Raw genomic sequence first — 144,179 nt, 5'->3', positions numbered from 1 at the left:
CCATCACACTGCTTAAATTGTATCCCCAAATAATGATGCAAATGCCCCAAATCTGACATCTCAAAAGAGGCATTCAAATCAGCCTTAAAATCAGCAATATGACTTTCATTTAGTCCTGTGAGCAGCATGTCATCGACATAGAGAGCAATGATTAGATGTACATCATCCACACGTTTAACATACAAAGTGCTTTCTGTTGGACTATTCTGAAAACGATGTGCAGTCAAATATGCATGTATCTTTTCATACCAAGCTCGTGGAGCTTGCTTTAAACCATATAAAGCCTTTTTCAACCTGCACACTTTGTTTTCCTGCCCTCTTTGAACAAAACCACGAGGCTGCGATACATACACCTCCTCATGCAAATCTCCATTCAAGAACGTAGTCTTTATGTCCAACTGATGTACATTCCAACCATTATGAGCTACCAATGCACAAATGCTATGAATGGTAGTCATACGACAAGTGGGAGCAAAGGTCTCATCAAAATCAATGCCCTTTTCTTGAGCATAACCCTTTGCAACAAGTCTAGCCTTATAGCGATCAACACTGCCATCTGGCTGTCGTTTCAATTTAAAAACCCACTTACATCCAATGGCCTTTTTACCAATAGGCAAATCACACAAAGACCATGTACCATTCTTGATTATAGCATCATATTCACTTTGCATTGCAGCCAACCAATTTTCTGATTTTTGTGCCTCATCAAATGAAAGAGGTTCTTCCTCTTCACACATACTAGACACAGCCAAAGCATAACAATCTGATGCATAAGAGGCATGCTGAGAACCTGAACGAGTACGACTAGATATAGGTGCATCAATTTTACTATTACGCAAGGTTTGCACCAGCCATTTAGGCATACCTCTAGCTTGCTCATTTTCAGCCCTATCCTCAGAAATTACATCCTGTAAATTTGCATCAGAAATAGGCTGATCTATGATGTCGTTTGAAATCTGCATAGGCTGAATATTTGCCTCATTAGGACTTACATTTGAATTCCCTCCTGTAAAGAGAGGCAACAATGTATCAAATACATTGTCGTTTGAAATCTGCATAGGCTGAATATTTGCCTCATTAGGACTTACATTTGAATTCCCACCTGTAAAGAGAGGCAACAATGTATCAAATACATCCCGTGAGCTCACACCTGTCTCTTTGGTACATGATAACAAAGGTTGCACAGCATCTTCCACAAAAACAACATCTGGACTAATCAAGATACGCTTTGACTATGGTGGATGATACAATCTGTAACCCTTGCTCTCAGCACTGTAACCAACAAAAATGCATTTGACAGCCTTATCATCCAACTTTTTCTGCGTTGTTGCACAGGCACTAAAGCATAGGCCAAGCAACCAAAGACACGCAAGTGACCAATAGAAGGCTTCCTGCCATGCCAAGCTTCGTATGGAGTAATAGACTGCAAGGCCTTAGTGGGACACCTGTTGAGTACATATGCAGCACACATGACAGCCTCAAGCCAAAACGCATGTGGCAAAGCTTGGCTCTTGACATACATCGTGCCATCTCCATAAGTGACCTGTTTTTCCTCTCAGCAACACCATTTTGCTGAGGGGTATACGGCACTGTACATTGGTGTTTTATCCCACGACTAGCCAAAAATGCATCAAACTCTTTAGACATGTACTCCCCCCCTCGATCAGAACGGAGGGTGCCCACAGTACAATTGGATACATTTTCAACCATAAGAAAAAACTGTTTGAAGCACAAAAACACTTTGGACTTTGCCTTCACTGGATATACCCATGCATGCCTTGAGTAATCATCAATGAAAGTCACGAAGTACAAGTGTTTACCAAATGACGGAGTTTGCATAGGCCCACATACATCACTATGTACAAGTTACAATTTACGAGTGGCCCGCACAGAACCATCCTTTGGAAATGCAGAACGCTGCATTTTCCCCAAAATACAGCCTTCACAAACATGTTTCAATGGTGCCTCAAGAGGAGGCAATGAAGCAACCATATCAAATTTCTGCAAACGCAGCAAACTAGCAAAGTTCAGATGGCCAAAATGAGCATGCCATAGTTTTGCATCTGAAACTGCCTTTTCATCAGAAACTGCATTTGCTGAATCTTCCACACACTTGTCATGAGAATTGAGCCTATACAGCCCACGAAACAAGGTGCCAGATACAATAATCATATCACCAGAAGTCAAATCATGAACAATACATCTATCATCCACAAATTTGACTACAAGTCCAAGTCTAGCAAGCGCAGAGACAGACAATAGATTCTTCTTTATCCCTGGCACATACAAAGCATCTGAAAGTGTGAAAGCGCTGCCATTTGCAGCAGTAAGCATAATTTTACCAATGCCCTTCACTGGGTAAGAAGCATTATTGGCACATGTGACAGTATTCCCATTAGGGACAACCTCAAGAGAAGTGAACATATCATGATGCGAGGTAATGTGCTTTGTAGCACCACTGTCAAAATACCATACATGAGAGTCAACAGAAACTACCAAACATGCATCATGTACAGATGGGTCATACTGGTGGCAATACACGCTAAACGCCCATTCTGTATCCTGCACAACATTTGTAGAATCTGCATTTGTAGAAGCATCCGCTATTGTGGCTGCATTTGACTCTTTCTTCTTTGCCTCTTTAGCCTTTAGCTTAGGGCAATTCTTAATGACATGATCATTTGCCTTACAATAGTTGCACCTGGTCTTTTTCTTGCCTTTATCAAGAGCCTTCTCAGACTTATTATTGCTACCTGTGGAAGGAGAAGAAGTTGCAGACCTACTAATAGGAGAAGAAACAGTGGAAGGGGCTGCCTTACCACTTCTTCTTTGCTGCTGGGCAGCAATAAATGCTTGATCAACTGCACGCTGCCTGGCCCTGTTTTGCCTGGACTGCGCTTCTTGCAAGAGCTTGTTGACTAAAGTATCATACTTGACAGCATCAGGTTTGTCCTTAGCAAGAAGTCTCCACGTGGAAGCAAAAGTCTGATATATCTCAGGTAAAGCATCAAGAACAGTCTGCACAAGAGAATGATCAGGAATAATCTCACCTGCAGAAATCAACTGTTCTTTGAGATCTTTAATCTCAGCAAGAAAAACATTCATGTCATCATCTTCTTGGATAATCTTCAATTCTAGCTCTTTACATAGGTAAGCGATTTTTGCCTCATTACGACCTGCATACAAACCAGCTAGAATATCCCAAGCCTGTTTTGCTGTTTTAGCTGAACAAATATGTGGGGTGATGTTACGTTTGACAGAAAGTGCAATCAAGGCATGAGCCTGTGCATCTTTACCATCCCAACGAGCTTGTTCAGCAGTGGGTAAAACAGCAGCAACAGTAGAGCTGCTAGAACCTACAACATCCTCAACAGATCCTACATCCACAGAACCTGGACGTACATCCATACCCTGCACAATGTTCCACACTCCTTTTGCAACCAAAACATGCTGCATCATGTATGCCCAAAGTGCGTAGTTGCTGTCTCCATCCAATTTGTCATCAGCAGATAACATGCGAAATATATCATTGTTGTTATCAGCCATGGCCACTGACTGAAACTGATGCAAAAGTTACCTGTAATGAAGCAAAGACTGAACAGAAAACAACTCGTGCTATGTAGCACGGTCCACAATAGAGTACGTATGCCTGTTTTGCAGAAAACTGCACTGTCGAAATTTCTGCAGAAAATGACGAAAACACCTGTGCAGAACTTGAAATGCAAAAACGGAGCCCGAAACGACCTCAGATGCGATTTCTGAGAACTTGCAAGCGATCGTGAAAGCTCACCTCAATCGGAGAACGTGAGTCGGAGGGTGCCGGCGGCGTAGCCCTGGGAGCCGATGCCTGCTCTGATACCAATTGTTGGAATTAGGGTTGCAGGAAAGCACACAAAGCTTGGAGAAGAAGGAGCAAGAATGCACACAACACAAAGTGTATTAGATTGTGTCAATGTACAAAAGATAAGTTAGCCCTAGAAGGATGGGCGTATATACAAGCCGGGGGAAAAAACCTCCTAAAGAGGGAAAAAGTGCCCCGGCGGTCCTGAGTGTGTTCACACACATCACTGCCTATATAGATATATGGCAACAATTGTACTTGCCTCAAAAATTTTAAATTCTCTATCTGTTGCATTGTCTATTGCACTTTTTTTTGCTATTTATCTTTCTATTGTGCTATATTTTTATAAGTTGTGCACATGTTGCTTTAAATAGATGACACTGATCTCTAATTCTAAGAGGGTTACAAACATCTAGATACATTGCTAAGGTTTTGAGAGACCCCACAATTAATGTTAACCAAAACTAAGATCATGGTCTTTTTAGTTACTCTTTTCTCTTGAAAGGAGCCCACGTGGAGATTGTCTCATTTTGTATTTATCTTGGAGTGGCCTATAGAGGCCTAATACTTTCCATTAGACCAATCGCCCAAGTCTATCTTGTGAGAGGGTATGCAGCTTCTTGTGAGAGGTGTTTATACACTAGGGATACATACCGCATTCCATGATTGCCTCTTAAGTCCTCCAAGCAGCTTACACCAAAGGGATAAAGCAAGTTTTGTTATTCAAGGGTGGTTAGCTCATTTGACCGCGTCGAATGACCAATTCTTCTTGGGGTTAAATGATAATATTTGACCATTAGTGTGCCGTGATAAGTGTCAAACTTTATTCAAAGCTATAGAAATGGATTTAGTTTATGTGGTCAAAAGGGTCAAAACCACGTAGTGGGTCGAATTTCCAAGTCTCATTTTATGCCACCTACTTATGAAGCTTCAAGGTACACTAGGGGGCAAAAGGGAAAGACATCTATGTCTAGTGTACATTTCTTTACAAAGACTCTTGTATGAGTTAAGAGAAAGGTGTCAATGAAGAATGACTCCAGATCTTCTCTCACTCTAGAATAGTTTGAGAAAGCAAAAAGTGAAGGCTAATGCTATGCTTGTATGGGTGTATGGGCAAGCATCAAAGGTGTGATTGTCCATTGAAGAAGTAGCAAAATAGTTGCAAATATGATCACTGAGAGCCTAAAGGGATAATTTATTAGATGATACTTCAGAGTAGACACCCTAGCATCCTACCAGGATACTCTCAATTTCAATTTAGAAATGGGTACCCACGGCTGCAAATACAGTCTTATCTTCAGAGGCAAGTTGCGGTTACAGGACTTATTGTAATGAAGGGTTTGCTTGAAGGGAAACCAATAAAGGTTCTCTTCAGTATGGGCTCTAGCCATAATGTGGTTAGTTCTCAACTTGTTAAGAAGTTAAAGTTGAAGAAAACCATTGCCATATTAGTACACAATTGAGCTACTAGATGGCAAATGAATAGAGGTCTGGAACCAACCGGTTGTAGGCCTTGGTCTCACCATTCAATCCGACTTTGAGGAGCTTAACTCTGATATTACTCGATTAGCAAGTTTTGATGCTATGCTAGGGAAAGAATGTCATGCAAGGAAGAAGCCTCGCATTGACTTCGCAAAAAACACATGTTTATCAATTCATGCATGAGGGGAGGGTGAATCACATTAAAGGTGCGCTAGAGATCCAAGAATGCATTAATTACTACTACACAAATGCTTAAAATATCTTGTAAGTCTCTCTTTTTAGGTTGGTTTCAAAAATTTCCAAGTGTTGTAGACATGCATGAAAGTGGAACTCCAACTTGTAATGCCCCAAAATCTTTGCAAGAGAAAATTTTGATGCAATTTTCTAATGTCTTCAAATCTTACATGCCCTCTTCTTTGCCTCTGCTCAGAAATGTGGAGCATCGATTAGAGCTTGTGCTCAGTGCAATTGCGATCAATAGGCCTCCATAGTACTGGGATGAGTTTGGTTGAGGAGAATGAGGTGTCGAAGGTGATTGAGGAGTACTTAGCGAAAGGACTCATTTGTCTGAGTTTCTCACCTTCGCTTCTCTAGTTTTGCTAGTTAAGAAGAAAGATGGTTCTTATCAAATGTGTATAGATTATAGAGCCTTAAATAAACTTACTGTGAAACATCGATATCCAATGCCAAAGATCGATGATTTAATAGACATTCTAGGTGGAGCTAAAGTCTTCGGTTGGATAGATCTAAAAAGTGGATATCATCAGATTTGTATTAGAGGCAAAGACGTATCTAAGACTGATTTTTGCACTCATTTTAGTCATTATGAGTACCTTGTAATGCCATTTGGACGTACTAATGCACCAGCCACATTTATGATGTTAATAAATGATGTCTTTAGGCCATTCATGAGAGTAAATTTGTGGTGGATTTTATTGATGATATTTTGGTTTATAGTAAATCTTTACTGGAGCATGAACCCCACTTGTTTACAATATTTTGGTGTGCCCAGGGAAAATGTGTTGTATGCCAATAAATAAAATAATTTTCTATGTTAAGAGAAAGTTGAATATTTGGGACATATTATATCGGTGCTCGACATAAAAATGGATCCAAAGAAAGTAGAAGTATTCTTGGCTTGGCCTATTCTACATGACATTACCGTGCTCGAATCTTTCTTAGGACTATCTGGTTTTTATATAAAGTTTATTATTTTCTATTCTAAAATAGTAGCATCATTGATTGACTTGTTGCAAGTTGTGGTTGTTTATATTTGGACTGATATTCAACATAAAATTTTGATAAATTAAAGCAGGTGGTTGCAACAACACCTCTGTTGAAGATCGTGGATATGTCATTAACTTTTGTCACTGTGAGATAGATGCTAGTAGCATTGTCATAGGACTCGTGTTGAGCCAAGAAGGTTGACCAGTGGCTTTTGAGAGTAAGAAACTCAGTAGTTCACAATGCAAGTGGCCCACACATAAGATTGAATTGTATGCAACTATACATGCACTCAAGGTGTGGAGGCATTACTTGTATGGACCTGAGTTTAAGGTATACATAGATCATGATACATTAAAGTAATTTTGGCCATCAAGCAAGATGGGACAAATTAATGCAAGATTTTAACATGCAAATCTTATATTGACGAGGAAAAGAGAATTTCGTTTGTTGATGCATTGTTGCATATAATGTATCAGATGAGTTTCAATATAGTCAAGAATGAGATCATTCATAGAATATGTGAAGCTCAAAAACGGATCTATATGTTCAATCATTATGGAAGAAGGCTAGCCAACTAGATGAGGAATGGACCTCATTTGATTTAGTGTTTTTGGTAAACATAGATTTCCCATAAATTGAGAATGGAGTTCTCAAGAGAAACGACAAGATATGCATTCCGGACTCTTAGATAATCTGAGCGTATTAGTGACATGAGAATTTCACTATAGTCCATGTGCTAGACACCCAAGAATTAAGAAAACCATTGAGCTCATTAAACGTTTCTACTAGTAGCCACAATTAAAGAAACATATTAATCATTATGTGACACATTGTTTACAGTGTTAGGTTACTAAATTTGAGTATGTGAAGTTGTCGGGATTGTTACATCTGTTGCCTATATTGAAGAGAGGCAATGGTGAGTATTTCCATGGATTTCATTATGGGTTACATCTGTTACATCTGTTACATCTGTTGCCTATATTGAAGAGAGGCAATGGTGAGTATTTCCATGGATTTCATTATGGGTTTACCCTAAACCAGGAAAGGTTATAATACTATCTTTGTAATTGTGGATAGATTACCTAAGATGGCACATTTTGTTCTTACGAACAAAGTTGAAGCTCCGCAAGTAGCAAAATTATTCATTGCCAATGTGTTTAGATTACATGGCTTGCTAGAATCCATTATGTCGAACAGAGATCCGCAGTTTACAAGTAATTTTTGGAAGCCTGTTTTTAGTAAACTTGGCATGCAACTATGCATAAGTAGCAGTGATCATTTATAGAAGACTGATGGTTAGATCGAGAGAGTTAACCAAGTTTTGGAGGATATGCTGAGAGCTTATATCGGGGAACGCTAGAGCGATTGGAAAAAGTATTTACCTTTATTGGAGTTTGCATATAATTTGTGCAAGCATTCCTCTATAAACATTTCTCCATTTGAATTGAATTATGGCTATAATCCATTGATGCCAGATACAATTGTATTACCTCAGAAGACACCTAGTGCAATTGAATTTTTAATACAATTAAATTTAGCTAGAGCTCGAGATTATATCCATCGGGCTACGGATCGAGTGGTTAAGCATGCTAATCCCACTGGATATGTCACTCTTTTAAAGAGGGGGAGAAAGTGTTTCTACTTGTTCCTCAGAGGACTGAGACGCTTTGGATAAACCTACTAATTTTTCACCTAGATATTATGGGCCATGGATGATTTTGAAAACGAGTCAGAGATGTGGCTTAGAAATTAGACTTACCCAATCAAGAAGATCATGGACTAGAACTTATCCTAGAATGAAGAGAAAGATGATAACGAAATTGTTCTCTTTCTTCGGAGTTCCTTGTAAAATGGAAAGGACATGTCTTAATAGATGCCACTTGGGAAATAGAGTTTTAGTTTTGTAAGCGTTATCCTTAGTTTGTCATTGAGGACGTGATTCCTAAAAGGGGGAAAGAATGTTATAACCCTTACACTTGGCAATGTGTGGCACGCGTACACACCAATATGCGAGATTTACACACTAGTAATGCATGGGACATGCGGGAAAACTAATGGCAGCATACTATTCCACATCACCACTTATATTAATAATTGTGAATGAGCAACGCTCATGGGTGACAGTTGTAGGCCAAAGACTCAGTGATGTGTAGCATGGGGATACCAGCGAGGACACAAGGGGCACGTGAGTATGATGTGTGGCTGGTAAGATACACACTGGACACCCGGGGTCATTGTTATATACAATGGTTGGGTGGTTAAACATGGTATGACAAGCTAGGTTTCTTTTTGCTATTTTGGAGCTCTTCTTGTTCTCTCTCATGTTTTTTCATGAAGGAGGATTCATAGAGCCAGGGTTACATGATGGCAGCTTGACAGAAAAGGGAAAGAAGGGGAAGAGGAGGTATGAACATGTAAGAATTCTGGTAAAACTTGTGAAATTTTCATAAGCACCTCTCGTCACATACCCTTGAGATGTAACATTCTTTTGAGAGATAAAAAACCAAGTATCAAGGGCACAAAATTCTGAATAAACATATCATTAAATTCCTCCCAGGTATTCAGGATTTGAATTTTCATCCCCACCAACGATGAGCCACATCTTGTAAATTATATGCAGTATGCTATGATATCACATAAAGTAAAGCATTGTTCCCACTTAGAAAGCCATTGATCTATTGTGTCGATCATGCAAGAAGGTAAAGTGACAATGTACTTTGGACGACTACCCAAGTGATGGGTATCCAAAGTCGACTAAGGTACTGTAGGAGTTAACATAGTGCAGATATCATTCATAAATGAGTTCATTTGCTCCCACAAATCATGCATTTGTTGTTGGCAAAGAGGGATAGACTCCGGTGATTGTGGGGCAAAGTGATCAAATTACATTTTTAACCAATAATATGCAAGAAGCACCAAATGATGAATGGTTTCAAAGACGTCCAATGTTGATGTAGGCTAAAGCCATGTAGAGACACAACTTTGTGGAATGTGCCACTAACATAAGACTTGTCAAAAACGATGCATGGAATGGAGTGATCATAAAGCTCAGATTAGGGATAAATCATCATGGATTAATACAAGATTAAGGATAATCTCACACAATGGCCATGATGCCTAAGTGAGTTAAGCTCCCACCAAGAGGATAGAAATAGCCTTCCATAGGCCTAGGTTGAAAGCCATGAGACTCCAAGAGTTATGAGATGACTAATATCAAAAGATATCAAAAGATGTAAAGGTGTCAAAAATATATAAAAGTTAGTCCATGAGCCCCCTTTTTTATACTTGAGCCTATGATCAAGGTTCTAGACCTAAACTAAAAGGTGTAGCTTCATTACAAACCATCCCCTTCTATAATGATTTCGTCTCCTCGACATCAAAGGGTGATCATACCCCCAAAGAAAAGACATATACACGTGGCTATGTACAAAAGCCAAAAAAAAATCACATCCATGGCGGAATGTCGATGTAGCAAGAAGACCCATACATGAATCATATGACCAGGGTCAAATGGAAAGGATGGACTCCCGTCGATGATGAGACTATCTATGCAGCAACTGCCTAGATCGAAAGGAACTCCAAGGCATGAAAAATCCAAGGCAATGGTTCCATAATAATCAAGTGGAGAGGATAAGGAACCACTCTCGATGATGAAGCTAGTCGAGTATCCTCCAAGATCAAATGGAAAAGATACTAGTATCGCCCCGAAGATGAGGTAATCCATACAAGTGTGACCACATATATGGAATATAAATCCAAACAATATAGGCTCCAAAGCAATGACTCTCGAACCACCTGGATCGAATGGACACTGTAGAGAGACAATGTCAGTGTCGTGGCCCGCCAATCCTCGTGAATCAAACAGATAGACACCTGTGTCGATGACGTAGCTCGCATAACTCCGCCTGGGTCAAATGGATATCCAAAGTATAGACCATCTAACCATGTAATAAATGTAGAACACCTGGATCAAAAAGGAAGTATCCAAGCTCCTCGTCCAAAGTGAAATGACCACCAGAAATATCATCAAATCCATTATCCAAATAACTACTCAGGTGAGAATCTGGATGTGATGCATGTAAATCCATATAATGCACCATATAATCAAATGCCATGCATCCTAAAAGACATATACTGCATCCAAAAGTAAATGTCCTGGCCTTAAAGAAAGCAGGATCATGTCAACATCCGTAGGAGCCAAAAGAACATATTTCAAGGTCGACCTCATGTAGAGTCAAATGTGAACGCATGCCACCATCAGATGTGGCACCACTCAAAAAGTCCAAGGCATAATCCTCCATATCAATGTATGTATGAGTATGATCCTACTACCAATGCACAATATCTCCATGTGCAAGACACTCTATATGTGTGTATCCCTCTAAGATAAAAGCTGGATCATCATAAAGATCTCCATCACTAAGCACTGACAAAGTATCTACACAAGAGAGATAAGTGGTATCAACCAACTCACTATCGATGGAATCTCCAAGGCCGCTAAGGTCATCCCCAAAGGTATAGACAAACTCTATCACTGATATCCCTATATGATCTAAATCCCATGAAAAATCAATCTCCCCCAATAACAATGGATCTAAGGAAATAGCTAGATCAAATGTAAAACTCTCGAGGTCAATGTCATAGAATATGCTAAAAATATGATCAATATGAAAAATTCCTATGATGTCTCACCTCCATGAATTCATCATTACTCTCATGCACTATCCCTCACTACTCAATCACAACAACTTGATCCACACGAATGCTGCCAGGAATGTTATGAAAACTAGGAGTAGTGGTCATATCCAAAATCTCTCCACATGTGACAACTCTAGAGGAGTAGCCCAACACATCTAATACTAGAACCTTGGGTCTATGCTCTTCATGGTCTATGATGTGGTCATCAACATGTAAAATATCATCCCCATGATAGTCTAATGCATCACTATCTCCTAATGCATCACTATGACATGCTAGAAGGTAGGTAGAAATAGGTGTATCAATAATCACAATGCTCAGAATGCTTGTTGCCATCCCTCCCATCATGCCCACATGATCTAACTCACACACATCACTCTCACTATCACTAACACATACATCATCATCATGTGCATATGTGTCAGTGCACGTGTATTACTATCATCATGTGTGTGTGATACATCAATATCATCATGTGTATGTGTGCACGATATATCATCATAAGTATGTGGGTGTGATACATCAATGTCATCACATGTGTGCATGACCATCACCATGTATACATGTGTCAACATTAATATCATCATCAACATGATGATCATCATCACTATCCACATCATCATTCACTAAATGCATGTCATAATGATACCCATCCTCAGGTATATAGTCATCTCTGCTCACAAATGTAGGGCACTTAATCAAGTCCCCACATACATCATCCCATGCAAGCAATGCCAAACCATCCATGTAAAGATAACCACATATATCCTCAACAAAATCACCATATGTAGAATGTCTAGACCATCTATGGCAACGGACATCCTCCTCATCAAATAAGTGTCTAAACTGGCTAGGCAACAACATCCGAAGCTCAAACATCCATATGTGACATGAATATGATGTGTCATCATAGCATGATGTCGGTGAAGAAGGATCTAGAGGTCGAAGCCGTGATGTGCCAAATGTATATATGAACTCGACAAATGATATATATCTCCTCACATGAAATGGCAAATCAAGATGACGGGCATAAAGCCAGAGTAATAGGGTATGAGTAGATGTCGCACGATCAACATCTGGAATGGAGTCGTAGTGATGTCGACGACAATGATGGTGGATAGCACGATGATCGTAGCCAGGGTAGTAGAGGTAGTAATGGATCCCCATGTCGTCCCGCCAATGCCCGAAAGTGTGGAAACACCCCCAAATGTACCCAAAAGTACACAAAAGGAACTCCATGCACCCAAATGTGCGAATAATGTCCTCAATGTGCTAACGTATGTGAACACGTCCGCTAAAGGCCCAAAGCATGTGACCACCTCAAACAACACGTGTGAGCGGCCAACTAACACACTCAAGAACACCCGCCATTTGCAAACTGCACATGAGACACAACTAATATCCACCTCGTGTAGAATAGAATGGCCACAATAGCACAAGAATAAAAGATGTGGCCAAGGTGTGAATGGATAAGAAGGTATGAAAGGCTTAAGGCTAGAAGAGAGTGTGAACACACACACACAAAAAAAGTTTTAAACCCTAGCTCTCTTAGGCCTCCTTTTCTCATCCATTGGGGCCCTGAGCGACGAAGGCTAAAGTTGCATGTTGTAGACTTGCAAGGAGACTGCGCTGCTGCGGAGCCTGCTGCTGTGGAGGCTCATATACTCCATAACTCCTATTATTAAGAACTATAGCCAGCCTGATGAGTATTGTAACCAGGATTCCACTGCTGCGGTTGCACTTGAGGAGCTTGTTGTGCATACGCTTGTTGAAGAACTTGTTGAAGTGCTTATGATGCATACCGTCAGTTAGGAATCAAACCGTCCGTTTGTAGTATAGTTGGTCACAATAGAACTCTCTGTTCATTTGGCTTGGTGCTTGGAACCTGCTCTGGTCAGAGGTTGTTGTAGACAACGGCAACTACTGCTGAGCCTCCTATGTGAAGGCGATGAAGCCATGGTGTGTTGCTATGTGCTCTGAGCCTTCTGGTTCTGAGCCTATTGCTAAGCCTTGAGTGGCGATGAAGCTACTACCAACTTATTCTGACACCGGTTTTGAGAGAAGACATCTCATATGCAGTAGCTTTTGTTGTGCTAGCATTGCAGATGATTCTTTGAAGTGTTTTATCTTCTGGTTGGGCTGCTGCAAATCATATGTTGATAGGCCACCAGAAGGAGAGGGCAGCGTGTTTCCATTGGCTTGATGTTGCTAAGCTGAAACGCGGCAGAAATGTTGTCGAGGATGTGAAAACCCTTCTGCAAGTTTTGATTGTTTTCCTTCCAGCACCTCTCTTTTAGGCTCTTTTTGTCCAGCAGTCATCCAAGTGAGCCTTTCAAGCCAAGGACATGGATCCGTTGAAGCTGCTTATGTGTGTGTTGGCTGCGTTGATGCATTGACTGCTACAAAAATGCCTCGATTGAAGAAGAGCTAATCTGTAGCTAAGCCTTTTGAAACAATGTGATGAAGCTCTAGTGTTGGCCTTTTGCTCTTCCTTGCAACTCAAAGGTTGAGTTGGCCTTCCTTCATTGCTCTTGCATCTTCAGAAGGCTTCTGAATTGCCTTCGCTTGTGGGAATTAAAGATGGGACTAGTTTGGGAGATCTGGTGGTTGAGGTCGGACAAGCAGATCTTCTTCACCAAGTTGCATATGAAATCTTCACTCTGATCTGTTTTTTGACAACCTATCTTTTCATAGAAGTGGTTCTTTAAGAATTTGCAAGAGAGCTTCTCACTCAAGGAACCTTGTATGCAAGTTAGGAGAGCCTTGTGGTATATGAAGCACACTGGCCTACACCAATGGATTGGGTTCAATTCCCAACACGGCCGTACTTGTAAACACAGTGTTAAATCAACAAACTTTTTGAATTTATACACTCGAAATTGTAAAGCTTCTACACTTTTGCATCTACCAATTATTAACATGCTCTCTACATAATACTGATGCTTAGATCTATAAAAGAAAAACATGCTATACATCTTTTTGATAGCAATGTGATAAAATGCTGTAAACCAAGGTATATGCTTATAAACAATGTTTTCTCAACACTTTTCTTGCTTCCTTTATTTCTAGTACATCAAGATTTATACTAATCTATGTAGATTTGTTCTATTCTAACACATTTGTAATCTTTGTCTATCTTCTTTGCAAGAAAGGATCAAGATTAGAAAGATTTGATTAAGAATCACTTTTTGTTCTGTTTTTGCATCAAGATTTGATTTCAACACAATAAACTTTGCATAATTTGTAAATTGCTTTGTTCTGCACTATAGATTTGCACCAATGTTTGAAAATCTGTATCAATTACATATAATCTTGAAATCTTCACCAAGATTATGTACACTTTCTTGAAAATGTATCAAATTTTTACACAATTCCTTGAAAATGCATTAAATTTCAACACAATAATCTGAAACTCTGCACACAAAAATCTCTAATACTCTGCACAGCAATATGAATATTATGCACAGTATCCTAAAAACTCTACATAGCAACTTGTATATTCTACACAACAATGTGCTTCTTGCAATGTTTCTTCCAAGAACTCAAGATCTGGGAATCTAGGGTTTGTTCTTGAAGAAATAAGAGCTTAAAGTACTAATATTTGAAATTGTAGGCTCTTTAAGCAAGTTAATGCAAGAAAATATCTCAATATTTGTTACATTCCCGTAACGCCGCTACGGGCATTACCGCAAGAGGGGACGGCCTCTGGCTCACCACCCAGCCATAGAGGAAGAATGAGGATTGCCCCTCATCCCCCAGGCTATATAGTGTGTGGCCTGCCGTCCACACTAGCCTGGCCGCCCATGACTCCGCATGGGCGTCCTCTCCCACTGAACCCCGGACATGGCCATCCGGTCTGCCGTCGGTCACCACAGGCAATACAGCCTACGTGACATTACCCCCCCTTAAGAAGAGTTTTCGTCCTCGAAAACAAGTTGGGGAAACCTTTTGAAAATTGCACTACGGCGTTCCCAGGTTGCTACTCCTCATCCCTATCTGTCCATTTAACAAGTACCTCCTGGTACACTTTATGTCGGGTTTGTCTATCTCGATACCCAAGAATCCTTTCCGGTTCATGTGGTATCTTTAGTGGAGTGATCAATTCCACCAAAATCTCTGGAGAAACTGCGTTCTCTAACCCGTGAACTGATTTCTTCAGTTTACTGACATGGAAGACAGGATGAACTTGAGAACTCTTCGGTAACTCAAGTTTGTAGGCTACGTCCCCAATCTTCTTAAGGACCTTGAAAGGACCGCAATATCTAGGAGAAAGTTTATCACACTTTCCCGTTTTCATGGTTGCTGACTGCGCAGGAACCTTTAAAAATACAAAGTCACCTTCTGCAAAGGTCACTTGTCTGCGTCCTTTATAGGCAAATGTTTTAGCGCGATCCTGGCGCTACGAATGCTCTCGCGTGCAGCTTTGAGCATATCATTCATATCTTCAAGGGAATCCTTGACAGATTGAATCTTCTCCTTTTCTAGGCCTACAACCATCGGAGATCTCGGCTGGAATCAATACATTAACATGAATGGTGTAAATCCAATCGCTGAATGCTTGGAGTTGTTATAAGCAAACTCCAATATGGGCAAATATTCTTCCCAATTTGATTGCTTCTTACTTACATAAGAACGCAACATATCCTCGAGTATTTGGTTAACTTTTTCAGTTTGACCATCAGACTCCGGATGATCTATCATACTCATACTCAGAGTAGTATCCAACTTTTTTTTTTGAAGACTTCCCTTCAAAAATGACTGTTGAACTTTCTATCTCTATCCGACACTATATCTGCGGGCAGGCCATATAGCTTGTAGAGATGTTCAATAAAAAGTTTTGCCAACTTTGGCGTTTTTACAGTTTTCTCGTGGTAATAAACTTTGCCAGTTTAATTAACCTGTCCACTACCACCCACACCGAGTCATTCCCTCGACTCGTCTTGGGTAAACCGGTAATGAAATCCATGGAAATGCTTTCCCATTTCCCTTGAGGAATCTCCAGCGGATGGAGTAGTCCTCCAACTTTAAGACGTTCTGTTTATTGACTTGGCACTTACTGCATTTCAGCACATAAGTCTGGACGTTCTTAAACAAACTAGGCCAATAAAACTGTCTTTTTACTAGTGCATAGGTCTTCTGAATCCCAGGATGACCCACACTTGGACTATCAAAACTATACTCCGAAGACTCGGCTAGCCTCTCCGGACTAACTGTCGCCTCGCTACCCGCCGCACCTACGGCCAGTCTCTCCGGACTAGCATTACGTGCCGACGAGGAAGGTGGGCGCGGCTGTGACAAAGTGCGTACGCATACAGCACGCCAGACCTCTGTAAAGACAGGATCATGCTCACACAAGCCATGATTTGGTATTTCAACCAAAACCTTAAGGCAAATTTCATGCCTTTATTTTGCATCATGTCATTAGCACAGAAGCTAATGTACTGGAGAGCATTCTAGTAGCGCAAGTTCTCAGACCATGCTACTAGATATTTGTAGACTACGCTACCATGTTGCATCACCAACTTGTTAAAACTTCTCCTTGGAAAGCCCTACGGCCATAGGAGAAATAAACTAGAGCCAATCTAATCATGCATCACAAGGATTAGTTCCAAAGCTGAGAGATACTTTCTCTCTTAGAGTAACATCTTTGCACAAGCATATGCTCTAGAATTTTGTTGAGTTTCTAACTACCATCAATCTACGGATGGTTAAACTCCACTCCAACTCAGAGTAAATGTAAGTTTTGAAGATTTCCCTTCAAATATAACAATCAAACTTCCTATCTCTTATGCGATGTTTGATAAAGATTCTTGCACCACTACGGGTGTCTGGAATTACATCCATTCACTTACAACTCTTTGTTGCTATTACCAGACATATCCCTTCAAGTATTGTCTGGACTCACACAACTATTCGAGTTTATGTGATATTTGAGGATATCCCTCCTTTCCCTCAAGAAAGGTTTTTTGTCCTCAAAAACTGTACTCTCAAGCGGACTACACGCTAGTGTCATAGGTCCAAGAACAAATCTAGACCGTGTTTAATATCCTATGTTATATTCTTGAGTCCTTCCAAGAAACTTTTAAACATCTTGCAACGAAGATGCGGTATCGTGTCTACGCACATATGGTGGTACTATTTTGCAACAGATCAGTGGTTTCACACTTGTAACAAAGTGCTTCATTGTTGCATATTACTACCCTTCATAAGCGGTTACACACTTATGAATCATCTGGGTGGGTTGTACCATCTATCAAAAAAATTCCAAACTACTAATAACCACATTATCAATCCACAGATAATGACTGAGCTTGCTGCGAAGCCATAGGTTGCTAGATAATTGATGGTAATTACACAAGTCCAATGTCTCATTACATCATACATTCAATATAAATGCAAACATCACAGTACTTCGTGATGATGAACTTAGGAATTTCATCCTATCCCTGTTTGGTGTTGGTATGAAGTATAACTATGAGAACATTATTTGCTGCCTCCTCATCATAGCGGCAAAACTACCTACCCATCACAGGTGGCAATCTCTACCAAGCTATAACCAATGACAAGCAAATAAACTTCATAACCATATTTCACACCCAACTCATAATCACTACGGATTAAATGCCAGGGCTTGCAAAATTGAATGTTATCTGATAGGTAGAGGGGATCATCAAACTACGGATGACCTCGACAACTCACTAGGACTAGTGATGTGTAACTTTTAAGTTACTCCACTCTCCTTGCTTATTCCATACCATCGAACAAATCGGTCCCTCGATTTGAGCAACGTCAACATATTAATGAGTACCTCGATACTCATGGATTGTGGTTCGGTAATTTAAAATGTTGATCTAAAGTATCTTTCACTCGAGGATCTTAATGTTATTAGCAGTTATGTATTAGTAGTGAATAACTACGTACCCACTATCATCACACTAGTAGCTCCATACTAGTCTGTGAGTAACTCCGTACCCAATGGCGTACCTCCCCCGAGTGGGAGTACCATATACAACCATCTATAACAAGATGCTTAAGTCACTTGCTGCTAAGAAGTGACTACACAAATTGACCCCTCCATTGCACATTGCAGTACAATCTCTGGTATTACAACACGATTTTTTTTTTTTTTGGACGTCCTTATCATAGAGGTCAACTTAAAAACTAGTGCATAGGTCTTGTGGAGTCTCGGCTGACCTAACCACACCACTGGTGACTTTCTACAAAAAATGTGGCGCCGAAGTCACCACCTATGTACTTTAACTCCGTAAAGTACATGGTCTTCATCTGTCATCTATGGAAAGTTGTAAAACATTCCTGCGATGTATAATTATCACCCTAAAATCATTGTGCACTATTTTAGTGTGAAGAGCTTTTTTCCTGGGTACCATGGTTCACCCCAAGCTCATCTTTTGCTAAATTCTCCGATTTAACAAAGATATGTCTGCCTCCGAACACTCCGGTTCAGCCCCAGACTTTGAGTTTACTTCTTAACACTCCGGTTAAGTCAAAACTCACCAGATACAGTAGGATTTACCACTAAGCTCTCCGGCTTAGCCTCCTATCCTAACTCAGCCCGAGTTTATGTACACTACATATGTCGGATCCGATACTAATAACAACCAGGCTCATCTGGAGTGAGATACTACTCACTATTGCCATGTAAAACCTTATTAAATCCATGGAATGCTCCACTCATTCCCAAGGGGTCATACGACTTATAGGGTTTACACGCACATGAACTTTGTAAGCAAAATAGCCTGTGATGCAATATTATAATTGCTTATGTCATATGGTAGCAACTAACATGTGCTCACAATCGCACACTTATGTTGAACATAGGCAAGACTACACTTGCAAAATGCTATAGGGCGTCCCCCATGCATGAAACTGTCCAACCAAACTAGTCTTACTGCTAACCTCTAGATTTAGATCACTCCGGAACTAAATCACTCTGTTAGCACTAGTACACCATCATGGTCTTGCTACCTAGAGCTTCTCCGAACTCTGTAATCTGGGTTTTATCCCAACTCATGGCTATATTTGTAATTGTCAAAGTTCAAATTTTATCTTGCACACTTTATCACTACGGACAAGTGTACATACAACCTGCCAAAGAGTCAAGTTAATTACACAAGCCTTGGCGTCCCATTCCACCAAGACTACAATCGATTCCGTGAGAATTTGATGTCCCATACCATCAAATTACCGCCAAACCAATTGATGTGACATAACAGAAGGCTCTTTCCCCCCTCGAAAGATCACGACAAACTCTCGAGCAGTGGGATGTCGACGCATGGCAATAAAACGAAGAGAAAACCATGCTAGTAAGTTTAAGAACAGTTCTCTTCGTCGATCAATTCTATAAGGGCATTGAGCATTACATCTCAAGACTATACCCCTTCAGATTTGTTTGTCACTACAAAACAAACACAAATTTGTCCGAACAAAACTTTAACTCTAGCAAGACGACGCTCGCAAAAGTGGAAATTGAAATCTGGCGAGGCTACGCTCCCAGAGTCTAACACTAGTCATGTCTAGAGAGTACGTTGCTAATGGTGTCATGTGATCAAGGCTACTAGCAGGTAATCGACAAACGCGACCTCAATCCCAGCTATCTTTAATGCCATTGACCAATTTTAGAAGTCATGACCATGGCAAGACTGCGCTTGCAAAAGTGTTTCTACGGACTACACTTGTTCGTCACAATGGACCACATCCAAGTAGACATTTTCCATTGGGTCTAAGCACATTGGAGTCACGAACTTCTTCTTGTGGACTTTCAACAAGAACAATGTGTCTGATCTGCTCTCATATTACTTTGTGGTAAACCACATGGTTAAACCACTAACAGAGAGAATTTATATCATGTATTTATGTATTGTCAACGAATACTTCTCGAACTACGCGAGAACATTACCATCGATTTCCCTCTTGCCACCTTAAAAAAAAATTCTAGTGCACTACGGCACAATGTGGGTATGAGTGCACTTACGACGTGACACCAACATGTGCACGCCATGACATGACGTGTGTGCAAGACTGTCAATGGTTCAGCAGACATGGGCACGCTACGGCACCCTTAGACGTACGTGCACCGCACGAGCAAGTGCGTTACGCCACAAATGGCCAGGGTGCACTACGGCACGACTGGGTTGGACTCTACCAATGCGTCCACAACTGGTACCAAACATTGGAGGATGCAGGCATTGCGCATATTCTCGCGGGCTACGGTCATAGACGTGTTCACTAGGCACAACGGCCATAGAACGGCTTTGTCTCGAAGGACTCGGCAATACGGCCGTGGGATTTGTCTCTCTCTTAGCACGCGGCGCTACGGCCGTGTGCGGTGGATCTCTCTCGTTGAAAACAGGCACTACGGCCACACGGCACGACGGCCGTGTGGGTTGGTTTCGTGGGGTGTGCCGTTGTTTTGGGTGTTATTTTTATTTTTTTTAAAAATAAAAAAAATAAAATAAATAATAAAAAAAATAACGGCCCGGGCCGGCCCTCGCCGCTTCGGGCGTGGCCGCCCGCCCGTGGGGAGTGTTCACAACAGGCCCTATTCTGGCCGGTCGTCCGTGCCAGCTCGCTGGGCATGCCCATATGTGGTATCAAGGGTTGGCCGCCTATATTTTCATTATTCATAAAAAATGAATAATTAAAAATATATTTAAAAAAATAAATGGTTTTTTTTAAACCCTTTTTTTTAACATCTTTTTTTTTTAATTTTCTTGGCCGTTGCAGCGCTTGGCCGCTGCTGCTGGCGGGCCGGTCCCTGGCTGGCCGGCGTTGGCTGGCCGACGCCGCCGCCGCCGCCGCCGCTGGTTGGCTGGCTGGCCGGCCTGGCTGGCCGCCGCCGCCGCCTAGGCTGGCTGGCCTGGCCGGGCCTCAGCAGGGCCGTCATCTCCGCCCGTCCGCCCGCCATCCATTCGCCGAGCCTAATGTGGTCTTCGCCTGGGCTGCGTTCGCCCCCATCTTCAACGCGAAACGACGCTTTGTTCACAGCAGGTCTGCTTCGCCTGGGCTGCGTTCGCTTTGGAAAAAACAAGCTTATAGTTGCAATGGTGGGACTGGTCTTCGCCCGCCCCCCACACACGCGTTCTTTTTTTAAAGTTCGTGGGGTTTGTCTGCGCAGTGCGCCCCCCCTCCCACCTCTACACAGGTGTGGTTTGCGCCCCCCCCACACACAAGCTTCAACGAAGCTTTAGCAGACAATGGGGCTGCTCTTCGCCCCTTCCACTTCCCCCGCACACAGTTGAAACTATTTTCAAAGCAGATATTCAATTCAGAAAAAATTCAATCCTTACAAAAATTGCTTACCTGCGATACTCCTTCGTGTGTGTGACGGGGATCGAGAGAGAGAGAGAGTTCTTCTTCCTCTCCATTCTTCCATGGCTGCCTCCCTCCACACCCTCCATTCGAGATAAGGGTGAGAAGATTGTGGATGAAAACCATCGAGTGGGCTCCGGTCCCCCGTTCACGCGCGGGCTCTGACAATCCCATCGAACCACGCTCTGATACCAGTGTTACATTCTCGTAACGCCGCTACGGGCATTACCGCAAGAGGGGACGGCCTCTGGCTCACCACCCAGCCATAGAGGAAGAATGAGGATTGCCCCTCATCTCCCAGGCTATATAGTGTGTGGCCTGCCGTCCACACTAGCCTGGCCGCCCATGACTCCGCATGGGCGTCCTCTCCCACTGAACCCCGGACATGGCCATCCGGTCTGCCGTCGGTCACCACAGGCATTACAGCCTACGTGACAATATTGGTTACTAAAATCTTTGTAAACTCTAATTTTAAAAAACAAAAAAATCAAGATCTAAAAATTCAAGAAGTTCAAGAAATCAAACAAAAAAGCGGATTAAATTTTTGAAAACAATGTTTAATACAAATTCAAAGATGATTAACGAAAACTTCATTGCTAATCTTATCAAACAAGAAATTAGCAAATTTAAAAATTATGTAAAAATCAATTTTAAAAATGATTAATATTAATCAAGATTAAGATCATACATTTTAAAAAAAGCTAAATTAACAATAATCTAAAATTGATTATCATTAATCAAAATCAAAAAAATGCATTTTAAAAATTTGATTAAACATAATTCGAAAATGATTCACTAATCATTTCCTAAGCAAAGATCTAAGCCAAGGACTCTAATCCTAGGATCTAAGCCAAGAGCTTTGATACCAATTGAAATGGAGTGATCATAAAGCTCAGATTAGGAACAAATCATCATGAATTAATACAAAATTAAAGATAATGTCATACAATGGCTAAGTGAGTTAACCTCCCACCAAGAGGATTATCAAAAAGTGTAAAGATGTCAAAAAAGTACAATGATAGTCCATGAGTCCCCTTTTATACTTGAGCCCATGACCAAGGTTCTAGACCTAAACTAAAAGGTGTTGCTTCATTACAATGCGGGTCTGCACATATGTACCACCAAAAGGATGGATTTTTTCCAAGATTTACCCGCACATGAACTCCCTCTTAGAACATTTAAATAGAGAACCTTAGGCTTGAATTTTGAAGAAGCTTTAGGTCGAAACGTGGCCCGCTTTTTCTCTCTATTGAGAGTCGACAATGATGGGGACGATGGCCTAGCGATGAAAAACAAGGCACCTGGCTAGTTGTAAGGAGGCAAGCACTTGGTGTGTGTGGTGCTTAGACATGTGCCACATCCACATACAGACAGTCGTCGACAAGGCACATCAATGGACGAAAGAACGCCGACAGAAACAATGGACGAACAACGATGGAAATCTTATGCGCAATCTAGTGGTAAACAATGAGAACTCATAGGCGAGAGAAATCCGGTCAACAAACCATTCCCCGCCACTTGGTTCAAGTCGACCTTGTCACTTTTACGGAGCCCACAAAGCAAGCCTGCTACATAACTATGGCAATGTTTCCGTGGAAGAGAAAGTTCTGCAAGAGACAAGAAAAATGGACCATTGGTGTGACAACTTGAGATTTGTGTGAAAGGAGAAAGCGGGCTCGTGCTATGGCACTCAAAGATGGACACGAACCCCCCCCTTCCAAGCTTAAACAGGCACCAAGCTTTCCCCCATAGCCATGAAGAAAAACCTAGGCTCTGATAACAAATGTCAAGCCTCCATGCAAGTAACCCTAGCTTTGTAAATCCTCCTCCATGCAAAAACGTGAGACAGAAGAAGAAGAGCTCCAAAATAGCAAAAAGAAACCTAGCTTGGCATACCATGTTTAACCACCCAACCATTATATACACCAATGACCCTAGGCGTCCAGTGTGTACCTTACCGGCCACACACCATACTCACGCGCCCTCTATCTAATGCTTCCCATACCTCCATTATAGACTTCTTCAATTGCGTCCACCTGCAACAAAGGGTGTCACTCAAGCTCCATGAGGGCAGAGGGATCATATAGTCCATTGATTACATACCACACCACGAGACTCTCTAGCCACACGCACCTCGAAGTCACTAGAGAGAGAGAGAGAGAGAACATTCCCTTCTGAGAGCCAAGCACCCCCACTGCTAAGGATCCCCACCTTCCACAAGCCAATTGCGAATCTAGGATATACTCCAACGATATGGAGAGGTCTCATCACACGTGATGGACATCATCACAACTTTGTGCTCCATCATGCAAGAGGATGGTACTGCCATGGATGAAGTATAGACTCCTCCCACCCCACTATATTAGCACCTTGTATAAGCCACATGGCCCTGTACTACCTTTTACATCAACACATGCTCATAGTATATGTAGCTACTCTCTTTTTCACTTCTCAAATGATTAGTATTTTTATGGAGCTATTGTATTACTCTTTGGTCTCATAGACCCTTTGGGTCTTTTGAAGGCGTAGCAGATGTTCACTTGGAAATAACGAAGATGTTTCTTCTGATTTCGTAATGGTGGTTTGATAGAAAAACTTCATCATGTAATTTTAAACCAAAGAGGGCTTCTCTGTTGGATACTTTGAACAAATATAATCTAAAGTTATTTGAACTCATGGGCCAGGCTAATAAACCCCTACCAAATTCTCATACTAATGCCCATATCTGCATAAAAAATCCATTTGATAATACACTTGGATTGCATACATCAAGAGTTTTTGGACACGAAATAAACATAATTCCTGTTACAGATTGGAGCCCAGCAAAGAGCCTCAAAATGGCATGAACTATGCTGATAATGGCATCGGTACAAATGGAATTTGCTGTACGTTGGCATTTCCTAACCACGACTGTTGTGGGTCAATGAAGCAGCAAGATAAAAACTGCTTGGTTTCCTCGTCTTTCAAATGTTTAGCCCACGGCACACGCTTTGACATGTTGCTTCCAGGACCTGAGCACCTGCACAAGACATCATTCCGAAAACCTCAACATTTATTAGATTCTAGAAATCATGCTCATCAAGTGGCATTCATACCCAGCCCCTTGGCCAAGAAATGTAAGGACCTGTATTCATAATAGCAGGCTGTTTTCTCATTTTCGGAGTTCCCCCAGTTATTCCACCCACTTGGCATGATGCATGCATCCATCCATGTGTATGCAAAGATGACTCTTGCATGTGGTGCCCATGGACGTCCCAAATGCATGTAAGGGGAACCTGTTCCTGTACCCGTAATAACACACCTGCCAATAAGCAAGCCAACCATCAGCCATACCTGCAGGCCTTCGCTAATGTTTGAAATCTTAGGTAGTTACCCACACACAGCACACACCCCCCCCCCCCCCCCTCTCCCAACCCCCGCGCCCCCCCTCCAAACATAAAAATAAAAAGTGGGCAAACTTTATATGAATACAAACCGTTGGAGGATGAGAAATGCATAAAAAAAGTGCAGGTTTTCTTCGCACTGCCTAAAAATAAGAAACTCTTTTTTTTTCCAACACACCCTATAAATAGGACCCCCAGCGGCCATAGTTCCAGCCCCCCCCTCTCTAAACTCTCTCCCCCCTGTTGAGCAGCCTGGAAGAGCAAACAGTCGCAAAGATCTTTCTCAGTAAAATCCTTCCATTACAAAAAAAAAAAAAAAAAAAAAAAAAAACATCGGCTCAAGAGCATATTACAACCCTCCCAAGAGGCAAGTGTACAAAGATAAAGGGGGGCACTCCTTCCATGGCTGGCCACTCTCAAGACTCAGAGAGAGGGAGTACAAAAATGGGGGTGGGGGAAAGAACCACACTGGGTGCCTGTAGTGCCTAATGATAACATCCTCGCCCTCGAGAGAAAGGAACCTGCACAAGTCTTGGGGATTTTGGGTGGTGACACCCCCACAGTAACATGGCATCCATTTGAGGCCTTTAAGTGGATCCCTATGGGCACCTCAATGCGCTATCTCGGGTGTTGAAGGTGGGCATTGATTTCTCCTAAGAGAAGAAAATTGCCCCCCCTTATCACAGCATTTGTCTTGCGCAGGTGTACGGTGAGGCTCTCCGTGGCAGGCTTCTGAAGGCTAACTATGTTCTCCAAGACATTTGTTGGTCCTCCTTGTACTTGCATAGGACAGGTACAATGGCTCATTCACAACTTCCTATGGGCATGTAGCAATGCCCATGCTGTCCAGGGCCAAGGTAGCCTAGAACATCATCATTCAGCTCCCCCATAAGGGTGGGCTACACCGGAGGATTCAGAGCATCATTGCGAGGCATCGCGCTCGTCTGACTAGGCATCTCACTATGGCAAATATCCAGGCCATCCGGCAGAGACCCATGCTAGAGCTCCTAGGATGATTACGACTCCAGCCATATACTGTTGTACTCACTGTCACTTTTGTACTCCCCCATATTCATGTATTCATGTATCCATGTACTCATGTACCCCATTTTGACTAGTAGCATTAGCTTCCCCCCTACTGATGTATTGTGGGGCTATCTCTTTTCTTTTCCAGACAGTGTATTAGATGTCACATGGTTGTAACTTTGGTCTCATAGGTCACTTTGGCCTTTTAAAGACATTAATATAACATTTCATTTCTCTCTCTCTCTCTCTCTCTCAATGAATGGATGCTAAAGATCTCATAAAAGTAAAGGTTGAAAGAAGGCTTTGTTGCGTGTTACCACGGTCAACCTCAGTGCATGTAACACAAGCCCTTGGAACTTTGTACAAAATTAAAATACTCAAATAATATACTCAGTATTGAAGGGGGGGGAGGGGGCTCGGCTTATTCATGGCCCCAATAGTGGTGTCCTTGTGCAATTCTACTTTCAGCTTTGTTATTTACTTTAGCGTCCATTGCTTAAGTTGACATGCTATCTATTTCACAAGATAGTATCCATGAATGTTCACACCTAGCCGGGTGTATTACACCATCTAAGCTGATGCATTAGTGGATGAGATCTTTCAGGTGCTGAAGTTTGCTTTGCAAGTCTTGGTGCTAACCAGGCATGGACAGATTGTAAGCCTTGGAGGTGGATGCAAAGTGGTTTCACAATGCACAGGACAGCCAGCATCTTGGATGATGCATAATTGGGTCTTTCAGCTCTTGAGAGGAAGCATGGACACTATGCAGCTAAGGACAGCTTTAGTTCCAGTGGAGGAGACTGACCCATCTGCAGGAATAGCCGGCGGCGTGGGCAGTTAGCCCAGTGCCCAGGGCTAGAGTCGGCCAGCCATGGAAGCATAACATGTAGAACAATCGACCATAATATAAGGTTAATTTAAATTTGGCAGCCCATGAACCACTTAAAACTGACCTACCAGCTCTCAGGGGCTTTATTAAAGAATCCCCAAACCTCCACATAAAATTCTCAAGTATCTGCGATGCAAGGATCTTCAAGCGCACCTAAGCACAGTGATTGGAAGGAGCAAGGAGACAATTTGGTAGCCACCGTTCAAGGAGGAAAGGTACGGAATGTATGGTACGAATCAGGTACGTAAGGTACACATTCAAGTATGGGTTGAGATTTTGAGGTACGTTAAAAATAGGTAAGGTACGTAAAAACATAAAAAATATATACTATATAGTGTGTATATATACAGAAAAATGAATGAAAAACTGCAAACTTTAAATTTGAAAAACAATTCATTTCTGAACAACAACACAATTACCAAAATGAGAGCTATCAGTAAACAAAAGCAAAAATAGGTTTCACGAAATGGAATCACTCAAACGTTCAATACCCATGACTCAAATGCCACGGGTTACATACTAAAAGCAATCAATCAAAATTCAAAAGTTAAACGACAGTTTACTATCTAGAGAAGCCAAAAAAATAATAGTTCTAGTCACTAGTCTCACTATCACTGTGTCAAAATACGCAGCGGAGATGATAACCAAATCTGAGACCACAAGAGCAAGTAGATTGCAGAAAATAGACAGCACAAGAGAAGGAGAGAGATATGCGTGTAACTCTGCTCTATATACACAAGATCCCAAAGTGTAAACAAGATACAATGGCAAGGGGGCTATGGGGCCATCCCCAAGTGACCAGTCGGCTAGTAGAAGGGGCAGCCGACAGGGACTGTATTCTCCACGACCAGTAAACTGCACCAGTCGGCCAGCTGTATCAAGTCGGCCAGCAGCAGTGAGAGGTCGTGGACCTGAATGATCAGTCGGCCAGCTCATGGTGATGAACCCATGTAGTCGGCCAGCTACTGGGACATGCTACCATCACAAGGCAGCCACCCAAGCCATGGAAAACTGGGAAAAAATATGGAGAGTGGGGAAAAATGAGAGAATTCACCCCCTTTGTCAACCCTGAGAGTCTTTACCTATAATCCAGACTCTTTTTCCACCATCACGTGCCAATCCTTGAACCGTGCAAAAGCTTGGTCCTTCTGTGAAAGAAAGTAGACCCATGTGAATCTGGTAAAGTCATCAACAAGCAACATGAAATAGAGAGATCCTCCCAATGATGGTGTCTGCTGACGTCCACACCATAGTCACCAGGGAACGGGAACGGATATGGGAACGAGGGGCCAATCCGGAACGGGAACGGGACCCCTTGCAATCCGGAACGGGATCCGGAACGACACGTTATCATATTTCAATACACATGAGTAGACAAATATACAATTAAAAGCAGGCAAAAAGAGACAAATATACAATTGAAAGTAGACAAAAAGAGACAAGAATTTGATAGCAAACTCAATGACCTTGTTCATATTTAGAAAACCAGAAGTACAATAGCTTGTACAATGTACAGCCACATAGTGAAAGCTAGATAGCTAAGAACAAAGAAACCTAAAGTCCTAGGTGATATCAAATAGGTGCAAAGATGTCAGCTAGATCATCCATAGATGCATCATGCATCGATGCAGGTGCAGGTGGAGGTGGAGGTGGAGGTGGAGGTGGAGGGTCGTCATCATCCGACTCAGACTGTGGCTCCATATCTATGAAGCTCTCATGGTCAAAGTCACCACTAGCAACCTGGGCTAATAGTCGCAAGTTGGCTAGGTCATTTGTTCTGGTAGTGAGTAGCCGATTTCTCTTCTTCGAGGCAACATGGCTAAAAACACTCCATAGTTGCTCAATTGGAGAAGAACTTGCATTCTGACTGAGAATGCGCATTGCAAGCCGTTGTAGCTCTCGAGTACCCGAGTTTCCGAATATTTTTTAAGATCCAAGTTTGGGGATCTTTTCCTAAACTCGGAGAGGCTAAATGTGTGCCGAGTGATGAATGAAACTATGTCTTTTCCCTTTGCTATGCATGGTGCTACCCATGAAAGACCATCAATGTCTTTCAGAAGATTATTCAAGCCATGTGCAATGCATGGAGTGAATGTGATGTGTTGATACCTTGCCAAAAGAAGGTCGCCTGCAGCTCGATTTGAGGCCTCCCCATCACCAATGACCTGGATCACATCTTGAGAACCCACTTGCTCAATTGCCTCTGCCCATTCCTCCACGATGACGTCGGCATACTTGCCCGTTGGAGAGGCATCATGGGAAGACACAAAAAATGTGTTCCCTCGAGAGTATGCGATGATGCCATGGATGGAGCGAGATTGGCTATCACTCCATCCATCACTAATGATGGAGACACAGTTGCGTTGCCACCCTTCCTTGACGTTTTGCATGGCTTGCTCAACAGCTTCCTTTTCCTTTGCCAAAAGCGTGGTTCGAAGGCTCTCCGAAGAAGGGGGAGTGTAGGTTGGTCCAAATTCAGCAATGAGACGAACCATTTCCCGAAAATAAGGGGACCTTGCCACATTGAAAGCGATGTGGTCATGGTAGAAGAACCTTGCAATAGCTGCATCCACGGCTTCTCGTTTGCGTGGATTCCAAGAACCCGCAGGAGTTCTTTGCGTGCCTCTGGGGGGTGGCGGTTGATGCAGGGAAGAAGAGCCTACGGATGTGGAGAAGTTGCTTGAAGGAGTTGTAAAGAATGATGGGTTCGCAACCATAGCTCTTGGAGGAGGAGCACGAAAAATCACTTCATTATGCCTAGCTTCTAGCTCTCTCTTTTTCTCAGCAGAGATTGACAAGCATGGTTGGATTTCTTGTCCCGGCTCATGGATTAGGTGACCTCGAACTCGGTTGACTCCCCCATGTTTGGTGCTGCCACAATAGCGACATTTCCACTTCCTAGCTCCTCCGCCTTGATTGGCCTCAAGAATATCCACCTCATCCCACCATGACCATGCTTCGTTCTTCTTGGCTCTCTTGGTTCCCTTAGGAGGCATTATATGAGAGAGAGAGAGAGAGAGAGAGAGAGAGAGATTGTACTTGGCTATGAGAGAGAGAAAGCTGTCTTGGTTCCCTTAGGAGGCATTATATGAGAGAGAGAGAGAGAGAGAGATTGTACTTGGCTATGAGAGAGAGAGATTGTACTTGGCTATGCAGTGTGCACACTGTACTTGCAGCTGCACTGTGCAAGATTTTATAAGTTCTCAGAGAGGTACGTTTTTTTTTTAACGTTGATATTGACGTTTTTTTTTTAACGTTGCAGGGCAGCCTGCAGGGCGTCTTTCTTTCAAAGTTTTTTTTTTACGTTGCATAATCTTTTCGTTTTTTGTTTTGTTTTTTTTTAAGGGGTCGGCGGCGGCGCTCAACGCAGGTATCCGTTTTTTTTTTAAAATAAAACGGGTGCCCAACGTTTTGGGCACCCTTTAAAAAAGGCCCAAATTTTGGGCCTTGTTTAAAGGGTGCCCAAAACGTTGGGCACCCGTTTTATTAAAAAAAAAAACGGATACACTGTCCAGTGTCGGCTGCCAAATCTGGGAAAAAAAATCGTTAACGCTGCCGTTTCGCGAATCAGGAAAAAAAAAATAAAAAAAACGTTGCTCCATGTTCCACCGTTCCCAAGGTGGCTTCCTCCACGTTCCCCCGTTCCACACCAGTGGAACGGCGTTCCCATGTGACTATGGTCCACACAAGTCGGTGTGAATCAACTCCAATGGTTTTGAAGCCTGCCTGGAAGTATGCTTCGGAAAGGATTCCATGTGCTGCTTACCACGTATGCAAGAACTGCAACATCCTTGCCTGCTGCCAACATCTGGCAAGCCAACCACCATCCAGTCCCGGAAAGCTCGCCATAGTGCATCCACATTTAAGTGGCCAAAACGAAAGTGCCACAGATCTCCGACCTGAGAACCTGTCGGAAAGTGCAGAGAGCTTGTAGATACCATTCTCCACACCCCTTCCCACACAACCTGGCCAGTCTCACGGTCCCATAGAGCAACTGAATGCTCCTCAAATTCCACCCGAAAGCCAATCTTGCATACTTCATGCACTAGCAGGGACGTAAAGAACAAGGGAGGCATGCTTACCCCCCTTGCCGTCAGGAATAATCTCCATCCAGCCCTCACTGCGTATCGGAATGGTGGAGTTGTCGCCAATGAAGATGCGACCTGACTGCCGTTTCAGATCCAAAAAGAAGTCTCGGGACGGAGTCATGTGCCTCGAAGCACCACTGTCAACAATCCATTCCCGGGTATCCTTTGCGGTGAAGCCAACTGCCTCCTCACTCGAAGACGATGAAGCATCTGAGTCCATGTCACCAGCCTGGACATTTCCCAGTATTAAAGGGGTCTGGTGGACTCCAGGATGTCTAAATATTTGGAAAGTACAAGCTTTGGAAATGGGGGATTATCCTAGAATACAAAGGACCACACTCCTAAAATTTAGGAGAGTTGCTATTTTTGACCCGACTCCGATAGAAATTTTGTTCGCGTCATTACATCTGGAATTAAGCAGATACCAAGAGTTGGCAAAGTGCCTATGACAGAATGTCTACCAGTTGGGATATTTTTAGAGATAAAGTTTATGGAAGGACCCATCTCTTAGATTGGGACATGTGGCAAGAAAGTGGACCAAAGTGAGACAAGTGGCCTGACAGTTGTTAGAAAGTGGATTAAAGTGAGACAAGTGGCCTCACACTTGTCACTTCAGCTATTGAGTGGCTCTCCACTTATCATTGTAGCCTTTCTCTTGCCATTTTAGCTCATGGGAGGCCCAAATCTATAAATTGGAGCCCTCTCTCTTCATTAATGGAGGCTCTCTTGCTGCACACTAGCCTCTACCACCGTTACAGGCTCCCCTAATGATGGCTACTCTCTTTCTCTCTCTCTTGAAGGCTGCCCATGAAGAATACCGGCTGTTGGGGACTGTTTTGGAGGCTTCCATCGCGAAGAAATACTGAAGGCAAGGGTATTTAATCATTTATTATGATTTCTAGCCATTGTACTTGTTGTACCAACCTTTGTACCTGCTTTACCAGCCATTGTCTTGGCTGTAGTCCTTGTACTTGTAGTACTTGCTGTACCAACATTTGTACTTGTTGTACCAACCATTGTACCCGCTGTACCAACCATTGTACCTACTGTACCGACTGAATGGAGAGTTGTACTTGCTGTACCAGCTCTATTGCATGAAGACCCGTGGTTTTTGGGAAAGAATCAGTACCCACACAGAGGTATATGGATTATGTTGTTGGCTCGGCATTTCTACAGCCTATGTTCCGGCTTAGTTGCCTTGTGTTGGGCTGTGTTACAACATTTGTATATGGATAATCCGGCATCTCCCGTGGGGAGAGTAAGGCCCTCAAAGCTTGTACATGATATTATTCTCCTTGGGTAATAAAATACTCCAAGGGGGGGGGGGAGGCAGGCCCATTCCGGCCTCTATGCGGCGTCACACGTTCACGCTCCATTTTCAGCATTTGTGGATGTTTTGTCCAGCTTTTATGTTTTATGCAAAGTGGTGATGGATATGTGTTAAGGTTGTGGCCATGTTTAAATATTTTAATATGCATTGATGGTATCAACAAGTGTGTCAAAGGCCCTAGTCCCCCGGGCGGCACCGCGAGTTCCATTGGTATCAGAGCATAGGCTTTCTTGGAAGCGGAGGCTTCCTTCTATCAATAAGGAAGAGAAAAGATCTCAAGTGGGGACCACACTTACCATCATTGTTGTTAAGCATGGCCAGTCGCTTCATAGCTTATGAAGCAAGAGCATGAGCAGTAGACAGCTTGTTGATCTAAGGATTTATGAACTCACAAAATTTTATCTTGGAAGCGTGAAGTTGGCTTTATGTGCACACATTTAGCACTCTTTCCATATGGATATTGTGGATTATATTATCAAGCTTACAAGCAAGCTATATGGAGATATATCTCAGGATATCTTAAGGATATGGTGACGAGATATTTCTTTTGGCTTCATGATCAACCTAGCAAAGAAAAGCTAAGTATACTTTGAGTTTGCAAAGTTGGTGCTTTTGCTATTTACTATGAAGTGTTTTTGATGTTCACTAACCCTTGTATAGCCATGCAAGGAGAAAGGTGGTGTTGTTTGCCTTGACATGGTTTCAGGGAAACATTGTTTATGGCTCCCTTTATTGGGATGGATTATATCTATGGAGATTTCTTTCTTGGACGAGATTTATATAGATATTGGGCTTCACAAGCAATTTCTATGGACGAATCTGTCCGAGTTTATAGAGAAGAAATCTTTGGATATCTCATGGATATGATGCTTTTACGGATAAAGTCCACCTCTACTCCAAGGTGTGTGGTTAGCACGGAGTATGTGGTAAGAGTTATGGTATACAGGTCTATGGATTCCTGGACTTCTTTTCTAGGGATTTGGATCCATCCTCAGGTTTATGGATTATGTTTATGACTCCCTTTTACTAGGATGGATTATTCTTTATAGCTCCCTTTATTTGGGATGCATTGGACTCATGAAACTCATGGTTCACATACCCGTATAGTGTTCTCTTGTCCTACGTGCTCTCTTGAAGATTGTTTCTACCATGTGTGGGTGGAATAATAGAGAGCAGATGGAAAGAAACATGGGCACTTCAGAGGGTAGTGTCGAGCACAACATGATGTGTGTAATGTTCTCTTGTCCTACGTGCTATCTTGAAGATTGTTTCTACCATATGTGGGTGGAACAATAGAGAGCAGATGGAAGGGAACATGGGCACTTGAGAGGGTAGTGTGAGTTGGTGGCCGAAATCCCTATAAACTATGTGTAGCAGAAATGCTTATGGAACACCAGGTTATCTATGCTTGCGAGTGATTGTTTTATCTTGTTACTTGAGCCCACCTCTCATCCAAGGTGTGTGGTCAGAGTACCAACACGGAGTGCAAGTGGTAAAGTGGACATGATGCCTGGTTGAAACAGGACTTATGTCTATGCCAAGGTTCATGTGGACCGATGCCTTGTTGGCAGGGGACTTGAGACTCACGGCACCCGAGGCACTAGGGCCGGGGCACTAGGGCCTTTGGCACACTTGTTGATACCATCAAAGCATATCAAAACACTTAAACATAAAAGCTGGAAAAAACATCCACAAATGCTGAAAATGGAGCTTGCACGTGTGACACCGCATAGAGGCCGGAATGGGCCGACCCCCCCCCCCCCCCCCCCCTTGGAGTATTTTATTACCCAAGGAGAATAATATCATGTACAAGCTTTGAGAGCCTTACTCTCCCCACGGGAGATGCCGGATTATCCATATACAAATGCCATAACACAGCCCAACACAAGGCAACTGAGCCGAAACATAGGCTGTAGAAATGCCGAGCCAACAACGTAATCCATATACCTCCGTGTGGGTACTGATTCTTCCCCAAAAACCATGGGTCTTCATGCAATAGAGCTGGTACAGCAAGTACAACTCTCCATTCAACCGGTACAGTAGGTACAATGGTTGGTACAGCCGGTACAATGGCTGATACAACAAGTGGTACAGTGGCTGGTACAGCTGGTACGGTGGCTGGTACAACAAGTACAGCATGTACAAAGGCTGGTACAACAAGTACAAGGACTGATACAACTAGTACAATGGTTGGTACAATAGGTACAAAGGCTGGTACAACAAGTACAATGGCTAGAAATCATAATAAATGATTAAATATCCTTGCCTTCAGTATTTCTTCGCGATGGAAGCCTCCAAAACAGTCCCCAACAGCCGGTATTGTTCATGGGCAGCCAAGAGAGAGAGAGAAAGAGAGTAGCCATCATTAGGGCAGCCTGTAACGGTGGTAGAGGCTAGTGTGCAGCAAGAGAGCCTCTATTAATGAAGAGAGAGGGCTCCAATTTATAGATTTGGGCCTCCCATGAGCTAAAATGGCAAGAGAAGGCTACAATGACAAGTGGAGAGCCACACAATAGCTAAAGTGACAAGTGTGAGGCCACTTGTCTCACTTTCATCCACTTTCTAACAAGTGTCAGGCCACTTGTCTCACTTTGGTCCACTTTCTTGCCACATGTCCCAATCTAAGAGATGAGTCCTTCCATAAACTTTCTCTCTAAAAATATCCCACAACTGGTAGACATTCTGTCTAGGCACTTTGCCAACTCTTGGTATCTGTGAAGGCAATGAAGGTGTTAGGGTTAGGGTTTGGAGATGCTGCAAACAAGCGTGGAGAACGAGAGAGAGAGAGAGAACACGACTTTAGTATTATGCTTGATTGAAAGTGAAGTACAATAGCCACATAATAGTGACCTAAAGATATGTGTTCACATGTCCGGCCATAAAATGTGCCGGGTGGACCAAAACACCTATAAACTGAATATAAGTGAAACTAGGCTAAACTGGGGGAAAAAACCTCCACTAACTGAAGTAAAAAGTGCCCCAGTAATCTACTGATGATCACTAGCACTCCTCTGGGTGCATACACAGCATAAAACCCAACAAACCCCCCTGGAGTGATATGTGATCACTGTACATCATCCACCAAAAGGAAACAAATTCAAAGCACTGCGGAATGCTTCAAATTTCGGACGTGGTAATGCCTTGGTGAAGATGTCTGCCACATTCTGATCTGTAGGACAGTAGATCAGACTGATATCTCCTGCCAGGAGTCTCTCCCGAACAAAATGATAGTGAATCTCAATGTGTTTCGTGCGAGCATGAAACACAGGATTCCTGGCCAAAGCAATGGCACTCTGACTATCAGTATAGATAGGTGTAGGCTCCTCCACTGAAATATCCATATCAGTCATGAGACGACGCAGCCAAACACACTCAACAGTAGTAGTGTAGGCTGCTCTGTACTCTGCCTCACAAGACGAAGTGGCCACTGTGGTCTGTTTCTTGCTTAGCCAAGAAATGCATGAAGAGCCAAGAAAGAAACAATTTCCACTAGTGGAATGTCTGGTATCAAAATCACCAGCCCAATCTGAATCACTGTAAGCGTATAACTGCATGTCACCCCCCTCAGGATAAAGCAATCCAAGAGACAACGTACCCTGCAAATAACGGAATACACGCTTCATAGCTTGCCAATGTGACAACCGCGGGCTGTGCATGAATCTGCTCAACTGAGAGACTGCATACTGAATATCTGGCCTTGTATTACACAAGTAAATGAGGCACCCAATAGCCTGAGCATATGTAGTGGCATCAAAGGAAATACTGTCATCTTGTAGTGACAGTTTCATCCCAGGCTCCATAGGAGTACTAATAGGCTTGCAATCCTGAAATTTAAACTTCTCCAGAAGTTTAGCAACATAACGTGATTGTAACAACCCAATGCCTCTGTTATCCTGCACAAACTGTATGCCCAAATAGTAATGTACAAGCCCCAAGTCAGACATGTCAAATGTCTGTTGCAGTATCTCCTTAAAAGCTGCAATTTTGTCATCATTTGATCCCATGAGCAAGAGATCATCCACATAAAGACTGATGACCAACAGATCTGTCTCTTCTTTCTTTACATACAAAGTGGCTTCTGATGGACTGTTCACAAATCCCTGAGTGAGTAGGAAAGCATCTATTTTTGCATACCAAGCTCGTGGAGCTTGTTTCAAACCATACAAGGCCTTTTTCAGCCTGCAAACTTTCCCCTCTTGACCATGTTCTGCAAAACCCATGGGCTGAAATACATAAACTTCCTCCTCGAGGTCCCCATGTAGGAATGCAGTCTTTATGTCCAACTGGTGAACAACCCAACCACGATGTGCAGCCAATGCAATGACACACCTAAGTGTCGACATACGGGATGTAGGAGCAAATGTCTCCTCATAATCAATGCCCTTCTTCTGTGCATAGCCCTTTGCAACTAGACGGGCTTTGTACCTGTCAATGGATCCATCTGCATGTCTTTTCAACTTATAGACCCATTTAGTACCAATTGCTTTCTTGCCTTTGGGCAGATCAACCAAATCCCATGTTTGATTCCTTTTAATAGAATCAAGCTCATCCTGCATGGCTTTGTTCCAATGCACATTATCTCGTGCATCCACAAATGAATCAGGCTCATCATCATCCTGTAAACTGGCTGCCATAACCAGATTCAAATCCATGATGTGTGCATGCTCATTGGTCCTTGTCTCCCTACGAGTACGACCAGCAAGAGGACCCTCTAAATGGCTGTCCTGTAATGTCCTCAAATACCATCTAGGTATATGTCTGACCTGTGGTGCCTGCTGCCCCATATTTGGTTCAGCTTCTGGCTCATTTTGTTGCTGAATTTCTGCACCACCTACATCATTTGCTGGCTGTCCTGTACCCTCATTAGTTGGATCACCAACTGTGGAATGAAATTCCATAGGTAGTAGACCTTCAAACACATCATTTTCAGCCTGATTTGCCTCATAACCAGCCATGGATATTTCTGATTTTTCATCAAAAATCACATCCCGACTAGTGAATATCTTCCTGGATAGTGGGTCATATAACCTGTAGCCCTTGCTCTCACGGCTATACCCAACAAAAATGCATTTTGTGGCTTTATCATCCAGCTTCCTCCTCAACTCTTTGGGTATGTGTGCATATGCAAGACACCCAAAGATAGGAAAATGCGATACAGAAGGCTTGCGGCCATGCCAAGCCTCAAAAGGAGTAATAGAAACCAATGCCTTTGCGGGACATCGATTCAAAATATGACAAGCACACATGACAGCTTCCACCCAAAAGATATGTGGTAGCCTTTTTGCCTTTAGCATACATCTGGCCATCTCCATGAGTGACCGATTCTTCCTTTCAACCCCATTCTGCTGTGGAGTGTAAGGAGTAGTATACTGATGTTTTATACCTCTACTCCTAAGAAAGGAATTCAGCATATGTGACATATATTCCCCCCCTCGGTCAGAACGGAGAGTCTTGACCTTGCATCCTGACTCTGTCTCAGCAAGTGCTACAAAGGCCAAAAATGCATCATATACCTGTGATTTCTGTGACAAAGGATAGACCCAGCATATACGAGAGAAGTCATCAATAAATGTTGCAAAACAGAAGCAACCACCTAATGACTTCGTCTGCATGGGACCACAAAGATCACTGTGTATAAGCTGCAACTTTGCAGTTGCTCTTAGAGCCTGATCACGTGGGAAGGAAAACCTATGCATTTTTCCCAAAATACATCCTTCACAAATGTGATCTGGAGGCTTCTCCATGAGAGGTAGATCTGTAAACATGTTATGTCGCTGCATAAGCATAAGACTACCAAAATTTACATGCCCCATGCGAGCATGCCATAACTCCGCATCAACCATAGCTGGAGTAAGAGTGAATGCATTATAAGCAGACTGATCCACTGGCTGAAATGCATCCAGCTGATAAAGTCCATGACATAATGTACCAGTAAGCATCAAGGTCAAGGCATTAGCTTTGTCTCTGACCATGCATTTATCATCATCAAAGTGGACTTGCATACCACAATGTGCTAAAGAAGAAATGGACAACAAATTCTTCTTTATCCCTGGTACATATAAGGCATCTGTAAGGCGGAGAATGGAGCCATCAATGGCTGTGAGCTGAATCTCCCCAATGCCACGAACTGGATATGAAGCATTGTTGGCACACTGAACAGTTTTGCCAACAGGGGCAGGGCCAACATGACTAAACAAATCCCTGCGAGATGTGATATGTTTTGAGGCACCACTATCAAAATACCAAGTACATGCATGCTCTGTCAAACTGAGTGCCTGTGAAGACCAAGAGGCATCATAGCTGCATGTATAAAAACAGTAATCCCTGTCCTCAACAAAAGAAGCAGTCTCTGGAGGAGCTTTAGAAGCATCATTAACAGACATCCCAGCTTCCTTTGCCTTCTCTTTGGCAATCCTATTCCTACATTCCGTGATGTAGTGACCTGGCTTCTTACAGTAATGACATTTGCCCTTCTTCTTGGGCTGTCCATCACCTTTCTTGGTATCCTGTGAAGAACCACCATCACCTGAATTTTGATTTGAACTCTTTGGCTGAGTTTTTCCTTTCCCCTTTTGACCTGTAGTAAATGCTTGTTCAGCATTTGTGTTCATATTCATATTCTTCCTCATTTGCTCCTCTTGTAGTAAGAGAGCAACAAGTTCCTGATACTTGAGGGGTTCAACAGCATTCCTCATGCTGAGGTTCAAAGAGGTATGAAAAGCCAAGTAAGATCTTGGCAAAGAGTGCAAGATGGTGGACACAAGCTGTGTTTCAGGAATAATCTCATCCACATTGATGAGTTGCTCTCTCAAATCCTGCAGCTTGGTTAAGTGGCTAGACATATCATCTCCTTCATTCATTTTTTGATTTTCCAGCTCTCGTTTCAAAAATGAGATCCTTGCCTCATTACGAGCAGCATACATCTGCTCCAAAGTCACCCATGCATTCTGTGAAGAGCCAGCTGAACGAATATGAGGTATAATGGACCTCTGTACTGACAATGCAATGAGTGACAAAGCTTGTGCATCCCTGGCATCCCATGTCTTTTGAGCATTTGTTCTTTGAACAGGCAATGGCTGCCCTGGAGCCTGTACCTGTTGTCCTCGTCCACGAGCACCCCCTTGGGGAGGAGTCTCTGGAGCCAATGGACCTGGACGTGGTTCATCACCACTAACAAAATCCCAAAGACCTTTTGCCACAAGCACATTTTTCAGCATAAAACTCCACAAGGAGTAGTTCGTGCCATCCAATTTGTCTTCCTTAGACAAATACGTGAATACATCACTTTGCTGTTGATTTGCCATTATGCCTACGCACAATGTTGTACCTGTGTATCAAAAAACTCAATAGCAAGAAACCCTGAAAATAACTGTACTCCACTGAATACAGTTCACCCAAATATGCCTGCACTCTCAATCCTCTGAATGTGCAGCTCAATGCACCAGTGACTGAGTAGAGCAGCAAATGGCGTACACAATGCCAAAATGCCCCAAAAATTGCCCAAATTTACTGCACCCAAACTGTGCAAAAAACCTGTATAGTTCTTTGCTAGAAAGTCTGCCTGTATTTGCCTGTAGATTTTCACAGAGAAAATAAAAATGCCCAATATTCAAAACTTGTAATGCTTACCACAGTGTGATGTTAGCAGGTACAAGTTGACTGCAATGCGAATGACTTCACTGTTGTACTGTGCAGGTACAGTTTACTATACGGAGCAGACTGCAGGTACAGGTGAAGTACAGTGGATGTACAGCAGGTACAGTCGAAGCAGTACAGTGTTGAAGCTTCAGTCGAATGTACAGAAGGTACAATCGACTGGTACAGAAGCAGGTATGCAGCACAGAGCAAGGCGACCAGATGCTGAAGGCGGCACTGACAGGTGTACGGGGCAGGTACAGTACCTGAAGGCGGCGCAGTCTGTACACGGGCAGGTACAGTACCTGAAGGCGGCGCTGACTGTACGGAAGCAAGGCCACGCCTGTTGCACAGTGAAGAGCAAGGCGACGCCTGTTGCAGCAGTCGACTGAGTAGATGACAGACGACCAGCGTTGACAAGTACAGTCAACGCTGACTGTACGGAGCAGGTACAGGTGCTGACAGCGACGAACAGGTACAACGGCTGCTGCAGGCGAGCAACTGTACGATTACTGCAGGCGGCGCTCAGGTGTACGGGCAGCAAGAATGATGTACGGAGTTGTACGGGCAGCAGCAATAATAACCTGGCAGTGTACGGGCAAGGCAAGGCAAGCCTTCAAAGCTCTGATACCAAATGAAGGCAATGAAGGTGTTAGGGTTAGGGTTTGGAGATGCTGCAAACAAGCGTGGAGAACGAGAGAGAGAGAGAGAGAACACGACTTTAGTATTATGCTTGATTGAAAGTGAAGTACAATAGCCACATAATAGTGACCTAAAGATATGTGTTCACATGTCCGGCCATAAAATGTGCCGGGTGGACCAAAACACCTATAAACTGAATATAAGTGAAACTAGGCTAAACTGGGGAAAAAACCTCCACTAACTGAAGTAAAAAGTGCCTCAGTAATCTACTGATGATCACTAGCACTCCTCTGGGTGCATACACAGCATAAAACCCAACAATCTGCTCAATTCTAGATGTAATGACGCACAGAATTTCCCTCGGAGTCGGGCCAAAAATAGCAACTCTCCTAAATTTTAGGAGTGTGGTCCTTTGTATTCTAGGATAATCCCCCATTCCCAAAGCTTGTACTTTCCAAATATTTAGACATCCTGGAGTCCACCAGACCCCTTTCATACTGGGAAATGTCCAGGCTGGTGACAGGACTGATTTGTCTCGCCCATTTACTTGGGACATGATTATGATATTTGGACTTATGGGACTGTTTTGTCTCGCCCATTTATTTGGGACATGGATTTATTCATTTTTAAAAGCCATATTAGAATCACTATCTCCTCATACAGAGGCCAAGAGGTTCATTGTTCATGTCACCATGCATGTGGATTCATGTTGGGATTGTGAGAGGGCAATTCAATGAACACTCCACTATACACGTGGATTCGTGTTACGATTGTGGAGTGAGTGTTTCATTGTTTCCACACCATGCTTGTTGATCAGAGTTGGGATTGTATGGGAGAACATGGAAACAGTTGGGATTGGGAGAAAGGATTCCCAGAACTATGGAGAACCAGCTTTTCTGTCACCATGGTTTGTGCTCTTGAATGACACCAGTTTGTGTGCATAGCACATGTTTCTGTGCGAGACACTAGTTTCTTGTGCATGGCACTTATTTAAGTGTCTTAGCACCTGATTGGTGATTTTCATTGGCATATGATTATCTCATTGATATTGGTGATTGAGACACAATTGGCTCTTGTGCCTATGTCTAGCATATCTTCCATGGAATTCTCGCCCATTTATTTTGGGACATGATATTAATATTTGTATTATGGAGACTTATTTAGTCTCACCCATTTCTTTGGAACATGGATTCTTCAATTATATTGGATTTTTGAGACTCTCTCATCTCGCCCACTTGATGGGACATGATTATATCTTGAATATGTGGCTTCAAGCTTAAAGTTGTAGACAACTTTTAAAATGCTAGGAAGGATATCACCAGCCTGGACATTTCCCAGTATGAAAGGGGTCTGGTGGACTCCAGGATGTCTAAATATTTGGAAAGTACAAGCTTTGGGAATGGGGGATTATCCTAGAATACAAAGGACCACACTCCTAAAATTTAGGAGAGTTGCTATTTTTGGCCCGACTCCGATGGAAATTCTATTTGCGTCATTACATCTGGAATTGAGCAGATACCAAGAGTTAGCAAAGTGCCTACGACAGAATGTCTACCAGTTGGGATATTTTTAGAGATAAAGTTTATGGAAGGACCCATCTCTTAGATTGGGACATGTGGCAAGAAAGTGGACCAAAGTGAGACAAGTGGCCTGACACTTGTTAGAAAGTGGATCAAAGTGAGACAAGTGGCCTCACACTTGTCACTTCAGCTATTGAGTGGCTCTCCACTTGTCATTATAGCCTTCTCCTGCCATTTTAGCTCATGGGAGGCCCAAATCTATAAATTGGAGCCCTCTCTCTTCATTAGTGGAGGCTCTCTTGCTGCACACTAGCCTCTACCACCGTTACAGGCTGCCCTAATGATGGCTACTCTCTTTTTCTCTCTCTTGAAGGCTGCCCATGAAGAATACCGGCTGTTGGGGACTGTTTTGGAGGCTTCCATCGCGAAGAAATACTGAAGGCAAGGGTATTTAATCATTTATTATGATTTCTAGCCATTGTACTTGTTGTACGAGCCTTTGTACCTGCTGTACTGGCTGAATGGAGAGTTGTACTTGCTATACCAGCTCTATTGCATGAAGACCCGTGGTTTTTGGGGAAGAATCAATACCCACACGAAGGTATATGGATTATGTTGTTGGCTCGGCATTTCTACAGCCTATGTTCCGACTCAGTTGCCTTGTGTTGGGCTGTGTTATGGCATTTGTATATGGATAATCCGGCATCTCCCGGACACCCACAACAGAGGCCATGGTGTAATCGTTCGCTGAAGCTTTCGCCCCCCCCTCTGCTCGAGCTGCCTTCGCCCTTCCCAGCCTGCTCGCACCCCCCCTCCCCGCCTTCGAGCCTTCGCCTCTCCTCGCCTGCTCGCACCCCCCCTCCGCGCCCCTGTGCTTTGCGCGCCCCCCGCCCCCCCTTTCGCGCCCATCTCCCCTGCCCGCCTGCCCCCGTCTCCTTCACGCCCCCCGCTCCCCCCTTCCTCCACGTCCCCCCCCCCCCCCTCTCGCGCTTTTTCCCGCACCCTTTCGCTCCCCGCTGCCCCCTTTTTCCGCCTCTATCTTCCGCCGCCCCCCCCCCCCCCCCCCCGGTCTTCTCCTCTGTCTTTTGCCCCTCCCCCTCTGTCTTCCGCCCCTCCCCCTCTGTCTTCTGCCCTTCCCGCTCCGCTTTTTCGTGCAGCTTGGTTCTTGCAGGACCCTCCATCTTCGCTTCGCCCTCGACTCAGCTTCAGACTCTGATGGAGGTTCTTCCCGCCCCACCTCAGAGGGACTCTTCCGCAGCCCCCTCGCCCGCCCCTAAGGATACCCCCATCAGGCTTTCTCTTTCGCCAAAAGAGGAAGCGAGCCTCGCCACAGAGGTGGAACACCTCCAGGCACATTTTTTCTCGGTCGGATCGTCGGCAGGGAGGGACTAATCTATCACGGATTGATCGCTTCTATGTGGGCGACAGGTTCGGGGAGCGCGGTGGCTCCGTTGGCATTCTCGCTGGCACCTCTTTTTCAGACCATGCGCCAGTTATTTTGACACTTGAGAAGAGGACACGGGAGACCAGCTTGCAATTGAGGATCCCAGAGAGGATACTTACAGACCCTAGTCTTTTTGAGGACATTGAGAGGATATGGCATGATAGCTAGAGCTCTGACCTGGATGCAACAAGCCAGTGTGCCCAGGGACTCATCGAGCTCAGCTCTTTTTTGCATGCTACAGCCTTGACACGGCTGGGAGAGACACAAGAGCGGGAGCGTCGCTTGAGACGTAGCCTTGCTTCGCTCCAGCGTCTTCAGGAGTAGCTGCCTACATGTGAGTGGGTGGCGTCCCAGCTGAGCCAGGCACGCCAGGAGGTTAGAGAGGCAGAGAAGTAGAGACACGAGTTCTACTATCATCGCCAAGCCTCTCAGCAGACGCAGCTTGGTGATAGAGTGACTGGGGAGTTTTTTGAGATCATCGAACCCCGCCATGCTCGAGCAGGAGTACGCCAGCTCAGGAGGCAGGACGGCTCGTTAGCCACTGAGCCCGGGGAGATTAGAGCTATTGCCACTGAGTTCTATAGAGACCTGCTTTCAGCGGAGCCAGCCACGGAGGCACGTGATGCTTGCAGACAGACTGTGTGGGCCCATGTGCAGAGGAGGGTCACAGATCGTATGCGCACAGTTTTGGGTGAGCCCCTTTCAAAGGATGAGCTTGTTGAGGCTTTGAGGGTCCTTCCGCGTCATAGTTGCCCTGGGGAGGACGGATTGACGCCTGCCTTTTTTATGCGCTATTGGGACCTTTTGGGGCGAGGCCTCCGCAGGGGTTTTCAATATGTTTTGGACACTGGGGTGATGCTACAGAGTTTTTCAGAGGGCTTGATCTTTCTTATCCCCAAGGGGGAGGGAGTGTCAGATGATATTCAGCATTGGAGGCCTATTACGATCCTCAATACTGTCTACAAGGTCCTAGCAAAGGCCTTGAGTTTGAGGATCCAGCCCTTCCTTGGGGATTTGATTCATGCTACCCAGACAGGATTCGTCAAGGAGCGCAGTATCCTTGACAACATTTTCACCTTCTGGGAAGCGACGGCCCGAGCTAGATTTCTCGGTGAGGACTTGGTCGTTATGCTTCTCGATTTTGAGAAGGCATACGATAGAGTCGATTGGGGTTTTCTAGAGGGCACTATGCTTCACCTAGGTTTTGAGCCAGACTGGATTCGAGGAGTGGCGGCTCTATATTCCACAGCTCGTAGCCAAGTGTTGATGGCAGGAGGACGGGGGCCGAGTTTTGAGTTGACCAGATCAGTCCGTCAGGGATGCCCTCTCGCCCCGTTCCTTTTTCTTTTCTTTGCAGAGGCTATGAGCATGTATCTGACAGCAAAGGAGGTTGGTTTGAGAGGACTCCAGCTTCCAGCCCGGGGTGAGGACCTGCTCGATTCTGAGTTTGCTGATGACACAGGATTGTTTATGCATGGCAAGGAGGCCAATCTACAGAGGGCAAAGCAGTCGCTCTACAGGTTTTTGGTGTGGCTTCGGGAGCATTGATCAATTGGCGCAAGACAGTGGCTTTTTGGATCAGTAGCGCTCCCGCTCCGGCATGGAGCCCAGACCCGGGTTTTAGATGGATTCCTCCTGGGATAGCAGTGCGGTAACTGGGATGCCAGATTGGACTTGATTTGTCACCTGAGCAGCAGATCGCCCCGCTTCTTCTGAGCATTCGGAAGAAGCTTTTATATTGGAGTATAGCTCGGCTATCCTTGGCTAGGAGGATGGTGGTGAAAAATCAGGTGCTTTTAGCGACTATGTGGTATATCACGTCTTGCTGGATTTTGTTGAGCTCTTGCATCAGCCAGGTACAGAGGCTGATCAGGAACTTTCTTTGGTCAGGGCGGGATGGTCAGCCGGCCCGGGCTAAGGTTGCTTGGGCAGTTATTACTCTTCCGCTGGCCCAGGGGGGCTTGGGCATTATAGATCCAGCTGATCAGAGTAGAGCCTTGTTGGGGAAGCTTATTGTTCGAGGGCTGCTTCCAGGCGATGAGCCTTGGAAGGAGCTTCTTTTTCAGCAGCTGCAGGCTAGAGCTCCCCCCGCAGGGGGCACTTGGGAACCAGAGATTCGGTGGATCTTCACAGAGATGAGGAGGACAGGCCTCGGTAGAGGATGGGAGGACAGATTTGCCTTGTGTATCCTGCGAGCTTGGGAGTTGCTGAGACCGGGGCTTTCTCAGAGACCTCCCACTTGTGATGAGGAGCGGGCCAGACATCCGCTCATCTGGAGTCCCACGGTACGCACAGAACAGGGTCATATGCTGGGTTCTCGGCCTCGTCTAGCCTGGGGACCATTGGCGGCAGGCCCAGCACGCAGTTTTGGAGATTGGCAGGCCCTTTGCAGTCTCCCGGAGGAGATCCAAGCGGAGAGGCTGAGTCACTTCAGTGGGGGGCTGATTATGAGGGATGACATTCAGGAGGCACTCACTGAGGAGTGGTTCACGCCTTTCGAGCCAGCGGCCCCACGGTGGATGGGAGCCTTTACACAATTGGAGATCCTGACTGCTATCAGAGCTTGCACTGAGGATGGTAGATGCCTCTACTATGAGATACAGGATGAGGGCAGACTTCAGAGAGTGGAGGCGGAGTCACCTTTGGTTGCAGAGTGCATCTTTCAGAGAATACGGGTAGTGGCCGCCACCTCTCGGAAGTGGCATATTGATCCAGACCCTGCAGATGTGGACTCTGATTGCGCATATGGGCATATGCTGCACGCCCCTTGGCCCGGCTCCAGTGGGACCCGAGGCATATTTTGACTCCGAGGAGGACGGTCTTTCCAGCTGCATCGGAGCACCAGTGGCTTCAGGGACTCTCACAGGAGTTCCTGGAGGATTTTTGGACTAGGCTCTGGGCTAGCAGATAGGCACGCAGGATCTCGGCTTTCCAGTGGTTGGTTGCCCACAGGGGCTCTGCAGCAGTTGGCACCTGGCTTGTCTACGGTGGCCTTCCGCCGGCCTACGTCCGATGCGGCCACCCATTGGAGACAGAGAGACATTGTCTATGGGACTGTCCACAAGCGCAGCAGATTTGGTTGAGGATGCTGCGCATTTTGGCCCCCCTCTCTCCAGAGGGCATGTATACGTGGGGAGCCGCTGCTTGGTCGACTTCGTCAGGGCCAGCTCTGGGATACGGGACGGAGCAGGACAGCCAGGCCATCAGATTCATTAGGGGCCAGCCTCGCCTTGTTCCTTCACCGGATTTCTCGACAGCCGGCTGGACACAGGAGAGGGATTTACGATGGGAGCTCCTCAGCAACCTCACCATATGGTTCACCTGGAGAGCCCGTTGTTTCAGGGCCTTTGAGGGGAGACTGGAGCCACCAGCAAAACTGTTCGGGCTATCTCGCAGGAGTTGATTCACACCCTGCGAGGACAGTATGACCGCATCCGGGGCGACTCGGATCGAGCGATCTTGCGGCGCCAGGCCTTCCACACCACTTGGCGCAGCGGCCCTTTCTATACTCTACACGCAGGTGCCCCCCGCCAGCACTACAGGCCACCTGTTTGGATTTTCCCCCCTCCTATTGTATGATATAGCCTCTCAGTTTTTTGTACTTTTATCTATACTTTTCTGCACCTAGGGAGAGTCTCCCTAGATGCCTTGATTGGATCTCTGCTCTGCCTTCTTATGAGCAGGAGAGGGGTTTTGTAGCCCAGTGGGCTTTTTTATAACTAATGAAAGGATCTTTTCTCGGAAAAAAAAAATCCGAGGCATCTCCCGTTGGGAGAGTAAGGCCCTCAAAGCTTGTACATGATATTATTCTCCTTGGGTAATAAAATACTCCAAGGGGGGCGTCGGCCCATTCCGGCCTCTATGCGGTGTTACACGTGCAAGCTCCATTTCCAGCATTTGTGGATGTTTTGTCCAGCTTTTATGTTTTATGCAAAGTGATGATGGATATGTGTTAAGGTTGTGGCCATGTTTAAATGTTTTAATATGCATTGATGGTATCAACAAGTGTGTCAAAGGCCCTAGTCCCCCGGGCGGCACCGCGAGTTACAATCCATCATCTCTAAGTAAACAAATGATGGAGTCTTTGCAGCTGAGGCTGAAGAATCAGCACTCTTCCCAGTCCGCTTAGGACACTTCCTCCAATAGTGGCCTTTCTCGCCACAATCATTGCAGGACCTCTCGGCCTTCAGTTTCTCTCGATCTGTGTCAGGCTTCTTCTTAGAAGACTTCTCCGGTGAAGCCTTCCCTTTGCCCTTCTTGTTATTCCGGTCTTTCGGCCGTTGGTGGCCAGTTAAGGCCTCCGAACCTCCGCTGTGAGGAGGGTTCATGAATCGTTCCTCCTGGTCCAAGACCATGGACACAAGCTCCTCCCATATAATGGTGCTGAGCCTACCACTAGTAATCAAAGAGGAATAGAAAGCGGAATACTGAGCAGGCAAGTGGGACAGCAAAGTAATGGCCATATCTTCTGATGATATCTCCTTCCCAGCCTGGAGGACTTCCTGCTGAAGGGCCTGCAGCTTGTTAATGTGCTCCTGCATCGTCGACGACTTTGCAGGGTTCATAACCCGCATCTGTACTTCCAATGAAATCCTCTTCATGGGCAATACCTTGTTATAAAGAGAAGCCAAGTGCTGCCAGATGCCTCTAGCCAACGTCATATGCTTTACGTGATTGATTACTTGCGATGTGCAGTTGAGAGACCCTGGCGTTGACACGATCCCACATCTGTGCTTGTGTTTCGCGGTCCTTTCTGGTTGACTGTAACTCCCCTTCCTCTGCTTCCGGCCGTGGAACTCCGATAACGATGAAATCAACAAGGTCATATGACTCCAGCAAAGACTCCATCATAACCTTCCATATGCCGTAATTGTTCCCATCCAACTGACGATTCACTGGGAACGTGGGGAGTGTTGGGATCTTCACATGCTTCTTAGCCATCTCTAACAAATCTGCCATCACAGGGATGTAACTGAGAAAGGGTGGATGGGTGGGAAAAAAAAACTTACACCTGCAAGTGGCTGTCCAGCAACTCAGCCCGCCTTCCTCTTGCTTCTTCTCTTCCCGAACAGTCCCTAACAATCCACCAATCAGCAATGCAACAGTCCCCATCTTGCTCAGAAAACTCCCAAGATCTTTCAAGAGCCTAGGGCTCTGATACCATGTCAAAATACAGAGCGGAGATGATGACCAAATCTGAGACCACAAAAGCAAGTAGATTGCAGAAAATAGGCAACACAAGAGAAGGAGAGAGATATGCGTGTAACTCTACTCTATATACACAAGATCCCGAAGTGTAAACAAGATACAATGGCAAGGGGGCTATGGGGCCATTTTATATGGCCCCAAGTGAGCAGTCGGCTAGTAGAAGGGGCAGCCGACAAGGACTGTATTCTCCACAACCAGTAAACTGCACCAGTCGGCCAGCTGTATCAAGTCGGCGAGCAGCAGTGAGAAGTCTTGGACCTGAATGATCAGTCGGCCAGCTCATGGTGATGAACCCATGCAATCGGCCAGCTCTACTGGGACATACTGCCATCACAGGGCAGCCACCCAAGCCATGGAAAACTGGGAAAAAATATGGAGAGTGGGGAAAAATGAGAAAACACCTACAAAGGGTGGGCACACCCACAACAGAGGCCCTGGTGTCTGATAAAGATAGGAGATGACTTCTAACACACTGCACATTGTAGAGCACTCAATGATCAATCCACTTCATCACCATCAGATAATGAAGAAGATGAAGATTCAAGATCTCCATCCGTCAACATGTTTCCTTCGCTATCATACTCTGGCTCTGCAATGGCGGTGACCGCAACCACATCATTATCATCTCTCGCTGCTAAGTTGCTAGTACCAAAAGTATGTGCGTATCGTGCGATAAAACACACATAAGTTAAACAAGAAAGTGCATGTATCCTCACCTCCTTGGGTGTCCCCAACGTGTGGAGACGGCTTAAATCGGCGACGACAGCCAGCCTAGGGTTTTTTTTGGCCCAAAATGTTTTTTAAAACTACCACATACGGAAAATGAGGTGATAGCTCGAGTGGTGAAGGTGTTTGCCTAGGACCAATTGGTTCTAGGTTAAAAACCCCCCTTGGTGCTTCCTCGGCGGCATCGGCTACAAGTGGATAAACAAGCACCTACGGTTGGCCGCCTACGGGCAGTGAAAAATTGGTAACTATGGGGGGATCTTGGGCCAAATGCCTTTTTTTTTTGCGGGGGTTGGAAGGGGGGGATGATGGAAAAAAAAAAACACTGCCGCGTACAGATCCGTACCGTATGGTGCAATATCGTACTGTACACTAAAGCATACTTATCATAAGATACGTATGGTCGGATGCAACCTTGCCACCGTTTGCATCCGAACAAGGAAATTCTCCTCCAACTTGGGCTGAGATTGATCTATTCTTTGCACTTCAGACAATCATTCGTACATTTATTCATTGTTAATGATACACGATTTACCTTGAGATTTCTTGTGTGTGATTGTGTTTGCGAATCTTCCGCAACATCTCTCTCTCTAACTAGCACAAGATTCGCAACATCTCTCTCTTTAACTAGCACCTTCTCGACATTGGTAGACTTGCACATGGCAACCCTATGGTTGTCTCTCGTTAAAATCCTCATGGTGACTCCAAGATCGACTTTCTTGGTTGCTCAAGTAGTGGCTTGCCCAGATTGGGTGGAATGGGAACTCTTATGTCGTCTTCCATGGCAACTCAATCAGTGAGTCTCTAGAGACTCCATCAATCTGTTAGCTTCACACACCAAGGACGACATCCTCGTCAAAAAAGACTGGAACGGTCTTCCAAACCTTGCCTCATATGGAGTCCTACCAATAGGCCCCTTGTAGGTAACTCCTTTATTACTTTCAAAGAAGCTTTTACAAGATTTCCAAGCCTTCAAACCGAATTTCCAAGACTTTTCAGGGAGATCTACACGAAGCTTTTTCCTGCCATACTCCATGTCCATGATCAGTCCAAAACAGTTTACGACTTCAGCTCATATACAATCCATAAAAACAGCCCAGTAAGTTGCCAAAACAGTCCCGAACTCCATGCCAAAAACAGCTCTAAAACAAGGCCAGAAATCAGCCCTAGAATAGCTCCATAACAGCCCCACGTATGCGGCCAGATGAGAATGGCCAGTTCTGGGCGGGGAATAGGGAGCCTTATCTGCAGCCGACCTCTTGTACATGAGAGAGAGAGTGCAATGATAAAGAGTTGGGAGGTCTGGTCTGTCAGCCGCCCCAGAAAAGCAAGTCAACCTGATATGTATCAATCCAAGAGAGTGTATCATGCGCCAAGCTAGGACCATGTGAAACAGCAAAGCCTTTCTTTAAACCTGAGTTTAGTGAGTCTTTAGCAATCCTTTAAAACAGCATACATGAATCTGAAAGAGATGTAGTAGAGACGACATCAGATGGGGTCCCGAATTACCCACTGAAGCCCCCCCCCCCCCCCCCCCCCCCCCCCACCAGCGCCCTGCAAGCAAGAGTATCTGCTATATTTCTTCTTTTGGAGAACTATATACAAGCTGAACTATGTCCACAAGACTGAGCGGACAAACTGGCAAAACTGTGCATAAGCTTTAGGCAACTGTGAAGCTATCTTCGAGGGATATACACCGGCCCAAGACTGAGGGAAGGTGTGCTGAAAACTCTTGAAGAGACTGAGCTTCTTTGCCTTAGGCTAAGAGCAAAAAGTAGGGCTGTAAGTATGCACAAGCAAGAGCCTAAGCATACATGCTTGAATTCTAATGATGATCTCTGATTTATGACTGATGATTTTGGGATTGAGCATGCCTCGCCTTTTTATATGCCTCAGGGATGCAAGTCAGCTGCCCCTACAGCCTGTCGCACAGCAGTAAATGCCACGACTAGCATAAAATGCTTAGTTGGCTGCATTAAATATCCATGACTAGCAACTAGTGCTGGTCAGCTGCCTGAACTTGTCGGGTGGCTGGTTGGCTGGTTGGCCAGCTGCCTGACATGGCCGACTGGGGCCCAAGCCCTAAAATGACTTGGCCAACTGCATGTACAAGCCATTAGGCCTACCGCCTGGCCTTAAAGGGTGGCTAGAGGTTCTAAGTACCCCTTGCAAGGCATTGCCCAAGTTAGGGCTGCCTTGGGGCTGGCCCCATCTACATGCTATGCAATTAAATGCCTAAAATGCAACTACTGTTATGGCTGACATCTACATGCATATGAATGATGAACACTTGTTGAATTCTCCACAGTGGGTTAAGACGACTGACCCATCACTCCAAGGCTGGGAGACTGATCTACGTAGCTCGTGCCTGACATCTCCCAAACTGGGCTCACAAAGGGGTCACGGCATACGACAAATAAATCCTCTAAGGTACTACTTCTATACATGATTCTTGCACTGTTGATGAGCCAGTTTGTCACCGTGTACCACAGTGCATGGGTGCACGTGACATTCCATCCTGTTTAGCTTGGCGGCGGCAAGTTCATAGCTTCAAGGTAGTCCACCAATAAGTGTGGATACTCGAGGAAGAATTCTTCATCTAACCAAATGGCTTCATGGGTCCCTCGATCTTTGAACTTTGCATAAAATTGGTGAAGACGTCGTCCAGAACCATGCTTCCATCGATGTAGGACCTGCTCAAGCTCTATCACCTCTTCTTCATCAACCATTTCTGGCTGCTGCTCTTCTAGAACATTCTACAATGAAGGTCCAATATAAGGCTTTAACCAAGAGACGTGAAAGACGTTGTGCAACGTCCAACTGTCTCACAATCTGAGTTGCATGGTGACGTAGCTTATCTTCTTTATGATGGGAAAAGGACCAAAACTTCTAAGGACAATTTTGGACAACGCTTGCCCACTTGCTTGAGTCTTTGCTTCATGATCCTTAAATATACCTATTCACCTTCTTTGAAATTGATGCCTCGCCGTGACTTGTTTGCCTGTCTGGTGTAAGCCTCCTGAGCTTTGGTAAGACACTCTTTGACGGACTCAATGATGGCTGAAAAAGTTTATGTCTTCTTGTTGGCTTTCAAGGAAGGAGAGATCATCCCCGCGAGAAGGGATGAAAATCTTTGACCAAAGGCTGCCTCGTATGGAGTTTTGCCAACATTGGATGAGTGAGTGTCGTTGAGAATCGCCTGTACCAGTGGGAGATGAAGCTCCCACTTCGACTGCTGATCACGGCAATACGCTTTAAGCATATCAAAAGCCAACTAATTGTAAATCTCGGTTTGACCATCGGTCTGGGGATGGAATGCATTGGACAATTGCAATTTGGTACCAAAGTTTTCAAACAAAGCTCGCCAGAAGTGAGATGTAAACTTTGGATCCCGATCTAAAGTAATGGTCCGTGGCAAACCACAAACTGGATACCAATGTCGAAGAAAGAGCCGAGCTATATCTTCTGTTGTGGCCATCTGTTTGCATGGTATAAGCATACAAAATTTACTGAATATGTCAACTAGTGGCAAACACTGAGTATTCCGGGCATAGTCACCAGAAACAAGAAACGAGAACAGAAACGTTCAAGGAATGGAAACGGGGAAACGAGTTTTTAGGGGTGGAAACGGCTGTTTACTGTGACAATATCACTTGGAAAACGAGAAACGGCCATGGAAACGGATGGGGTCCTGAAACGGAGAAACGCGTTTCTAAGGACTGAAACGGTCGTGATTTCGAGATCACGTAGATGCAGGAAGGGGTCCAACAAAATCCATCGAAATGTCGTGAAACCGACCCTCAAGAATGGGCAATGGCTGAAGCAACCTTGCCTGTTTGATATGAGGTACTTTCACTTTTTGACACTTGAAACACTGAGAAACATAGTTGTACACATCCCCGCGCACCTTCAGCCAATAAAATGATCTTTCCAACTTCTCCAAGGTACTCTTGATCCCACAATGACCACCAACAAGTGAATCATGGGCATCATGGAGGAGTACCGGTCTTTTCTCCCTGAGAACACATAGTCGACCCTTGTAAAAGAGACAACCGTCCTGAATGGTGTAATGACCCGGTTCGAAATAAAGGGCCATACTGCACTGGATGACTATGGGCTCCTTCTGTGGAAACCCAATCTCGCCTAGCAGCCTTCGCAACCACACAACCTCGCAAGCAGCACCACAAGCAGCCCGGTACTCTGCCTCTGTCGAAGATAGGGCACTAGTTGGCTGCCTCTTACTGCTCCAAGAAACTGCTCCTGAGCCGAGGGTAAAACTGTAACCTGAAGTAGATCTCCTGGTGTCTGGATCTCCTCCCCAATCTGAGTCACTCCAACCTTGGAGTTTGACTCCATCCCCTCCTGTGTAAAAGAGTCCTAGATCCTTCGTACTCTGCAGATAACGCAAGATCCGCAATCCTGCGTTCCAATGGGACGTCAATGGCGTCTGCGTAAAAGAGCTCAACAGCCCCACAGAGAAGCTCAAGTCCAATCTGGTGTTTAGCAACCAGATCAATGAACCAACCAACTTCCGATACTGCGAGGCATCAACTGGCTCACAAGGATCATTAACGGTTAGCTTTGTGTTTGGGTCCATCAGCGAAGTAATAGGCTTGCAGTTCTCCATCCCAAAGGCCTCGAGCAACTCATGAACATACCGCTGCTGAGAGACAAAAAACCCCCTCTGGGTCTGCCAGATCTCCAATCCCAAGAAGAAGTGGAGTAAGCCTAAGTCGGTCATCTCAAACTCCTTTGACAAGGCAGCCTTCGTCACGCCAATGTGCTCCACATGACTACCGGTGAGAATGAGATCATCCACATAAAGGATGATAATCGTGACCATGCCGCATTCCCGAAAGAGATACAGGTTAGGATCTGCAACCGATCTCTGAAATCCAGTCCGAACAAAGAAGGAATCAATCTTCTGATTCCAAGCCCTGGGAGCTTGCTTGAGACCATACAAGGCCTTACGTAACCTGTAAACCATCCCTTCTAATCCTGGAACAACAAAGCCTGGAGGCTGCTCAACATACACCTCCTCCTGCAGGTCACCATTAAGGAACGCAAATTTTACATCCATATGATACACGGGCCGCCTCTGAAAAGAAGCAAGGGCAAGAACGGTCCGAATCGTGGACATCCGTGCTGTCAGTGCAAAGGTATCCTCGTAGTCGATGCCTGGCCGCTGAGCATAACCTTTAGCCACAAGTCTAGCTTTGTGTTTGTCCACCGACCCATCTGACACATATTTGGTCTTAAAGACCCATTTGACACCAATGACTGAAGTATCCTGTGAGAGGGCTTCCTTGACGGAAGTGGGCTCCTTGTCCCGCATAATACGAGACATCAAAGCATAGTTTACCTAAAGAAGCTCCGCTGTATTGCTTTTGTCTCGGACTCTATGTGATCTTCAAGGGCCGTCCTTTGTGGTCCACTCAGAGGGTAACTCTGTGACACCTGACTCGCGAAGGGTGTCCAACAACCACCTAGGTACTCGAACAGATCGTGGAGCATCCTGCTGTTTCGGGGGCTCTACTCCAGCTGCGGGCTCAACCTCCTGTGCTGACTAAGGTTGATCAACTGGAGCAATGGTCTGGGAATCATCATCAAACTCTTCTGGATCTCCAAGAAGTGGCGGCTCCTCGTCGACAGTGGATACTGGAACATGCTCATCAAAGACCACATCCCGGCTGACAACATTCTCGTTCATGTCTGGATCATACAATCTGTATCCCTTGGAAAGAGAATTATACCCCACAAATATAAGCTTGCGGGATTTGGAGTCAAGCTTCCCCCTCTGCTTCTTCCGAATATGTACATACGCATCACTCCCAACAACACGGAAGTGCGAGGCATCACGTTTCCTACCAAAGTATGCCTCAAACAGAGTCATGTTAGTACTGAAGTCGTCGGAGATCGGTTGAGGGTATGGACAGCCGTTGCCACAGCCTCTCCCCAAAGTGGACGAGGAAGATCACGATGCTCCAGCATGGTCCTCGCCATCTCCACCACAGTCCTGTTTTTGCGTTCTACAACTCCATTCTCTGAAGGCGATCCGGTATTGGCAAGTTCCCTCTTGATGCCATGGTTTGCACAAAATCTGAGAAATACAATCGAGGAGAATTCACCCCCTTTGTCAGCCCTGAGAGTCTTTACCTGCAACCAGACTCTTTCTCCACCATCACGTGCCAATCCTTGAACCGTGCAAAAGCTTGGTCCTTCTCTGAAAGGAAGTAGACCCACGTGAATATGGTACAGTCATCAACAAGCAGCATAAAATAGAGAGATCCTCCCAATGATGATGTCTGCTGAGGTCCACACAAGTCAGTGTGAATCAACCCCAACGGTTTCGAAGCCCGCCTGGTAGCCTGCTTCAAAAAGGATTCCCTGTGCTGCTTCCCACGAATGCAAGAACTGCAACGTCCTTGCCTACTGCCAACATCTGGCAAGCCAACCACCATCTGGTCTCGGAAGGCTCGCCACAGTGCATCCACATTTAAGTGGCTAAAACGAAAGTGCCACAGATTTCTGACCTGAGAACCTGTCAACAACGAGAAGAGTGCAGAGAGCTTGTAGATACCATTCTCCACACCGCCTTCCCAAACAACCTGGCCAGTCTCACGGTCCCGTAGAGCAACTGAATGCTCCTCAAATTCCACCTGAAAGCCAGTCTTGCATACTTCATGCACTCACAGAAGATAAAAACCTAGAGCAGGGACATAAAGAACACGGGAAGCATGCTTGTCCCCCTTGCCGTCGGGAATAATCTCCATCCGTGTATCGGAATAGTGGAGTTGTCGCCAATAAAAATGCGACCTAACTGCCGTTTCAGATCCAAAAAGAAGTCACGGGACGGAGTCATGTGCCTGGAAGTACCACTGTCAAGAATCCATTCCCGGGTATCCTTTGCAGTGAAGCCAACTGCCTCCTCGCTCGAAGACGATGAAGCATTGGAGTCCATCATCTCTAAGTGCACAAATGCAGGAGTATTTGCAGCTGAGGCTGAAGAATCAGCACTCTTCCCAGTCCGCTTAGGACACTTCCTCCAATAGTGGCCTTTCTCGCCACAATCATTGCAGGATCGTTCGGCCTTCAGCTTCTCTCGTCCTGAGTCAGGCTTCTTCTCAGAAGACTTCTCCGGTGAAGCCTTCCCTTTGCCTTTGTTGTTGTTCCGGCCTTTCGACCGTTGGCCAGTTAAGGCCTCCGAACCTCCGCCGTGAGGAGGGTTCGTGCAACGTTCCTCCTGGTCCAAGACCATGGGCACAAGCTCCTCCCAGGTAATGGTGCTGAGCCTGCCACTCGTAATCAAAGAGGAGTAGAAAGCGGAATACTGAGCAGGTAAGTGGGACAGCAAAGTAATGGCCATGTCTTCAAATGATATCTCCTTCCCAGCCTGGAGGACTTCCTGCTAAAGGGCCTGCAGCTTGTTAATGTGCTCTCGCATTGTCGATGACTTTGCAAGGTTCATAACCCGCATCTGCACTTCCAAAGAGATCCTCTTCATGGGTGATACCCTGTTATAAAGAGAAGCCAAGTGCTGCCATATGTCTTTGGCCAGCGTCGTGCGCTTTACGTGATTGATTACTTGTGGTATGCAATTGAGGAAAATAAATGACCGGACCCTGGCGTTGACACGATCCCACATCTGTGTCTGTGCCTCTCGGTCCTTCTTCATCGACAGTAACTCCCCTTCCTCTGCTTCCGGCCTAGGAACCCCGATAACGATGAAATCAGCAAGGTCATATGACTCCAGTACAGACTCCATCATAACCTTCCAGATGCCGTAATTGTTCCTGTCCAACTGACAGTCCACTGGGAATGTGGGGAGATTGGGGATCTTCACATGCTTCTCAACCATCTCTAACAAATCTGCCATCGCGGGGATGTAACTGAAAAGGGTGGGTGGGTGGGAAAAAAAAACTTTAAACCTGCGCCCGCCTTCCTCTTGCAACTTCTCTTCCCGAACAGTCCAAACAATCCACCAATCAGCAACGTAACTATCCCCCTCTTGCTCTGATACCATGTCAAAATACGCAGCGGAAATGTTAACCAAATCTGAGACCACGAGAGCAAGTAGAGTGCAGAAAATAGACAGCACAAGAGAAGGAGAGAGATAGGCGTATAACTCTTCTCTATACACAAGATTCCGAGAAAAACTGAATGAATACAATGTGGGGGCTATGGGGCCTATTTATATGGCACCATGAGTGCAATCGGCCAGCGCATCATGCCCCCACCAGCCCTCACGACTGGGCATAGCCAGTCGGCCAACAGAGGAAAAACCATGACTCCTTCTAATCAAGTCGGCCAGCTCCAGGTGAACAAGAGTGCAGTCGGCCAGCATCAGAAGCTCCTACCAACCTGTGGCAACCACCCACACCATGGAAAAATGGGAAAAAATGGGAAAAAAATACCGGGAGTGAGGAAAAATGATAAAACACCTATACACGACGGGCACACCCACAACAGAGGCCCCTGGTGTCTAGATGACTTCTAACAATTTTTACTGTCCTGGCTGTCCAACTTCAGTGAGTAGGTACAAATACACTCATAAACCTATAAATCCATATAAATCAATAAAAATCCACAAAACTAATGTTCCGTGGTCCATCTTTGAACTTGAAAAAGATGTATAAGCCTTCCAAACATATTCTATGCCAGACCCTGGCCTAACATGTGTTTTTGCCACCTTGTGTTCCTTAACAGATCTTCCCTACATCTGTGGAAATCCCCATTCACACCTTGAATCTTCATCTGTGGGCTTTCCCCAAATCTCTAGACAAAGGTGGGAAAAGGGTCAAATGGTGACATTAAATATAGTTGGGGTGTTTGTCAAGCCGAAGGACATGCCACAAACTCATACTCGACCCATAGTATTGGGGATGTCTCCTTCCACAAACTCATAGTGGGCCCGTTCAGTTCAGAATGCAGTTTTGGGGATGTCTCCTTCCATAATTCGTACTTGATGATACCCACTTTTACGTCAATCTTCGAAAACACCTTAGCTAGATTCACCCTCTCTAAGATGTAGTCAAAAGGCAACACAATAGAGCGTGTGTAACCAAATTGCAACAATAACTCTTGGACTTGGCAGCCCAGCTCCGTTTCCATGGCCTTGCTAAGGTGATACGAAAACTTGCTCGGGGGGGGGGGGGGGGGGGGGGGGTGGAGTAAAATTTTGTAGTCCTCTAGTCTAGATGGGGGGAGCTTAGGGGGGAGATTGTGTCAAGGGCAACGGAAAGATGTAGACAAATGACAAAAACATTGAAGCTCCAAGAGAGAGATGAGAGAAAACAGCAAAACTCTGATGCACTAATCCTCATGAAAAGAGTGGATACAACCAACCCGTAGGCGAGGAGTGGACTCCGTAGGCAGAGGAGGGCTGAAGGTTCTCACCAAAGTGATCAAAAAGAATGATAAAAAGTGAGGAAGAGGGCAGCACATATATACACCACATATGAGCTGGCCGACTGTCTCCTAGGCTCCTACACGACCTTAAAATAGGCATAATAGCCATAAAAAGGGTGAGCAACCCACATCAAAGGCCCATAAAATAAGGGAAAAATATGGCAAAAATGGGAAAAAATATGAGGAATGCCTGAGCCTGGAAAGGGCCCTCGAAGACACCAGTATAGCCACCAACAAGAGATAATACATGCTAACACCCCCTCTCAGGTCTTGAGGGTGGCCCAAGACCCAAGGAGCTGCCACGAATGCCGATAGAGCTGACTGAGATAATCCTTTGGTGAATAAGTCTACTAGGTAGGACAATATTCAAGGATAATGTCTCCCTCCAAGATCCGTTCTCGCACAAAGTGGTACTAGATCTATATATGCTTGGTCCGCGCATGAAATACCGGATTCTTAGCAATAGCCAGGCAACTCTGGTTGTTGCATGATGAGATAAGGGTGGGCTACTACTGTCGAAAACTGGCCTCCTCAATTAGCCGCCGCAACCAAATCACCTCACAAGAAGCCGAACAAGCCGCTCGATACTCCGCCTCATTTCATGAAAGCGCCACCATAGGGTACTTTTTACTTGTTCATGAAATTGCTCCAGATCCAAGAGTAAAGCAATACCCTGTAGTAGATCGTCGGGAATTCGCATCTCCAGCCAAGTCAGAGTCACTCCAGCGACATAAAGTGGCCCCCTCTCGCCAAAATCTAATCCGCATCTCCAACCAAGTCGGAGTCGCTCGAGCCACATAAAGTGGCCCCCTCTCGCCAAAATCCTTGATACCTTTCAAGTATCGCAACACACGGAGTGCTGCCTACCAATGAGTGTCCAAAGGTGCCTGCATGAAAGCACTGAGAGTTCCCATTGCAAATGCACAATCACGCTGTGTGTTGAGCAACCAAATAAAGGAACCAACCAGTTTCTTGTACAGAAGTGTATTTGCCACTCGATTGGGTCCAAAGAGGAGAGTTTGATGCCGAGATCCATGGGGGAAGCGATGGGCTTACAATCTGTTATCCTGAAAGCCTTCTAGCAACTCTGTAACATACCAATGAAAGCACTGAGAGTTCCCATTGCAAATGCACAATCACGCTGTGTGTTGAGCAACCAAATAAAGGAACCAACCAGTTTCTTGTACAGAAGTGTATTTGCCACTCGATTGGGTCCAAAGAGCAGAGTTTGATGCCGAGATCCATGGAGGAAGCGATGGGCTTACAATCTGTTATCCTGAAAGCCTCTAGCAACTCTGTAACATACCGCTGTTTTGAGAAACGAATATGCAATCTGAGCACTGAAAAATCTCCAATCCAAGAAAGAAGTGAAGCAACCCAAGATCTGTCATCTCAAATTCCTTAGTGAGGCCAACCTTTGTCTGAGCAATGTGCACTGTATGGCTACCTATGATGATCAAGTCATCCAGATAGAGAATGATAAGAGTATACAAGCCTTTCTCGGGATGAATGTGAGATTTGGATCAACCGCCGACCGCTTGAAACCCTTCTATTGAAAGAAAGCATCAATCTAAGGTTTTTTCCCCCAGTTTTAGCTTAGTTCCACTTATAATAGTTTATAAGTGATTTGGTCCACCTGGCACACTTTATGGCCGGACCATGTGAACACACCTTTCAGGTCACTTCTTTATGTGGCTATTGTACTTCATTTTATAACTACTGAATACATGAGCAGTCGTGTTCCTCTCTCTGCTTCTCACGTTTCTTGCTGAAGTACCTTCCAAACCCTAACCCTAACAACTAAGCTCCTTCATTTGGTATCAGAGCTCCCAGGTTGGCCTGCCCTGCCCGTACTGCTCCACGTGCCCTGACCGTACTGTTCCACGCCTTCAACTGTCTGTACAACCAGGTTCGTCAGCAGCTGCCTGTACTGGTTCGTCAGCAGCTAGTCGTCAGCTGCACGTACAGGTCTTCGCCTGTTTTGTTCAGTACCCGTCAGCTGCACGTACAGTCGCTTTGCTCCATACAGGTGCCTGCTTTGCTCCGTACACAATCGCCAGTCCCGTACAATACTTGCAGGCGACCTACACTCGCCGTCAACTGCTCGCCCAGCTCCATACAGTACCTGTTGCCGTGTACCTGCTCGCCCAGCTCCGTACAATACCTGTCGACTCCTGTTTCTGTACAGTACTTGCTGCGTGTACCTGCTCCGTATAGTCGCTGTACAGCCGACCTGCTTCCGTACAACGTGCAGTCGACCTGTACCTGCACTGTACCGTACACTAAGTTCCGTACAGTCTACAGCCGCCTGTACCTATAAAATCACATTTGTGGTAAGCCTTACAAGTTTTGAAATTTGGGCATTTTTCTCTCTGAAAATTTTCTGGCAGATAAATTGAGTATCCAAAAATGAGTAAATGCTCACATAAGATGAAGAGTTGAATATGTACAAGGTTTATTAGTAAAAAACTATGAGTAATATCAAAAAAATGAGATAAATTGAGTATCCAAAAATGAGTAAATGCTCACATAAGATGAAGAGTTGAATATGTACAAGGTTTATTAGTAAAAAACTATGAGCAATATTAAAAATATGAGATATTTTGGGTATAATCATTCCATTTTGACACATATGTAAGGAAGGGAAATTCTTTAAAGGAGGTGCATATTTCACATGCTTGAATGAGTTTTAAACTCTAAAATAATGTGATATTTTTATCTCTCCTCTCTCTTGAACCAAACCAAATCAAAATGGAACCAAACCGAATCAAAAAGTAACCAAACTAGGTCCAAATCTAGTCCAAATTCAACCAAACTGAAATTGAAAAATTCTAGAATTCAGTTAGCTTTGGTTAGAGCTTCCCTCTCCTATAAATAGAGAGTCCTTTGAAAAAAGGAGGAGAATTTTACTATTCTAGAACTATACTGAAATAATGCTAATATTTACTATTCTCTAAAATTCTCTCCAATTTGTAAGAAATTGGAGCTTCCCTCTTTCTTCAATCTCCATTGGTGACTCCATCAACATACTTAACCAATTGATTGGTTGGGGACCTCTACCGTGAACAAAGATTCAAGCAATTTGTAAGGTAAATGGTAAATTTTGATCTTTTCTATAATTTCTCAATACTTCTCTCTTCTCAACCCCTCTCAAGCTTGAGAAGCTTAATTGGAATGGTTTTTGAATGCTATTGAAGTTAATTGATGAATGGTAGTGAAGAGTTACATAATTTGATGAATGCTATTGAAGTTAATTGATTAATGATAGTTAAGAATTACATAAATTTTCATTTATGCTTAATTCAAATGGTTTTTATGTAATTTCTCTCTCTCACTCAAGAAATGGTCATACTCATGTATTTCAGTGGAGGAGCCTGCACCTATCTATACTGATAGTCAGAGTGCCATTGCCGTGGCCAGGAATCCTGTGTTTCATGCTCGCACGAAACACATTGAGATTCACTATCATTTTGTTCGGGAGAGACTCCACGCAGGTGATATCAGTCTGATCTACTGTCCTATAGATCAGAATGTGGCAGACATCTTCACCAAGGCATTACCACGTCTGAAATTCGAAGCATTCCGCACTGCTTTGAATTTGTTTCCTTTTGGTGGATGATGTACAGTGATCACATATCACTCCAGGGGAGTTTGTTGGACCCAGAGGAGTGCTAGTGATCATCAGTAGATTACTGGGACACTTTTTACTTCAGTTAGTGGAGGTTTTTTTCCCAGTTTTAGCTTAGTTCCACTTATAATAGTTTATAAGTGATTTGGTCCACCTGGCACACTTTATGGCCGGACCATGTGAACACACCTTTTAGGTCACTTCTTTATGTGGCTATTGTACTTCATTTTATAACTTCTGAATACATGAGCAGTCATGTTCCTCTCTCTGCTTCTCACGTTTCTTGCTGAAGTACCTTCCAAACCCTAACCCTAACAGCTGAGCTCCTTCAAGACCATATCTTTGGAGCCAGGAACATGAAATCCGGGGGGCTGTTCCACATAAACTTCCTCCTTTAGCTCCCCATTGAGGAATGCTGACTTGACATCCATCTGAAAGATGTGCCAATGAGAATGTGTAGTAAGAACAAGAACTGTCCATATGGTCGCCATCCAAGCAGTCGGTGCAAAGGTATCATCAAGATCCACGCCAGCTTTTTGAGAATAGCCTTTGGCCACAAGCCTAGCCTTGTGCTTATCCAGAGTCCCATCCGATTTGTAATTGGTCTTATAGACCCACTTGACACCAATCACCTTCCACTTTGCCAATTTAGGAACCAACTCTTGAGTCTAATTCCATTCAATAGAATGATGTGCTTCCATGGCCTGCTTCCAAGTTGATTTGGAAAGCGCCTCCCCAATATGAGTACGTTCTGAGTCCTGAATACGTGACATCAGTGCATAATTAACACACAAGTTCTCCTAATAGCCTTTGGCCACAAGCCTAGCCTTGTGCTTATCCAGAGTCCCATCCGAATTGTAACTGGTCTTATAGACCCACTTACCACCAATCACATTCCACTAGCCAGTTTAGGAACCAGCTCTTGAGTCTGATTCCATTCAATAGAATCAAGATCTGCTTCCACGTCGATTTTGGAAAGTACCTCCCCAATATGAGCAGGTTCTGAGTCCTTCTGAATGCGTGACATCAATGCATAATTAACGCACAAGTTCTCCTAATATCATGTCGTGGTCACAACCGCTCTGATCCGATGGGGACCCCCAGCTAGAGGTGAAGGCAACCATGTCACCCCTAAGTCCCGCAATGTCTGGTACAACCAATTGGGAGTACAAGATCCCCCCTCAGAAGTCGAACCCTGCTCCTCAGGTGTAACCTGTTGTGAAGCATCCAATGAAATCTCCTCCTCCTGATCAATGTCGGATGATTCCTCCACCTGACGTGCTCGAGGACGTGCCATGCCAAGCTAAGGAAGAGGAGCAGGAGGATCCAACGAGGAAACAAGGAGAGACTGAGTCGAATTAGCCCCTGATGAAGAAGCCCCTCTACGATTGGAAGATGAAGTCTCATCAACGAACGATGATCTTCGAGGTTGCAGGATTGTAGAGCCTGTTGGGGTAAAGGCACTATGCCCACCCTTGTAGTGTGTACAAGCCCATAAGTTATAGTACATAGTACACTTAGTACTTTTAATATACTAAGTACTTAGTACTTTTAATGTACTAATTGCACTATGTATACTTGAGCAAATATACATGTGTGATAGGGGAGTCACACACTCACACTTGATGAGTTGACTTATCCCCACATATGTCTCTCTATCTCTCTCTTCTTCTCTGTGTATGTCTCCCACATGAAACCCTAATTCTCTCCCTTCAACTGGTATCAGAGCCACGGTTGTGTCCGTGTGTGTGTGGGTGTGTGGAGTCGTCTTCATCGCGAAGAAGAAGCTCGGCTATGGAGCCTTAAGCTTGGCACGAGCAGAGGAGATTGCTTGGAGCTTTCTGGTGCTCAGCAAGGTACACGTTCGCTGCAAGACAGTGAGAGGCGGCGTCAACAAACAAGCCCGCAAGCCGTTGGGCGTCAGACGCCTGGCCACAAGGCGTAACAAAGGAGGAGGTCCCGTCGCGTGTAGCGGTGGCCACGGCAGAGGCTGTGCTGGCGCTTCTGCTGACTACGCCCTACCTGCCCCCCTACGCCGGCGCCTAGTAGCCCTGGTTGCCTCGCTTCTTCTTCTTCAGCCTGCCCTCGGCATTTTTCCCTTCGCAGCCTTCCAACTCCTTCGACATCTCACCGTACTGGGCGAAGACGGCTAGGAGGTCGCCTTCTGTGAGAGAGGGACTCTGCCGCAGAGGAGAACTGACCAGCGCAGCACAGTCCTTGCAGTCGAATAAAGTCGCCTGAGGAACTGCAGTCTGCACGTTTGCTGCCCTTCAATCCTGCTCCCGCCACGTCAACAACTAGCAGCACCTAAAACTCTTTAGTGCAGCCTGCAAAAGCCCATCAGCACTTCAGCAAAGCAGCATCCGTACCTGCACAGCAGAAGCAGCACCTCATCAGAGCAAATACGACTCCTCCCTTTCTGCAACATTAATCAGAAATTTCAGAGGTACATGCTTCAATTTTTTTTTTGGGATTTGCAATTGAGCAGGTACAGGTCCAAATTGCTCAGATTTTGAGCAAAATTGGCAACAATTAGGTGACATTGGTCACATTCAGGATCAATTTGCAGGAAATTGGATGTCAAAATTTGGGGCTTTTGATGTAATTGTGCCATTGGGCATTCATACATGCTGTATGATGTGAGCAATCTCACATTCGGGCCAAAATTGCAGGAAATTGGAGTGCAGATCAAAGGGCTTTTGTGCCGATTGGGTTGATTTGCATGCAGGCACTGGCATTTGATGCTTTGGGCAATGTGTTGATGCCTGTCAAGCACTCAATGTGCCCGTAAATCAAGGGGCTTTTATGTATTGGATGTATATGTGGCCAGGGGGAAGCATTGTGAAGACTCTGGATGCCTTCATGTGCATTAATGTACCATGTATGATCAGAAATTGATCTTGAATCAAGGGGCTTTTCAAGATTTTATGCTTTGTTGAGCTTGGCAAAGCAGCAAGGAAGACTTTTATGCCTTAAACCCTCAGAAATACACTTGCAGTCAAGGGGCTTTTGCTCAATTTCAGTCCGGGACTGTTGTATGCAGTGGTAGGGACTGTCAAGGTCTGATTTTCACTCATTTGGACAGCCAGGAGAGCATTTATTGCCGCTGTACTTGCTGGTACAAATTTGGTACAACTTTGTACAAGTTTTGGCATGGCTGTACATTGATTTGAGTGAGGAAAAGGCTCATTTTCAGCTGCTGTACTTGCCGGTACAAGTTTGGTACATCATTGGTGAGCACTTAGTACTGTTGTACAGTACTTTGGAAGGGGAACAGAGCACATTTAAGGTGCTGTCCTAAATCTGCAGCAACCAGATTTTGGTGATTTTATCACATACAGTGGGAGTAGAGTTGCATTCGTGCTTCCGCAGTGGGAGATAAACTTTGGGAGAACAACTGTGAGCACTTTGTGTGCTTTGGTGCAGTGTTTGCACATCTTGCAGGGAGTCAGGCATTGACAAAGGTTGCATATTGCTATGGCAACCACAGGTGAGAGCTCTTCATTGCTTCACATCAAGAAGCTTGAAGGCTCACATAATTATGACATTTGGCAAACCCAGTGCTATAATGTGTTGCTCCAGAAGAAGCAGCACAAGCCCATCAAAGAAAGGGGTGTAATGCCCGCTTCTCTTACTGCTGAAGAATGGGAAGATATGGATGAGCTAGCAAGATCCACTATCATGTTGTCTGTGTCAGATACTTTACTTTTCAGCATACGTGAAGAGAAGACAGCTTGGGGAATGTGGCAAAGATTGCAGGACTTGTATGCCCAGCAAAGTGCCTCAAGCAAAGTGTATTGGTTGAAGAAACTCATAGGTCTTCAAATGAAGGAAGGGGCGTCTATGACAGCCCATCTAAATGAGTTTAATGGTATTGTCAGCCAGGTCATCAATCAAAAGTTGGCAATGGACGATGAGTTCAAAGCCACCTTTCTCTTATGCACTTTGCCAGAGAGTTGGGACACATTCAGGACAGCCACTAGCAATTCAAATGCTATGCTGTCATATGCAGATGTTGAGGGTGCTCTCCTTCAAGAGGAGATGAATAGGAAGAACAACTCTGTTGGAAAGTCCAATGCAATGAATGCACGTGGGAGATCCCAGCAAAGGGGTAAAAGCCAAGAACGGGGAAGGAGCAAGTCCCGCTCCAAAAAGGACTTGGAATGCCATTATTGTGGCAAGAAGGGACATTTCAAAAAGCAATGCTACAAATGGAAGAATGATCAAAAGGAAAAGGGCAAAGGAAAAGACAAAGACAAAGATGAAGCCAAAGATGCAAAGCCAAAGGGCAAAAGTGGAGTCAAGATTGAAGAAGTCAATGTGTCACATGCAGGTGACAGTGAGGATGAAGTCCTATTCACGTCTTCACTTGATGCCCATTCACTCCTTGCAGGAGATGGTCATGGTATGCACTCATGGATCATTGATTCAGGTGCCTCCTTTCATGTCACAGGTTGCAGAGACTTGTTTGTCAGGTATACTGCTGGCAATGAAGGAGTAGTTTATTTGGGTGATAACCATGCAAGCCAGATTCTCGGCAGAGGTGATGTGAGGCTTGTGTTTTCAGATGGCTCACAGCTTATGCTCCATGATGTCAGGCATGTGCCTGAGATCAAGAAGAACCTGCTTTCTACTGGACAGCTTGATGATGCTGATTATGTTACCACATTTGGTCGTGGAAAGTGGAAGATTAGTAAGGGCTCACTGGTTGTTGCCAAAGGCTCTAAGGTGGACACTCTTTACTTCATGCATGCTGGTGTTTGTCACCATGTTAATGTAAATGCAACCGAGCTGCCGGAAATCTCTATGTGGCATAGCCCGTTGGGACACATGAGTGTCAAAGGAATGGAGCAATTGTCTCGTTTTGGTTACTTGCCTTCTCTAAAGTTCTCAAGTTTTCAGTTTTGTGAGCATTGTATGCTTGTGCATACAGATGTATGTGAGATGCCTCAGCTTTCTTTGGGAGGGGCAAAATATTTTGTCTTTTATTGACGATGCCACACGCAAGGTGTGGGTTTATCCTCTTCGTTTGAAGAGTGATACATTCTCAGTGTTTCAGAAGTTTGTTGCTCATGTTGAGAATAAAACTGGCAAAACACTGAAGGCTTTGCGTTCCGACAATGGTGGAGAGTATATGTCCAAACAGTTTCAGGACTTTTGTGATGCTAAAGGCATCAAGAGGGAGCTCTCTACTCCTTATGATCCTCCACAAAACGGGACAGCAGAGAGGATGAACAGGACCATACAGGAGAAGGTCCGTTCTATGTTGTCACATGCTGCGTTACCTCATGGTTTTTGGGCTGAAGCTGTTATGACAGCCGTTCATCTTATAAACAGGTCACCTAACACGAGGCTTGGTGGGAAAGTGCCAGAGGAAGTATGGACAGGGAAGCCTCCGTCATACAAGCACTTGAGAGTATTTGGTTGCGTTGCGTACGTGCACATACGCAGGGAAATACGCACCAAACGTGATCCTAAGTCTCACAAATGCATATTCCTAGGATATGGTGACAAAGGTGAAATGGAGTATAGACTTTGGGATTCAGTGAATAGAAAGATTATATGCAGCAATGATGTCATTTTTGAAACATGCATGTATAAGGAGCCTGCAAGGCAACAGGAGCCTGGCAGAGTCATCTTTGATGATGATGGACATCATGGACAACAACCAAGGGCTGTAAATCAGCCATTACAGCAACAAAACCAGCCCTTAAATGGTGCTGAAAATGGTCCAAATGGACAGCCAGAGATGGCAGAAGATATCCCTATGGATATACCACAGTTAGAGGAGATACCGGGCATGATATTTCCACCTTATGGCATGGAACAGGAGCCACCAATAGGTGATATGCAAGCTGGATAGCAACCTGCAAATGATGGTCATTGGGTACGGAGGTCCACAAGACCCTCCAGAATCCCTGACAGGTTTGTTCCAGGGGTTGACTACTTGATGCTCACTGACTGTGGGGAGCCCTCATGTTATAAGGAGGCTTTACAGAGGGCAGACAAGGCTCTTTGGGAGCGTGCTATGAAGTCAGAGATGGATTCTCTGCACAAAAATGGAACATGGAAGTTGGTGCATTTGCCTACAGGCAAGAAGGTTTTGCCATGCAAGTGGGTTTACAGGCTCAAAGTTGCACCTGATGCAAAGCCAAGATACAAAGCCAGGTTAGTGGCTAAGGGCTTCAAGCAGGAATATGGTGTGGACTTTGATGAGATCTTCTCTCCAGTGGTCAAAATGACCACACGCTGTATTAGCTTTGGTTGCTCATGATGATCTGGATTTGATTCAGATGGATGTGAAGACTGCTTTTCTTCACGGTGATCTCCATGAGGAGATATATATGCAACAGCCAGAGGGTTATGCAGTGAATGGAAAGGAGAAGCTTGTATGCAAGCTGAAAAAGAGTCTTTATGGACTCAAACAGGCACCAAGGGAATGGTATCATAAATTTGATACATTCATGAAATCCCAGGATTTCAAGAGGAGTGACATAGATCATTGCTTATACACCAAGAAAGCTTTGGATGGCAGTCTATTGATCCTCATCTTGTATGTTGATGATATGTTGATTGCCGGGAAATCTCGTAAAGAGATGGATGCCTTGAAGAAGAGGCTGCATCAGACCTTTGATATAAAGGATTTGGGTGATGCAAATCACATTTTGGGTATGCGGATACTTCGGGACAGAAATCAGCATGTGTTGTATTTGTCTCAAAAGGAATACATTGGCAAAGTTTTATAGAGGTTCAATATGGACGGGGAGAAGAAGACTAGTACTCCTTTACCTCCATATGTGAAACTCAGTGCTATGGACAGCCCATTGAAGATAGTGACAGGGGATATGGCCAAGATTCCGTATGCTTCAGCTTGTGGCAGTCTCATGTATGCCATGGTTGCTACCAGGCGGACATTGCATTTGCAGTGGGAGTGGTTTCTAGATACATGGCCAAACCTGGCAAGAAGCATTGGGAAGCAGTGAAAGGTGTCATGAGATACCTGAAGGGCACACAGGATATGTGCATTTGCTTTGGCAAACAGGATGCATTAGTGCATGGTTACACGGATTCAGATTATGCCGGTCATCCAGATAACCGGAAGTCTACTACCAGTTATGTGTTTAAATTCATAGGAGGTTCTGTGTCATGGATATCCAGGATGCAGAAGTGCACTGCCTTATCTACTACAGAGGCCGAGTATATTGCAGCCACAGAGGCTTGCAAGGAGGCATTATGGCTATCTCGGTTAGTGGTTGATTTGGGTTATACAGGGGATATTCCATTGTTGCATTGTGAAAGTCAGAGTGCCATCCAGTTGGCAAAGAACCCTGTCTTTCATGCAAAGACGAAGCATGTGGATGTGAGTATCACTTCATCAGAGAGGTGATAGAGAACAAGCAAATTCAGCTTGTTAAGATTCATACGGATGACAACCTGGCTGATTTGTTGACAAAGAGTTTGCCTCCAGAGCGATTTGCTCATTGCAGACACTTGATGGGGGCATTGGATGATGCCAGTTTCAGCCTTGATATGGCCTTGTATATTATCATGTACATGCTGATTTTTTCTTTTCCTTTACTTAAGGGCACACTGCCTTTAAGTGGGAGGTTGTTGGGGTAAAGGCACTATGCCCACCCTTGTAGTGTGTACAAGCCCATAAGTTATAGTACATAGTACACTTAGTACTTTTAATGTACTAAGTACACTATGTGTACTTGAGCAAATATACATATGTGGTGATAGGGGAGTCACACACTCACACTTGATGAGTTGACTTATCCCCACATATGTCTCTCTATCTCTCTCTTCTTCTCTGTGTATGTCTCCGACATGAAACACTAATTCTCTCCCTTCAGAGCCGATAGCCGTCTGAGCTGTAACCAACCAAAATATGATGCTTGGATTTAGTATCCAGCTTCCCTCTGTCACCATCAGGCACATGAACAAATGCATCTAAGCCAAAAACCTGAAAGTGTGAAACCGAAGATTTTTGGCCTGGGCAGGTATGAAAGGGGATCTGTCCTACAACTGCGGTAGTAGGGGACCGATTGAGTATATAAACAACAGCAACAATTGCCGCCGCCCAAAAGCTTTTTACGACAACTCTGATGTTCCAACATTGTCCAAGCAATCTCAATCACCATTTGGTTTTTCCACTCCACCACACCGTTCTCTAAAGGAGTTCCTATGTTGGAAAACTCCCATTGAACGCCATGTAGCTCACAATACTGGTTAATTTGGCAAGAAGTAAACTAGCCTCCTTTGTCAGCTCGTAATGTCAAGGTAGAGTGCCCCAACTATTTCTCCACCAAGGTTCTCCATCTTTGTAATCTGTCGAAAGTTTCATCTTTGGATTTGAGAAAATATGCCCAGGTATTCCTACTAAAATCATCAAACAAAAGAAAAACATAAATGGCAAGACCAAGAGACGAAGTGTGCATTGGGCTACACAAATCCGCATGAACCAACAAAGATTCTGTAGCTCGTCGTGTAGCCTGCTTTAGAAAGGGCCCCAATGTTGTTTCCCTTTGAGACGAGTGACAAGGGCAGTCCCAAGGGCAGTCCCATGTGCCAACATCTGGTAATCCGTCCACCAGTTGCTCTCGAAAAGCCTTCCGCAAGGCCTCCAAATGAAGATGTCCAAATCTGGCATGCCAAAATTTCCTGTGCAGGTACCTGTATGAGAGTAAAGAGCCATGAGTTTGTAGAGGCCATGGTCCTAGATGCCTTGCCAAAGGATCCTGTGAGTGAGAGGGCCTCGAATGATCACATAGCCCTCCATAAATTCCACCTTAGTGCCCAATTTGCAAATCTCATGTACCAAAAGGAGATGAAATCCTAAATCTAGCACATATAGCACTCTCGAGGTGTACTTCCCTCCATTGCCATCCGGAATGAGGGGCATTGTCCCTTTGCCGAGAATGGGGACAATAGAGTTATCTCCAGTGGCAACTCTATCGTGACGTTGCTGCAGCTCATCAAGCCAATCCTTGCGATAAGTCTATCGTGACGTTGCTGCAGTTCATCAAGCCAATCCTTGCGATAAGTCATGTGTTGTGTGGCACCGCTGTCCAAAATCCACTAAGGAGAGTGGGAACAAAAAGGAAGAGCCTGCTCAACCACTGGATGGGGAGTATCTGTTAGAAGTCATCTCCTGTCTTTATGTTGACACAGGGCCTTTGTTGTGGGTGTGCCCGCCCTTGTAGGTGTTTTCTCATTTTTCCTCACTCCCCGTATTTTTTCCCCATTTTTCCCTATTTTGCTGTGGCTTGGGTGGCAGCTCTGTGGTGGGAGGAGGACCTCTGAAGCTGGCCGACTGCATTTGGACATGCTGCTGCTGGCTGATTATGTTGCTTCAGGTCCACGACCTCCCACATGAGCTGGCCGACACCCTACTGCTGGCCGACTGGAGCTCATGGCTGGTAGTGGAGGTTTAGGCCCTATCCACTGCCCTACAGCAGGCCAACTGCTGTTTGGGGGCCATATAAAATAGCCCCACAGCCCCTTGTCACAGTTGTATCATTCCGGGATCTTCTTTGTGTATATAGAGCAAAGTTACACGCCTCTACCTCTCTCTCTCTTGTGCTGTTGTTTTCTGCATTGTGTTTGCTCTTGTGTTCCCAAACCTGGTCATCATCTCCGCTGTGCATTCTGACATGGTATCAGAGCCATAGGCTCTTGATAGTTCTTGGGATTTGTGTGAGCAAGAGGGGGACTGTTGTGTTGCTGATTGGTGGACTGTACGGGATTGTTTGGGAAGAGGAGAAGCAAGAGGACAGCGGGCTGATTTGCTGGACAGCCACTTGCAGGTGTAAGTTCTTCTTTGTTCCCACCCACCCTTTTTTCAGAGTACATCCCCACAATGGCAGATCTGTTAGAGATGGCCAAGAGGCATGTGAAGATCCCGACACTCCCCACGTTCCCGGTGGACCGTCAGTTGGACGGGAACAACTACGGCATATGGAAGGTTATGATGGAATCTGCTCTGGAGTCTTACGACCTCGTTGATTTCGTCGTTGTTGGGGTTCCACGGCCGGAAGTAGAGGAAAGGGAGTTACCGTCAATCCGAAAGGACTGGGAGGCACAGGCACAGATGTGGGATCGTGTCAACGCCAAGGTCCGTTTGTTTATCTTCCTCAATTGCACACCGCAGGTAATCAATCATGTAAAGCATATGACGCTAGCCAGAGGTATATGGCAGCATTTGGCCTCTCTTTGTTTACAACAAGGTATCGCCCATGAAGAGGATTTCCTTGGAAGTACAGATGCGGGTTATGAGCCCTGCAAAGTCGTTGACAATGCGGGAGCATATTAACAAGATGAAGGCTCTTCAACAGGAAGTTCTTCAAGCTAGGAAGGAGATATCGTCGGAGGACATGGCCACAACGTTGCTATCGCATTCGCCCTCTCCGTACTCAGCATTTTACTTGTCTTTGATTACCAGTGGCAGGCTCAGCACCATCACGTGGGAGAAGCTTGTGCCCATGGTCTTGGACCAGGAGGAACGATTCACGAACCCTCCTCAGGGTGGAGGTTCGGAGGCCTTAACTGGCCAACGGCCGAAAGGCCGTAACATGGGCAAAGGGAAGGCTTCATCGGAGAAGTCTGCTGAGAAGAAGTCCATCGCTGACCGCGAGAAACTAAAGGCAGAGAGGACCTGTAATGATTGTGGCGAGAAAGGCCACTATTGGAGGCAGTGTCCCAAGCGGAAGACCGAGAAGGGTGAAGATTCCTCAGCAGCAATCATGAAGACTCCGGCTTTTGTGCACCTAGAGGTGATGGACACCGATGTTTCATTTTCTTCAGGTAGGGAGGAGGTTGGAGGATTCTCCGCAACGGATACTCGGGAGTGGATTCTAGACAGTGGTGCTTCCAGGCACATGACTCCTTCCTGTTCCGATTTACAGGATCTCTGCAGGTATTCTGGTCACATTCTTACTAGGGATACATCCACTATCCCAGTTCAGAGTGAGGGCAGGATGGAGATAGTTCCCGATGGCAGAGGGGGAAAGCATTCCTCCCAGGTGTTGTGTTCCGTCACTTGGTTTGCATCTGTTGTCAGTGCATCACGTTTGCAAGACTGGCGTACGGGTGGAGTTTGATGAGCATTTTGTTGCTCTCCGGGAGAAAGCAACAAGCCAGGTGGTTTGGGAAGGCGGAGTGGAGAATGGAGTTTACAAGCTTTCAGCACTCTCTCCCAGGTCCTCAGATTTGTGATGAGTGGCAGTCTGGTAATGGCCACTTAAGTGTGGATACGCTGCAGGTGCAGGCTTTCCGGGACCAGATGGTGGATAGCCTGCCAGTTGATGGCAGCACTTGGTAGGAACTTTCCAATACTGATGTTGGTGGTTCTCGTGTTCGTCAGTCAGAGGAAACTGAACAGGTAACTTATACCCTGATGTCTCGCAATATTCGAGACAAAGAAACTCCTGTAGATGAGGATGTTCTTTCCACGGGGACCTTTTTGGAAAGCCAGGCAGGTGACAGTTGATTACTTGCAGAAGGAGGTGCATTCTCCAGGCTTTGTGGTTCTGGATTCAGAGGGGGTGGTTGACAGGTTTCAGAAGGCCTTGCGTGGTCTTCAGCAGGTTTCCAGGACTAGGCTTTGCACCGTAACAGGTGTTGATCCTTATGAGCAGTGTGATGCCTCTTTGACTCGGAAGCAGAATGGTTCATTGATCTGGTTGATGGACACTAGATTGGACGAGAGCTTCCTGATGAGGCAGTTGAGCTCATGGTTGCAGATGACTCTTTGGGAGGCAGGGTTGCGTATCCTGAGGTTTCTGCAGCATGCGAAGGATCGTGGACTCTTTTATACAAGAGGGGGATTGATTGATGGAGTCCGACTCCACGGTTGGAGTGACTCAGTTTGGGAAGGATATCTACTTTAGGCCCAGGAGCAGTTTTATGGAGCAGTAAGAGACAGTCATCTTTTGCCTTGTCATCGACAGAGGCAAGTATTGGGCTGCTTGTGATGCTCCTTGTGAGGTGGTGAGGATGCAAAGGTTGCATTGCAGGATTGGGCTTCCACTGGAGGAACCCATGGTCATCAAGAGGCACTTGGTTCGTGAACAGATCGTTGCTGATGACATCTTGCTAGAGTTCTGTTCAACGGAGGACAGTACGGTGGACCTCTTCACAAGTCGCTATCTCAGGATTTGCTCAGGCGGCACCCCAGCTCCTTGTGGTTGGTTTCACAGCCAGGAGCTGAGAGGGGGTGTTAGAAGTCATCACCTGTCTTTATGTTGACACCAGGGCCTTTGTTGTGGGTGTGACCGCCCTTGTAGGTGTTTTCTCATTTTTCCTCACTCCCCGTATTTTTTCCCCATTTTTCCCTATTTTTATGTGGCTTGGGTGGTAGCTCTGTGGTGAGAGCAGGACCTTTGAAGCTGGCCAACTGCATTTGGACATGCTGCTGCTGGCTGATTACGTTGCTTCAGGTCCACGACCTCCCACATGAACTGGCCGACACCCTGCTGCTGCTGGCCGACTGGAGCTCATGGCTGGTCGTGGAGGTTCAGGCCCTGTCGACTGCCCTACAGCAGGCCGACTGCTGTTTGGGGGCCATATAAAATGGCCCCACAGCCCCTTGTCACAGTTGTATCATTCCGGGATCTTCTTTGTGTATATAGAGCAGAGTTACACGCCTCTATCTCTCTCTCTCTTGTGCTGTTGTTTTCTGCATTGTGTTTGCTCGTGTTCCCAGATCTGGTCATCATCTCCGCTGCGCATTCTGACAGTATCATACTCGAGATCAATCAAGGCGACGAAAGTTGACCCCCTACACAACTTTGGCGGATGAGCTTGCCCCTTTGTCCTTTGACTTCCCTTTCAAATCCCGCATGTGACTCCAGCATTGTCGCCATAAGTGCCCCTATTTGGAGCAGTAATCACAAACCTTCTGGTTGCCAGAAGTAGGAGTTGAAGACCCCTTCGGCTTTGCATCCTTGGAGTCTTTAGAGTCCTCAGAGGAAAGTTCCCCACCTTTGCCTTTGTCCAATGAAAGCCTGGTTACCTTTCTTTAAAGAAGAATCCCTGAATCTGCTCTCCTGATCAATGACCATAGGCACCAGGTCATCCCCACGTAATGATTTCCGTCCATCCTGAGGTAAGAAGTGAAGAATAGAAGCTCTCATATTTTGGGGGCAATTGAGCAAGTAGCCAAATAGCCATATCCTCGGTGGAAATATCCTTCCCACACCCAGAAATCTCAAATCGCAATGACTCCATTCTGTTGATGTGATCCCGGTTGGAAGTAGAATCAGTGGGTGAAAGCTTCAACATTTGAAGCTCCAAGGAAACTCTCTTCATGGGTGTCTTCTGGTCGTAGATGCTTCCAAGCACCATGTGCATGGGTATCTCGTTTGATGTGAGCGATGATTGAGGGTTGAGAGTTTAGAAGGAGAATGACCGAGCACGGGCATTATGCCAATCCCATACAGCAACTTCGTGCGTAAGGGCATCCCTCGTATCCTCATCCTCTGCGGTGTCCGGATTAGGCCATAGGACCGGTTGAGTGATGAACTCCAGAAGATCATAAGTCTCTAAGTCTGCTTCCACAAAGACTTTCCAGATGTCGTAGTTTGTGCCATCCAACTTGGCATCTGAAGAAAAAGTCAGAAGAGTGGATATCTGAACCGCCCAAGGTTTGATGAGTGCCAAGATGTACCTCCTCTAAAAAATGCACCCACCAAAACAACCCGAGAGTTGCTGAAGGGAGGGTGGGCGGAATAGAAAGAGAGTGAGAGGAGAAAAAAAAAATGCAAAACTGAAGATATGCCCCTCCGAAGAAGAAAACACAAGGCGTGAAACATTGCGGACAGCTACCAAGTTCGCGTGGAAATGCGGCGAAAATCAGCTCCAATCAGCGATTCCAGGTTTAGACGCCTCTGGGCTCTGATACCATGTCAGAGGGCAACGGAAAGATGTAGACGAATGACAAGACCGTTGAAGCTCCAAGAGAGATGAGAGAAAACAACAAAACACTGATGCACTAATCCTCAAGAAAAGAGTGGATACAACCAGCCTGTAGGCGAGGAGTGGACTCCGTAGGTAGAGGACTGAAGGTGCTCACCAAAGTGATCAAGAAAGAATGATAAGAAGTGAGGAAGAGGGCAGCATACATATACACCACATATGAGCTGGCCGACTGCCTCCTAGGCTCCTACACGACCTGAAAATAGGCATAATAGCCATAAAAAGGGTGGGCAACCCACATCAAAGGCCCATAAAATAAGGGAAAATAAAGGGAAAAATATGGGAAAATATGGGGAATGCCTGAGCATGGAAAGGGCCCCCGAAAACACTAGAATAACCACCAAACAGGAGATGATATATGCTAACAGATTGTCCCAAAGAAAGATCTTTTGGAACCAGTCATGCAGGCTTCTCAAAAGCACTAGCAACCGTCTGGGTGTTGTGAACATAGATCACCCCACGTTGTGCACATCTCTGAATCTCTCAATTAGCCTGAATATAGCTAATGACTATAAAATTAGGTATCCTTGGCTCACATTTTATGACCCCACTGACTGCAAAGGGTGTGAATGATATCGAGCCTTATGCTCCTGATGGTCTCAGCCGGCAGAGTGTGGGCACCCTCGATGGCCTTGCTGCATCTAGCATGCCAAATGTGCTAGGCTGCTATGCTACTGCAAATCTCCCATCTCTCTAGTATGAGCCTAGCCGCCAATTGCTTGTAGATGGGGATGTGAATGTTACTGCTGCAATACAATGGTGAGAGACCTGAAGGGCTAGCCCTCCCCCATCCTCCTCATAAGCCCTGACCACTCCATCCTCTATGGCCCAAGCGACAATGCCCCATGTAATGATCCGGGTCGATGCCCTGTCCATAGCAAAGATGCAGAGAATCCGCTGCCAAATCTGTTGAGCCTTCGAGCAATCCCAAAGGCAATGTCGCTAAGACTCCTAGGGGTGGCCGCACCGTGGGCAAGATGCTCGGCAACCTCCAACTGCCAACCAAGTACCGACCGCCAAACTCATGTGTGCCATCAGCCAAAGAAAGAGGGTGCAGGGTGATCTTTCTAGGCCAAAAGCTGTCCCGAAGCCTCTTCCAAAAATCCGAAGCACTATGATAGGCCCTTAGACTGCCAATGTGCTGTTGCTGCCGGTGTGCCATCTATCTCAGGCATCTGGATCCTACGGGCTAGTCGTGTTGTATATGCAAAGAAGGGGGCATCCAGAGTCTCCCAACCGATCCGCGGGATCATGCCAAGTCCACTCTCTCGGGTCCCACTACAGACACGTGAGAGGTCGGCATTCCCATATCCATAGCCGCCATAATCTCTCCCTGGCCACATTGGTCGGTGCTGGAACTATGTGCCATTCTCGTGCCCAAAAACCAATCGCCCTCACCCTCTGCAAGGTGCAACCTAAAATCCTCCAAGGGAAGCTATGATCTCTCTAGTCTACCATGGGATCCAATAGAAAAAGTGAGCAGACCACTATCCTCATATGCTCCGTGGACTACCAAGAGAATATTGTGTCTAGTGCAAGGGTCTTCTAAGGGCATGCCCTAGAAGTATGTCTTTTTGCATATGACAAAAGAAACATCACCCCTCCTTTCTATATTGGTCATGCTCCTCAGGGCTAAGCTTACCACTTGTCTTGCCAAAGGCTCTTGGGGTGGACCTCGATTGGTTCTGATTCTGGCCCTTGCCATCACTACCTTGGCTACTACAAGCTGGGAGATCTTCAGTTTTCCATCGTTGTATTTCATCTCGACAGTTAGCGCAAGCGAAACTGCTCAATCAAAAGTCTATGGCTCAAACATACGCACATCCCATTGGATTTACGTATCCAAACATAAAGGAATTGTCCTCTTCTGATTTTTGCAACTGTACAACCAGGTGAGTGACTTTATTGGCAAATTGGAGGATTGGTTGTGCGTTCTAGCGCAATCCCCAGTACTCATCCTCTAGCCGCTCAAAATAGTGAGGCAATAGAAACCACTTCCTGAGGTCCATGACAAACTGGTCCCATTCATCGGCAGCAACCCCAAAGTGGGAATTTGCCTGGGAGATGTAGCTTCCCCTTCTATGTAGCAGCTAGCTAACATATTTTTTTCCACATCTAACTTCCTACCAGCAGCAAAATAAGTCTCAAATTGATGAATCACAAAATTGTGGGGTTAAATTTACCATTATACTTACTAAAATTCACCCTTTCATGAAGGTGAGTCGAGGAAGTTGCCGGTACGTCCTTGTGTCGAGAGCTGCAAGGAATCACTCATGTTTCACATATCGTCTTTGTTCCTCGAGTACGGGAGCACAAGCTGTCACCTGCATCTGAAGCTCTAACTCCCGTACATGTAAATCATGTAAAGCACGGGACTATTGTGTTGCTCCGCAATGGAGGTAGCCGAAGCAGGGATTTGGAAGGAGGTTTGGAAAGGGATCTCGGTGATAGCTAGTGGAGGAGAGGGGGTGGGAATGGGTGACGAAGTATCTTGAAGAGGTATTGCTTCTCCAAGGCCTGTATCGCAGCCTTGCACTCCGGCATTGGTTCCCCTTGTTGAGCTATGATGCTCATAAATTCTTGGAACATGGCGTTTGTATCACCACTGGCAACTTCACTTCTTGATGCAATCGCAGTAGAAGAAAGAGTTTCTTCAGGGTCTGGTGTTCTCTCTCATCATCAGATTTCGCCATAGCGGAAGTGGTCAAGTTTTTCCTAGACCACAAGTAAACCATACACTATGTGTGTGCGAGACGTTTCCGGTCACTTCCGGAGGGCTATAAACCAATCGTCCTTTGAGGGACAAGAGTCACACCGGAATGGGGAGTATTCTTGGCATCTAAATACCAACCACACAAGTGGGAAAAAAGAAAACCTTCTTTTTTTCTTGGTTGAATCTCTTCACCAAAAGGCAAGCTCTGATACCACTGTAACATGCTGAAGCTTACACACACGATTATACTTTGATACTGAATATTCAACACCTCGGTTCTTGACAGTAGCACAATGTAACGAAGATAAGAGTGTGAGAGAGAGAAAGAAAGAAAGTTATATTAAACGTCTTCAAAAGACCCAGTGGGTCTATGAGACCAAAAGTGATACAATAGTGTCCATGTAATCTCATCATGGTACAAAAGAAAACAAAGACTAAAGCTATGAGCTGAGAATGTCAAAATCCGAGCCATATGATACAAAGTGGGACCATCATCATATAGCCTATGGAGAGAGAAATGAAATGAAATGATATATTAACGTCCTCAAAAGGCCAAAATGACCTATGAGACCAAAAAGGTTACAACAATTGGTGGATCTGATACAATGTCTGTGTAAGAAAAGCTAAAACAACTAAACAACTAGCTGAAACTGAAACAATAACTATGAGGAAAAGTAAGGTACTAGCAGCTCCTAATGGATAACGTATGGGGAGAAAAACTCCAGCCACAAAGGTAAGCATCATATACATCACTATCCAAAGATGTCTCTCATCGGTCAATGGCGGATATCCTCAATGTCCTCCATGGTGAGTACTCTAACTGGACGTCTCCCATGCCGTGCTAGTATGGTCCTGATCCTCTATTGTAGTCTCCGCCAGTGTCGAGATGGGCCTCTCATCTAGCTACAATGCCTGCTGGCCTGACTGCTCAATCTCTGGTCGAAAGAAGTCTATAATCTGCCTCTGTATGTGTCTCTCCCTCTCTGATCCCCTCCCTCTCAAGAGACCCTCTCTATGTCTACGCAGCTCCAGCAAGTATAATCCGAGGCATCTCTGATCGTGGTATCTCATGACTCTGGAAAGTGGTTCGAAACCCTCTCTGAACAAGCAGTGAAAACGGCCTCGTATCTCATAATATACTGGACAGTGAACAGATGTAATGAAACTCTGTCTCTGGCTCCATCTGGCACAACTGACAAATCCTGGCCTCAGCTGGTACTCCTCTGAATCTGCCACCAGTCTCAATCTCTAGCTGGTGTGAGGATGTGCGCATCTGACCAATAGCACACCGTACCCCATGAGAAAGATGAGTATCCATGTAGTTGGGTCTAATCACAAACCCATCCTCCGTGAGCTGGAGAAGATGATCTCTATAGAAAGAAATCTTCGTACCAAGCTCGTGTGTCAGCTGTATCCATGTCCTGCTGAGTCAAGTCCTGCCTGATAAGTCTGGTAATCTATGCCCGTGTGAGAGAGAGGGAGGGTGCATCCAGGGAGTACTGAAATGGAGGTAGCCTGTCCATACTAAAGCCATGCAATTGGAACCAAGCTGTCATCTGTGCATACCAACATGATCCCTCTCCCTGTGATGCCAACTGTCGTGAAGACTCCAGGGCTAAGCGAGCATATCTGTCTCTAGGGAGAGCCCAAGTGCTATGTATAAAGGAGACTGATCGAGTGAGTGCCTCTACTACCAATGGGGGGGCAGCCATCTCTGCATGGATAATATCATGTGGTACAGAGGCCTTGGCCCTAATCATCCGGGTAATCATAGAAACCAAGGGCCTCTCCATACATCTCCATCCATCAGTGCTACCAGCTCGGCTGTGGTGACCCACTCAAGGTATCATATCTCCACTCCATACAGCATGGCTAAAGTGACCAAAGTGTCAAAGAGCCAGAGCTTTGTTCGAGGTTCCTGAAACTGAACCTGCGAACACATCCTCTCTTAAGCTCTGGTCAATCTGGTCTCCGCTGCTCTCCTCAAGGAAAATATTGGGCCACTAAAAACCACACCAAGGTAAGTATATGCATCTGTATACTCCATTGTCTCCTGACCATATGTAAAGGTGGGTACTAACCTCCTAACCCACTGTGTTATGGTGTTAAATACCATCACCTTGGTTTTACCAAGGTTAACAGACAATCCACTATCCTGTGCAAACGTGTGCAATGCATCCAAATGACGTTGCATCCCCTCTGGAGAATCTAAGATCAGCACAATATCATCAGCATACAATAACAGCGAAATCCATGTCCCTGCTAGCTGTGCTCCTTTGTCACCCTCCCGCTCTACATAGTCTGAAACCTCATCCACATACATCCCAGATAAGGTGGGAGAAAGGGAGCAGCTTTGCTTCACCCCAATAGTGGAGTGAACCATCTCAGATATACCCTGAGTAGTGCGTACCTGCCCCACAACTATCCTGTATAAAGCCATGATTCCCCAAATCACCTCTGTGGGCACTCCCATCGCCTGTAGTCTGCGCATCAGTCTGGCTCTCGGTACTGTGTCAAAAGCTTTGCGGAAATCCACAAAGCAACAATAAATCCTCCTGCCATATAATCTGCCCTCCTCAATAATAGCTCTGAGTGTCAAGATATGGTCAGGAGTGGAGAAACCTCTCTTAAACCCTGCCTGCCCTGATGCACATATGCCCTCTCTCTCTGCCCATCTACTCAACTCCTACTCAAGAATAGATGCATATAATCTAGCCAATGTGTGACCAATCATGATGGTACGATAATTCCCAAGAAGCATGGGATCCCCTGACTTGAAGATAGGCACAATCGTGGACATATTCCAAGTCTTAGGAAAACCCTCACACATGGCTCGGTTAAACATCATAGCAATAAGCTCTGCAAGCATATCTCTGGCATGAATAAAGTGCTCTGCTACCCAACCATCATGATCATATGCTCTCCCAGTCCTCATCCTGTCAATAGCTTTCCTTACCATCTCAGCAGTAAAGAAAGCACATGTCTCTGGGCATGGCTCCGATGGGTCTCGCAGGGGCGGCTATCCTAGTGCTATGTACAAGGATGCTGCATACTCACCCCAAATCTCTGTGGAGGTAATGGTGTCAGAATACGCAGCGGAGATGATAACCAGATCTGGGAACACAAGAGCAAAAGCAAAAACGCAGGCAAAAAAACAGCACAAGAGAGAGAGAGATGTAGGCGTGTAACTCTGCTCTGATATACACAAGAAGATCCCGAGGAATGATACAAATGAGGTATGGGGGCTGAGGACCTATATATACCCCCCTAGAGGGCAGTCAGCCAGCATAAGGAAAAGCCCACGACTGATAAAAAGGTCCACGACTGCATAAATGCAGTCGACCAGCAATCTGGTGCCCAAAACTGATCAAAACCAGTCGGCCAGGAGCAAGAGTGCCCACGACTGATAAACATCCAGTCGGCCAGCACTGTACTGCTCTTGGCACCCTCTGGCAGCCCTCCCAAGCCTCAGAAAAAATGGAAAAAATAGGGAAAAAATACGGGGAGTGAGGAAAAATGATAAAACACCTCCTAAGGGCGGGCACACCCACAACAAAGGCCCTGGTGTATAACACTAGACAGGATATGACTTCTAACACCCCCTCTCAGCTCCTGGCTGTGTAACCAACCACTGGGAGCTGGGGTGCCGCCTGAGCAAGTCGTGAGAGAGCGACTTCGTGAAGAGGTCCACCGTACTGTCCTCCGTCGAACAGAACTCTAGCAAGATGTCATCAGCAACGATCTGTTCACGAACAAAGTGCCTCTGGATGACCATGGGTTCCTCCAATGGAAGCCCAAACCTACAATGTAACCTCCTCCTGCTCCGTAAAACTGCTCCTGGGCCATAAGTAGATCTCCTCGTGTCCGGATCTCCTCCCCAAACCGAGTCACTCCAACCGTGGAGTCGGACTCCATCCAACAATCCCCCTCCTGTGTACAAGAGTCCATGATCCTTCGCATGCTGCAGAAACCACAGGAAACGCAATCCTGCCTCCCAAAGAGACATTTGCAACCAAGAGCTCAACCGCCTCATCAAGAAGCTCCCGTCCAATCTGGTGTCCATCAACCAGATCAATGAACCATACAGCTTCTGAGTCAAAGAGACATCACACTGCTCACAAGGATCAACACCTGTTACGGTGCACAAGCAAGTCCTGGAAACCTGATGAAACCTGTCAACCACCCCCTCTGAATCCGGAACCACAAAGCCTGGAGAAACCACCTCCTTCTGCAAGTAAGCACCTGTCACCTGCCTGGCTTTCCGAAAGGTCCCCGTGGAAAGAACATCCTCAACTACTGGAAGTTCTATGTCCCGAACACTACAAGACATCAGAGCATAAGTGACCTGTTCAGCTTCCTCTGACTCACGAACACAAGAACTACCAACCTCAGTACTGGAAAGTTCCTGCCAACTGCTGCCGTCTACTGGCAAGCTATCCCCCACCTGGTCTCGGAAAGCCCGCACCTGCAGCGTATCCACACTTGAGTAGCCATTACCAGACTGCCACTCATCACAATCTTGAGGACCTGGGAGAGAGAGTGCTGAAAGCCTGTAAACTCCATTCTCCACTCCGCCTTCCCAAACCACTTGGCCTGTTGCTTTGTCCCGGAGAGCAACAAAATGCTCATCAAACTCCACCCGTACGCCAGTCTTGCAAACCTGATGCACTGACAACAGATGAAAACCAAGTGCCGGAACATACAACACCTGGGAGGAATGCTCCCCCCTCTGCCATCGGGAACTATCTCCATCCTGCCCTCACTGTGAACTGGGATAGTGGACGTATCCCCAGTAAGAATATGACCAGAACACCTGCAGAGATCCTGTAAACCGGAACGAGAAGGAGTCATGTGCCTGGAAGCACCACTATCGAGAATCCACTCCCGAGTATCCGTTGCGGAGAGTCCTCCAATCTCCTCCCTGCCTGAAGAAAATGAAGCATCGGTGTCCATCACCTCCAGGTGTGATGGGGAGAAACAGTTAGGGTTTCACTTGTGGGAGACACACACAGAGAAGAACAAGGGAGAGAGAGAGAGAGAGAGAGTTGTGGGGATAAGTCAACTCATCAAGTGAGTGTGTGACTCCCCTATCACACATGTATATTGCACTAGTGCACATAGTGCACTTAGTACATTAAAAGTACTAAGTGTACTATGTACTATAACTTATGGGCTTGTACACACTATAAGGGTGGGCATAATGCCTTTACCCCAACAACCTCCCACTTAAAGGCAAAGTGCCCTTAAGTAAAGGAAAAGAAAAAATCAGCATGTACATGATAATATACAAGGCCAAATCAAGGCTGAAACTGGCCTCATCCAATGCCCATCAAGTGTCTGCAATGAGCAAACCGCTCCGGAGGCAAACTCTTCGTCAACAGATCAGCCGGGTTGTCATCCGTATGAATCTTAACAAGCTGAATTTGCTTGTTCTCTATCACCTCTCTGATGAAGTGATACTTCACATCCACATGCTTCGTCTTTGCATGAAAGACAGGGTTCTTTGCCAACTGGATGGCACTCTGACTGTCACAATGCAACAATGGAATATCCCCTGTATAGCCCAAATCAACCACTAACCGAGATAGCCATAATGCCTCCTTGCAAGCCTCTGTGGCTGCAATATACTCGGCCTCTGTAGTAGATAAGGCAGTGCACTTCTGCATCCTGGATATCCATGACACAGCACCTCCTGTGAATGTAAATACATAACCGGTAGTAGACTTCCGGTTATCTGGATGACCGGCATAATCCGAATCCGTGTAACCATGCACTAATGCATCCTGTTTGCCAAAACAAATGCACAAATCCTGTGTGCCCTTCAGGTATCTCATGACACCTTTCACTGCTTCCCAATGCTTCTTGCCAGGGTTGGCCATGTATCTAGAAACCACTCCCACTGCAAATGCAATGTCCGGCCTAGTAGCAACCATGGCATACATGAGACTGCCACAAGCTGAAGCATACGGAATCTTGGCCATATCAGCCCTGTCTCTATCTGACTGTGGGCTGTCCATAGCACTGAGTTTCACATATGGAGGCAAAGGAGTACTAGTCTTCTTCCCCCCGTCCATATTGAACCTCTGCAAGACTTTGCCAATGTATTCCTTCTGAGACAAATACAACACATGCTGATTTCTGTCCCGAAGTATCCGCATACCCAAGATGTGATTTGCATCACCCAAATCCTTCATATCAAAGGTTTGATGCAGCCTCTGCTTTAAGGCATCCATCTCTTTACGAGATTTCCCGGCAATCAACATATCATCAACATACAAGATGAGGATCAATAGACTGCCATCCAAAGCTTTCTTGGTGTACAAGGAGTGATCTATGTCACTTCTCCTGAATTTCTGAGATTTCATGAATGTATCAAATTTGTGATACCATTCCCTTGGTGCCTGTTTGAGCCCATAAAGATTCTTTTTCAGCTTGCATACAAGCTTCTCCTTTCCACTCACTGCATAACCCTCTGGCTGCTGCATATATATCTCCTCATGGAGATCACCGTGAAGAAAAGCAGTCTTCACATCTATCTGAATCAAGTCCAGATCATCATGTGCAACCAAAGCTAACACAGCTCTAAGTGTGGTCATTTTGACCACTGGAGAGAAGATCTCATCAAAGTCCACACCATATTCTTGCTTGAAGCCCTTAGCCACTAACCTGGCTTTGTATCTTGGCTTTGCATCTGGTGCAACTTTGAGCCTGTATACCCACTTGCATGGCAAAACCTTCTTGCCTGCAGGCAAATGCACCAACTTCCAAGTTCCATTTTTATGCAGAGAATCCATCTCTGACTTCATGGCACGCTCCCATAGAGCTTTGTCTGCCCTCTATAAAGCCTCTTTATAACATGAGGGCTCCCCACAGTCAGTAAGCATCAAATAGTCAACCCCTGGAACAAACCTGTCAGGGGCTCTGGAGGTACTTGTGGACCTCCGTACCCAATGACCATCATTTGCAGGTTGCTGTCCAGCCTGCATATCACCCATTGGTGGCTCCTGTTCCATGCCATAAGGCTGAAAAATCATGCCCGGTATCTCCTCTAACTGTGGTATATCCATAGGGATATCTTCTGCCATCTCTGGCTGTCCATTTGGACCATTTTCAGCACCATTTAAGGGCTGGTTTTCCTGCTGTAATGGCTGATTTACAGCCCTTTGTTGTCCATGATGTCCATCATCATCAAAGATGACTCTGCGGCTCCTGTTGCCTTGTAGGCTCCTTATACATGCATGTTTCATCAAAAATGACATCATTGCTGCGTATGATCTTTCTATTCATGGGATCCCAAAGTCTATACCCCATTTCACCTCTGTCACCATATCCTAGGAATATGCATTTGTGAGACTTAGGATCAAGTTTGGTGCGCATTTCCCTGCGTATGTGCACGTACGCAACGCAACCAAACACTCTCAAGTGCTTGTATGACGGAGGCTTCCCTGTCCATACTTCCTCTGGCACTTTCCCACCAAGCCTCGTGTTAGGTGACCTGTTTATAAGGTGAACGGCTGTCATAACAGCTTCAGCCCAAAAACCATGAGGTAATGCAGCATGTGACAACATAGAAGGAACCTTCTCCTGTATGGTCCTGTTCATCCTCTCTGCTGTCCCGTTTTGTGGAGGATCATAAGGAGTAGAGAGCTCCTTTAGCATCACAAAAGTCCTGAAACTGTTTGGACATATACTCTCCACCATTGTCGGAACGCAAAGCCTTCAGTGTTTTGCCAGTTTGATTCTCAACTAGAGCAACAAACTTCTCAAACACTGAGAATGTATCACTCTTCAAACGAAGAGGATAAACCCACACCTTGCGTGTGGCATCATCAATAAAAGACACAAAGTATTTTGCCCCTCCCAAAGAAAGCTGAGGCATCTCACATACATCTGTATGCACAAGCTCTAACTGAGCATCTTTCTGTCCAAGAGCTTTCTTGTGGGGGCACTGTAGTTGCCTACCATATATACAATGCTCACAAAATTGAAAACTTGAAAACTTTAGAGAAGGCAAGTAACCCAAACGCTCCATTCCTTTGACACTCATGTGTCCCAACCGGCTATGCCCCACAGAAATTTCCGGCAGCTCGGTTGCATTTACATTAGCATGGTGACAAACACCTGCATGCATAAAGTAAAGAGTGTCCACCTTAGAGCCTCTGGCAACAACCAGTGAGCCCTTACTAATTTTTCACTTTCCACTACCAAATGTGGTAACATAATCAGCATCATCAAGCTGTCCAGTAGAAAGCAGATTCTTCTTGATCTCAGGCACATGCCTGACATCATGGAGCATAAGCTGTGAGCCATCTGAAAATACAAGCCTCACATCACCTCTGCCAAGAATTTTGTATGCATGGTTATCACCCAAATAAACCACTCCTTCATTGCCAGCAGTATACCTGACAAACAAGTCTCTGCAACCTGTGACATGAAAGGAGGCACCTGAATCAATGATCCATGAGTGCATACCATGACCACCTGTAAGAAGTGAATGGGCATCAAGTGAAGACGTAAATAGGACCTCATCCTCACTGCCACCTGCATGTGACACATTGATTTCTTCGATCTTGACTCCACTTTTGCCCTTTGGCTTTACATCTTTGGCTTCATCTTTCTCTTTGTCTTTGCCTTTTCCCTTTTCCTTTTGATCATTTTTCCATTTGTAGCATTGCTTTTTAATGTGTCCCTTTTTGCCACAATAATGGCATTCCAAATCCTTTTTGGAGCGAGACTTGCTCCTTCCCCTTTCTTGGCTTTTCCCCCTTTGCTGGGATCTCCCACGTGCATTCATTGCATTGGACTTTCCAACAGAGTTGTTTTTCCTGTTCATCTCTTCTTGAAGAAGAGCACCCTCAACATCTGCATATGACAGCATAGCATTCGAATTGCTAGTGGCTGTCCTAAATGTGTCCCAACTCTCTGGCAAAGTGCATAACAAAAAAGTGGCTTTGAACTCATCGTCCATTGCCAACTTTTGATTAATGACCTGGCTGACAATACCATTAAACTCCTTTAGATGGGCTGTCATAGACGCCCCTTCCTTCATCTGAAGACCTATGAGTTTCTTCAACCAATACACTTTGCTTGAGGCACTTTGTTGGGCATACAAGTCCTGCAATCTCTGCCACATTCCCCAAGCTGTCTTCTCTTCACGAATGCTGAAAAGTAATGAGTCTGACACAGACAACATGATAGTAGATCTTGCCAGCTCATCCATATGCGAGACTTGCTCCTTCCCCTTTCTTGGCTTTTCCCCCTTTGCTGGGATCTCCCACGTGCATTCATTGCATTGGACTTTCCAACAGAGTTGTTTTTCCTGTTCATCTCTTCTTGAAGAAGAGCACCCTCAACATCTGCATATGACAGCATAGCATTCGAATTGCTAGTGGCTGTCCTGAATGTGTCCCAACTCTCTGGCAAAGTGCATAACAAAAAAGTGGCTTTGAACTCATCGTCCATTGCCAACTTTTGATTAATGACCTGGCTGACAATACCATTAAACTCATTTAGATGGGCTGTCATAGACGCCCCTTCCTTCATCTGAAGACCTATGAGTTTCTTCAACCAATACACTTTGCTTGAGGCACTTTGTTGGGCATACAAGTCCTGCAATCTCTGCCACATTCCCCAAGCTGTCTTCTCTTCACGAATGCTGAAAAGTAATGAGTCTGACACAGACAACATGATAGTAGATCTTGCCAGCTCATCCATATCTTCCCACTCTTCAGCAGTAAGAGAAGCGGGCATCACACCCCTTTCTTTGATAGGCTTGTGCTGCTTTTTCTGGAGCAACACATTGTAGCACTGGGTTTGCCAAATATCATAATTATGCGAGCCTTCAAGCTTCTTGATGTGAAGCAATGAAGAGCTCTCACCTGTGGTTGCCATAGCAATATGCAACCTGTCAATGCCTGACTCCCTGCAAAATGTGCAAACACTGCACCAAAAGCACACAAAGTGCTCACTGTTTTTCTCCCAAGCTTTATCTCCCACTGCGGAAGCAAGAATGCAACTTTTCTCCCACTTTATGTGGTGAAATCACCAAAATCTGGTTGCTGCAGATTTTGGACAGCACCTTAAATGTGCTCTTTTGCCCTTCCAAAGTACTGTACAGCAGTACCAAGTGCTCACCAATGATGTACCAAACCTGTACCAGCAAGTACAGCAGCTGAAATTGAACCTTTTGGTCACTCAAAACAGTGTACAGCCATGCCAAAACTTGCACAAAGCTGTGCCAAATCTGTACCAGCAAGTACAATAGCAATAAATGCTCTCCTGGCTGTCCAAATGAGTGAAAATCAGACTTTTACAGTCCTGTACACTGCATACAACAGTTCCGAACAGAAATTGGGCAAAAGCCCCTTGACTGCAAGCTGATTTTTGAGGATTCAAGGCATAAATGTCTTGCCTGCTGCTTTGCCAAGCTCAACAAGCATAAAAACTTGAAAAGCCCCTTGATTTAAGATCAATTTCTGATCATACATGGTACATTGACGCACATGAAGGCATCCAGAGTGTTCACGATGCTTCCCCCTGGCCACATATACATCCAATACATGAAAGCCCCTTGATTTACAGGCACATTGAGTGCTTGTAAGGCATCAGCACATTATCCACAGCATCAAATGCGATCGCCTGCATGCAAATCAACCAAATCAGCACAAAAGCCCCTTGATTTGCACTGCAATTTGCTGCAATTTTGCCCAAATGTGCAATTTTTCACATCATACAGCATGTATGAGTGCTTAATTGCACAATTACATCAAAAGCCCCAAATTTCGACATCCAATTTCTTGCAAATTGATCCTGATTTGACCAATTTCCTGCAAATTTATCTTGATTGTGACCAATGTCACCCAATTTTGCCAATTTTGCTCAAAAATTGAGCAATTGGGCACCTGTACCTGCTCAATTGATAATTGTACCTGCTCAATTGCAAGTCCCAAAAAAAAATTGAAGCAAAATACCTTGTAATTTTCTGATTTTTCTCTGATTTGCAGGCGAATTTGGTGCTGATGCTTGATGCTGATGCTGATGCTCCTGCAGCTGTGCAGGTAGGGAGGGGGACACTTTTTGCTGCAGATTTGATGGCTGCTCCAATCAAGATGATGCGTTTGCTAGTGTTGATGCTGATTCTGTAGTGGGGCTTGGGGTGTTGAAAGCACCGAGCAAAGTGCTGTTGGCCGACTTGAGGAGAGGCGCAATTGATTCGGGCATGGCGGCTTCGAGATCCAAGCTGAGCTGGGAGGACACGGGAGCCTCCTGCGTGCGGGCAGCCGCGTAGCTGTTCCAGTCCGCCAGAAGCTACGCAGACTCCCCATCGCCACCAGTGCCGCCTCCGCTGCTGGGCCCACCCGAAAACCAGCCCTGTAGCACGCCCTGCATTTCTCCCCAAGATGAGCCCAGCTTCTCTAGCATTACAAAGCTCTTCAACCTCCCAACTGTTTCTTAGTATTGACGCCGGTTGTATTGACGCCTTGGCTACCTTCGCTCATGTGTGCCTGTTGCGCTGCCTTGCTGCGCCTGACTCCTTGCTACCATCAAGGAGAAGAGGAAGGGAGGGATCACTGTGCCTGTTGCGCTGCCTTGCTGCGCCCGACTCCTTGGCTACCTTCGCTCATGTGTGCCTGTTGCGCTGTTGAACGCCTCACCACATTCACACGAGCAAGCCTGCTTGCACTTCACTGCTTTGCTGCAAGCCTACAACTGGCTGTTGGCTACCTTTTGCCACCACGACCAATTGAATGGGAGAGTCGAGCTGCTGTCTGCACAGAGATTCGAAGGGCACCGACTCTGATACCAGTTGATGGGGAGAAACAGTTAGGGTTTCACTTGTGGGAGACACACACAGAGAAGAACAAGGGAGAGAGAGAGAGAGAGAGTTGTGGTGATAAGTCAACTCATCAAGTGAGTGTGTGACTCCCCTATCACACATGTATATTGCACTAGTACACATAGTGCACTTAGTACATTAAAAGTACTAAGTGTACTATGTACTATAACTTATGGGCTTGTACACACTATAAGGGTGGGCATAATGCCTTTACCCCAACAAGGTGCACAAAAGCCGGAGTCTTCATGATTGCTGAGGAGTCTTCACCCTTCTCCGTCTTCCGCTTGGGACACTGCCTCCAATAGTGGCCTTTCTCGCCACAATCATTACAGGTCCTCTCTGCCTTCAGCTTCTCGCGGTCAGCGTCGGACTTCTTCTCAGAAGACTTCTTCGATGAAGCCTTCCCTTTGCCCGAGTTACGGCCTTTCGACCATTGGCCAGTTAAGGCCTCCGAACCTCCACCCTGAGGAGGGTTCGTGAATCGTTCCTCCTGGTCCAGGACCATGGGCACAAGCTCCTCCCACGTGATGGTGCTGAGCCTGCCCACTAGTAATCAAAGAGGAGTAAAATGCTGAGTACGAAGAGGGCAAATGTGACAGCAACGTTATGGCCATGTCCTCTGACGATATCTCCTTCCCAGCTTGGAGAACTTCCTGCTGAAGAGCCTGCAGCTTGTTAATATGCTCCCGCATCATCGACGACTTTGCAGGGCTCATAACCCGCATCGGTACTTCCAAGGAAATCCTCTTCATGGGCAATACCCTGTTGTAAAGTGAGGCCAAATGCTGCCATATACCTCTGACCAGCGTCATGTGCTTTACATGGTTGATTACCTGTGGTGTGCAGTTGAGGAAAATAAACGAACGGACCCTCGCGTTGACACGATCCCACATCTGTGTCTGGGCCTCCCGGTCCTTTCGGGTTGACGGTAGCTCCCCTTCCTCAACTGCCGGCCGTGGAATCCCAACAACGACGAACTCTGCGAGGTCGTAAGACTCCAGAACAGATTCCATCATCACCTTCCGTATGCCGTAGTTGCTCCCGTCTAACTGACGGTCCACTGGGAACGTGGGGAGTGTCGGGATCTTCACATGTCTCTCGGCCATCTCATACAGATCTGCCATCGCGGGGATGTACTCTGAAAAGGGTGGGTGGGTGGGAACAAAGAAGAACTGGTACCTGCAAGTGGCTGTCCAGCAAATCAGCCCGCCTTCCTCTTGCTTCTCCTCTTCCCGAACAGTCCAAAACAGTCCACCAATCAGCCACAAAACAGCCCCCTCTTGCTCACACAAATCCCAAGACCTATCTAGAGCCTAGGGCTCTGATACCATGTCAGAATACGCAGCGGAGATGATGACCAGATCTGGGAACACAAGAGCAAAAGCAAAAACGCAGGCAAAAAAACAGCACAAGAGAGAGAGAGATGTAGGCGTGTAACTCTGCTCTGATATACACAAGAAGATCCCAAGGAATGATACAAATGAGGTATGGGGACTGAGGACCTATATATACCCCCCTAGAGGGCAGTCGGCCAGCATAAGGAAAAGCCCACGACTGATAAAAAGGTCCACGACTGCATAAATGCAGTCGGCCAACAATCTGGTGCCCAAAACTGATCAAAACCAGTCGGCCAGCAGCAAGAGTGCCCACGACTGATAAACATCCAGTCGGCCAGCACTGTACTGCTCTTGGCACCCTTGCTGGTCCTCCTGTTGTGCTACACCTTTGCCTTCCGCCCTCAACTGCTCTCTGAAGTCAAAGTCTACCACAGCTGCACACTCAAGCATGATATCATAGCAATGGTGTCACATGCACTCTGCACTCAGTGCATGGTGACAAGATGGCTCATCATCAGAAGTGCAACAGTTGTACAGTTTAGAACCCAACAGGATGATATTTGTTGTACGCCATCGTGACCCCATTGTACATCCTCAGTCCAGGATAAGTCAGGCACGAGCTACGTAGGTCAGTCCTCAGCCTTAGCGGGTCAGTCAGTCAGTCAAGTCCCTTAACCCACTTGGAGAGAATCATTCATGCATGTAAAGTCAATAGAAGCCTTAGGTTTTGCATCAGAAAGCACTCTACATCCTGCATAATATGCATTCATATGCCTATGCATCATTTAGAACATCCCAGAAGTCTTAGGGAATTTACTAGGATTTATCTGGTATTTTTTTCATATTTTATAGTATTTATTTAGCATTATTTGCATTATTTGTCATTTATAAATATAAACTTTATTAAATGACCAGCCAACTTGACCAACCTCCAGTTAGTATAAATAGGCTTGCATAGGGCTTAGTTTCTCATTCAGTCTTCACTGTGCTAAGAGCTTTCCTCCTCAGCCCTAGGAGTTTCCCTTGCCTTTAGCACTAGACTAGTCTCATCCAGCCCTTGGAGTGTTTTGAGGTTGATTCAGCCAGCCCTATTTCTCCAACACCTGCAGTTCAGCAGTCCCTACACCACTAGGCGCCTGTATTCAAAATCTATTCAGCCCAATTCAACGCAACAGTCCCACAGATTCAGCAGTTCAGGTTCAGTCCATCTGTGCAACCCATAGCCTGCAGCCAGCCTGCATTTTCTGTCCGGCAGCAGCCGTACAGCCAGCGTTTCTGTCCAGCAGCAGCACACCTGCGTTTTCAGTCCAGCAGCATCCCTACAGGTCTGCGTTTCAGTCCACAGCAGTTCTCAGCCCTGAATCATCAGTTTGCATCAGTATCCAGCTTCTGTGCATCATCCATACATGCAACAGTCATCTAGTAAAGGTAACACAGCATTCATAAGCATTTACAACATTCTAACATAGCTTAGAACAGTCTACCATCTCCTTTCTACAATAAGATCAGTGATTGCATTGGCTGCACATAAAGGATGGAAAGTGCATCAATTGGACATCAAAACTGCATTCTTAAATGGGGATTTACAGGAGGAAGTATATGTAAATCAGCCCATTGGTTTTGTAGTTCCTGGTAAGGAACATAAAGTATGCATGTTACACAAAGCATTGTATGGGTTAAAGCAAGCTCCAAGAGCTTGGTATGATAAAATACATGCTCATCTAACCAGCCAAGGATATGTGAATAGTCCAGCTGAAAGCATATTGTATGTGAAGAAAACCGGTGCCGATATTCTCATAGTCATCTTGTATGTAGATGACATGCTCATTACAGGTACTAGCAAAGCACAAATTTCAGATTTCAAAGCTGAATTTGATATGTCAGATTTGGGACCTTTATACTACTATCTCAGCATACAGTTTATGCATACAGATGATGGCATTGTTATGCAACAAACTAAGTACATAAAAAGTTTACTAAAAAGGTTTCACATGGCTGAATGTAAGCCCATTTCTACTCCGGTAGAACCAAGTGTACGGCTTACTATGCATGATATTGGAGAGCCTTTTGAGGCCGGCATATACAGCCAAGCAGTGGGATGCCTCATTTACTTGTGTAACACGAGGCCAGACATATCTTTTGGGGTGTCTTTGTTGAGCAAATTCATGCACAGCCTAGGCACAAAGCATTGGCAAGCTGTCAAATGCATTTTTCGTTATCTTCAGGGTACCCTGGATTTTGGTTTGTTCTATCCCGGGGGGGACAGCTTGCAGCTTTTTGCATACAGCAATTCTGATTGGGCTGGTGATTATGATACCAGGCAATCCACCAGTGGGAATTGTTTTTTTCTTGGCAGTTCATGCATATCTTGGTTGAGCAAAAAGCAATCCACCGTTGCCACATCTATTTGTGAGGCTAAGTACAGGGCAGTCTTCACAGCTACAGTAGATTGTGTATGGTTGAGGAGATTATTGGCTGATCTTCATGAGTGTCAGCAGCAGACACCCACCACCATTCTCACTGATAGCCAGAGTGCTATGGCCGTGGCACGAAATCCCGTATTTCATGCACGTACCAAGCACATTGAGATTCATTATCACTATGTCACAGAGAGGTTGCATGCAAGGGATATCACTTTATCTTACTGCCCAACATAGGATAATGTTACAGATCTATTCACAGAGACTTTACCTCGAGAAAAGTTTGAAGCTTTTGAAACCGGCCTCTGATAGGAAACCAGAGTGCGGTAGGAGCAATCACCCGTCCACTTGTAGTCTAGATGAGAAACAAAACACAGATTGGGGCTAGAGTGCCCAAATCTGAAAACACAGCGACACCTGTTGGCCCCAAAGCTTGGCGCCCCTTGCGGTATTTCTTTATTCAATTAAAATAATATGTATGGCTGAGTACAACACAAAAACCAGCCAAGAGTTTACACCTGTAAGTCCAATCTGACGGCCCACAAATCCTTCTCAGCACAGAGGATCTATGCACACAGATCTGTGTCCTCAAGCAACACACTGTGCCTCCCTCTGATCAGCCAAGATCACAAAGCAGGCCAGCCATGGGCATACATCTGGCATAACTCAAGAGCATGATACATCTTCTCAGCTCAAACATACATGTGCTGTCAAATCTCTGTCTTAATCCCTTGTCAATCTGCCATACCCCTCCTCTCACAAGGAGCCAGATAACACATACCTGCAGCAGACATCAAGCAGTAGAAAGAGAGATGGATGAACAGAAACAGAGCTTACCAAGTTCAGCTCGTGAAACAACACTGGAGGAAGCAACAGCACCAATCTGTGCCTGCAGGCACTTGAATCCACAACCCTGCTTCACACGTGTGCTTGCACTTGCCTGTATCCTCCTCCTGATGCTCACTCCTATGCTGTCCTTGAAAGTACAGATCTGAAAATCAGCATTGTACCCGTCTGTACCGCCTCGGGATACGTGCCAGGAGTTGTACTTGCATAAACAGCCTGCTGTCCACTTCTGTACCAACCTGAATCAGAGCAAACAGTCTGTCCAGCACCTGTTAGCACCACCTGCAGCAGCCTGCAGCAGATGTACTTGCTGTACCTGGCTGTCCGTACACTGTACGGCAGCCGTACAGTGTTGTACTGACTGTTGTACCTGCTGGTACAGTCTATTCAGACCTGTGCGCAGAGTATTCCAGCAGCAGCACCTGTGCGCAGCCAGCAACAGAGGAGAAAGAGAGAGAGGTTGCACAGTTCTGGCCGTACAGTGCTGTACGGCTGATTTCCTCAGAAAAACAGCAACAATCCACAGCAAAACAGCAGCCGCCTCCTTCTTCCTGTGCTTTTCCACGCTAGTATTCAAGCGCATGAAAGAAGCTCCTCTTTTGCTACACGGTTCCCCAAAAAGGGAAGAGAGAGAGAGAAGAGAGAGAAAACTCCTCCCCAATTTAATCCCTAGGGTCCCAACTTTAATAAGTTCCTAGGGCCACTAAGGCCTAGGGGCAAACTCCAATAAACATTAAAACTTAATGTTTCTAGTTCCCCCCTTCACACCTAGGGATGTCCACACATCTTAAACTCTGTCCGGGCACCCCCCATGTGAATCATAAAATATTCTTGACTCCGCAACCACCATGCCTACACTTGTCCTGCTCCATTTTCACAGGGCCATGACATACCCCCCTCTTGAAAAATGGCAAGCGTCCTCGATTGCATTCTGGTGATGCATCAAAATATCCAAAGTGAAATATACAATATGGCAAGATCAGCGTCCCAATCTCTCTGAGCCATACACATGTATCAACATTCACTGCAAACCAATGGCATAGTAATAGTCCAAGTTGTATACCACTGTGAACCATACATATCCACAAAAATCTCCATGTGACTAGTACACATATATCATAGAAGTCCCATAAACAGATGTACTGTCAGCCTCAGTACCTTCGGGTGAGATAAAAACTGCACCAAGCGACCTCTAGATGTCATCTGAGCCTGTCTGTATCAAGGGAGTGGAGGTGCTACCCCCCTCTTGAGCATCAGGTAATGCTCCAGACCCATGCTCTGCTGAACCTGAATGAGCCACAATAAGAGTCGGCTCTAACTCAAAGGCATCGAGATAAAGCTGCAAAACGTGAGGTGAATCTGTTAAGTCACCTTCCTCCATCCACTTCGCATCCATCGGTGAATAGTTCTTGAACTTCACAAGACAGCGACGGGAAACTTTACCTCGTACCTTCCTTTCTTTATGTGCCAGTATCTGCTCTGGAATCAGAACCTCATCAAGTTCCTCAACTTCCGGCTGAGCCTCATCTGATACATCCTCAGGCACATCCCCACGGAAAGGTCTAAGAAGACTCACGTGAAAAGCATTGTGAATCTTCCAGTGATCTGGTAACTTCAGTCGATCGGTTACCTCACCAATCTTTTCCAAAACCTGAAAAGGCCCATAATATCGCATACTCAACTTAGGGAATAAGCGCTCTTTACCCTTCATCTTCTTGAGCCTAGCCTTTTCAAAGCGCAAAAGAACCCAATCACCCAATGCAAACTGTAAATCACGTTCTTTCATTTCATCAAGCTCATGATGATAAGCAAGTGAAACTGCAGAGACCTGTGGCTTGCGTGACAAAGCATCTGCCACTACATTCTTTTTGCCTTCCACATGCACAATCTGGAAGTGAAACATTGACAAAAAGTTTGCCCAACGCATATGCTTCTCTGAAAGCTTAGTCTACGTGAGGAAGTAACGCAAGGTCTGATGATCTGTCTGTACAGTGAAATCAGCCCCAAGCAAGTAGTGTTTCCATGTAGAAAGAGCGTGAATTACAGCCAACATCTCTTTCTCATACACCTGTAAATGCTTCTCAGCATCTTGCAAAACTCTACTCTCATAGGCTATCACATGTCCCTCTTGCATGAGAACTGCACCAATGCTACTTCCACATGCATCACACTGGACAACAAAAGCCTTTCGGAGGTCCGGTAATACCAATACTGGGTCCGAAGTAAGCTTTTCTTTGAGCTTTTTGAATGCTGTAATTTCCCGATCAGCCCATCTAAACGGAGTTGCTTTCTTCGTCAAAGCATGAAGAGGTGAAGCAATTTCAGCAAAGTGCCGTATGTAACGCCTGTAATAGGAACACAATCCTAAAAAGCTGCGTACATCATGCACTGTCCTCAAAGCTGGCCAGTTAAGTATTGCTTCCACCTTTGCTGGATCCATACGGACTCCATGACCAGACACAATATGCCCCAAGAAATGTATATCCTGCAAGAAAAACTCACTCTTCTTGCCATTAACCACCAATCTATGGTTTCTGAGTTCTGCAAACACAATGGCCAAATGTCTTCTATGCTCTTCCTCAGTTTGTGAATGCACAATCATATCATCAAAGAATGTGCCCACAAACTCTCTATGAGGCCTGAAAATCCTGTCCATCATTCTGTTAAATGTGGCAGGCGCATTCGTTAAACCAAAGGGCATAACCAAGAACTCATACAACCCAAACGTGGTTCGGAATGCTGTCTTATGCACATCCTCGGGTCTAATGCGTATTTGATGATACCCGCTTTTCAAGTCAATACGACTAAAAACTGTGGAGCCCTGTAAGCGGTCCAATATGTCATCGATCCTCGGTATGGGGAATCGATTCTTGATGGTATTCTTATTGAGCGCCCTGTAATCAATACACATGCGCCAAGAACCATCCTTCTTCTGCACTAAGAGCACAGGTGAGCAAAAGGGTGATGAGCTAGGCTGAATCAACCCCTTATTCAATAGCTCCTGCACCTGACTCATAATCTCTTCCTGTTGGGCTGCACTAACACGATACGGCGGTCTATTCGGTGGAGTACTACCAGGAATCAGATCTATGGCATGATCTTCTGGCCTCTCAGGAGGTAATTCTCCTGGCAATGACTCGGAAAAACAGTCTTGAAACCCACTTAAGAAATCAGCCCTGTCCTTATCTAACATTGACAAATTAGACTTAGACTCATCATCCTGTGCATCCTTTACATAAATCAAGTACGCAGAAAGATGCTTTTTCATTACTGATGAAATCGCCGAAGCGGATACAATAGGAACAGATTCCCCTTTGATTTTTACATCCAATACATGCTCTTTCCCTCTATGAGTCAGAGTAATTTTCCTATTGTAAGTATCCACCACCGCATGTACCCTGTGGCACCATGGCATCCCCAACAAAACATCACAGCCATCCAAAGGCATGATGAAGAACTCCTCGCTGTCCACATAACCCTGCAAATGAAGCCGAAGCTTCCCAATGATAGGAGTGACGGGTTCTGCATACCCTGGACAAGCCATATTTGCCTCATGTAGCGGCCCCATCTCCTCTGCGCGAATCCCCAATCGGCCAGCCAAATCTGGTGAAATGAAGTTGGCTCTAGCACCTGTGTCAAAGAAGATCAAAGCATTCTGATCTCTCACTTTGCCCCATGCCCTGCACAACTCTGTAGCTTCACCACTTAGCTGCTCACCCACAAGATCAGGAACTAAGCCTGCAGAAGGCTTTGGTTTCTTTGGCTTGGGCTCTCCTTTATTGTCAGGGTCCTTCTTGGACGTTCTCTTGGGACAATTGAATGACATATGCCCCTCTTCAGTACAGTAAAAACACTTTTGAGCATCTCTCAAAGCCTGTCTTTCCTCAGAAGTCCTTTTGGGCATTGGCAACTTCTTATACTTTGTCTCTGAAGACCCTTTAGCATCACGAGAAGCATGCCCAAATTTTTCAGCTTTCTTGCCCAATTTCTTACTGCCTTTAAACCCAGATGAACCACCTGTGAGTAACGCATTGGCTGTCATAGCATTCTCAATCATATGTGACATGTTCGTTACTCGTCTTTATACAATAATCTCGTACCTCCTTGGGCAGCCCACAACAATACTTCTCTACCTGCTCAGATAATGGCACGGCACGATAAGAAGTCACTGGGAGTAGAGCTTCCCAAAACTTCTTGTTATAATCCTCCAAACTATCACACTTTGAAGCATCCAACTTGTGCCATGCGGTCATAACATCCACCTCAAATGTAGATGTGAGCCATACGGAAGAGAAAACCTGTTTGAATTGGACCCATGTGGTGGGTGCTATGCCCTACAAAAGAAGAGTAGACCACCACTGCAAAGCATTGCCCTTGAGAAAAGTGGCAGCTTTCCTCACCTTCGAGGACTCTGTGTAATTCCCACCAGAAAAAGCAGCATCAAACTGCTGTAAAAAGGTAAGTGCCTTCAATTTATCCTTGGCCCCACTGAAAGTGTCAAACTTCACTGCAGCTCCCCCTTCCTTGTAGTCCTTCGCCTTTCCCATAGGCGTTAGATTATCATATGGAAGTGGTTTCGTGAGATTGCTGCCCCCAACATTCATACCCATCATTGGGTCAACATTTCCCATTCCCATGCCAGGCATACCATACATTCCAGCCATGTTTCCATACATTCCATTATGCATACCTGGCTGCATGCCACCAAACATATTGCCTTGCATCCCAGGTTGCATGCCTGCAAACATATTTCCAGCCATACCGGACTGCATACCACCATATATATTCCCTTGCATGCCAGGCTGAAAATTGGCTCCAAAAGGCCCATACATACCCATGCCTCCCTGAGGATAACCCCCAGTCATGGATTGGAACACCGAGCCACCACCAAAATAACCTGGATGCATATTCTGCTGAGGAATAGGTGGCTGTCCATAGAAGGAACTCTGAGAGTTTGCTCCATAAGCATGCTGCATATTCGGAAACTGGCCAAAAGATGGTTCCTGTGGGATGGCACCACTATGACCCTGAGGAAGATTCTTCGAACGAACCTTCTTCTTCTTTTTCTGGGGCTCTGTGCGGGGCTCTGTGCGAGATCTCATAAATTCAGCAAATCTCTCGCACTGTGTGAGCTGCATAAAAGTATCCATAACACTAGCCAAGCGATCTTTGAACCGAGCATCATCATCCTCTTTACCATGCACATCTTCTGGCTGTGTTACATCCTCATAAGGCTCAACATCTGCAGCCTGTTCTCCTGCAAAAATATCCTCAGATACATCTCTTTCAGGAGAAGTCTCTTGCTCTTCTTCTTCATGATAGAAGTACTCTTCCTTTGTATCAGACATGTTTGCTGAATTTTCAGCGATGGCTTTCTCCAAAGCAACCACGAGCTCACCCCCTTCAGAAAGTTGATGATGGTCCCGGCAACGGAACCTTGAAACCGGCCTCTGATAGGAAACCAGAGTGCGGTAGGAGCAATCACCCGTCCACTTGTAGTCTAGATGAGAAACAAAACACAGATTGGGGCTAGAGTGCCCAAATCTGAAAACACAGCGACACCTGTTGGCCCCAAAGCTTGGCGCCCCTTGCGGTATTTCTTTATTCAATTAAAATAATATGTATGGCTGAGTACAACACAAAAACCAGCCAAGAGTTTACACCTGTAAGTCCAATCTGACGGCCCACAAATCCTTCTCAGCACAGAGGATCTATGCACACAGATCTGTGTCCTCAAGCAACACACTGTGCCTCCCTCTGATCAGCCAAGATCACAAAGCAGGCCAGCCATGGGCATACATCTGGCATAACTCAAGAGCATGATACATCTTCTCAGCTCAAACATACATGTGCTGTCAAATCTCTGTCTTAATCCCTTGTCAATCTGCCATACCCCTCCTCTCACAAGGAGCCAGATAACACATACCTGCAGCAGACATCAAGCAGTAGAAAGAGAGATGGATGAACAGAAACAGAGCTTACCAAGTTCAGCTCGTGAAACAACACTGGAGGAAGCAACAGCACCAATCTGTGCCTGCAGGCACTTGAATCCACAACCCTGCTTCACACGTGTGCTTGCACTTGCCTGTATCCTCCTCCTGATGCTCACTCCTATGCTGTCCTTGAAAGTACAGATCTGAAAATCAGCACTGTACCCGTCTGTACCGCCTCGGGATACGTGCTAGGAGTTGTACTTGCATAAACAGCCTGCTGTCCACTTCTGTACCAACCTGAATCAGAGCAAACAGTCTGTCCAGCACCTGTTAGCACCACCTGCAGCAGCCTGCAGCAGATGTACTTGCTGTACCTGGCTGTCCGTACACTGTACGGCAGCCGTACAGTGTTGTACTGACTGTTGTACCTGCTGGTACAGTCTATTCAGACCTGTGCGCAGAGTATTCCAGCAGCAGCACCTGTGCGCAGCCAGCAACAGAGGAGAAAGAGAGAGAGAGGTTGCACAGTTCTGGCCGTACAGTGCTGTACGGCTGATTTCCTCAGAAAAACAGCAACAATCCACAGCAAAACAGCAGCCGCCTCCTTCTTCCTGTGCTTTTCCACGCTAGTATTCAAGCGCATGAAAGAAGCTCCTCTTTTGCTACACGATTCCCCAAAAAGGGAAGAGAGAGAGAGAAGAGAGAGAAAACTCCTCCCCAATTTAATCCCTAGGGCCCCAACTTTAATAAGTTCCTAGGGCCACTAAGGCCTAGGGGCAAACTCCAATAAACATTAAAACTTAATGTTTCTAGTTCCCCCCTTCACACCTAGGGATGTCCACACATCTTAAACTCTGTCCGGGCACCCCCCATGTGAATCATAAAATATTCCGACTCCGCAACCACCATGCCCACACTTGTCCTGCTCCATTTTCACAGGGCCATGACAGCTTTCCTCAAAGCTTTGGGCTTACTCTCATACAGAGAGTGATCTGCTACCTTGCACAGGTTCACACTTTCACTACAAGGGGGATTTGTAGGCATATGCTCACTTATGGTAGTGCTATGTGTGAACACGACTTAACCAAGGGCACTTTTTCCCATGTGGTTTTTTCCCTTGGATATCAAGTGTGAAAGGACACTCTACATATAATATTTTGTACTTCTATATTATATGGATGTGACACACATGCAAGGGTTGACTTGCATTTTGTGGCTACCACACTTTTGGCTCTCTCTCTCTCTCTCATTTCTGTGTGAGCTTCTTCTTCCTGCACCTAACCCTAATGTGCAGGTTTCTCTGTGTGTGAGTGTGCGAGTCCAACACCAACAAAGCGAGGGCTGGTGGGCACAGCGTGGGGCCTTCCTTGCCCGTTGGGGTGGCTCTAAGCTGCCCCTTGCCCACTACTAAAGCTCTAAACATCTGATCTGGGGTAGCCCCTATGGACTGGCCCCTTCTCTACATGCAAACCTACATGCCTACACAAATGTCCGAAACCTAATCATAGACCAGATACTCAGCTCACCTGACATCATTCCAGAGGGAGACTCACAACACGGACTGGCACTGCTTCATGTGCAGGACAATGCACACCTGACCTCGGACGCATAGAGTGGAACCCTGGCTGACTCGTCCCAGACTAGGGGCTCACATGGGACCAGTTTCCACTCCAAGTCCTATACCTTCTTGTTCAGAGTTGTCCACATGGTATCCAAGTGCAGGATGCACGTGACATCCCCTCTGCATAGCCTCCAAATAGTCTGTCAATAAAGTCGGATAGTCGTCGAAGAATTCTTTGTCAAGCCATACAACTGTGTGGGTCTCTCGGTCCTGAATTTTCATGAGGAACTATCTTTGTCTTCGGTCGGAGCCATGCTTGAAGCGGTGCAAAAGGATCTGTTCTAGAGCCATCACTTCAGCTTTGTCAACTATATCTGGTTCCACTTTATCTTTCACTTTTTGAAGGGATTGGACTTGCATATGGTTTGAGCCAACTGACATGGAACACATTATGCATAGTCCAACTTAGAGATAGCTTCAACTTCATTGAAACCTCGTTAATCTTTTTGTGGATGGAAAAAGGTCCAAAGCTCCTGAATGATAGCTTTGGGCATTGCTTGCCCACCTATTTCAGCCTTTGCTTCATAATCCAAAGATAAATCCAATCCTTCCGAGAACTTTATATCCCTTCGGTCTTTGTTGGCTTGTCGAGTGTAGGCCTCCTCTACCTATCTTTCACTGACTCCAAAATCTCCTGGTAAGACTCCGTCATTTTGTTCGCTTCAGGTACTGAAGATGAGGTTCTGGTCAATAGCGACTGAAATGGTCTTTAAAACGCTACTTCATATGGAGTCTTGCCAATAGCTGAAGAAAAGGAATCATTCAAAATAGCTTGAACTAAAGACAAATACGATTCCCACTTACCTTGCTGATCGTGGACATATAACACTTCAGCACATCAAAGGCCAATTGGTTGTAGATTTCTGTCTGGCCATCACTCTGTGAAGATGAAATGCACTCAAAAAAATCAATTTAGTACCGCAGTTATCAGACAATGCCCTCCTAAATTGACTGGTAAACTTGGCATCTCGGTCTAACACTATGGTCCTCGACGGTCACATTGGCCCTGCATGGGATAAGCATAACAAAATTTCTAAATCTATCAACAATACTCAAGCACTAAGTATTACGCTTACCCGGACTGGGAGACAGATTCGTGACAAAATCCATGGATATATCTTGGAAAGGTCCTTCGAGAATCGGTAAAGACTGTAACAACCCTATCTTCTTCCCACAAGGAGCTTACACTTTCTAACAAATGTCACACTATTGCACATGGGCAAACACATTATGCCTCATTCTCTGCCAATAATATTGCCTCTCTAACTTCTCCAGAGTCGAATTCATGTTAGAATTTGTGCATCTTTGTGTTTTGGGACTTTACCGTTTATTTGATATTTTATTGTATTTTACTCCTATTTATTTGTCCAGGGCCAGTTAGCCAGGTCCCTACTACACTATATAAGGAGTTCCCCATTATTCACTCATTCATCCACTTCCCTTGCACATTGTTCAAAACTCAGTTGTTGGCCATTGCCACTATAAAGCTTTACTTATGTTATAAAAGGTGATCTTGTCCAACTCTCTGCTCCAAACTCTGCAAATCTGCCCACCTTTCCCTCCTTTGCTATGCATTTTTCTCCGTATCTCTCCCGGCTACTCCAGATCTGTGACAACAAGTGGCTGCATTTCCCAACTGTGCTACGTTTTCAGGACTAGCCAGCCTTCTGTTTGCTGCCGGCCAGTTTTGGTGGCTGCATTTTCTCCTATAGAGGCAAGCCGGCCAGTTTTCTTGGCTGCATTTTCTTCTACAGAGGGAAAAGGTGGAGTTGTGGCTGTGTTTTCTGCACCGGCATCTGTTTTTGGTGAGTTCTTTGCATTTGGTGCTGCCAGACAAGTGGCCCTACATTGTCTTCCTCCTCCACGAGTCCCTGCCCTTCCGGTAGGAGGTTCCCGGTGGATCTTGGACTGTTTTGCTCCTGTCCAGCCTCTTTCTCTCTCAGGTTTGAGAGGGGGCTGATTGTTCCTAGTGCCTCGCTTCGTTGGAAAGAACTTGAGAGAAGTGTTTGAGAGCTGATATTTGTTCTTTGTTGCTATGGATATGGCTCCCCCCCTGTACGAACAAGGATGACAAGTTGAAAGGACCCAACTATGCTCATTGGAAGCTTCAGATGTGGATCTGATTCATCCACAAGGGTTTGTGGGACATTGTTTAGGGCACTAAAAGGAAGCCTGAGCGTCCTCAAAACTCTAGGAGGTGGACTCAGGATCGGGAGGATGAATTTGCTCTGGAATTACAAGACTGGGAGAATCGGGACTCGAAGGCGCATTCTGTGCTTGTGCGGACCATCACAGAGGAGGTCTCACCGGCCGTGCAAACTCTCACCATTGCTCATAAGGTATGGTCAAAATTGGAGGATCTCTTTGCTCGAGATTCATCGATGAGGGCAGTTATCTTGCAAGGGCAGCTCTACGGTTTGTTATTTCCTGAAGGCAGTTCCATTCAGTCGTTCCTCATGAAGGCCAAGGTTATCCACGACCAGTTATTGGCTATGGGTGTTGCTTTGTCCTCTTCTCAGCTGACTACTCTTATCCTCAACAAGCTTCCTCTACACTATGATGTGATTTCTCGATCTTTGCGGTTCCAGGTCACATCCACTCAGTTGGATTTTGATGATCTTAGCTCTCTACCCTAGGGAGACTATTGAAAGGACCCCCCTGCCTTGCACAGACCATTAGTGCCATATGGACAAATCTTATAACCGCATTCCTTGACCAATGAGAGACCTACACGGTAATTCATCAACTGTATAGGAGCACAAGAGCAACCTTGATCATGAAAGATGCCAATGGGCCCTTACCCATGCGTGTGTTTGAACCAAATATCTCAACCCAAAAAAAACAAAAAACAAAAAAAAAACAAAAAACAAAAAAAAAACAAAAAAAAAACTCACCGAAGAAACACATAGCCAGTTGACTCGACAGTGCTTTTACGTTGTTGTGCAGTAATATAACCAGATGACTTGCAGTGGATGTGGCAATGCTCCAATAGCACCGTCGCATTTCCAAAAATGAAATCAACACTGCCTTCTATGTAGCAGTCTCTGAAATAATGTCTTCCGTAATGTAAATAAGCTGTGTCCTGTGCCAGTTTTTTTTAAGGTCACTATCATATGTGGTTATTGCTTTTCCAATATAAACTCTTGACAAAAGCATGTGGCAAACAGTGGTTACCTGCCAGCCTAAAAAACGGCAATCATAAAATAAGCAGCGGTCTGCCGTTACTCGTATTGCAACAGCCTGGCCTGAACCCTGCAAACAGCATTTGACAAAGCAAACATATGCCAATTAGATACAAGACCCTATCAGCTTATTTCAACATATATCACGATACAACAGAGCCTTGAGTGTGACCCTCGGTTAAGTCATTTGAAAAAGGTTTTTGTCTTGTCTTATCATCTAACCAAAGGCTTTTGAGACCCTTGGACGTTGGTTGGGCCATGATCTCTAGAGAGGCCTTGACGAGGCTTGTATTTGCTAGACCTGCACCGCATCAGAGAGGCCTTGATAAGGGATCATGAGACTACATGCAGGGAGGCAGGATTAGCAAGATAGCACTTAAACCTCCGTTACAGACTGCATATGACAGTTAGCAAGTCGCAGCAGCACCAGAAGGAGCAAACAGATCATGGACAACACACTAGACTCAGCATGAGAGTGCCTCTCGACCCCAAGATATGATGGCTTCCAAATATACAGGATGGCCGACCTCCTGGAATCACCCTGTACCGCTACAGCACACTTGATGTCCACGGGCCCCAGGACCACAACAAATCCCCACTCAGAGATTCTCCAGCGACAGACCCCCCCGGGCGCGCGCGCGCGCAACTGAGGTGAACTTGGCAAGTCTGGGCAATTATGGACTCACTGCACACCGTGCTGACACACCCGGACAAAGGCCCACTAATAGACGAGGACGAAAATGCAAAAAAAGTTATGGGCTGGGTCAGCAGCAGGCCCCACTAGACTAATCGTCAGTTAGAGGGTCAGAAAAGTCTTTAGGAAAAGCAATTCCAGCAGCATAATTTACAGACACAGATGTTGCAACCAACTTTGCCAGAACCAAGGGGCATAAAGGGGTTTTTCATCTCCACACTTGTTACATAACTAGGAGAGGATGTCACATGCATCGGTCCCTACCAGCCACTCAAAAGCATGTGCTAGGTTTAGTAAAGAGATCCCACCCATGTTGTGAACCTTGATCTAAAACCCTAAAAAACACACCTACCTGTAACCTTGGTTCGCACTAGTCATTTTCACATTCTTATTAAGTTACTCCAAAGTTGTATAATGAGTGCCTTCCAAAGGGTGAAAACTAAAGAAAAAGGTAAACTGCGAGGAGGTGGGAGTATGGACTAAGAAACCATGTTCATACCTTTGGAGACGAGTTTTCAAAAGTGATACCCTGAGCAATGAAATCTTCTCCTTCTACTATGACAGTTCCGCAGCCAAAAGTGCCAGTCCCAATTACCCGTGATGCCTGATTGCACAAAAGGTACATGAGCAACATAACAATGTGAAGACATCTTTCATGATCATGTATGTATGTATGTATGTATCGTTTTGTGTGTGTGTGTGTCTGTGTGTCGCACACACCCACACACACATGTGACTTGTTAAAAAGAACCCAAAATCTGTATGGATTTAAATTTTAATGAAGAACTTTTGATTAGGAATCAATTATTAAACTGCAAGTTTTGTGTCTTACTTGATGGTGGTCTATGCTGGTGGCAGTATTGGCCCATGTGAGGACTGTAGTTTCAGCACAGTCACCATGGAGAGTGATCATGTTTTTGGATTTGGGCACATAGATGGGCTGCTTGTAAACACCTGGGGCAACCTGGATGATGATGCGCTCTCTGTTGCAGAGGGGCACTGCATCAATGGCATCTTGCACACGTCTGTAATTGGCTGACCCATCAGGGGCAACCCTGACAGTCCTGGCTGCTTTTGACATTGGCCCTGCTGCTTTTACTGCAGCGAAGCTGAGCAGCTTGTGCAGTTTCCTCTGCAGCGATTGGCTATCCAGCTTGGCAGCAAACTCTATGGACACCTTATATGCGGCACTTCATCGATGGTTGCTGCGCTTCAAGACTTAAATAGCACGGCTTGACGAGGTGTCCAGCCGGCCTAAACTTTCACACTATACAGCTCCCAGAGAATGGCAAGAGCCTCCACACGTATCCACGGTTGCGGCCTTCACACACATTCCTCGATATATATTGGGGTATTTTGTAATTTTAATTTTTAAGAATTTTCGAATTTGTTATAGATATGTTTTAATTAGCATTTATTGTTTGTGAGTATAGGTATTATTATTTATATTAAAAATCAATCAACAAGCCATCCAAGGATGGAGATTTGTTTTTAAGACTTCGATTAATTTTACACTAGTACTCAACCCGTGCGTTGCTGCGGTATGTAAAAGACATTAAGAAGCGAAACGTAGGAATGGAAGCCGAAATACAAAGGGTCAATTGGAATACAAATGATCAATGGAAGGGATTTTTCCCTCTTATTTTTTCATTTTTTCTCTCCTCTCCTTGTGCCTTGGTTGTCCATGGTTAATATGTAATAGATAGTGGAAAGACACCCTTTGCAAAGGGTGTCTTTCCACTATGCAAATTCGCAACTATGGAAAGACACCCTTTTGCAAAGGGGTATTTGCAACTTGTTTTCTTTTGGGATGTCTTTTGGGGGGGGAAGAAGGAGGGCTGAGAGGGGACGGAAGGGGCGAGGAGGCGGGATGTATTACTAAATTTTGAAGGCTACATACGGCCTCAAAGCCATTTTAAGCTTTAACGGAAGGCCACATTAAAAAAGAGGGTCTTAAAAGTGCAAAAGTGAAGGTCAAGCTAAATTCTAAGCCTTCAAGCTAAAGTTATGGGGAAGGCCTTCATAACCCAATGTGGCGAGCATTCTCCATGCACAATCACCAAATATAAGCTAGTGTAAAAATAACTTTGCCACCTTTCAACAAACTCCATAAATTTTAATTGATATATTTAGCGACAAATTTGTAAAGGCCCTAAATATAGTGACAAAATTGTAAAGGCCCTAAACAAATAGTGCACCTTCAAAAAGGTTGTGTTGAGCCTTGTAAACGCAAGCATAAAAAATTACACACATAATAATTCCTCTAGTCTCTAGCATAAAGTGTAGTGTTCCCTCTCACCTTTTTACATGATGCCATTGCTTATAAGATTTGTGAGTAGTTGTCTTCTTTAAATCCTTTAACTTCTTATAAAGTGGTTTTTTATACAAGACATTCCCTAAGAATGTAGGCATCCATCATAAATGAATCCTTTATATCCTTAGAAAGTCAATATATGCTTCCTTGGCTTGGCTCTCAATTACCAAAATTTAGCTTTGTGAACACTTTGCATGTACGTTTTGATTTATATTGAGAGAATTTAAAAAGAATCGTTTGCTTTATTGAAGTGTAGTGGTGGCTAGCACAGCTGGCATACAAATAAAGAGCCCTCAAAAAGTGGCATTCTGTCTCACTCTTTACATAGGGAATCAATCAAAAGAATTTCAGAGGGAATACTCAAATAGTCATCTTTTGAAGCATTTTACTTCTTGTAAAGGGAATATATAGGGAGCACACTTAAAGGGTCATGCTTTCTTGTGATAGAAGGTGTTAAAAACCCATGATGCATATTCTACATAGGGAGAATATATGGGAGCATGCTTAAGGGGTCATGCTTTCTTGTGATAGAAGGCATCAAAAAACCATGATACATACATGTATGTGTCTCTTTAGCCTAGTCTCTTTGTTTAAGAAGCTTCCCCACCAATAAGGCAATGTAAAGTTAAAGTGATCTTTACGAAATTTTGTTGAGTAAGAACATAGGAATGTTCAAAAAGTGGTCTTTCTTGGAACATTCTATTGGTGTAGTAGCACTAGACTCAAGTATAAAAGGCATGCTTAATGTGCATGCATTAATACTAGGCAATAACTAGGCAGCATCAATGATGCATTGTTAAGTTCCTAATCTTAGACACTTCTCATTTCCCATGATCATGCTCTTCTCTTCGCATGAGGCTTATGGAATGAATGAATACTAAAGGTTATAACCAAATTCACAATGCTTTCATGAATGAAACATAATCTACCATTTTTCACAATGCATTCATAATTTTTTGGGTAGTAGGTCATGAATACTTAACTAGGGAAAAAAACTCTACTACCTCATGGCATACATGAAACACATGCCCATGTATGCACGCGCACACACGCACACACATACATGTGGGTGCATATGTGCCCACATGTGCACACACATAACCATGGAAATATATGGTGTTTGAAGTGCATGAATTTATAGCGTAATGAAAATAACAGGAGTCGTAGTGCAAAAAATATAGAGATAATAGCAATCATGGTGAGAAAATACTTTATTAATTGGTTGTTAAACATTCTCAACTTGAGTTCTTATAATCAAGAAAACAAAAACTCTACTATTTTATCGCATACATGAAAGTTACCATGGTGATGACATATACTATATGGTTTTTTTCAATACATCAAAGCTATCTAAATACCCTCAACTTTTTTTCCTTTCAATAAACTCAAGTGTCTTGTAAGGTTCCCCCCTTCCAAAATAGGGAAAACACTTAAGATAGTCCACTAAGTCTTAACTTGGAGAAAATTTCATACTCATCGACACCTTGACCATGCAAAGATTCAAGGATACGATTTATAGGTAAGACCTAGTCCTATCCCGCAGGGGGAGCGTGATCTTCTAAACATCAAATCACTCATAGGATAATTGATCATAATTTGGGCAACTACTAGTCTTGATTCCTAGAGACAACGCTTTTTTTCCTCATCCATGCAAGGCACAGCCGCTGGCCTAGTCTTCTAGAATAGAATTGCCCGAGAACCTATTTATCTAGCATAGGGCTTTCCCTTAATATGTTGGACAGCTACCCGACTAATCAGGTCCACCTTTCCGTAGGATGGTGCCATCGGGGCATTCCATCCTCCCACTTTTTATCCTATTCACGCGTTAATTTGTTTTCTAATTAATCCTACCACACTGTTTGATATAAATAAACATGTTCCTTAATTAAGGCCCTTTTAAAACAGCCTTTTTCCACAGTACAATAATGCCAAAGACAAGATTTATAAAAAAAGTTTATACATGAATCAATTCCATACAAGCCAAACCGGCTCTCTTATTCTTTTCCTTTATACTGCCGATGATCTAGAATTCAGCCTTCCAACCTCTACATGCTGGGCAAAACCCTACGGGACCATACACCTCATTGTCGGCCGTTGTGGTAGAGCGAGGACTCAAGCCGGCTTGTCGCCCTCTCAGGCTCCATCGCTCGATCCTCCCGCCCCTCAAAGGGATGTCTATGCACTAAGGTGGGCTAATTCACCGCACTAGCCTGGGCCCTCAAAAGTACACAGCATCACAATCACTTGTCTCAATCGACGAACCTCATTCTCCCAATGGTATAAGGGATACCATGGGCCGGCGGCTCCGGGCCTTACTAACGTCTCCGCCGTCCGGCTACATAAGCACAAGAACGGGGCAGCGTCAAGGCAGGGAGAAGTTGTATGTGTACCTTAATTTAACCAAGATAATAATCCATTTACTCAACTAAACCATAGGACTAGAATCCATGTTACCTTCTCGAGAAAAGAATCATTTTCACAAAGATTTTAGCATTTCAACTTGAGATTGCGATAAGACATTCTTTATTAAGGCATATGCTATTGTTTAAAAGAATACAAACTTTAACTAGTGAATCAATCAAATAGATCACTATTAACAATTAATAGAGAATACAAACTTTAACTAGTAAATCAATCAAATAGATCACTATTAACAATTAATAGATCACTATTAACAATTAATAGAGAAGCCGGGGCCATACCTCAAACCCTAAGAATGATATATAATTGAAAAAATATATATATACCTTATAGAAATTTGTCGTTTATCATTGTCTTTGCTCGTTAATAAGAGTTTTAGAACTTAATATATAAGAATAGAGAGTCTTCTAATACCTTCTCTTACGAATTGAAATCATCCGATCATCCCCAAGATTTATCTCCTCTTACTCGTACTCAGACTTTTCTCTCTTTCGAAGGTCTTTGGCAAAATAGCCTTCTCTTGCAGGGCTACGGTATACTATTCTTTCTTTAAAAGAAAAGCTATGAAGTTTTTGGTCTCTTCCTCCGAAAGACCATAGCAATCTAACCTTCTTTTCTAAGACATTAGATAAGAATGAAGGGATATATACATCTTAAGCTCTAGGATAACCTTGATGCTACTTGCTGCCTTCTTATAGTTTTCCCTGTGTAGAGACCCTGACAGAAGCAGCTAATTGTTTCGGCCATAACTCTCTGACAAGAACTCAGAATATGGTCATATAACAAGTCAAAAGAATCGGAAGCCATCTAGTCTACAAGCCAACGCGGATAGAATAGGCAAAAACGTTTGTATATAGTCGCAAACGTGCCATCTTTAGAAACGTATTGCTTTTCCACATTTTTAGTATGCATGGACTCTAAATATGTAAAAGTACTTTAAACACGACCTCCTATCACCTGAATACGAATTTTTATTTTTGGAGATACTTATCTCTTAATAGAACTATTCTTGTCGTCTTATTTCTTTTAGGATTTTTTGAGCTAATATTTCTATTCTAACACTTTCTTAATGTTTCTAGCCTTATTGTCTCACTCTTCTCTAAGTGCACTCTCTTTCCTTATTGAAATCTATATTAAAAGAGACACATACATGGCTTGGGAGGAACCTTACATGTGTAGTGTTTGATGTGCATAAATATATAGCATTGTGAAAAAATAGAGATTTAGCTTTTATGGCTCCATGACATGTAAATTTAGTATGATTGAAGCTCTCCTTATGTTTTTATTTTAGATATATTAAAAGATGGTATTATAATTTCTATTCATGTAATGGTTAATTAAAAATATTATCTAACAACTACTTAGCTCATAGGCAAGGCCTCAAGTTGTTTGTTGCAATGGTAATTGAGAAGTGAAGAGAGAATGCTATATCTTTAAGAAAATCCTATTTTGAGTTGCCATTATAAAGTATAAAGTACACGATGAATTGTGTTGCTTTATGTTTGAAACTTCATGATAATGGAAAAAAATTCTTTTAAAAACAATGTTACATGACAAAAGACAAAGAATTCTACATTGTCTTGAAGTTATCAAGCCCATCATTTAGTAGTAAAAGATCATCATTCAAGTGTTAGTAGATAAATCTTATCACCATTTCACCTTCAATGATTTTAAAAAATGATTTGATGAAAGCCAATGATGCACTTGCTATGCCACACAAACGTGATTTAATGAAAGCCAGTGATGCACTATGCCACAAACATGAAAAACAGACGTTGCTAGTTGTAGGCTCCTCAAGTCCACAATCACACATAAATTTATGCCAAGAAACATGAAAAAGAGAGGTTGCTATTTAGAGGATCCTTGTTTGAGTCGTACATAAATTTATCAATAGAGGGATAAAAATAATGAATTCCATTCACAAAAGAGGGAGTTTTAAAAAATGTACATTCATGTATAAATTTAGATCATATGTATATGTTTTTTATTCCCATCTCACAAGGATTGGTGGTAGGTCGTGAAACCCTAGGATAGTTTCCTAAGCACAAGAGCAGAGAGCAATGTTGCAAGAAATACATGACATTTATTAATATGCAAATTTAGCTTAAATTTTTCAAGCTAACAATTATGAAAACTTACATAACAATGACATAAATGTATCAGTAATTAGTTAGGGTTACCCTTTATCGATTATATCTTGAGTCACATCCATATGTATTCCAATGAGTCTATGTCAAGGTCCATCCATGGCCCCAATATCACACAAAAATGTCTATTCCACTCTAGTGGAATCATCATCGTCTACATCCCTAGCATCTTCATCTTGGGTGTGGGAACCATCTACTTGATTGGTAATTAGTGGTTTCTCATGTTCTCCTACTTCATCCTCTGCATCTTGATATACTTCCACCAACTTGTCCCCATGAGCTCCTCAACCCCTCCTTATTTTGAAACATTATTCATATGACAAACCACCACTTGTTAAAGGAACATAAAGAGTGTAATTTACATGTATACAAAAAGAATGTTTATTAGAACCTTCACTTGAAATTTGTTTGATAGTTATCTATTCACAATGAATGATCTAGCCTTGATGTAATAAGTGAAATTTGTTTGATAGGTTATCTATTCACAATGAATGATCTAGCCTTGATGTAATAAGTGAAATTTGTTTGATAGGTTATCTATTCACAATGAATGATCTGGCCTTGATGTAATAAGTGATGGTCCACAAATTGGGCCTGAAAATTGTGAGACCTATTAAAGATCACGAGAGAACTATATCCATTATAAAAGAGGGATATTATATGCCTTTATAAAAATAAGACCATATTAGGGAGTTTGGAAAATTCCAATTCCCATTTTGCAAGATTAAAAAATGGGGGCATGGTGAATCGTTTTAAGATTTCGTCAAAACCCCTCATGTGACATATTCTAAAACCCCTCATTAGAAAGACCTTGAAGAGTAGATTCTAAATCCACATTCTCCGACAAATTTGGAATTGGTATGGTCAAGATACACCAAAAAGTAGATAGAAAATAAAATTCCCAAAGTAACGGGATTTTCTCAAACTCCTTAATATGGTCTTAAATGGAGAGGTGTAATGAAGCAATTATATATGCACATGCATATGTACGAGTATGGGCCTAGGCACATGGACCTTGGGTCTCTTGAGCATAAATTTGGGGCATGGGCATATTGATTAGCTAGTGTGAAATGGCCATGCACTATATAAGTGACCTTAGTCTAGGCTATTGTACCTTTTACCCTTTTATCACCTTATCATTTGATGTAGACATCTTGTCCTCTTAGAGCTTATGCCCAAGCTTTCATGGCTATTGCTTTAGGATGGTGACCTACACCCATGCCTTAGACTGTTGTACCTTTTACCCTTTTATCACCTTATCATTTGATATAGATATCTTGTCTTCTTGTTGCTTATGCCCAAGCTTTCATGGCCTTCTGGACTATTGTTTTAGGATGGTGACCTACACCCATGCCTACTCCATGCCTTGAGTAGATCCATCCCAATATCTCATCTTGGTCATGCTTCCTTTCTTGCAAGAAGCAGGATAGAAAGCATGCCATAGCACTCGCTATATTGTGGAAAGTCATGCATTATCCACATCAAAATTTCCTTCATCACCTCCACACTATGCTATAAAAACGATTGGTGACACATCATGCACTTTAATGCATACCATAATATTTGAAGCTTATCAATTAAAGGCTCCAAGTACACATGCATGTTCTTCACCTTGTGTTCTTCACAAGAATCGGTTGAAACACAACCTAGTTAGAGAAACATAAAGAGCGTTATTTATGTATGTAAATAAAATTTATTAGAACCTTCATTGGAAATTTGTTTGATGGTTACCTATTCATCACAAGTTATGGTTCACAAATTGGGCAAACATTATGCTTGGAAGTTGTGAGACCTATTTAATATCATGAGAGAGCTGTATCCATAGAGGAATATATGCCTTTGTAAATATGGAGAAGTAGGATAGAAAGCATGCCGAAGTACTCGCTAATATCCTAGAAAGTCATGTATCATCCACATCAAAATTCCCTTCATCAACTCCACACTATGTTGTAAAAGCAATCGTGAAACATCTTGCACTTTGATGCATGCTATAATATTTGAAGCTCATCAATTAAAGGCTCCAAGTACACATTCATGTCCTTCACCTTGTGTTCTTCACACAAGAAGGCCAAGCATCATATGAACTTTCTTAATGAACTTCCAAGGACAGAGATTATCTGATAAGCTCGGCAATATTATCACACAAAAATATATCCACCGATTTTATGCTGAGGATCCAGCAATAGATCTTCGGAGCTCATCACATGACACTGATCTACATCGAAACACATGTGATTGTCAGGCAATGGATTAGCATCAAAACATATATGTGGGGAATGCATGGTAATGATGGGAATGCATCAAAACATATATGTGGGGAATGCATGGTAATGATGGGAAACTATATTAAAACTTTTTGAGGAATCTTTGTACCTTGGAAATCATTTTGATACACCGAGCTGCTCCACACTTTGGGCAATTGATGGCGAGTTGATGACCTTGTTGTGAACACCCTGAAAGAGGATATAAGCATTGATATCAGCATGTATCTATTTGTAGTCCATGATAAGTATGGCCAAAACCCCTAGCCTTTTTTCCTTAATGATTCAGGTATGTTATTAATTGGAGGAAGCATCTTCTTTAAAAGTCTACAAAAATGAAGGCAGAGCTTACATAAAGAACTCACAAATAATGGTTATTCTAAGTTACATGAAGTGGAAATCATTTACTAGAGAAGGCTCGTAACACTAGCATTTCGATGTATTGCATATGTGCATGTGCTAGATGAGTTGCGTACTAAGCTAGATCCAAGGTAGAAAAATGTGTGTTTATTGGGTATTCTCTTGAGAAAAAGGGATATAGATGCTATAATCTTGCTACACGTAAAATGAGGGTAAGTAGGGATGTTATATTTGATGAGATGAGTAGCTGGTATGTTGCTAAAAAAGATGCTGTTGGGCATGATGTAAGTGGAAACATGGTTGCACAGAATGCAAGTTGGCAATCATAGTCAGAGTGGACCAGGAGAGTCCTCATCTAGTGGTTCTGTTTGATAGAGCATGGAGTGGCAGGCTGTCATAATACCAGTCCTAGAAATGTAGTTGGTACATCATATAAAGGCAAAGAGAAAGTGGTTGAGCCCCTTGGTATGCTTGATATTTCTGCAGAGCATTCTCTTGTTGATGGAGATTCTAGTGGCTCAGAGAGATGAGCCTTGATGAGAGGAGCTTGGGATTCCAGCAACAATGAGGACACCTGGTGTGAAGAAGGCTATGTAAGCTATGAATGCAAAGTTACGAAGATCTGGGGAAGAGTTAAAAACCCTGTGTAGAGGTTGACTTATGATGGTTATGTGGCACATCACTATGCTTATATAGCAAATGTTGTGCAGGTTGTAGAACCCACATGTTTTGATGATGAGGCTATTGGAAATGGGTGTTGGGAGAAAGCTATGGATGAGGAGATGGATGCATTGTATGGAAATGACACTTGGGATTTGGTGCCATTTCCTGAAGGCAAGAAAGCTATTGGCTGTAAGTGGGTGTATAGTGAAACATAACAGTGATGGTAGCATAAGTAGGTACAAGGCTAGATTGGTAGCCAAAGGATATGCGCAGACACATGGGATTGATTATGAGGAGACATTTTTCCCGGTTGCAAAGATGGCAACTGCGAGAGCTGTGATTGCGGTGGCTGCAACTAAAGGCTGGTTTTTACATCAGATGGATGTAAAAAATGTGTTCTTGCATGGCGACTTGCAAGAAGAAGAGTATACGGATCAGCCACATGGTTTTGAGGATACATGTCACCCGGAGTATGTATGTAAGCTTCGTAAGGCTTTGTATGGGTGGAAGCAAGCTCCATGAGCATGGCATGACAAGATTGCTAAGTATCTTGTCACTATTGGTTTTCATATGGCAGATGCAAATCACTCATTGTATGTGCATAAGAGTGATAAGGGTATTGTGATCATCACCATCTATGCAGATGATCTTATTGTTGGGGGTGACAAGTTGGATGAGATTGAGCATGTGAAAAGTCTTCTCAAAAAAGAAAGTTTGAGATGAAGGATTTGGGAGATTTGCGCTACTTTCTGGGAATTGAGGACATTCGCACACCTGAGGGTGTTTGGCTGTCTCACAGAGGCGGTATGTATTGGACATGTTGTCCAAGTATTGGATGGCCCATTGTAAGTCAATCTCGGTGCCATTAGATCAAAATGTCAAGCGGATGCAGGTTATGTGTTGGAGGATCCTACTATGTACAAGAAGATTATGGGGAGTTTGATCCATGCCACGATTAACATGCTAGATTTGAGTTACATTGTTGGCTTAGAGAGCCAGTTTATGCAGGTTTCGCACAAACCACATCTTGACAGTGTGTGATGCACACATCGGTATTTGAGGTCCACTATAGATTATACATTATTTTATGCAGCAGGTGTACAATTGGAGCTATATGGGTACACGAATGCAAATTGGGCTACATCGACTAGTCCACACCTACCCACTCCTCTTAGCGTGTTCACATTATGGATCGCTTGTATGTACTCTATTATGTGTGTTAGTCACTTTATCTTCTTTGGAGACTTCTTTTAGTGTGTGAAGAAGAAGAAGAATTTTTAGCCTCTCAGCTTGTGTGTTCTCTTCTAGGGTTTGTGTGAGTGTGTGTGCTTGCAAGAGCTCAAGCTCTCTTCTCCCCTGCATCTTTTCAATCTTTGTACTAGAAGATAGTGTCTCCAAAACTTTAAGGCATAAACAATTGCTAGAGTAACTCCAAATCATGGATTATGTAATTTCTCTCATGAGGTCACTCATAGGCTACTAGCCTTTCATCTTGTCTAAGAAATCCTCCATAGCAAATCCATTGGCATCAGTTTATGAATTCAAATGGTTTTTCAAACTTAGGTAGCTTAAAGATGGTATTAGTGACTAAAGATGCCTTTAGCTTATTGAAGGCACTTTGGCACATGGAAGTCCACTGGAAAGGTACATTCTTCTTTAGAAGAGTGAGGGGTGTGGCTGTTTTGGCATATCTAGATATGAAAATCTTATACCATCCTATCATTTTCTTTTGCTGTCTTTAGTTCGAGCTAGTTATTATTACTTGTACCTTAGCTAGATCTAATGAAATCACATCCTTAGATACCATAAAGTTTAGGTATCCAACACGATTAGTGAAGAAGGTGCAATTCCTCTTTTTGGTGAAGAGCTTGTGTTCCCTTAGAATCTCCACCAATATATTTATTGTTGTTCGCAATAAGTATGCTAGGATGCCATGAAAAAGAATACCAACACATAGTCATCCAACTGCTCTCTGAAAATCTCTTGCATTATCTGGTTGAATGTGGCTAGGGCTTTGGCCAGTCCAAAGTGAATCATTGTGAACTCATAATGGCCATAGCGAGTATTAAAGCTTGTATTAATAATATCATGTTGCTTGATCTTGATTTGGTACTAAAAGATCTATCTTGGTAAACATTTAGACACCATGTAATCGGTCAAGAAGCTCATCATCAATACGGGGAATAGGGTATTTATTTTTTATGGTTGATTGGTTTAGTCCCCTATAGTTAATGCATTTGGGCACCATGAAACCAGTCAAGAAGCTTGTACAGGGAATAGGGTATTTATTTTTGATAGTTAATTGGTTCAGTCCCCTATAGTCAGTGCATAATCCGAGGGTTCCATCCTTCTTCTTCTGGAAGAATAAGTGCTCTCCCCAAGGCGAGACACTAGGTTTAACAAAAGCTTGGTCCAAAAGTTGCCTCAAATGTTCTTTGAGATCAATAGCTTCTTGCACAACCATCTTATAAGATCTCTTGGCAGTCGGTCGGGGGCCCTCTCGGTACTAATTCTATCTTGTGATCTACATCACAAACTAGCATCATCTCGATAAGCCCCTCACGGAAGATGTTAACATATTCATTTAGCCATTCTAATTTTGTGGTGTTGGACTCCTTATCCATGAGGTTTAGCTTGATCATGTAAATAACTTACTTCTTCTTGAGCCCCTTTAATACTTTGCTTACCTTAACTAGTTGTATCTGAGGGTGTCTCATTTCCCTGCTTCCTTGGACTTAATTTCTGTTAAGATTAGGGAAGGAAATAGGCCCAACCTAAAACAGCTTGGTTCTAGATAAGAAATCCATTCCGAGTATCCCCCATTATAATTTCCTACTAGTAACACATTGAATTGACACTTGGTTAGGTTCTCAGGAATTGGATCATATCAGTCTTGTGGCATGGGTAAAAAGGAGCTTTCCATTAGCTAGTTCAACTTGCATTGGTTTATACCATACCTCTGTTCTGGCACCAGTGTCTGCATGTAACCAGGTGAAATAATCCAGAATCAATTAAAAGCTTGAAGTTTTTATTGTAATAGTTTGTTGGAGCTTGTATTACTAAAAGTTGACGATTCGGCCCTTGGTGCTCAATGGTTGCATGAATGTGGTTTTATCTATATTGACTTCATCTGCAATTGTGACGGCTTTGGTTGTGCTAGTTTAGGTTGGGGCCCTTCCCCTTGGGTTATTCTAGTTTGAAGGTACTTGATCGTTCTGCATAGGATTGGCATACCTGATATTCAATGAGCAATCTCTGAGTTGGTGTCCAGTCTATTGGCACCTAAAGCACCGATTGTCACACAAACCATTGGTTGCCATTGTTCATGCTGTGGAAGGAAGGAAGGTCTTCTTTTTCGGGTATAAATTGTTATGAGTTAATATGCTTTCATTTGTGTGATTTTGAATGCACTTCACAGCATTGATTTTATTTGTGTAATTTTTGAGGTGTTTCTTTCACTAATTTGAGTCATAAAGCACTCTATGCATGCATAGAATACAGAACCAATAGTGCTTAAAATAAATAAAGTAAATGCTCCCACAGCACCCGAGGGTGCATCATATGAAAATATGGTGTGTTTAAGGCTTACCCATAGAGAGCGTGCTTGTGGAGAGTTTTCTTGCTTCTAAGCATTAACAAAGATAATCTAAAAACAAATAACCAACCAAAATAAACAAGAAAACACTAAAAGTTTTAAAAAGTCAAAACACAAAATGTACAAAAAGACAATAAACTTTAAAAAAACCTAACCTTAACAGATAGGATACTCTTACTTGCTTGCAAGAAAGATATATTGAGAGAAAGAATGAGGGAGAAGAGGGCAAAGAGGAGCTTGCAATTTTTTTTTAAAAAACCTAAAACTCAAATTAATCAAAAAATCTTGCAAGTATTAACAAATTCTTGCAAAGCAAATCTCACCTTCATAAAAAACAACAAATTTGTAATGGAGAGGTGAGGGAGAGATGGGCAAGAGGTGAGGGAGGCAAGAGAGAGAGAGAGAGCGAGAGAGAGAGAGAGAGAGAGAGAGAGAGAGAGAGAGAGAGAGAGAGAGAGAGAGAGTAAGGCAAGAGAGGCTCTATTGAAAACCAAAATTAAAGAGAGGAAAGCAATAGCATTTGGGTATTATAATTTCTAGCCATCGGTATCGACGTCAAAAAAAGCATCAATATGCATTTTTCATAGTGCCGATATAATCATCAATATAGGCATCGGTATATGCATTGATATTGGCGTCGATTTTTGATGCATATATTGATATCTATACAGATAGTCATACCAATGCTATAAGTTATTTCCTTAATGTTCTGAATTGCATGAAAAAAATTGACCCTATATTGACTCATAATTCATACTCCTACTTAAGGGGAGCCATATTTTCATTTCACCATAACATTTCTCTTAATCTCTTGATTCCCCATTTCACCATAACATTTCTCTTAATCTCTTGATTCCCCATTACATTTCTCTTGGTCTCCCCATTACATTTCTCTTAATCTCTCTCTATTTTGTTAATGGAACATATAAACAATTTACCACCTTTAGAGGAAAAACTTGAACAAGGAAGCATGGCATGGTTGGGGTAGGGTATCCAATGTCCATGCAAGTACTCTATTAGAAGATGACATCAAATAACCATCCAATACATTGAACGCTAAGAGGAGTTCGACAAGTCCTTACTTGAATTAGCATATAATTTTGATGACGTTAGTTAATTGGGCCCTTTGTTACACCATCTCCCTATCCTTCTCACTCTCCATGTTCTCTCTCTAAATTGTTTTGATAATTATGTAGAATGTAGATGATGCGGAGTACATGCAAATTCAACTCGATGAGGCCTTACAATCTGAAAAATTTAGGCAAGTTACAAGGCATGCAACTCTTGGAGAAGAATAAATGAGAAGAATTGATTGATGATATGGAGCCACACATGTGAGAGGATATGGAACCACATGCACAAGAAGATTTTGGAAGAGCTAATCCCCAGGGGGCTTCACCTAAAAATATGTAAGTATAGTATGTGAGTTCAAATGAATGGGTTTTTAAATTCAAAACTTTAATGTAAGTTTATAGAAATACATGTGCAAAAGCATTTTTTAAAATCGATTTTGAAAAAAAAACTCGTAAGTCCTTAAATTGGGCCCTTTATGGATTGCTACATATTCTCTCTATACAAAAATGGGGTGCATGGTGAAATTTTTGTAAATAAACTCAGAAGTGAGTGGAGTTTGGACATTTGGAATCTACTCTTTGAGACCTTTCCAATGATATATAGCATCATGGGCAATTTTGCATATTCACATGCCACATCATCACCAAATTTGGAGACTTCTTAAATATGCAAAATTGCCTATCATGCTATATATCATTGGAAAGGTCTCGAAGAGTAGATTCAAAATGTCTAAACTCCGCTCACTTCTAAGTTGATTTGCAAATATTTTACCATGTGCCCAGTTTTGAAGGAATAAAATGTGTAGCAATCCTTAAAGGGTCCCATTTGAGTCAAAATTTTTCTAATGCTTAAATGCATGTAATACATAGGGTTTCTTAGTAGTGCACCCCCAAGAGTTAATCAAAGTAATGTTTAACAGATTTTTATCTCACTTATGTAACATTTTTACTATTCTGAGCCATGGCCTTCCCAATAGCATTAGGTAAGAGGTTTTAACACTATGTGTTGAGATTACAAGCTCGATGACAACTAGAGCCAGGCACAATATGTGCTGGCATGGTAGACATTAGCATGTGTGTGACAATAAATGGCCGCGTCCACAGATGGCCACAACGTGTGGACATTAGCTAGGGTTATTTGGTGTGTGAACACAACACATGTAGAGCGTGGTGTGTAGTCTTCTTCTATTATGCATTGTGTGAGAGTGGATATGGGTTCCCTATATGGTTAGGGATAAATCAATCTATTAGGGTTTGCTCTCATATGTGTGTGTGCTTTCTCATTATCTGTTTGCTAGAGCTAGGCATGATATGTTCTAGCATGGTAGACATTATCATGTGTGTGACAATAAATGGCTGTGTCCAGCTGGCCACAATGTGTGGACATTAGTTAGGGTTATTTCATGTGTGAACACGGCGCATGTAGAGTGTTGTGGCTTTAATATGGCCGTCATTCTCACTTGGATTGTTGTGATCTATTCCAAAGATATCAATGCTCCCTTAGCCCTATGAAATTCATTATTAGCATCCTCTAATGCATGTCATTATTGTTGGAATTAGGGTTAGGGTTGCAACAATGCACACACACAAGATAGAGAAGCTTGAGAGCACACAAACTCACTAAATTGGAATAAACAAATGTGTGTCAGATACAAAAGATAAGTACACACCCCAAAATGAGTAGATAAGAGGGTGTACATATACGCATGGGGAAAAAAACCTCCTAGTGAGGGAAAAAGTGCCCCGGCGGTCCTAAGCGTGTTCACACACATCACTACCGTATAATGCTACAAATCCCTCCTAGACAGTGATGATGTGAACATGTGCAGGGTATGGCCGATCAATCCTGAAAATGTAGTAAGCCCAAAGCTTTACAAAAAGCTTCAAACTTTTCACGAGGAAGAGCCTTCGTGAATAAATATGCCATGTTGTCATGTGTAGGCACATAGACCAAGCTGATCTCTGCTACAAAGAGTCTTTCCCTGACATAGTGGTATTGCACCTCAATGTGCTTAGTGCGAGCATGAAACACTGGGTTCCTCACAACTGCTAATGGGCTTTGGCTGTCAGTGAAAATCGTAGTGCTAGATGATTGTCCAACACCCAAATCAGCCACCATAAGACGTCTAAGCCACACACACTCAACTGTAGCTGTAAAAGCTGCCTTGTACTTAGCTTCATAGCTGGAAGTAGCCATTGTAGGCTGCTTCTTGATGAGCCATGATATACATGAATCACCAAGGTGAAGGCAAAACCTAGTGTGGACACTCGTGTGTCATAACATCTAGCCCAATTTGAATCACTGAAAGCATGCAGCCATGACTTTGGAAAAAATAATCCAAAATATTGAGTGCCCTGTAAATAGTGAAAAAACCCTCTTAACAGCCTGCCAATGCTTCGTACCTGGGCTCTGCATAAATCTTCTCAACTGTGAGACTGCATACTATATATATGGCCTCGTATTGCACACATAAAGAAGGGATCCAATAGCCTCTGCTGATACAAACTAGCATCAAAAGAGTCTCTTACACCTTGAAGACTAAGTCGAGTACCTGTCTCCATAGGTGTAGCCACCATAGGTTTACAATATTCAAGATTGAACCTCTTCAATAATAGCTTATGTATATATTTAGATTGCAACATAACAATGCCATCATTACGCTACATAAATTGAATCCCCAAATAGTAATGCAAGGGCCTCAAATCTTACATCTCAAACGATGCCATCATTACGCTACATAAACTGAATCCCCAAATAGTAATGCAAGGGCCTCAAATCTTACATCTCAAATAGTAATGCAAGGGCCTCAAATCTTACATCTCAAACGGATGACTGCAAATCAGCCTTAAAGGCTGAAATTTGATCTATATCAGGTCCCATGACCAGCATGTCATCAACATATAGAATGATGACCAAAAATGTGTCCTTACTCCTCTTCACATAGAGGGTACTCTCTGTTGGACTGTTATAAAATCATTTGCAACCATGCATGAATCTTCTCATACCATGCTCTAGGATCCTGCTTAAGGCCATAAAGAGACTTTTTCAACCTGCATACTTTAGACTCTTCTTCTTTCACAACAAAAGTGATACATACACCTCCTTATGTAAATCACCATTCAAGAATGCAGTCTTAATGTCCAACTGATGTACATTCCATCTATGATGTACTGCCAAAGCAATGAGACACCTAATGGTAGTCATATGAGATGTGGGTGCAAAGGTCTCATCATAATCAATGCCCTTTTGCTAGGCATACCCCTTTGCAACAAGTCTGTCTCCTTGTGGCAACCAATGCTACCATCTGCTTTGCGTTTTAACTTGTAAACCCACTTAGTACCAATGGCCTTCTTGCCATGAGGTAGATCTGTCAAATACCAAGTGTCATTCTTGAGTATAGAGTTATACTCATCTTGCATAGCATGCATCCAATGATCATCATCCTATGCTTCCTCAAAGGAAACAGGTTCCTCCTCATTACATAAGGTAGAAATGAGAACATGATCCACATGAGAATAATCTGCATGATGAGAACCTACACGAGTTCTATTAGGTAAAAGAGCTGCCAACTTGCTATTCCTCAATATCTGCACAAGCCATTTTGGCATATGCCTAGATTCTTCTATGGCTGCTCTCTCCTCATCCACTACATCCTCAATAATTGCCTCATCAAAAGGCGAATTTACAGGCTGATTTTGCACCTGCAAAGGCTGAATTTTAGCACTTGGTTGAGCATTCAATTGCTCTACATATGACTGTCCTCCATTTAACAAAGGTGTGAGGTCCCGCCCGCCCGCTTCGGGGCTCCTGTCGGCGGTGGAAGTGGCGTCGGCCTCCCATGCTAGGCGAGGTCCACACACTCAGGGCCTCGTGTGCGGATGTCCGAGGGACGAGAGGCTGGCCCGGGTGGCCCCTCTGAGACTGGGCCTGGAAAACTCCCCTCACCCAGAAGGCACGGGCGATTCTGCCAATTGGGAAAAATCTTCTAACTAGAAGATTACTCTAACAAGTCAAGTCTTGACTAAATTAAACTGATCTAATCAAACCTGAAGTCACATGGTCAGATCAAGAAGAGACTTGCACTTGGTCCATGGAATCACCGCTTTTTTCCTCATTTCCGAGAGGCACAACCGATGATCCCTTCCCATAGAACAAGGTCTTCTCAGGATTTAAACTGATTAACATAACTAATTGTATCTAGTTGTTTCTCAGGAATCCTCTGATCCAGCCTAACCCCATCTGGCCCATTGGTTAGCCAACCACCCGACCACTGAATTGGTGGGATTCCTTTATAAAGATTTGATTGGGTTTTTGCCTGGGTACTGAGGAAAAGAGTTCCCAGGCCCCCTAGCTAGTGCTTCATGCAAAAATTAAATAGGCATACCACGTACACACTGAAATATGAAATTGCCATTTATAACAGATTCGACTGGCTTTAAGACAATCCTTGAATAAAATCATAATATTTTCGATCATCATTTTCCAAAATTCCAAGTCCATTGTATCACAAAAATTCATCCTCTGAACTCTCCGTTGAAGACCAGCTGGCCAACCAACGAGATCTAGTATCAAATTTTTGTTCCCAAAACCTTTCCTTTTTGTCCACATCAAATATCTTCCTCGACATACGCCTAGGTGTCCTAGCAATCGCGAGCCCGTGCATTGCATGGTCAGAACCCTCTAGGATCCTCCTTAGGTGTCCTAACACTTCATTCAGGGACCGCTTCGTCGTCCTCGCCCATCGTACCAAAAGCGCACCATTTTAACCGTAGGTTGGTCAAGGCCTCGGTAGGCTTTGCCACCGCGGGCGACGTTCCTTGATGACTCCCCGCCAGCAGCTATTCCAATAAACCTCCTCTTAGAAAAACATAAGCCAAATGCTTCCTCCAGCATTCTGGCGTAAAACAGTCCTTTAAATGAAAAACAGAGTTTCCAATGCAAGTGAGATTCCAGTTTGAGCTCGGTTCCACCCTTTTTCTAATAATTCCCAGTTTCATAATGAGGATCCTTGATCTCTCATGAGGGTAATCTACCCGTCATTTTATCCATTTATCCAACTAGATTCTTGGTGAGATTGGTCAGGGAAAAACTAGATTAGTTCCGGTAGTCTATTCTTTGGATTTAGTAACTGGAATTAGTCACGAAGTTTTTGTCTAGTTCAGTTCGAGAGGACAATTAGGTTTACTATCTAACCTCACGTAGTCTGACTAAATTCATTCAGTTTAGTTCTACCAGGATTCCTTTCAACTAAACATCTAGTTTTGGGGTAAATATCCATTTAGTGATTTTACCAATTCAAATATCCAAGATATTCTTTTTCCCACATAAATTCTCAACCTTAATTCATTAGGTAGAATTATGATGGAAATTCATCTTTTAACATTAGAATTTAATTCAAATCCATCTTTTCTCAAATATCATGGAAATTCATCTTTTAACTAAAATATCAATACCTATTTTTTTGAACAAACTTGAAATCCTTCTTTTTCTCATTTCAATGAGTGCAATCTAATTATCATGGAAATTCCTCTTTTTCCTAAATTAAATCTATCAAAATTCTTCTTAAAATTACATAAAAATAACCATTAATTCCTTTAAGCTAAAAATTTCACTTTTCTCATCTAAACATTTGAATTCTAATATAGTCGAAATTCCTCTTTTATCATTTAAACTTATCTATGCAAAAAGATAAATTTAACTAAATTTTTCTTTTAAAATTTGAATAAAAATCTCCATTAATTCCTTTTCACTAGGAATTACACTTTCTTCATTTAATTAATTGGATTCCAATATGGTGGGAATTTCTCTTTCATCATAAAAATTTATCTATACAAAAAGATAAATTTAGCTAAAATCTTTCATAAAATATACATTATTTTAGCATTCTAATTTTTTTTCTCTAAATCATTGGAATACATGGATTTTCAATGTCATGGGGATAACTCTTTTAACATAAAAATAAATTACTAGAAATTTCTCTTTTTTCTAATTTACTAATTATGCATAAACATAAAAATCAATTTCTCCATGATTACAATGAGAATCATTTAATTGGTCTAGGATGATAATTCCTAGAATAACACCATATTGGGGAATATGGGAATTTCCCACAAGTTTGGGACACGTGGTCAAAAGTTTGGATTAACCATAACTTGAACACCACTAATCCAAAATGAGCGCTTTATAGCTCTTTAGATTCCATTTTTCAAGCGCTTTCTAACGATAGGTCATATGATAGGGTTTTGAGAAACTTAGAAACATGTTATGCATGTCCCCCTTTTTTAAGTATTCAAAAATGGGAATTGGGAAATTCCCAAATTCACTAATATGGTGTTGAATATGGTAGGAAGTCCTCTTTTCATATTATGAATGAAAATGTTTTATGTGTTTATTTTACAAAAATTTTGCCATAGCTCCTGCTATTACTGATAATTCTCAATTTAATTGAAAGAATGAAGTTTAATATGATTGATGTGATTAGAATGACCACTAATTGGATCATTATCCAATTATGGATTGATTCATAATTTCTCTATGAAATAAATATCATAAAAGTATTAAAATACCATTATTTTGACCTCCAATTAGACAAGCATAGAAATTACTTTTGGATTAGAGAAATGCTTCATGAGAAGCTTCATTTGGATTCAGAATAGGTCATAGGAATGACCTTTCTTTGGGGGGAGAGAGAGAAATGCTTAAAAACTATTAAAATTAAGCATAAATAAAAATTTATGTTTCTTTATTACAATTCATAAAAGAACTTCAATAGTAATCAAAAGCCATTCAAATTAAAGCTTCTCAAGCTTGAGAGGGGTTGAGAAGAGAAGCATTTTGAGTTTTAATAAGAAAAAGATAATAATCCACACTTTACCTTGTAATTTACTTGATTCTTTGATCATCACAGTAGAGGCCCCTAGCCAATCAATTGGTTTGGTATGTTGTAGGAGTCACCAAGGAAGATTGAAGAGAGAGAGAACCTCCAATCTCTTCAATTTTGTAGAGGTTTTTAGAGGATAATAAAAATTACGCTTAGTTTAGAGTAATACCGGCATAGTTTAATTCAAAGATAATAATACAAAGGAATGAGGGTCTATTTATAGGAGAGGGAGGCCACTAACTGAGTCCAACTGAGTTCTAGAATTTTCCAGCTTCAGTTTGGCTGAATTTAGACAAGATTTGGACTAGTTTGGCTCCCTTTTTGATTTGGTTTGATCTAGGAGAGAGGAGAGATACAAATATCATATTATTTTTGAGTTTGAAACTCATCCACACATGTGAAATAGGCGCCTCCTTGAAGGTCTCCCTTTTTCTTACACTTGTCAAAAATGAATGATTACTCCAAAATATCTCATTTTTTAATTAATACTTCATAATTTTTAACTAATAAACCTAGTACTTAGTCAACTCTTCATCTTATGTGGACATTTACTCATTTTTGGGTATTTTCTTTTATTCTTTGGATTTATCTTGTCCCAACACTTGGATTAATCTTATTGGTCCATAAGAACCTTAATTGGACCATAATCAAATTTTTTTTCGAAAATCTGGACCCTTAGGCTAAGGTCTTCTGAATCAATTTTAATTGATTACAATTGCACCTTAGAAAATCTATTTTGATTTTATGTTTGAGAAAAATATTTTTTTCATATTTGTCAAATTTATTTATCAAAAAATATCCCAATATTGATTTACCACTCTCTAGAAATTTTTATCTCACTAGGCAAAACAAGGAAAAATGATATTTTCTTGTATTCAGAAACATAGGATGATTACAAGGGATTGAGGTTTATTTGATATTCAGGGTGAGGAGGAATCTTACATCCTCTTCCACTTGGAAACATAGAATGATTACAAGGGATTGAAGTAGAGGCTTATTTGATATTCAGGCTGAGGAGGAATCTTACATCCTCTTCCACTTGGAAAACGTGAGATGTCCTCATCTCACAAAGTGGGAGTAATCCTTTGCCAACTCTTCTTCTTTCTCCCAGGTGTGGCGTCTTCTAGAGGGAAGAACTTCTACTTTACTAAGAATTCTCTGAGGACAATTACTCATCATCAAGCACGTGATTCGGGCTAGGTACATACTTCTTAAGCAAACTGACATGGAATACATCATGTACCTTGAGATGGGGAGGCAGAAGAAGTTTGTAGGCTAGATCGCCCACTTTCTTTATGACAGCATACGGCCCAGAGTATCTGGGAGAGAGCTTCTTTTACTTCCCTAAGGATAAGGAACTTCTTTTTGGTCATACTCGAATTGAAGACCATATCTGATTCTTCAAACTCTCTCGATCTCTTTTTATCTGCATACTGCTTTTGCCTATCTCTTGGGCTGTCTTTATATCTTTACGGATTGATTGCATCTGCTGGTCCATCTCATCAAGCATTTGTTTGAACATTTCAACTCTGATCAATGGGTCAGCAGACCAACTCAATGATCTAAGGTAATCTTGTCCATACAAAGCTTTGAAAGGACTCATCCCAATGCTCCCATGATAAGAAGCATTGTAAGCAAATTCAACCAGATGATGCAAATGACTTAACCACTTCTTGGGTTCCTTGCTGCAGCATGACCGAAGGATATCTTCAATTACTTGATTCACCCTTTCTGTCTGGCCCCATCAGTTTCGGGGTGATAGGCTTTGTTGAGATCCAAGAAAGTTCCTACTGCTTCAAAGAACGCAGTCCAAAATTTCGATGTGAATTTGGGATCTCGGGCTTGGCATTTTTGACCAATGTGTCCAAGGGTTCATTCATTCCTTGAATGAACCTGGCCATGAGTTGCTCTTCATCTAGAGGTGGTGAATATTTGAGTAGAAGGGCAAAGGCCTGGTGATATTCCTCGATGGTTTTTCTCCCCTCCTTTAGCTCTAAGAATTCATTCATTTTGATTTCCAAAAATCCAGGGGGACAAAATCTCTTTCTCAAATAGGTTTTAAGGTCGTTCCATGAATGAGTATTTCTATCGAGACAGTTGGTGTCATAGTGGTTCCTCCATGCCACCCTGGCTATTTCCACTATTTTCAGCCTAGCAAGAGCCATTTTGCTCCATTCATTGTAGCCTGTGACGTCAAAATATTCTTCCATGGCTTCCACCCATTTCTCCACAGCCTCGCCCAGGTTCTCCCCTTCTCCTTTGAAGGGTCCTGGTGGCTGAGTCCTATGAAGAGCCTTGCGAACATCAGGGTCAAGCTCATCATCTTCAACAGAGAGAGGGGTGTGGCTGACGGCCACGGTTTCCTCGTCTTATGATTCTACCAAAAATTATATATTATTAAATTTTTATTTTGATATCGTCCACAAGATCCTAAGACTTAAGAGGTTCGGAAAACAATTTCTTAAACAAGACAATGATCTTATTGGAGATCTATGACATATGACCGATAACAGATTTTTCTTTATCAGTTCGTCCATAAAAAATCACTTATACAATAGGGAATTTTCTCCAAAAAACATTTCTTTATTTATATAAAAGTTGCAATATGTACATAGAGCAGCTTGGCTCCAGAATTCAAAATCTCCTCGGTGCTGGGCCATAGCCATGCCCTGATACAAACGTTCACTTTTACTGATGACAAGGGAGCTATTATCTTCTCCTTAGGAATAAAGCAACTAAGGAGTCTGTAGACTTGACATGAAAGTCTGAAATTTCGAGGCGTTTAATGATATAGAATGACACCATGTACCATTTTCAGCATTAACAGAATCATTGCCAATGAGAGGTTCTGCCTCAGCATTGCACGCCGATTGCAAGAGGCATGGACATACTGCCCTCCTGCAAACCACTTATGCTGTCGTTTCTCCGCTGGGTCAAGAAAATATAAATCCTCGAAATGGCATGCGAGTCTTGCTCGGCTTGTTCGAGTTGAAGTGTGGAAGAGATGAGATGCTCAAAGGTGAACACAGTCATGTCTTGTGATTGGGTGAGGTCAGGAATACCAGATAAGTATGGAACTTCCATCTATAAAAACAATTTCTTTGATTAAAAATTCTTCATAAAAGAAGCTTACAGAATGAAAGTACATTATGAAAAATGCTTTTTCTATGTTTATTATTATCATTTTTTGATAAGAATTTGTTTATCCTTATTAGCTTTCAATAACGCTCTGATACCAGCTGTGAGGTCCCCACCTGCCCCGGGGGGCTCTTGCCGGTGGGCGGAAGCAGCGTCGGCCTCCCGCGCGGGGCGAGGTCCACACACTCAGGGCCTCACCCGCGGATGTTCGGGACGAGAGGCTAGCCCGGGCGGCGATGGCCCTCGGAAGACTCCCCTCGCCCGGAAGGCACGGGTGATTCCGCCAATTGGAAAAAATCTTCTAACTAGGAGATTACTTTAACGAGTCAAGTCTTGACTAAATTAAACTGATCTGACCGGACCTGAAGTCACATGGTCAGATCAAGAAGAGACTTGCACTTGGTCCATGGAATCACCGCTTTTTTCCTCATTTTTGAGGCACAGCTGATGATCCCTTCCCACAGAACAAGGTCTTCTCAGGATTTAAACTGATTAATGTAACTAATCGTATCTAGTTGTTTCTTAGGAATCCTCCGATCCAACCCATGGTGGCGACCACTGAATTGGTAGGATTCTTTTATAAAGATTTGATTGGGTTTTTGCCCAGGTACCGAGGAAAAGAGTTCCCAGGCCCCCTAGCCGTCGATTCATGCAAAAATCAAATAGGCATACCACGTACACACCCAATATGAAATTGCCATTTATAACAGATTCAACTGGCTTTAAGACAATCCTTAAATAAAATCATAATATTTTCGATCATTATTTTCCAAAATTCCAAGTCCATTGTATTACAAAAATGCATCCTCTGAACTCTCCGTTGTTGAAGACCAGCTGGCCAACCAACGAGATCCAGTATCAAATTTTTGTTTCCAAAACCTTTCCTTTTTGTCCATCAAATATCTTCCTCGACGTACGCTTGGGTGTCCTAGCAACCGCGAGCCCGTGCATCGCCTGGTTAGAACCCTCTAGGATCTTCCTTAGGTGTCCTAGCACTTCACTCAAGGACCGCTTCGTCGGTCCTCGCTCATCGTACCCGGAAGCGCACCATTTTAACCGTACCGAGGCTGGTCAAGACTAGCAGGCTTTGTCTCGCGGGCGACGTCCCTTTTGACGACTCCCCGCCGCCAGCTATTCCAAACGAACCTCCTCTTAGAAAAACATAAGCCAAATGCTTCCTCCAGCATTCTGGCGTAAAACAATCCTTTGAATGAAAAACAGAGTTTCCAATGCAAGTGAGATTCCAGTTTGAGATCGGTTCAAAGACCCTTTTTCCAATAATTCCCAGTTTCATAATGAGGATCCTTGATCTCTCATGAGGGTAATCTACCCATCATTTTATCCATTTATCCAACTAGATTCTTGGTGAGATTGGTCAGGGAAAAACTAGATTAGTTCCGGTAGTCTATTCTTTGGATTTAGTAACTGGAATTGGTCTCACAAAGTTTTTGTCTGATTCAGTTCGAGAGAAGGACAATTAGGTTTACTATCCGACCTCACGTAGTCTAACTAAATTCATTCAGTTTAGTTCTACCAGGATTCCTTTAAAAAACTAAACATCTAGTTTTTGGGTAAATATCCATTTAGTGATTTTACCACTTCAAATATCCAAGATATTCTTTTTCCGACATAAATTCTCAACCTTAATTCATTAGGTAGAATTATGATGGAAATTCATCTTTTGACAATAGAATTTAATTTAAATCCATCTTTTCTCAAATATCATGGAAATTCATCTTTTAACTAAAATATCAATACCTATTTTTTTGAACAAACTTGAAATCCTTATTTTTCTCATTTCAATGAGTGCAATCCAATTATCATGGAAATTCCTCTTTTTCTTAAATTGAATCTATTAAAATTCTTCTTAAAATTACATAAAAATAACCATTAATTCCTTTAAGCTAAAAATTCCACTTTTCTCTTCTAAACATTTGAATTCCAATATAGTGGGAATTCCTCTTTTATCATTTAAACTTATCTATGCAAAAAGATAAATTTAACTAAAATTTTCTCATAAAATTTAAATAAAAATCTCCATTAATTTCTTTGCACTAGGAATTACACTTTCTTCATTTAATTAATTGGATTCCAATATGGTGGAATTCCTCTTTCATCATAAAGATTTATCTATACAAAAAGATTTATCTATACAAAAAGATTTATCATAAAGATTTATCTATACAAAAGATAAATTTAACTAAAATCTTTCATAAAATATACATTATTTTAGCATTCCAATTTTTTTTCTCTAAATCATTGGAATACATGGATTTCCAATGTCGTTGGCATTACTCTTTTAACATAAAAATAAATTACTAGAAATTTCTCTTTTTTCTAATTTACTAATTATGCATAAACATAAAAATCAATTTCTCCATGATTACAATGAGAATCATTCAATTAGTCTAGGATGATAATTCCTAGAATATGGTAGGATGTCCTCTTTTCATATTATGAATGAAAATATTTTATGTGTTTATTTTATAAAAATTTTACCATAGCTCTGCTGTTATTATTGATAATTCTCAATTTAATTGAAAGAATGAACTTTAATATTATTGATATGATTAGAATGACCACTAATTGGATCATTATCCAATTATGGATTGATTCATAATTTCTCCATGAAATAAATATCATAAAAGCATTAAAAAGCTATTATTTTGGTCTCCAATTAGACAAGCATAGAAATTACTTTTGGATTAGAGAAATGCTTCATGAGAAGCTTCATTTGGATTGAGAATAGGTCATAGGAACGACCTTTCTTTGGGGGGAGAGAGAGAAATGCTTAAAAACCATTAAAATTAAGCATAAATATAAATTTATGTGTTTCTTTATTACAATTCATAAAAGAACTTCAATAGTAATCAAAAGCCATTCAAATTAAAGCTTCTCAAGCTTGAGAGGGATTGAGAAGAGAAGCATTTTGAGTTTTAATAAGAAAAAGATAATAATCCACACTTTACCTTCTAATTTACTTGATTCTTTGATCATAGTAGAGGTCCCCAATCAATCAATTGGTTTGGTATATTGTAGGAGTCACCAAGGAAGATTGAAGAGAGAGAGAAGCTCCAATCTCTTCAATTTTGTAGAGGTTTTTAGAGGATAATAGAAATTAAGCTTAGTTTAGAGTAATACCGACATAGTTTAATTCAAAGATAATAATACAAAGGAATGAGGATCTATTTATAGGAGAGGGAGGCCACTAACTGAGTCTAACTGAGTTCTAGAATTTTCCAGCTTCAGTTTGACTGAATTTAGACAAGATTTGGACTAGTTTGGCTCCCTTTTTGATTTGGTTTGATCTAGGAGAGAGGAGAGATAAAAATATCATATTATTTTTGGCACCTCCTTGAAGGTCTCCCTTTTTCTTACACTTGTCAAAAATGAATGATTACTCCAAATATCTCATTTTTTAATTAATACTTCATAATTTTTAACTAATAAACCTAGTACTTGGTCAACTCTTCATCTTATGTGGACATTTACTCATTTTTGGGTATTTTCTTTTATTCTTTGGATTTATCTTGTCCCAACACTTGGATTAAACTTATTGGTCCATAAGAACCTTAATTGGACCATAATCAATTTTTTTTTGGAAAATCTGGACCCTTAGGCTAAGGTCTTCTGAATCAATTTTAATTGATTCCAATTGCACCTTGGAAAATCTATTTTGATTTTTTGTTTCAGGAAAATATTTTTTGATATTTGTAGAATTTATTTATCAAAAAATATCCCAATATTGATTTACCACTCTTTAGAAATTTTTATCTCACTAGGCAAAACAAGGAAAAACGATATTATCTTGTATTCAGAAACATAGAATGATTACAAGGGATTGAAGTAGAGGCACTCTGTTACGTTTCCATCTAGGCTAAACTGAATAAGGTCAGTCTTATGTAGGTGAGTGAAAAGAATCTTCCCACTGGCTAATTCCACTTGCATAGGTTTCCCTGATTTTTGATTTAGGACTAATTTATGCAAACATCCTGGGGAAATAAAAAGCTCCCAGAATTTCATGTAAGTTAGAAATCCTACTTTTTCTTATTCTTTTAATGGTTTTCTAATTTTTGTTATCTTAAAATGATAAATTGATGCTATGCCTTGTTGGAAAGGCTTTCCCCCTCTCTTCATTCTTAAATTCAGTCTTTCTTTATCCTAGTTAAGTAATCAAATTATTTGAATTAAACTTTTCATATTGTTTCTCTTTTAAAAGTGGAATTTGATTAGTGTAGAATGCTTTAAACAAATTGGGGATAATTTTTAAGTAAATTAAGAATAAAAAAAATTAAAAAATGGTCAGCCATACAAAGGAGGTTATGGTAAAATTTTCTTAAATTTTGTGAAATAAGTTTTATCTTTTATTATTCAAAAAGAGTAATCCACATCGTTTGTGTATTCTAAAAGTGTTATTTTCATTCTAGGCATAGAAAAATGCATAGCAGAAATATTTTTATTATAAAAGTGTTATTTCTATTAAAATTAAATTCTATGCATAGAAAGATGTATATTGATTATTTTTTATTATAAAAGATTGATTTTCATTAGATTTAAATTCTATGCATATAGAAAGATGCATATTGATTATTTTTTTATTATAAAAGAGTGATTTTTATTAGATTTAAATTCTATGCATAGAAAGATGTATATTGATTATTTTTTATTATTATAAAAGAGTGATTTTCATTAGATTTAAATTCTATGCATAGAAAGATGCATATTGATTATCTTTATTATTATAAAAGAGTGATTTTCATTAGATTTAAATTCTATGCATAGAAAGATGCATATTGATTATTATTTTTATTATAAAAGAGTAATTTTTTTAGATTTAAATTCTATGCATAGAAAGATGCATATTGGATATTTTTTTAATTATAAAAGTGTTACTTTTATCAATATTAATTTTTATGCATAAATAGATGCACAATTTTTTTTAATTATAAAAGTGTTTCTTTCATCAATATTGATTTTTATGCATAAAAGAATTTTTTTATTATAAAATGATTTTTATGCATAAAATGATGCATAAAAGAATTTTTTTAATTATAAAAGTGTTACTTTCATCAATATTGATTTTTATGCATAAATAGATGCATAAAAGAATTTTTTTTATTATAAAAGTGTTACTTTCACCAATATTGATTTTTATGCATAAAATGATACATAAAAGAATTTTTTTATATAAAAGTGTTACTTTCATCAAAATTGATTTTTTATGCATAAATAGATAAAAGGATTTTCTTTTATATAAAAGTGTTATTTCCATAGAAGTTGGATTTCATGCATAAATAGATGCATATAGAATTTTTATATCAAAATAAGAGTTCTCTTTAATCCTATGTTTAAATCCCATGAATATTGAAAAATAAATAAGTAAATACTCAGTGAAGGAAAATTATACCGTTTCATATTCTCTAAGATGGTAATAATAAGAAAATTCAAAAAAATTATTGAAGTCAAAATTTTAGATAAATGATTAATTTATTCCTCATAGGAATTCGTGACTAGTTTTGAATTCAGTTAAGTAAAATACTCAATGAATGAAATTCAGTAAAGTAGTAATTGAAATATTACCCTTCGAGAAAGATAGTTCAGGGAAAACCTTTCCAGACTCAAACTTTGTCAGACTACTATGACCAAGATGTGACTCCTTCGTCAGTTTCAAGAAAAGACAATGTGACCAGTTCAGTAATCTATACTCAAATCACCCACCGAATCTGAAACTAAGTTGAGACCTTTGATTTTGATCTAAGGATCAAGAATTCACAAAAATTAGAGAAATTCTGCTTGGGAATCCAGACCTGTGATCTAGAAGTCTTGGGATACGGAATTAAGATATACTCATTGTATTCAAAAGAAAATCAAAACTGAAAACTTGCATAGAAACCCTTTTTTCTTAAAGGACTGTCTTATGCTAGAATGCTGGGGGAGCATTTGTTATATGTGTTTTTCTAAGGGAAGTTCGGTTGCAACAGCTGGCGGGGAGTGTTCAAAGGATGGCTCTTGCGGTAAAAACCTGCCCAAGTCTTAACCAGCCTGGGTATGGTGTAAAATGGTGTGCTTCCGGTACAATGGGTGAGGGCCGACGAAACAGTCCCTGAGTGAAGTGCCAGGACACCTAAGGAGGATCCTGGAGGATTCTAACTAGGCGATGCAGGGGCTCGCGGTGCTTAGGATACCTATGCGTATGTCATGGAAGATATATATATATATATATGTTTGATGGTGAGGAAATTATTGTAATCTGTTTTACTGGAGCTCGTTGCTGATCTGCTGGTCTCAACGGAGAATCCAGAGTGATACTATTTTGTGAGAAACAAGGATTGAATGGAAATTTTGAGTTATGACATCTGTAACCAATAATTGTTTGTCAATGAATTGTTTTATAAGTTAAAGTTTAAAGAGGAGTGTGTGCGTATCTGTATTCTAAAGCAAAAGTTAAGAAAGGTATTCAATTATGGGTGGGTGAGTACCATGGGCCGGATGGGGTAGGTTGGAATCGAGTTTTAATAATAAAATTGATCAACAGGAATACTCTTAGAACTCGAATAGTTAAATAATAACCTAAAGACTTCTCAAATGAATAGATCAATGGTTGTGCCTGATTCAATTAAGAAAAAAGCGTTGATTCCTTCAAATTAAGTCTGTAATAGTTCCCCTTCTATCTGGTTTATTCAGATGAAGGTTAGTTCAGTATCTTGACCTCGTTAGAAAATTCATTAAGAAATTCAAAATGGTGGAATCGTCCCCGTTTTTCGGGCATGGAAAATTTTCCCGGTTTCGATTTTCGGAATGACCACCAGCTTAGTCTCGTGCCTGGACATTCGAGGGCAAGGTCCCAAGTGGGAAACCCTGCTGTAAGAGGGAGCTGCTTCTGCTGCCAACAATTGAGAATCCCCAGTGCATGGAGGGGGGACAGTGGGATCCCACAGTTGGTATCAGAGCGCTGTTGTAAATTTACGTAACAGCAACGGAAATTGCTTAAAATTTTAAATTAAATATGAAAAATAATGTTTTCACTAGTTAATATTATGTTGAAAACTCGTAAATTGAATTGGAAATTTATAGATGAATACCCCGAATCTATCGGACATTCCTGAACTCTCCCAAAGTCAGGATATGATTGCCTTTGCATTCGAGCACCTCATCAACTCTGCTACGACCCGAGTAAGCAGAGTGAGACTCGCACGTCATTTTGAGAGTCTTTACTTTCCTGTTCCTCTTGAGCGACGTCGGTATATGTGGTTTTATGGAGGATGATGTATTAATGTCAGTACCAGTCAGCGTCAGAGACTCAGGCAAAATATTTCCTTAGCCCTGATTCTGATAAGGCTAGGGCTTTTGTTCAGCATGTACAACTCTTTGATCATTCACCCAGGAACTTCAGAATTTCATGTCGAGTTTTTAGGCTTCTTAGCCGCTTTATCCCTAGAAGTAGAATTACAGAACCTCTTTCTGTAATGAATCGTGTGTACCATGGCATGTCTCCTTCGCAATTTTGCTTCTTTATGTGTATACGATTGCGACAGTGATTTTGGGAGCCGTGATGCTCTATGTATATATCGAAAACTTTTGATAATAAACGATGTTTTGTAAAAAAATTCCAAATTATTTTCATGATTGTGAGAATATGGTTAGTAAAATTATCAGAGTAAATCTTGTTTCATGATGTATGATGAAATAATTATCTGTTTAAAGAATAAATCGTAAAAATTAAATAATCATAAATCTGTTGTCAAAGTTAAGTTGATGAAAATCTCGTTTTGTCAGAGTCATGAGACGCGCGGCCCGTGCAAGGCAACCGGATCCTCTAACCGATGACGAAGAGTTAGATCCGGATGTTCGAAAAGCCCTGTACAGATCCCAACGTGGTCCCTTTAAGGGTGAAGAGGAACAGTTAGGTGAAGTAGTGGAAAAGTGGATTGAGGCTATGGAAGAATACTTTGATGTAACTGGCTACAATGAGAGAAGCAAGATGGCTCTCGCTAGGTTAAAGATTGTTGAAACGGCCAGGGTCGCTTTGGAGGAATCACTGCGAGACTAACCATCTCGACTGGAATACCCAGACTTGGACCGATCTTAAAGCTTACCTCACAAAGAGGTTTTGTCCTCCGGGCTTCCTTGAAACTAAAATGAACGAGTTCTTGGAACTAAAGCAGGATAGCCAGACAATTGAAGAGTACCATCAAGCTTTTGCCCTTCTCCTCAAATATTCTCCACAATTGGATGAAGAGCACCTAATGGCCAGGTTCATTCGAGGAATGAACGAGCCATTAGACACCTTAGTAAAGAATGCCAAACGTGTCTCAATGGCCGAAGCAGTAAGAATGGCAAAAGACTTTGCTAAAGCCTTTGTTGTTAAGGTCCCGCCAAAGCCTGCACACTCTAACTTTAAAAGATTCCAAACCCCGGGAAGTACTTCAAACTTTCCTCCCCCAAAGAGGCAGCAAGGCCCAATTCAGAATCAGGATACTGGGAGATTCAGAAGTGAAGGAAGACCCTTCCCACAGAACACTTTCTCAGGAGCCCCACCTCTTTCAAGAATTCAGAGGGATGAGCTTAGAAGTGAGAACCGGTGTTTTAGATGCTAGGGTTTTGGTCACCAGCTGAAAGACTGCCCGACTCTTGCCATGTCAAGGGGTCAGGGAAGTCAAGGATCGAGAGTGCAAAGACCCACCCCTTTCTATCAGTCAAACCATCTCGCCCAAATCAAGGAAATCCTAGGAGAACTCTAGCTCAGCCGTCTGCCTCTGTCTAGAGTAGCCTTAGAACTCCTTCCTAGAACTGGGGCAACCAAAGAGAAAGAGTTCTGCCTCAGATTATTGCAGCAGCCAGAACAGTCACAATAGCAGAAGTAGTGGAAGAAGAAAGAGGACAGATTTATGCAGCAATTGAAAACCAAGGGCCAAACCATTAATTCTCCGTCATTCATACTCCAGCTGAGTATCAGGGTAAGCCTTTTAAGCTTTTGATTGATTCAGGCAGTACTCATTCTTTCATTTTCCCTGGATGCTTGCGTAAGCTAGTTTTAGATCAAAAATCAGGGAAACCTATGCAAGTTAAATTGCTAAGTGGGAAGATTCTTTTCACTCACCTTGAGGCAGATCGTGTTCAGTTCAATCTAGATGGGAATTTAACTGACTGTCAGTTCAGAGTTATACCTTTGAGAGTTTTCGACGGGATCCTTGGAATGGATTGGATCCATAAAAATCAAGCTGACATTCACTGTCATAATGGAACTATTTCCTTCCGTGACCTCCACGGAAATAAAGTTCAAGGAACCGAAATTTCAGGATCCCCAAGTATGCAATTAGTAAAAGCTTCAAAGTTACTTAAAGGACTTAGAAAGAAGTAGCTCATTTATGTTGTCAAAATGAATCCAGTAGACTCAAAGTTAAAAGCTAAAGAACCTGAATGGTTAAGTGATCAACAGAATTAACAGAGATGCCTCCAATTCGGGAAGTAGATCATGTGATAGAATTGACCCCCGGGAGTTGAGCCAGTAGCCCTACGCACGTACAAAATGCTAGTTCTTGAAGCCATCAAACTCAAGGAATAGATTAAACAGCTGTTAGAACAAGGGTTTGTAAGACCTAGTGTTTCACCTTGGGGTGCGCCAGTTCTCTTTCAGAAAAAGAAAGATGGAACGCTAAGACTCTGTGTGGACTATAAAGGTCTCAATCAGCTGTGACAGTTAAGAATAAGTATCCTATCCCCAGAATTGATGAGCTTCTAGAGGCTAAGGGGAGCCCAGATCTTCACAAAGATAGATCTCAAATCAGGGTATTATCAAATCAGGATTAATGAGCAAGATATCCTGAAGACAGCCCATCAATACTCGGTATGGGCATTATGAATTCACTATCATGCCGTTTGGATTGACAAATGTCCCAGCTACATTCAATCAATTAATGCAGGACATTCTCAGAGAATACTTGGATGATTTTGTTCTTGTTTTCTTTGATGATATTCTGATTTACTCAAACAATGCAGCTAACCATGAAGCTCATGTCAGAAGAGTTCTTGAGATCCTAAGGAAGCACCAACTCTTTGCAAAAAAAGAGTAAATGCACTTTCTCTGCCAACCATGTTGAATACTTGGGCTTTCTGGTATCCAAAGATGAAATTTCTCCAGATTTTGCAAAAGTCCAAGCAGTCATAGATTGGCGTGAACCAAAGACAGTGAAAGAAGTCAGAGAATTCTTGGGATTGACTGGTTGGTATAGAATTTTTATACCAAAGTATGCTCTCATAGCTTCCCCCCGACTAATCTTCTCAAGAAGAATATCCCATTTCAATGGTCTGCCAGGCGCCAAAGTGCTTTTGATAAGTTGAAGACTGCCTTGGTAACCAATCCCGTTCTAAAGCTGCCAGATTTCTCTCTACCCTTTGAGGTAGTAACTGATGCCAATGGTTTTGCCCTGGGAGGTGCACTCATGCAGGAAGGTCATGCAGTGGCCTATGAATCCCAAAAACTCAGAATGCATGAGAGGAATTATGCTGTCCATGACCTGGAACTACTTTCAGTAGTATATGCCTTGAAGTTGTGGAGACATTACCTACTGGGTCAAAGATTCACTTTGATGACAGATCATCAGAGCTTAAAGTGGATCTTTACTAAGAAGGATCTCAACATGCACCAAAGACGGTGGATGCAGACCCTGCAGGAATTTGATTTTGAAATCAAGTACCACCCAGGCAAAGAAAATGTGGTAGCAGATGCCCTCAACAGAAAAGCCTCCTTGCTTGCAATTACTATAGTGTCAAATCCTTTGTTTATTGAAAAGCAAGTGATAATTGGATCCCATCACTACAGTGGTTGGGCGGTTGTCTAACCCATGGGACTGGATGGGGTTAGGCTGGACTAATGGATCCATAAATCGAGACTCAATTTCTGTATAGTACGATAGATGAGGTAAATCCTGGATAAAAATTGTTTTATGGAAAAGAATCAACAGCTTTGCCTCTCAATGAGGAAAAAAGTGTTGGTCTCTATGATCCAGGTACAATCTTTTCCCTGATCTGACTATGGGACTTACGGGTTCGATCAGATCAGTTCAGTTAGTTCAGGCTTTTGTCTACGTTGGAGAAAAGTTATCCTGGAGGAATCGCCCGTGCTTTCCGGGCAAGGGAAGTTTTTTCGAGTTTGGTTTTGGAAGAACCGATGGATTAGTCTCTTGTCTGGATATCCATGGTGGGCGAGACCCCGAGTGTGGAGCCGCCCCGCACACGCAAGAAGTGCTACTTCTGCTGCTGCTAGCATCCCTAAATTCGTTGCACAGTGGGGTCAGGGATCTTACAGCTAGTATCAAAGCAAATTGGCTAATGAGGGGATCAACCGAGAAGCCAAAAATGTCAAAAATTTATGAAGAAGCAATAAATGGTTGTAATTGTGTGATAAAATTCATACAAATTGATATTCAAACTGAAATTCGTAAATTGGTAATTGGGTCTCCAGATGGAAGTATCGTAATTGTATAGAATCCTTGACTTACTTGAGGCCTAGACATGATGGTATTTACCTTATAGTTCCAAGGACCGTGACTACCCATATATACCGAGGGTATAACTGCAGCTCTTTACTGGCAGTATATACGAGTAAAACTAAGATCTTGAAATTATAAGCTAAAATGCTATCCAGATGATGAATTCAAATGTGGTTGATATGATTTTAAAACTCTGGTTAAGAACTGATGAGTTTAATTGGATTCTGATTGAAAAATAATGATTCCTGAATTTTGATTGAAATGTATTAAACTGAGCAAAACCACAATGAGGATGAATGGGACGAGTCCCTGTGATGATGTTCATAGCGGGAATGAGGTTAATGACTTCAGCAAATCACTATAAGATTAGTGGATTGTGCTGGCAGATTGCTGTTGTTTAACACTTAACCCAGTGGATCAAGTTAAGGGGTGTCAAATTAAAAATCTGTAAAACTGAAAATTTCCATGAAGGACTGTTCAGATAGAAATTTCGGTCTAATGGACCATTATTGTGATAAGGGTTTGAATGTTATGATCTGAGTGAATTGTTATCTAATGATGAGTTTTATATAAGGGATCTTTATCCTAGGATTCTCTTGGGTTCTCCAGACTATAAGGAACCCCAGAATCAGTTGGATCTTAAGGAAATGAATTGTCCTCTAATGTTGCAAGATGAGGACATCTCGCATTTTTTAAGTGGGGTAGGATGTAAGATTCCTCCCTCCAGCTTTTGAGGTGTGTAGGTATAAGGACCTCCCCTTCTGATCTTAT

The 144,179-nt window shown here is 43.4% G+C and overlaps 1 protein-coding gene across 2 annotated transcripts; it reads right to left on the bottom strand.

Annotated features, from left to right (window-relative positions):
- Window positions 1–24,303: 24,303 nt before the first annotated feature.
- On the bottom strand, window positions 24,304–108,890 carry PME31 (pectin methylesterase 31). Of its 2 annotated transcripts, XM_086805383.1 has the most exons (6): window positions 107,896–108,821; window positions 107,563–107,667; window positions 106,362–106,439; window positions 106,082–106,269; window positions 24,702–24,878; window positions 24,304–24,596 (listed from the first exon to the last, which is right to left on the bottom strand). In XM_086805383.1, the coding sequence occupies exons 1-6, from the start codon at window positions 108,142–108,144 to the stop codon at window positions 24,425–24,427; spliced, it is 969 nt and encodes a 322-aa protein (XP_086661509.1). In that variant the 5' UTR covers window positions 108,145–108,821; the 3' UTR covers window positions 24,304–24,424. The 2 variants fall into 2 exon arrangements, with proteins under 2 accessions (XP_086661509.1, XP_086661510.1); XM_086805384.1 differs by lacking the exon at window positions 24,702–24,878 and having other exon boundaries at window positions 107,896–108,890.
- Between the last annotated feature and the right edge of the window lie 35,289 nt (window positions 108,891–144,179).

Source organism: Cibotium barometz, chromosome 11 (assembly GCF_041138505.1).
Source record: "Cibotium barometz isolate CiBa-2024 chromosome 11, ASM4113850v1, whole genome shotgun sequence".
NCBI lineage: Eukaryota > Viridiplantae > Streptophyta > Polypodiopsida > Cyatheales > Cibotiaceae > Cibotium > Cibotium barometz.
Note: the sequence above shows the minus strand (reverse complement) of the source record. Positions and strands in the feature narration are given on the sequence as shown.

Bases quoted from the DNA above. Each gene is read 5' to 3' on its own strand.
- PME31 (XM_086805383.1), bottom strand. From the start codon at position 108,144: ATGTCAAAAGCAGCCAGGACTGTCAGGGTTGCCCCTGATGGGTCAGCC. The intron at 107,668-107,895 runs GTAAGACACAAA...TTGTGCAATCAG, and splicing joins CCAGCATAGACCACCATCAA to GCATCACGGGTAATTGGGAC. The intron at 106,270-106,361 runs GTAACCACTGTT...AAACTGGCACAG, and splicing joins GCCGTTTTTTAGGCTGGCAG to GACACAGCTTATTTACATTA.